The sequence below is a fragment of the Mauremys reevesii genome, linkage group 2 (genome assembly GCF_016161935.1).
Source record: "Mauremys reevesii isolate NIE-2019 linkage group 2, ASM1616193v1, whole genome shotgun sequence".
Classification (NCBI taxonomy): domain Eukaryota; kingdom Metazoa; phylum Chordata; order Testudines; family Geoemydidae; genus Mauremys; species Mauremys reevesii.
This window is the reverse complement of record NC_052624.1, coordinates 29,566,879-29,688,774: the sequence shown is the minus strand read 5'-3', so window position 1 is coordinate 29,688,774 and position 121,896 is coordinate 29,566,879. Positions and strand designations below refer to the sequence as shown.

Below are 121,896 nucleotides of genomic sequence, written 5' to 3'. Positions count from 1 at the left end.
GAGAAGAGGAAGATTTTGGCTTTATCCTGATTTCATTCTTAAAAATTAGGAGCAACTATAGGAGTCAGTGAAGATACTGGTGAAAAGGAAATCAAATCCAAGCCCTCTTCTCCATATCAGTTTATTTAGGAACACAGTATATGCTATCACTGCCTCTGTCTTTGTGGTGGGTCAACAAAGCAGAAGCAACTCACAGCATATTTAAAAATCTTGTCATGAATAAGATGCAATCAATCTTGGAAGCTTTTCATAACATGAATTTACTAGAGTGAAAAAAACGCAAACTGTTAAGACTGATGGAACAATCTTTTTCCAACACCTACACCGACAATAACAACACAACAAAGGCTCCAATAAAGTGAAGGAGTATACTGATTGTAACCCACAGCAAAATACATGTTGTCTTGCCAAGTGAAAAGTATTAATATGAAGCTGACTCAATGACACAGTTGCATGGTCCTAATAAAGTTCACTACATTTCAAAGACTTTTTTTTCTCTTTATTTAAACACAGATACATTTACAGCATGCAGGCAAGTTAAAACTAGATGGCGTCTTCCCCAAACCAATTATGTTTTAATGCATCTTCATGTACTGAAATTAAGTCACTGTGTTCCACAGGTAGACTTGTCATCTCATGTCAAATTTAGAGTTACACACAGTAGTGAGTCAGTATTTAAGTTATGCAAATAATTTAGTTGATCACCATGAATAAATATTATTCCTTTATTTAATTCAGTTCCTACTCTAAACCATTTTAAAAAAATATGATCCAGAGGAACATAAAAATAAAAACCACTCAGACTGCAAATTGAAACAGCAATTCATTTAACATTCTATTACAGATTTAATTTACAAAACAGTAACTGTCCTGTCCAGATGACCTACCATAACTGAATCAAAAAGAACAAAATAGCAATTTCTTTGAAAATTGTAAGTTGCAATTCTTGGTAAACGTCATAAAAGCTTAAAATAAAAAAGCTTAGATATAAAAAAGTGATGTACATTTTGAGCTACATGCTAGTTACAGTTTATTTTTACTGCTTATTACACAGCAATGTTCAGCACCAATACCCGTGATACATTACTTACAGGAATGAAACTACCATCTACATGAGAAAAAAAATCCTGCTTCATCTGAGAATATTTCCAAGGAAGCCAGTGTAAAGTAAAATATGCAGAGATTTGAAAATGTGCAGTTAATATTGAGAGAGAATGGACAAGACTGTTTCCATAAGAGGACTCCATTTAAAACCATCTATCATAACTGCTACTTCACTGTCCTCTTTCCTTGATATGCTGCCTTTATCATGCTTCAGAAGAATTTGCACGATTAGGACTCAGAGACAGACACTCCAAAGAGCAAAAATAGGTCTTTAAAGGTTGAAAACTCCAAAACAGTGAGGATTTCTGACTGATGCAAACCAATAGGTTTAAAAATCTACCCTATTACAAAAGTCAAGCTGCAGTAGTTAGCAAGGAAACAGAAAAAAGTAAATTGAATTAAGGTCTAAGATTTGACTATGCTCCATCATAGCACGAATATTTTACTTTGTATAAAAAGTTTTTAAAAGTGATTTACCATTGAGGTCCTTATGGAGCTTTTACGTTTCCACAACAACTGATAAATAGCCAAAAAAGGTCAGGCCACTAATATTAAAGATAACATTAGCTGGTTTGGGAAAAAACAATTATTTGAACTCTTTCATATTGCTAAGTTCCTTCCCTCTCAAAGATCTGGTAACATTTCTATCTTTTGAGAAGGACTGTTCTAAAAATGTAGTGACTAAAACCCTAGGAATAAATTATGCAAATGATGGAATTATAACATTAAAAGCCTGATCCTAACCTCAGTGGGAGTTATGGGTGCTCAAAACTTGAGAATCAGCTCAAAACCCAAAGTTTATTTGTTGTTAGCCAATCCTACACAACTATATTGCAAAGAGAAAAAGAAAAAAAAGTTTGACAAACTACTGTGGAGTAGACATTTAAATATTTCTAGAAGTAAACAGATTACAATACAATTCAGTGTAGCATGGTTTTTACACATCTCTGGGATTTCTGGCTGTATCAGCTATGAAAAATGTTTCTTTGCCTCCATTATTAGTGGATTTTAATTCATTATCCAATGGTTCAATTGACTCTTTCTCAAATTGAAAGTTTAAATTTCATCTCAAGAATTCCAGTATGTATACATTATTGGAAACATAAGAACTGAATTCTAGATTATTCTAGCTCATTTCAGTGTACACTAAATTAGTGAAAAATATCCATTTGTCCAACTCTGGTGATAGTGAACAGACTCATCAGAATGAAGCAGAATGTTTTCATTCCATCAGGATATGCTATGTGTAGAATCAAGAACAGGACAGATGAAATATTCTATTGCCAAAGCTTTTTCCCATGTAAACGTAAGTTTACTCTTGTTACTTTTACAGTATTTAACTAAAAATAACATAACAGGTATTTAATCAGATAACAGTTAAACAGCCTTGTTCAAACTGAAATCTTTAGTTCTGTGGTTTCAAGATTTAAGTGCCTGATGGCAGCTGTCATAAGCACACTTCAGTATTTCCACACTGTACAAATAATATTAGTCCTGGCTACATAGAACATCACTTCAGGAGAACTTCAATGTACAGTGCTGTTCTAACTCAGAGTGGGACTAGTAGTGTTATTTAAAGTGGTAAATATTAAAAAAAAAATTCAACATTGTTCCACATTCCCTAAGACAATAAAATGTACACAAATTAAACTAGGAAATTTAAACTAAGATTTTCTTAACATACATTCAACTTGGCACAGTGCAGACTAAATTTAAGACATGAAAGACAAACTGTAATGGACAGAGCTACACTTGAAGTAACATGTCATTTTTCAAGACGCCAAAATTGCACTCTAGTTTTGTTGGGAAATCAGCAGAATCTGTAGGAGGGGAGAGCGCTGTACAGGCCAGGTATAATTTATACATTTTCAAAAAATAATCCTACAATCCTCAGTGGGAGAGATTATTGTCATGGAATGACACTCTCTGCATGATATCCAATCATCTTCATATTTCATTTACTTTTCAGCAACTATAAAGAAAAAAGACAGTTAAACTGATATGCAAACATATGCCAAAGACATGAAATATAATCAATTATTTACACTAATTAAGAACAAGGTGCTTAGTGCTCCTTTCAACATAATACTCATTTCAACCTTTATCAAACTGATGGTCTGAAGTTTGCTTTATACCTCACAATATCAAAATGAACAACAGGCAAGGTTGTTTTAAATACCTTGATGTCTACAACTTACAGGAAGGTAAGTAGCTTGCAGTAATTATGATCGTTTTATGTAGCAATTCCCTGGAAGGCAGGAAAAAAAGACTTTTCTATAATGTCTTTTCTTTTCTATTGCCAGAAGCTGGGAATGGGTGACAGGGGATGGATCACTTGATAATTACCTGTTCTGTTCATTCCCTCTGGGATACCTGGCATTGGCCACTGTTGGAAGACAGGATACTGGGCTAGATAGACCTTTGGTCTGACCCAGTATGGCCAATCTTTTGTTAACACAAGCACATTATATGCCAATACTTTCTATGATCATTGCTCACGTATCCAGCATCAAGTTGACAGCTACTTAGAACTGATATTTTGGCAGTTTTCAGCACGTAAGATTTTCACAGAGGTGGGTGGTGGTTGGGTGCAGCACCTAATACAGATGCTCTTCAAACTGTATCTTTTCAGCTGTTTTACAAAGAAGAGGGTGTTTGGAATGAGCCATCCTTGCCCACTAGTCATCCCCAAAAGGCTGGGTTGTATGGGTAGTAGACTAATTACTAAGTTTCAAGAGAGAAATATCCATACTAACCCTGGCAGAAATGGTTAAATAATATACCTATATTTCTAATCTCCCACACTCTGTGCCGCACACCAGTTCAGAACAAAATACTATTGTTGGGTGGCTGGAAAGTGGGGAGGTAGAGAGAGAACAGGTGATAAGGTTTTTGACATGATCTGCCGACCGAGGAGCAAATTATGAGTTTTCAATGGTAAAACTGATGTAACTGCTCAAAGAGAGCACAACTCCATTTGCCCATTACAGAGTAAAAAAACATTACTAGTGTAAGTTAAATGTGCAAAGCATAAATACAAGGGACATTACCATGCCTTTGATGGACACATGGACACTTACTACCGATGTCAATGGGTAAAAATTCATTTCTAACTAGCCCAGATGACTATCCCTCTTTTCCTCCCGTCTCCCAGGGGAGTACTGCAATAACCTAATGCAGAAGTCTGTGCTATGAAAATCACAGACAACAAAAATTTAAGTCTTCAAAAGTTATGTCACTTATCTCCCTTAGCTGGCTAATCTGCTATACTTAAGAACTCAGTTTAACAGCTAACAGTCTCCCTGCTTGAACTTCCCAATGCCAACTAGTATACAGCTACAAAGAGTGAAAGTTCTTTTTCAAGTGAGATGCGAGCTCAACAGGCAATGAGAGTAAGAGAAAGTCAATATACAAATTCTATCAGTGGGAGAGAACTATGATCTGAGTATTTATAAAACACACAGTCACCATGGTTTCTAATCACCTGCCAAGGTGCTAATCACCTGCCAGCATCAGTTAGCTGTCTGATACTTCGGAGACCTGGACTTAAAAATCTTGTACTTCACACTCCTATTTCCTGGCTCCTCTCTAATCCCAGAAACAAAAAGCATGACCCCTAAATAGCCTTCAACAACTTTTAAAGCAGTGTAAAGGAAATGTTAGAAAATATGTTAATAGTAACTAGGAAAGAATGTAACTAAGATAAAAGCCAAATTCTGAGTCCTTAAGGAGAGAATTATTACATATATGGGATCTGAGGACCTGCAGGGCTCTAAGTGTGCACTGTGCTTCAATCTAAGATGCAGACAGTTTCAATACAGACAACTAATTGTGCAGCAGATGCTCAGACAGATGGAATACTCAAAATGGGGCCAATGTTTTACAGTGAGCAGAGGGGAGCGACCAACTGCCATGAATCTATTAGTGTGAAAATATGCTTTAAAGCCCCAGATCAACACTGGTACTTAAGTATGTGAAGGGTCCCATTGATTTCAATGAAATACTCATTTGCTGTAATATATACTCATATGCTTTTTCTTTCTTACATCACATACTCATCTCAGTTGCAGAAAATCTGATCACTGAGGCACTTTGTATAGTACTTTAAAAAAGTAACACTGAGAACTCAGCTCAAACAGCAAGAGTTTTTTTAAATCTACATGACGTTTTATGTAGTGCGGTTGTGGCAAATTGATCTTTACATTACAGCTTTTGTATTTTGTTCAATTAGAAGTACGATTCCTAACCCCAGAACTGCCCCTTTACTACACAACTGGACTTTGGTTGTACAAAAGGAGACAACAGTATGGGCTGCATATTTTAGCAAAGCCCTCTAATTGCAAGATATAACCACAGAATATTCAAGTGGTTTGTTCACACAGTTGGATGGATTACAAACACAAACTACGAAATACAGTATCTTAAGGAGACACTAAAAAACAACCCCTATAAAGAGAAACTTACACTTTATCCTGCCGTCCTCCACCTCCACGCAGTGTGACTGGCTGGCTGTTTTGAGTAAATGCACCTCCTCCACGAATTGCACTTGGATGAGTTGGAGAAGCTGCTGGATGCTGGCCAGGACGGATAGGCTTAGCTACACGAAATAAAATATGTCTATCAGAAATCATACATCAAGCAATTTTAATCATTTGACCTTTTATTCTTCAAATTCATTAATATTTTGTTTTATGACTCCTTGAGAAATGCATATTCTTACTATTTGCATCATGCTTTCTAAAATGAGAAAAACATTTTTAAAATCTAGGGAAGTGATGTTTTGGGGATTATAATAATGAGATTGTATCATATGATTGGTTGTATGAAACAGATCAATATTAAATTTATAACCATGCACTCTGCACCTTAAGGCCCAACCAGGCTGATTCTGCCTTATCAAGAAAACAAATTACTGAAATTTCTGCTGTTGATATATGCGTCTTGAGTTATGCAGTTGCAGAAGCCGCGCCCTATCCAAAAGGTGGAGGTGCCAACTTTTTGCTAATGGCTAAGGTGTACCACATCAGGCATTCAGCATTTGCTGTCAGATCCTCCCTTCAAACAGCTGAATCAAAAGATCTGTCAGTGTGATCACCATATATAGCAACTGGGTTCATGGCGGTCATGCATTCTCTTACATCCTGACTAGGTATCTTCTTAGCTGACAGCATCAGGTCGAGAAGTTTTGGAGCCAAGGCTGAAAGCTAGTGGGCTGAAATCTTATCTTGACACACAGGTGCTACTCCCTGACAAAACTGAAGTTATGGCCCACATCAAGCTAAAGATTCTCTTCCTCTTTAGAAATCCCCCAGGGAGAAAATGGGAGATCAGGGACAGGAGCACAGCCATTTCTTTCCAGCAGCTCAGAATGGGAAGGGGCCTTTCCTCCCTCATCCTTCCCCAACTTATAGCAAAAATCATAAAATAGGCCTGGGACATGTCCCACTTCCCTCTTAGGGATCTGAAGTTGGAGCAATTTCTCCTGCCTACCTGACCTCACCTCAGCAGTAGGAAGAGAGGGTACAGCTCTTAAACTGGGATTCTGGAAGCACAAGAAGCTCTGTGCTTGTGTTATAGTTAAAGTTGGAATGCTCAGAGAAATCTGCATGCACAATTTTATAAATTTGTACCTCCTCCCTTCCTGGTCCACCTAGCTTTTGGCCTTTCATAGAAAGCCAATCTCTCCTAATAGGTCAGCCCAGGGCCATTTCCTAGCATATCAGAGGCCTCTCTCTATGCTTTGTGATAAAGGTAGAAAGAGACCCCCAAATCTTCCCCATTCCTTTGTCCTTCTGGTGATCTAAGCGGAAGCAGAAATAAGGGACTAACTACTCTCTGCACAACCAAAACCATTTTAATACAGCAGTTCTCCCCTCTACTTCTGCAGCAAACATCAGACACTTGCTGCACAGTTTATCCTGATCCCATTTCAGAAGCATGGCTTTTTGGGGGGAGATGGGCAAGATGGGAGCAGCTTTTCCAGTCCTGTCTCAGGGCTTCAGTGAAGACTGGATTAAGGTTAGTGGATGAGATGGTGCTCCACTATTGACAAGTGGGGAGCGTTAGCTCACTGTACTGGCCCCACCCCAGCAGCACAAGGAAAATTTTCCAGATTCCTCCTACTTTGAGCAACAAATCTTTAAATCCATTTTCAATAGACTGATGGTTTACTAAAGTACAGATTAGCAAGATTCTACTGTGTTTTCAGGTTTAAATAAGCAAATATTCTTGATGTTGTTTACTCTGCCATTGAAATCTGAGGTTGAAAGTTGTTACTGTACAACACAAGAAAAATGGATAATAACGCTGTTAGACCACCCTCAGGTTAGCTAGATCGGATATCAGAATTGTTTTCAGTGACTTCCCACAGACAATAGACGAATTTGTGTAAAGTGAGCTCCTGTTTAATAACTGGTACTTTGGATCAATGCAAGTTATAAAAGTTGTCTAGTGACTCGTACTTTTTGGATACAGAACTTGCTCTCTGAGCATATACTTCTGCACATCCCGGCCAATTTCCATGAATGCAAGACATCTTAGAGAGATTAACTCTTTTAATCACTTTCTGTTCCCAGCATTAGAATGGCCTTACTGGGTCAGATCAATAGTTCATCTAGCCTAGTACCCTGGCTTTCGACAGTGGCAGATACTGATGCTTCAGAGGGAATGAACAGAACAGGGTGATTATTGAGTGATCCATCCTCTGTCATACACTCACAGCATCTTGCAGTACTTAGGGTACGTCTACACTACCCGCCAGATCGGCAGGTAGTGATTGATTTATCGGGGATCAATTTATTGCGTCTAGTGTAGACATGATAAAATTGATCCCCGATCGCTCTGCCATTGACTCTGGAACTCCACCACGGAGTCGACAGGGGAGCGGCAGCGGTCGATTCGCCGCCATCCTCACAGCCAGGTAAATCGACTTAAGATACGCTGACTTCAGCTACGCGAAGTTGCGTATCTTAGGTCGATTGCCCACTTCCCTCAAGTGTAGACCTAGCCTTAAGGACATCCCTGACCATCTTGGCTAATAGCCATTGATGGACCTATCCCCCACGAACTTAGCTATTCTTTTTTGAACCCAGTTATAGTTTCACAAAAACATCCCTGGGCAATGAATTCCACAGGTCGACAACCTCTTTTTAGGGATAACACCATCTTATTCTTTATGTTGTGTAACAGATCATGGTAGGTGATAGCTGCTCAGGTACTAAGGTAATGGCCACAGCATTAAATCTTTGAGTAAAAAGAATTATATTTTGATTGGCGAGCACCTTCAATATTTCAGTGTGCAGAGAAGTGGCTTTACAGATAATTACTGTGCATAGTAACTTGTACCTATCCTACTGTTTATAAATTAATAAAAGGTATGTTCTATTCCATGTTCTTATACTGTTCTCATCACCACAGTATCCAAGTGCCTTACAGTCTTGCATTAAGAGATTTGAGTAACATTCGTCATATGCGGTTTTATTCTCTTGAGAGAGGAAATTTTGTGAGCGACTGAGTGTTTTGAGATTGGGCTTTTTTTGTTTAAGTACATGTTGCTTTGTACGAATATTAGAGAAGGCAAAGTTGAAGGAATAGACCTTGCATTTGGAATGGAAGGTGATGAGGACTGTTGTGATCCTTACGTTTAAGTTCAAAACACTGAATTACGGAAGTCTTAGACCTTGTGTTTTCTCCTTGGATTTTCCAGTTTTATAAAGAAATGATAGTCAAGTTTTGATGAGATCCTTCTATTCAAATTACTTATCTAAGCAAATCAATTACCAAAAAAGAACTGAGAAAATTGTTTATTGCTTTAGCAAAGGCATTACTAATTTGCTTATGAAATTGAGTACACTTACGTTTCTTGTCCTTCCCTTGTTTTGATAGCCAACTGTTATCTTGCCATCACAAGAGTACAGCAAAGATTTGAAGGGCAAATTATAGAATTTTTTGGTTTATGTTTAAACTTTGTTTTGTTTTTAAAGGAGACAGAACATTCACCTGGGTAGTTAGCGTTCCATGCAGGTGAGGTTTTATATGGTGTGAAAGCCCAACCAACGAAGAAACAAATCAGGTCAAAGCAGCAATGACATACAAAGATTTGCATGTATTGTACAATGAAATTAACTATAGCAGTTTTTGTACTAAGTGACAAATCCTGCCTTTTTTCACATGTGCCACTCTCGCTGACATTACTAGGAGCTGCAGGCATGTATGCAGGACAGAATTTGGCCTTAAGTTTTATTGTTTTATATATATATATAAATAAATAAAAGGAAAGTTAAGCAAAACATGTTTGGAAACTGCAGTATCTTCTTTACTAACCAATCTGTGCAGAGTGTCCTCTTCGGGCCATATTCTTGGATCTCACGGCTTCCTTAATACGGTCTACCTCTTGCTGATATCGTTTGCGATCACGAGATGCATTCTCTTTGGCTTCCCTAAGTGCAGACTCCAAAGCTTTAACTCTCTCAGCTGTAGCTCTAAGTCGTTTCTCAAGTTTAGGAAGCTCACAGCGAAGATCTGCATTATCACGTACCAGCTGAGGATAAGCAAAATATCTTTAATTTTTCTCTGAAAAACTAATAATTAAACTGTAGCAAGATGAAAGTAACCATAATAGATGGGACAATTCTTACTTTGTTGAAAGTTTAAACTGAATAAACTACTGTATATATTCGATCATAAGCCAGTTAGTTTATAAGCCAACCCCCAAAGATGGATAAGTAAAAATGGAAAAATTTTATGACCAGTTCATAAGCCGACCCTATAATTCAGGGGTCAGCAAACTTTGACTCCCAGGCCATCAGGATAAGCCAGTGAGGGGCCGAGATGGTTTGTTTACCTTGAGCGTCACCAGGACAGCAACTGGTGGGGAAATTTTTTTGGGGGGGATGCTGGGGGTCAGGGGAGTAACCCCTGTGAGCACCCCCCACATGACCCCACCCCTAGCCTGGGACCCCCACACTCTCCCCATCCCATCCCTTCCCACCTGGAAAGGGCCAGGAGAGGATGTCTCTGGCCTGGCTGGAGCTGCTCCGGCAGGCTGGGCAGCACAGCCGCAGCCTGCTCCAGGTGGTGTGGCCACAGCATGTTCCAGTGGGCTGGGCCGGGCGGCATGGCTCTGGGGGGCGGGGCCAAGTGGCACGGCTGCAGCCTGCCAGCCCCGGAGCTGCAGCTGCTTTGGAAACTGGGGGAGAGCACAGTGGCCAGAAGCAGAGAGACTCTGGCCCCGCCTCTTCCCTTCTGGCTCTGCTGGCTGGGCTGCCTCTCCTGGCTCCCTCTGTTGGGGGAAGGGGCTGTGTCCTACCTCTCCCTCACTATACCCGCTCATAAGCCGACCGCCTTCTCTGGTGCGTCCCTTTTTTACTAAAAAAATTCAGCTTATGAACAAGAATATATGGTAATTAAAATAATAGATATGAGCCGTAAAATTTCCTTTTAAGTATTAAGAGTCAATAGAACTACACCACTTATATAAATATAGACAGACAACACACACCACCATTTAAGTCTAAATTACTGTAAAAAACCTTCATAGGAATAGATTAGTCTATTTATTTAATATTAAAAATTGAAGTTAAAATTTGAGACAAGCAAGCATCTCTTGAGTGTATGAACAACTACTCCAGGATACAAATATGTACACATGCATTATACCTTTAAAATACATCTTGAACAAGGAACAGTTTTTGAAGTTCTGAAGTTAAATTCATTTAGTCTTAAGTTTTACTTTACCTGTTTGTGGACTTTTGTGAGCTGTTCAAGATTATTCTCAAGAAAGGAAATTTTCTGTTTTTGCGCAGCACTGCCTCCCGTATCATCTGAGTCAATTTCTGCACTCTATGGTATTAACAGAAAATAGTGATATATGGGTGTTCAGATTTCTAATAAAACCAGAACCAAAGGAACTACATTACATTAAATTAGTCAGGCTCACTTCCTTCCTTCCACATTTAAATAGAGACAAGTTTTGCTATCATATCATGTTACCTTTTTAACTCTGGTAGCCAGATCTTGAACAAACAGCTTCCGAAGGTTGTGTAGCGTTTGAAGTTCTTTTGCCTAAAATAACAAATAAGCATTTTACAGCTTAGAATTCTTAGCATGAACAAAAGTTACAAGTATTTATTTTAAGTACACATTGTAATTAACTTACCACAGTCTCTTCCAAACCCTTCAAATCTTGTCTTGCTTGTTCTCGTCTGTCTTGCATAACCCTAACCATAAAAGAGAATATATACACACTAGTACAGCTAAACATTTATATTTGTGTAAAATACAAAAACTTATAAATCCTACTTTATGTTCCGAATAGAAAGGAGATTAACTCCTTAATTATGTAAAGTGCAAAACCACCTTACAATCAGTCACAAATGGCAGAGCATTCAAGAGCCCAAGACTAGAAGAGCAGGGATATTGTGAGAAAATGTGTATACAATTAGCGTTAAAAGGGATTTCAATAAGTCAGTTCAGACAGCTGAGTTATAGAACACCCTAAAACAGCCATATTCACATTCCAGAGATTGAAAACTTCTGATTATAGGTCCAGAGCCATTGCCTGGAAAGATCATCTGCTCCTACCAGTATTTCTAGCATTGACTAGTCAAGGAGATTATCGATAGTATGTGGGGGTGGGCTGGGGGAGTTATTCAATTTGAAAAAACTTTTCATGTTGTTATATTGATTTCTTCCTTTATGTATGAGCAGTTCAGATTTCCAATTTCCAAAAGATACAACAGCCTAATGACACCAATCACATTATAGGGTCTCTCTCGACATCCTATTTAAGATTCCTTCCTGGGAAATAAGCATCAACTTTATTGTTAAGGCCTCTGGTTTCAGCTTCTTTCAAATTATGAGGCAACTGGAGAGATCAGGCAGTATACTGGGGAAAGGACCCAGGAACTTTATGATGATCAAAAACATAGTGAAGGGTGAAAAGTAGAGAACTAGTGTTGGGTTTACGGAGAAAGGCAACGGAACTTTGCAAGTTTTTTTTCCTGTCTTTAGAACAACAATTTCCTTCCACCCAGTATCACCAAAAGTCTGAAGTCTAAATTGATTAGGCTATTCTATCACTTCTAATGTTGCAACAGGAAATGCTCATGAGCTCCAGCTGCATTTTAGATCTCATCTGGAAGAAGTCACAGCAAATTTATAAATATGTTTTTGAGTTTGAGACTAAAGAGGTTTTACACTGTTAGTATTCAGCATTGTTTTTGGTTTGAAAAAGCCATGCACATTTATGGTACTGTACAAAGTTAAAAATGAAATACCTTGGCCTACACTTCAAAATCATTTAATTGTGATAATCTTAACTTCATGCCATCCAAACTTCAATTATAATATGATTCCATTATGCATAATATATGAGGAACCACTAGATTAAAGCGATTAATGCTTGATATAATTTGGTTTGGAGGTGCGGACATAAAGCAAAGAGTTAGAATGAAGTGACTTTATGGGCCAAAAAATTTTAACCTACCAGGATACAAAACAAAGCTGCATTTTCCACTGGTGTAAGTGCATTTGTTTAAAAATCTTTGACTACTGATAATATTAGACCTTAGACGTGCTTTGGCTGCCATCACTCTAAAAGGGATTTTGTTTTGCTACTGATCATTGACTGACCAGCAGCTCCCAGACCAATGTAACCAAGTTCATGACTGATTTTCACGTTTTAGGTATGCAACATTAAACATCTCCTACAAGTTTTCAGGCATGAATACAAATTTCAGGTTTTGTCTTTACGGAAAACTAGAATACGACAGGGCAAAATATGACACCAGTAAATGTAAATTACATAGTTCAATAAGGCAGTCAATAAAACAATGCATTCAGCTCTCTGGTAATCCTTCCAAATACATGCTCGCCAATTTTCTGTAAACTAGAGTATGTTTTGTGTCCCAATCCCCACATAAATCAATAAATTTTTGGACAAAGTCCTTAAAAAGATATCCATGAGAGCTCCTCTGGCTAGAGGCATTTAGAGAAATTTCTTTTTACATTTTTACATCCAATTTTAAGCAATCATAACCAATTCCCTTAAACGGTTTATTTAGGTTCCTGAAGAAGTCTATCGGCAATTCAATCTTGCATGCACTGGGCAAACCACTACCCATTTTAAATTTGGCATGTGGGTAATCCAAAATGGTTCTCCCATAAAGAAATGGCATTACAGCCAACTAAATGGTAGCATGTTTAATTTTTTATTTATTTATTTGGGGGGGGGGGTGCCTCAGAATCAGGTCACACTTTCAGACTTTGATTTTTAAAAAGGGGAGGGAGAGAACGGTGAGATGAGAGGAAGAAAAACTATTAAAGATGAGTGAACAATCCTATAAATAGTAGCCCGTTTCCGCTTCAGAACAGTAATGGAATTCTTAAATCACAATAAAATCTCAAGTAACTGTGGCTGCCATGGACTATTCTGAAGTGAAGTGGCACGAAACTAATATAACATTCTAATACTGGAGGAATTAACATGACTATGGATAGTGTGGCTGAGCAGTTCTGGAGGCTTTAAATAATATGTAAGGTTAAATTCTGTCAGATATTTTTTAGTAAAAAAAATTCATGGAAGCCCACAACCTTGGGAGGCAGAGAGGGACAAACAGAGAGCTGCTGGGGCTTACAGGGGCTGACCGCTGCTGCTCACCCAACCAAAGCTACTGCTCTGGTGTCTCCCCACCAGGCAGTTGTTCCACCAGCCCCGGGGTTGGATGGTGGCCAGCTGTTCCGTCGACCCCCGGGTGACCACCAGTCAGCTGTTCCAGCAGCCGTTGTTCCAGCAGCCTGGTTCTGACAGCTGCTCCCACCCTGCCTCAGTAGTAGTCCCAGAGGTCCCCAGAAAGCCACAGAACTCGTGATCTCTACTAAGGATACGATTCTGTCACAATGTGTTAAGTAATGAACATCTCTCCCACACCACTTCAGCTCACCAGTATTTACAATTTTAAGGTCCCCAGGCACACATTTTCTTGCCTGAAGTATGATTATTACTTACGTAAGTTCATGCAGTTTTCTGCTTTTCTCCTGATCTGTAGCTCTCAGTTTCTCATGCTCAACTCTAAGACGTTCTTGCTCAAGCATCATCTTCTGGTTTTGGCTGGATACAGAAAGTTAGGATTAATATACAAATATAGAGAAACATGATGATACTCCAACAATGCTCCAAGTCTTCATCATTATATGCCGTTCTTAACAAAACTAAGCTGAGACAGGATGTGCTCTGCTCCCTTTATTAAAGGATTAAATTTATAATGCAGTCTGAACATTAATCAGAAATCTTAGCAACTAACTAACTCTTATGAAGGTCTGATTATCTGATAAATGATCAACAAATGAAATTATCATCTGCCAGATGAATGAAATCTTTATCAAAGCATCATGCTCACATTAAACATGTTTACAATGTTGGAAAGGTTTTTTCACTATACTAATAGATGCCTAGTATATTATCTTTATTTTATCCACACTAAAGCTAGGATTTCCAAATGCTAAATGTCATTGTTTTTTCATTACTCATCACTTGTAGAAACCCTGAAACTCAGCACCAACAAACCAGTGTAAAAAAAAGGGATGACATTCTTTGCTTTGTTTTGAGCACAGTACCTCAGATGACAGCAAAGAGTTATCCTACTCACTACTATGAAGAATGCTTGAAGACTTAACCAAAGAAACTAATTAAATCAGAATAATCAAATATTACCCAGAAATTAATATCCTAAGGAATTCAGTAATCTGCTAGGTATATGGTTAAAGTAATTACCTCAGTAGTCTAAAAATTTAAGTAAAAATCAATAAAATATTTTAACAGCACAACTCTTACTCTTGGAGTTCAGTAATAAGCTTCTCCTTTGCATCAACCTCATCTCTTAGGCTACTAAGTTGCTTTTGATGTGTCTCACGGTGGCTCTGAATCTGCTGCTCAACAGCTTGCTATAGAAAAAAAGAATATTTGTTTTACTATTTAATATATGAAGTTTTATATAAAACTATTAAGCAACAGCAAAATACATTAACTTGCCTTGACTTCATTTGCAGTTTCGACCTTATTTAAGTGCTCCTTCTCCATTTCATGGACTTTTTCTAATGAGAAAATAGTTTTCAGTTACAGAGCCTAGTCAATCATAGGAACAACTGTCAGATTTATACTTACACCCCTTCATTTTAAACCTTGAATTAGTTTTTCATATGCAGACAGATTAAGGTGCAGTCTTATATCTGTATCTTAACCCCATTCTGAATAGTTCTTTCAGACAAGTGTGTCCAAATACATTATCTCTAACTACTTTACTTTGTAATGTAGATGTTTTAGAACACACTATATAGCACTAGACTGCTATCTTAATAGGATAAACACTAACCACATATCTTCTCTGATGCCAGTTATGCATACTGCATAGCCACATTAATGGTTACATAAATATAAAGAATAATTCAGACCCTGTGCCCGAAGCTGGACTAGTTCTTCATTAAGGGAATCCACAGATTCTTCCAGTTGTCTCCTTTTCTGTTCCACATTCTGAAGATACTCTGTCAGTGACTTGATCTTGGCTTCATGCTTTCAGAATGAAAACAACATTAATTTACATTTAAACTAGGCATATGAAAATGAAATTCCATGCAAGACTTAAAATATTAAAAACTTTAAAAGGCAAAAATAACTAATATGAAAACCAAATGCATACAAATATTCTCTTTTTCTAGAAAAAGGAAGGCTTAATCCAATTCAGGATCAAGATCCTCACAGTATGCCTTGTACACGCTATCATAATACTTCAAAAACCTCTGCTCACAGGTAAATACATTGATAGAATGAGAGAAATAAAAATCTATAGCTTGCCTCTTTGTACATCAGGGGGATAAAAAATAGATTTTTTTAAAACAAAAATTATTTTTTTAAATTAATATTTTATTATTTACATAATAAGTTTCATTTTTAAAATAAACCTGTTTACAATGAAATCTGAATTTAATGCAAGATTTGTTAAAGCCTAAAATTATAATCTCTTAAAATATTAAAACAAAAAAATATGCTGAATCCATGAGTCTATCAAAAACTGAGTTAAAGGCTGCTTTTCTCTATAAAGAAAGTCAGGGGGAAAATATCTAGCTTTTGAGGTCAAACTTTATAAATATGGCATAATACATCGTATACTGTTTAAGGGTTTGATCCTTTGGGGGACCCAGGGTCTGTGCTACTTGGTGCAAGAGACTGGCAAAATCATCATAGGCCCTGGAATCTGGCCTCCGACTCAGGAGACATCATCATGCATCTCATTAGGATCATCCACTCCTGTTTTATAGCTTCTCTCCAAGTGATCTCAAATAATAAATATTTAAGATTCCACCTACCATTGAAACTTACTCTCCAGCTCATGGACAAACACTGATCTGCCTAGTAACTACCAGCCCTTGCTTCCTGATGGTTCTGGACACTTCAAGTAAATGACTTGTGGGATATGTACAAAGAGAGTTACAAACAGAAATCCATTCATTTCTTAATTGCCTCCCTCTGTCTCCAAACAAATAAAATACTGCAATGCAAAAGGCATGTGGGTTACACAAGCAACAATCCTGGATTGTTATTAGTCCTTGTTTTTCTGGGGGCAGTGATGGCAGAGTTATATAATAAGGGAGAAGTAGTGTACATAACCCAAAGGGAGCAACACTGGTGTCAAAGCAGGACACTGTGTGAAGGGATGACATTCATTTGAGTGCAGCCTCTAGTGTTGATTTCAACACCTGGAAACTGGAGGAAAAAACTGCCATGGCTGCATGTCATAGTCCCTATTTGGGAGTATTTTCAAGAAAATACTGTACCCCAGAGTAAAAAAAGGAATGTGCGCCAAATGTAAACAGTGCAACAAAGATGTAAGATCTAGTCAGAATGAAACATTATGAAAAATTCTCCTCAGAATGCAATGACTTTGAAGATGATGATGTGGACATGTTTGAAACAATTTGGATCAACTGATTGGTCAACTTATTTTTGCACCATTCTTAAGCACTGCGTAGCATGTTTTACTGTGCTAGAGAATAATAAATTTGACAGTAATCTAAGTTGAGTTTTGGATGGCTTGATTACTTATGAATTTCAAAATGTGTGTTCAAACTATAGTTGGTATGTTAGTTTGCTGTGGGAATAGTTATCAATTACATATTAATGTAACTGCTGAACTTCTGAGACTATTTTTTATTGCTAACATGATCAAACATCCTAGGTGCAGATTTCCTGTTTAACAGTAAAGTTTTATTAGGCATTCATGAATTTTAACATTTTAAATTTTTTCCCCCAAGCTGTTTAAATCTTTATTTCTAATAACATACCAAATAGATTTAAATACTTATGATTTATTAATTATTTCCCTATAAAGTTGAATTTACAATAAGTTATACTATTTAAACAGTGGTACAAACAGCTGCAGTTGGATGAATCAATTTACAAATCTCACTGCACTGTTAAAGCAGTTCACTGAGTAATACTCAGCGTGAGTGGGACTTTTTTTATTTTTTTTTAAACCATTTTGTTTTAGGGTCCAGCTTAGACATAAAGAGTTGTGAACATCCATCTGCAATGTCTACAGCTTCAGAGTCATCTGCTGGTATCACCAGCAGTGCTGCAACTAATAGACACCAGATAGTAAATCACCTGCTTAAAAAAGGAAAAAAGAGATGGGGAGGGGGCTTTCTTCGTCATACAGTAAAATCATGGAAGAATTTATAATCTGGATCAGCAAATTCCAGTAAGACTCCATAGATGAAAAGGATGCATGGTTTATTCGTGCATCAAGTTCGCTCCTTTTGTCTTGTTAAGAACAAACATTTTATTGACATGGTACAATCAATATGGCTAGGCTATACTCAACTCAGCAGAGCAGACACTGCTGGATACAGTGTATGAGAAGGAAAATGAACAGTGTGAAAAAAACATTGACAGAAATTTTGTATTGCAGTCTTGATGGTTTAGCCATGCACACACTGATCCAGTAATATGTACTGGATCACAACTGTGTAACACAAGATGTGGTTGTCTATCTTACCAAAACAATTGGAGCAAATCAGTAAATGCTCATATCTCAGAATACTTAAACAATAAAAGCTGTAACAAACTGGACAAAAATTCGTGTCAAATGCATAACTTTGTCAGAGGCAATGCTGTAAATGTAGCAAAGATGAGAAGAAACCTAGAAGATAATGAAGTGAACCTGAAACTTATAACCTGGGGGCCATGCTCATCTGATGCATCTTTTAGCCAAAGATGCAAATACAACTGCAGGACTAAAGGAAAAAGTTGAAATAGCAAAATACTTCCGTAACAAACACTTTGCTTCAGCTTCACTGAAGAGAGTGGGACGATCCAAACTAATTCTCCTCCAAGATGTATGATGGAATTCAGTGGATGACTGTTTTGTGCTATTTATTAAGAACTGGCCTATTCTGATGACAATTTGTGAGGAAAACTGTGACAGAACAAATTAAACTATCTAAGCCAAAGTATGGATTTAACAAACATGAAGATAAGCTGAAACTGAATACTCTGAAATATATTTCCATGGCTTTGGACAAACTGCAGAAAGACTTCTGCTGTATTGCTGATGCTGTTGAAATTTGGAAGTGTACTTCAAGAGACGCTGACGAAAGAAATGCCCAATAACAAAGCTAAATTGCAGGAAGTAAGGAAATGGATGGATCAAGCACTTACTACATCTCATTTTCTTGTCAATATTCTCAACCCAAAGTACCATGGTAGATACCTAAGTGCTGGAGAAGATGCTGCTGTAACATGGGCACCAATCAATCATGGCAAACCTATTAAATTTCAGGAGTGGAGGTGAACCACTCAAACAGTACATGTTTGCTGATGATGTTTTAAAGAAAGTCATACCAATGAACTGATGGAAATCTGTAGAACCATACATTGTTGAAATGCTATCCCAGCTTTTGACAGCACTAGCTGCTTCTGCAGGCACAGAAGGAATATTTTCTTCATTTAGACTAATTCAAAGTTGACAAATTGATTGGGAGTTAAAAAAGCAGTCTATGACTAAAAACGAGGAAGGAGGGGATGATATTTACTGTTTTAAAAGTCTGTAGGACAACCTATGTAACTTAGGAGACTGCTGTCTCATTTTCAAGAGACTTGGATCAGTAGGAACTTCAGCTCCATTCACTTTTACTAAGGCATATTTGAAAAAATTTCCCCAGCAGACCTGAAACAATCAGTTTAATTCACTATTGTTAATACTTCTGTTTCTTTAATAAATCACTTAGTTGTAAATGTGAAACATGTTTTGATAAGTTTATGTATCCAAAACATTTAAGGTTATTTTGTTTAATAAAAATAAATGTTATATGTGGTTGTGTGTGTTTGTTTAAATACCAGTTACCATCCTAATGCAGCTTGACACACATCATAAGCAAAGAGTTAATTATCTAGTAAATTAATATTTCATTCACCATTTTCTAACATACTTAAAATGTATAATTAAGAAGAATCTGAAAATATTAAGCTATATAGTTGCTTAAATAAATGTATATAGTTATAGTGTAGCTTCCTAGGTGTCAAAAAGATGTACCAAATCTAGTGTGGAGGCTCTATTTAGTTGTAAATCAACATGTTTTAATGGTTAGATCAACCAATGAGAATGCACCTTTCTTTAGAAAATAACTGAAGTATAAATGGAAAAGTTGATTCAAAATTATGATTTAAAATTGCCCTGATTTAAATCAATCCACCCTGTTTATCTATCCAGAAATGGAAAGTTGCTTGCCCTATAAGATGGAGATAAAGTCATACCAGTCACACAGAGAAAAGAATTAGGGGAACAGCCAGACTACTACATATGGACAGCTAATTTGAAAATTTTGAAAAGGCGAGGGGAAAAAAATAAAAAAAAAAAAAAAAAGCAGTTCTACTGTGATAACTTCCTCATACTGTGTCTACACCCTGATGCCTCGCCTCCCCTTCCTCCTTTCAATTGGTGTTTAAGCTGGCTGTCTCCTCAGAGCACTTCAGAAAAAGTGACTGCTTTTGCAAGCTTTGAGAAATTGTTATTTGTATGCAACACTACTCCAACAGCAAAAAGAAAGTCAACAAGTCACAAAAGTTAAGATTAACCCAGTATAAGAATGTTGTTTCAGTGTTAAATTATGGAAATGGAGATTTAAGTCTAGGGACCTATATTGGGGTTTTAAGACATCTGAAACCACTCAACTATGCTCTTATGCTTCACAGGAAGCATTAAGTCCCCTTGGTGTCCATAGTTCTCAGTGCACTTTGTATCAGGAATGATAAGATGTTTTAAGATAATCTTAAACACTTTAGTGTATTGCTGATATTAAAAACAGGTTGATGAATATAACATTAAGACAGTTTGAAGAAACAGATGTCCGACTTCTCACTTGTTCTGCAAAAAGAAGTTCAGATCAAAACCTCTGAATTACTATTTTCAAAATCTGACCTGAAAAAGACTTGTGTAAGCTCGAAAGCTTGTCTCTCACCAACAGAAACTGGTTCAATAAGAAGATATTACTGCATCCACCTTGTCTGTCTATTTTCAAAATTCTATGCTATAGGTTAAGTGAGAGTAACCTAGCTACTGACCAGTAACTAGATAAACAACATAAGAATCATGTTTCAAAAGTGACTTGAATTACCAAAGCTAGAGTAATGCAACATTTACCTGTGAGATAAGAAGCTGACAAGCTGCCAGCTCCTTTTCATTTTCTTCAATTTTTTTATTGCTTTCAGTTTGAGTGCTTTCTAACTGCTTGCAGCGTTTTACCATTGTTTTCACTTCTGATTTCATTTTGCTAATGTATAGTCTTGCAACTGTGAATTCTTCATCTATCATGCCAGTTCCTTCAGGCTGCTGAAAGAAATTCAGAATTTGAAAGGTTTAAGTGATCAAAAAATAATTAATATTCATATTAAATATGGGATGCGGCAGCTCAAAGTGCAATCAGAAAACAGAAGTACCTAGTCCCTAGTACACAGTCATGGCACTGCTATTCTATTTCAGACCATGTTTATGGTAGCCACAGATACTATTTTTCATTTTCACACACAACTTTACCCCAGCCGCTTCCCACTAGAAAGGCTAGTATAAGTCATACTTACTTTTTTCCCCATCAAGAAATTCTGACTTGTGTTTGCCAAGCTGTAGGTCACTGCAAGTGTTTACAGGTCAGCGACAAACTCTTCAAAATAATTTAGTTTTTTAGTCTATTTGGGATTTTTCTAAGTGAACATGTGAGCATTTGAAAAGAAACTGTCTGAAGTGGAAAATGAAGTCGTCTTACACCCACGGGGAAGGTATAGGCAGCTGTAGTATCTTCTATACATGGCTTATTAGTTAACTCAATTACTCTGGAAGGAACAGCTATTCTAGAAGTAAAAGCAACCATTCCCGGTCAGTACTCAGTCTTTCCGAAGCAGGCACCATCAACTGTGCCAATTACATCTGGTGATTTAGCCATGTGGACTGAAGTGACTTAAGTTGAGGAATGTTTGCACTGTATTTGCATAGTTAGACTAAACCGCTCTCAGCCTTTGTACACTATGCCTTATTATAAATAAGTCAGCTATAAACACTGTATTAGCTGTAAAAGGCAAATACTAACACTTGGGTTCTCTTTATCCTCTCTCAGAATCTTACAGGAAGACATTTATATGGTTATAAGTGTTATAAATTACCCTAGTTATTACATCTTTACTACACTGAGAAGACCTAAACATGAATGAACATATGTATCATTTTACATTTGTGACAGTTCTCTTTACCTTTGCGTCATTATTTCCTACTGCAATTCCTATTTCCGCAAGATCTTTTAATAAGGAGGCCATCATCTCTGTTGCCCGTTTTTTCTGGTGGTTGGTCATTTCTTTAAGTTTCTGAAGCTCTGCATCTATACTGGCTAAAATTACCTAGAACAGGGGATGAAGGTGTAAAATTAGATTTTATCAGTTTCAATCTTTACATGGGAATATTTTTCTTGTTTTTCATCCAGCAACCTCAAAATTAAATTTGCTATTTTTTATTTAGATATTAGCAAAATCTTGTCCCTCCATTAAAGTGCCCCTATCTGGTAACTACATTGTGTTTTAAAAGTAACAGTTAAAAACCTGCAAGCACTGTAGAGTAGCATAATATGCAAAACAAAAAGTTTCAACAACTAATAGTATTTCACCAAAACTCCTGGAGTTCTTTTCTGAAAGACACAAAGCCCTTCAGCATACAATACACAATCCTGCAACTTTGCCAATGATTCTGCCAACACCCTAGAAGAGCATTTATGGTTACATTTACCAATGTGTGACAGCACAGGGGTTTCTCTTAAAGACATTAAAATGTGACCCATCCGTATCTGCTTTCTCTCACAGTAAGACATACATTCATCACTATGTATGTTTTGCTAGTGGGACAATTTAGATGTTTATCTGTTGTCCTCTGCACAGAAGCAGATCACATCTATTTCAGTCCATCCCTGCCGAGAGCTTTCTGAACAGATATAGCTGTGGGAGAAGTTTCTAAGTTGTCTTTTTGTGCAGTGCCATTAATTCTAGAGCATACATTCACAATAAAGGTATGACAATTTACACAGACTGAGGATCGGCCCATCCATGTGCAACCAACAGCTAACTCTAAATCCAGGGTTAGACTTAAACTGAAGAAGCCACTTTATGCCAATACCAGCTGCCAAACATAACATACTTCTTCGTTGTTCTCCAACCTTTATCAAAATTAAGTAATCCGAAGCACATTTAGGTTCAGCATCAGAAACTTATAGCAAAAGACTGCCTTTTCTATAGATGGAGGTAGACAGATACTGGATAATGACCCTAAGAGAACAGAAGGTTGTTTTAGTTTCCTTAGTCTTTGAGTGACTCCATCCATTCTCAGAGGTTTGCTGCCAGGTTCTTTACCTTCTGCTGAGTATCAATACAAAGGCTTGATGAATGTGGCCATACATGCCTGCAAGCATCAATGATAAATACTTATCACTATCACCTCAATCACCACAAATAACAAACAAACAGAGATATCAATGCATTATCAAGGGAACCTTGCACCTGATGTGTGGTCATGTCCACACTGTAGCATGTTAGTTTGTGCATTCTTTAAACAAAAGGTGCAACTTCTCCCCCAGTTTGCTGATATTTTAGTAGGAAAGACAGTACGAATGAATGTTGCCAACACTGCTTACTCTTATCTTGCATCCAAAGGCATCTTGGTATTCTGAATCATGGCTAGGGAACACTGTACCACAATGGGAAGAACAGCCTGTGATGTCCTAAATCCAAATGGTACTTTCTACAATTGAGTGTTCTGCCATATTTTACCAACTGATACAGAGTTCAGTATAAGGGCCCTTTCTGTGGGAAGTATCTCTGTTCTTGGTACTGTAATACCAAAGCCCTTGGGCTTTCCTGGACAGTCTCCATCTCAAATGGGATGGCTATAGCTACCGTTAAAACAAAAAATAGAAAGCTGGATCATCCTGGGGGAAACTGGTAGTTCTTGCCCTTCTGAACAGTAAACAAATTTCTAACATTCCTGTTCCTTAGCAGCATTCACTTCATCCCATACAAACATCAGTTTGCTGTAATAACTTGCAGCACAGTAGCTGCACTGGCAGCAACATACACTGTTTACAAAGTGGTCAAGGCAATGGCGTTTATGGTTCCAAGACTCAGTGCATGGGTACCAAAGCCAATGTACCCAGGTATTCCAGGATGTAGAGGACACTGCCCATTACAGCTGTTAGGCCAGTGCTTCAGTGCAAAGATCAGGAACACCGTCAAAGGTACCAGGCCTATCCTGAAGTGACCAGAAATTTTTGGTCTCTGAAGTTAAGAGCAGAGTATGGTACAAACCAAGCATGGTCTACTCTCAAAGATTAAGAGGGACAGAGGTGACATCTTACTCAAGAAAGCAGATTCAGGCACCTGAGGAATCAAAGCCTTGACAGAGCAGCAGAAATAGTGCATGGGATCCAGCTAGGTGTTTTACAATGATGAGAATGACACCAGAGCCTGCCATATTGGATTTATGGCACAAATATAAAGTCTCAAATCACTTAAGTCTTAAGACTGGTTTTTGAAAAAGGACTTGGCTAAAGAACTGTATGAAACCAGAGGAGCTTTCAGATGTGTTCACTGGATCATGGCAACAACTGTTAACATATCCCACAGTCAATCATGGGTGTTTCTGAAGAATGCCACCTGTCAATCATACCATTCTATGGCAGGCAAGTTAAAACTGTACTCTACACACTTAAAAGGCTCTGGCAAAAACTATTTTAAAAAAAGGTGGAGGTGGAAGCTACACAGAGGAGATTATTTACTACTTCTAGTAAAAATGCGAGGCCCATCCTTGTTGCTAAAGAATGATTTACTAAGATTAGAACAAAGCTTGGAATGCAAATAGTACACTTGTATCAAGGCAAGTTTCAGAAGCCCAACAATGTTCCAGTGAAGTTGGGATTAATAAGCTCAACATCAACTGCACGTTGTGACTCTCTGGACCTCAAAGTAGCACCATGAAACCCCTCATATTCACCACTGTCATATGATGATATGTTTTGTACAATGCATGCTGGTGAGGTCTCATTTTATATCCTGTTGGTTTGTATGTACTATCATTGTATGTGAAGTTATGAAGTATTGCCATATGTGTTACTGAAATATGTTGTGAGGTTGGGAGACATCCATAGCTGGCCTTTCAGTAGGGACAAAAGGAGCAACTATCACTGGCCAGACAGATGCTGATGGCCAATCAAGAAAAATCCACTCTCTCAGAGGCTTCTCAGTGAGGACAGCCTAACCCACCTCACAGCAAGGATCTTTCTAGCAGCTGGAAGAAAGTATAAAAGAGGGACAGTGATGTCATCACTTGGCCTCTCTTCCCCCATCTCAAAATCTGGAAGGTCATCTGAAAGACAGACTGAGCTGGGGAGATTGGTCCCAGGCTGGAAAGGGCATCCAGCCTGTGTACTGACAACTGTGGGCTGACTGCATGCTCTATTAGGGTGAGAGAGACTGATTTAAATCTTGCTTAGTCTGTTACAAGTTAAAAATAAATACACACTCTAAATTCTATTTCTTATGTAATCAATTTTGATCTATATACCTGCTACTTATAATCACTTAAAATCTTTCTGTAATTAATAAATCTGTTTTAATATTTTACCTGAACAGTGTGGTTTTGGTTGAAGTCCTTGGGGAAATCTCAGCTCAGATTACAAAGGCTGGTGCATGTCCACTTTCCTTTGACAAAGTGGCGAACTAATTAACGAGCTTGCACTGTCCAAGTGAGTCTTGAGCAATATAACACTGTAAATTTCCAGGGTGCAAGGCTGGAGTGATTTGTTGGTGGCTCTCTCTATGATTCATGAATGGCTCAGGGAGCATTCATGTAATTTAGCTGGGTGTGAGACTCCACATGCTGATGGCTGAGTGATCACAGCGCCTCTTTTGATCACAGGAGTTTTGCTGCTTGTCACGGGCATAGCTTTTTGAGAGACAGTCCAGGCTGGAGAGTTAAGGGGCAACAGCAGTCCCACAGTTCCAGGTTGTGCCCCAGGTATCCCCCAAGGGAGGCCTGAAACCAATTATCCCAATTTTGGCACAAACATGCCCAGAAGGGACAAGCCTGTCACTGACAAAGGGACACCAGTTGTCAAAACCTTGTTTAAACAGAAAATGTATACCCGAAACAAAAAAATTTCACTGGGGTATATGCAGCAATGTCCTGACACCTCACACCAAGTTAAGAAAAACTAGTGATCAGAGGATCCCACTCCTAAGAAACTTTTTTTTGTTAACTATAATCAGAAACTAAGCCTCTAAATGCAGACTGAAATTAGCAGATTCCCAGGCAAGAGGGATGCCACAGGCCTGCTGCTGAGCCCAAAAGTTTAGGATAACTACTGGAACTCCCAAGCTGGAGTCCTGGAGTTGGGTTCTTTGGAGAAGTGCGAATTTAAAAATATTTTTGTGCTGGTTCTAGATTGATCATTTATACGGTCTTTGTACTACTCAAGTTTGATAAAATCCACCTACAAAAGGATGGAGAAGCACTTTCTTCTAAAATTGTTCCAGTGTCAAATATTCCTAATTTACCAGCATTCTCGTTCTTAAAGTATCTGCTATCCACTCAACCTAGAATGTTTGGAGGGAAAAAAAGATGGGCATGATGGCAGATACTAATTGCTATTTCAAATAAAGCCCAACCAGCTTTAGGTTGCTGACAGTCAACAAATACTTCCTCTTATGTACACCTAGTCACCATAGCAGAGAGTTTAGAACAAACCCCTCAAGCTAGTATCCAGTTATTTACTCACTGGCACAGCAAGGAAGTGAAATGTAAATAAAGAAAGTCAGCACAGGGAAGAGAAGAAAAGAAAATTCCCCAGGCTGTAGTTCAGCTGACAGAACTAAAACGTTTCATGCAAATGAAGATCTAATTTGGTATCACAAAATGCTTTTTAATTAAGAAACTCTGCAACTGGTTGGTAAGGAAACAAATGGAAACGTCTATGTTGCCTGTATGAAACCACACCATTTTTATGTAAGCAATGAACACACAGAAAATTGTGTTACTAGTGTGATGGAAGCAAAGGTAAAATTCCTCCTAAAAAACAGAGTAGTTCTAGAAACTGAATCAACAAGAAAAATATTTTACCTGGGTAATAGTTTTGAAAAGTATTGAAAGAATCCACAGGAAAGAGGATTAAGTAGTTTTTTTTTTTTTTGGATGAATTCAAAACCTGACACACATTAGAACTTCTGAAGCAGCTCAAATAGAAGAAAGTATAGAGCGGAATCTTTCTCCACCTTTTGGTTGGTAATATACTGCTAACACCTGGACTAGGACAGAACAGACCCACAGAATGAGACTTGGACACCAAGAGTGCAAGGCAGGCAGGCACTTCTCTCATCAATAATACAGTAACTGCCTACTTTCCACCCTTAACTGCTGGTAGCCTTTGAAGGGTGATAAGTTTAATTGCCTATTGCATTAACGTGTTGAGAGTCAACACCTATCTCTGCTCACTTTAGGCAACAGAACTGACTGTACAACCTGCTGCTACAGTGACGTAACATGATTTTGACACCACTCCCCCAGGCAAATTGCAAAAATTAGCAGCTATGGAATAACTCCTCAAAAGGGCAACTCCAAGCCGAGGCTCCAGAAGGGAAATCTGAGTGGAAGATATAAACTGCATTTTCTATCTTTCCCATTAACTATGATTTGTTGTGCAAGCTACAGATCACATTAATATTTGCCAAAATCTGATTTAGATAATCAAATCAGAACTATTACAATTCCACATCAGAAATACATAAAGCTAAATTTCATGTTTTAACACTCAAAAAAGCCATTTAAAAGAGACAACATATGTAAGCAGCTGAAAAAACATGTTTCCTAATAACAAAAAAATTACATTACAGACATTTAGTAATTCCCTGCCCTGATTTCCTACCGATTTCTGATTGAGTTCATCACTAAGCAGCTCATATTCCTTTGCTTTGTCTTCTACTTCCTGAGATTTCTGATCATAGTTGACAGCAAGTTCCTCAAGGGCTTGTAGCACCTCTTTTACTTCTTCTTTAGAGGCATCATTTTCAGCCTGGAGGCGATTCAGCTCAGCTTGCATATTGTCTTGGTCCCGCCTGGTAGATGCTAGAAGCTACAAAAGCGATAAAAAAAGTAATAAAAACACAAGTTGTCACTTCCATGACATTAAGAAATGCAAGTAGGAGCCCAAACTTATGGAACGGTTTCTCCTAGAGTATAAAGCCTTATTTATTTAGAATGTGTACATGGTCTACCATCACGAAATAGCAATCCCTGAACTTATCCTGAGTACAACCGTATATTAAGAAACAGATAGTTTAACTATTTGTCAAGGATAGTAGACAAAGCTCATGTTGTATATTTCAATATCTGGTCTAACTGACAAGATCTGCATTTTTATTTACAGTTAACTATTAGTCAAAACCTGGGGGGTGGGGGTGGGGAAGAGTGGGAAGGCTTGAAAATCATATAGCAGATCTTCCTGATGAACTTTAAAGAAGTTGTTAATCGTTAGTTTAATTAGAATGTTCTAAACTCCCAATTGACTTAAACATGGTCAGTACTTCACCCTCTCTGTATTTTAATATTTCATTACTGAATAGGCACATGACCAAGCAGAATGGAGAGTTTTCAAAATATTGAAAAACCAGAGCTGAAACCATTTTCTGAAGTATGGTCAAAGTTGTATATGCTCAGGCCTTGTCTACACTACACAGTTTTGTCAACAAAAGTCAGCTTTCAATCGACAAAACAACGGAGGTGTACACACTACAATGTTCCTCCCGCTGGTTTAACATTCCTGCTATGCCGGCAAAATAAAATCACCTCGAAGAGAGGTGTAGAGCTTTTTGTGACAAAACGCAGTGTCAGTGTAGACACTGTGCTTGCTTATGTTGCTCTAACTGGCTTCCGGGAGGCGTCCCACAATGCCCATCATGACTGCTCTAGTCAGCAGTTTGAACTCTGCCGCTCTGAAGAAACACAGACATGCGCCCCCCTCCCCCGTTTAAAGGATTGAGAATTTTTGAAATTCCTCTTCACTCAGCATGGACAGTTAACACAGGACCTTTCCAGCTGACCATGCTGGCTTTTCACAGTAGACATGCTCCTGCGTGGAGTACACCAGAGCTGTTGGATCTTCTGGGTCTGTGGGGAGAGGAGGCTGTGCAGTTGCAGCTTTGTTTCAGCCATAGGAACTTTGATACCTACAGCCTGATTGCTAGTGGGATGCAGGAGAAGGGGCACGAAAGGGACATGCAGCAGTGCCGTGATAAGATCAATGTGCTGAGACAGACATACCAGAAGGCAAGGGAGGCCAACCGTCGCTCTGGTGCGGTGCAGAAGACATGCTGCTTCTACAAGGAGCTGCACACCATCCTTGGCGGCGACCCTACCTCAACCACCAAAAAACCCCAAGGATACTTCAGGAGGACTTGAGGCAGCAGCCAGCAGAGTCAACCGTAAGGATGAAGTGGTAAAGTGATAGACGAGGAAGTGGAGTTGGAGGAGGCTGTGGAACACATGACAGGATCATCCAGTGGTGTAAGTCAGGACATCTGTTAGACTCCGGAGAGGTCCAGCCAGTCCCAGCACTCCAGCTCTGGAGTTCCTGAAGCAAGGGATGCGAGCTCTAGTAAGCTTTGATTTTGCTTTGATACAGCACAGTGAGAGGAAATTGAGCTCATGTACTTTGTTATACAGTAGAGGAGGGATAAGACATAGAAATTAACAAATTTCTACGCAGTGCGGGCCCAGCGGAAAAGTTCTTTAATGTACACCAGCATGTCCCGAGAATCTGCCATAGGGATCTCTAGGAAATTTTTCTGTAGGTATTCTGCAATCTTCTGCTGAAAGTTCCTTGGCAGAGCTGCCTTGTTTCTCACTGCACTGTAGGAAACTGCCACGCCAACCGGAAATTATTTCTGCAGGGATCAGAGCAGCACACTGGCGAGCAGCATACAGCATACAGACCCAATCTGAAGCCGCATGCATGCAGGAGATGCATCCTGGGTTACCCTTCGGAGTAAGATATTTGATTATGCATGTAGTGACCCCTCTTTGCAAACTACTCAGACCCCTTTTCCCTTCTTGTTCATTCCCCAACCCCTCCTCCCCCCCAATCAAACTCACCACATTTGAGGCTCTCACCAAGCTGTGTGCTAGCAAAGGGACAGTGAGAAAGAGGTGTGTGCAACTTTTGTGATTCATGGCTCTGAGTGAATTCACAATACTGTCTCTGTTAATTGTTTCTTTGGCTTCTGCAGATGTGCCTTTGAGGACCCATTCCTCCACACCAGCGGAGTGCCTCAATCAGATAAGGTTGCAAACCAGAAGGAGTAAGGAGGATATGTTTCACAAAGTGCTGCAATCAACATATGCAGCATATAGCTAAACAAGAGCATGGAGGGTGACAATTAAGACTCAGGCTGGGTAGCCCGGAAAGGACACAGGCACAGGAGCGGATGATAAAGCTACTGGAGGGCCAGAGATGCTGAAGTCCCCTTTTAGCCTGCAATCAGAGCATATTCATGCATGACACCCCCTGCAGCCAATACAGAACTTCATGCCATGTCCTCTCCAAACTCCCCCACCACATTCCTCACATGTTCCCAGTCCCTCGCAGTACCCCGTGCACTCCAAGTACTGGTTTCGCAATGAAAGCTGCAGTTACATGCAGCTATGTGAGCCGTAACCGAGAGACTGTTCCTCATTACCATGTCCCATTTGACAAAAATTGCGTGTTTCGCCCTATTAAACTTTAGTCTTTGAAATAAAATTAGTCTATTTGTTTCATACATGTTAGTTGGTGCTAACATTTCAACACAGTGGCTATTGGCAGGAATATTTGCTCAGTACAATTAAAGCTCAGGAAGCAAGCACTATAGGGATTGTTCAGGGTTGCAAGTAAATATTACCAGGCCGAATGCATCACATAAAGACACATTACTGCGAATCATTGTCAAAATGCTTCTTCAAAGCTTCCCTAATTCGAATAGCCCCCTCCCTGCTGTGCCCCTCTAACTGCCTGGATATGTAGCAGCTCCAAATCAGTAGCCAGCTGATCTACCTCAGCGCTCCATCCCGAAACTTTTCTCCCTTCGCTTCGCAAATGTTATGCAGAGGACAGTCAACTGAAAATGATCAACCTGCCAAAAAGGCAGCACCAGCAATCTTTTAATTGGCAAAGTCACATTCAGTGGTCATTCGGCACCTGCTGAACCGCTCCTTGCTGCTGTCTAGGTTCCTGGTGTAAGGCATCAAGAACCACGAGAGAAAGGGGTAGATGGGATCTCCCAGGATTACTATGGACATTTCCATATCCCCCATTTGAATCTTCTGGTCAGGAAAGAAAGTCCCACTGTGCAGCTTTCTATATAGTCCAGTGTTCCTAAAGATGTGCGTATCATGCACCTTTCCTGACCACCCCACATTGATGTCAGTGAAATGGCCTTGGTGATCCACAATGGAGAAGTAGCCCTTCCAGTTGATGTACTCCGCTGAAAGATGGTCTGGGGCCAAAATTGGGATATTTGTTCCATATATTGCCCTGCTGCAGTTAGGGAATCCCATTGCCTCACTGCCATCCGCTATTTCCTGCACATTACCAAGAGTCACAGTCCTTCATAGCAGGTGGTGATTAATGGCCTTGCACACACGCATCACTGCAGCTCCTACAGTGGACTTTCCAACGCCAAACTGATTCATGGACTGACCAGTAGCAGTCTGGAGTTGCAAGCTTCCATATGGCGATCACCACTCGCTTTTCCACAGTGAGGACAGCTCTCATTCTGATGTCCTTGTGCTAGGGTGAGCTCCGCACACAGTTCCAGGAAGGAGGATCTGTGCATCTGAAAGTTCTGCAGCCACTGCTTGTCATCCCATACTTGCATCACGATGCGATACCACCACTCAGTGCTTGTTTCCTGAGCTCAGTACCAACGGTCCACTGTGTGCAGCTGCTCCATGAATGACAGCAGCAATCTTGAATTATTTCTTTCCATGGCAGGCAGCAGGGCAGGCACCACTGGCTCACAGCTCATGAAATACTGCAGAATCAGCCCCGTTGTGTTCATAATGCTCATCACCAAACTGGTCAGCAGTTCAGAAGCCATGCTTTCAGGCAGAGATGGTGGGCGCACAGTTAACAAGGACTGTTGAAAAACAGTGCAAAACGAAGCACTCACTGTGGACACATTCTGCCAACCCAAGTAGCGTTGTGTGGACATGCACAACTGATGTAATTAAAGTGGCTTCTGATCACTGACATAACTTAAGTCCCTCTTCCTCATCCCCAGATGAGGCAGTTGTAGTGAAGCCTATTTCGTCACCTTGGGACAATTTTAAGACTCATCAGAAGTTGTTGAGGAGGATGGCTATGGCCCTAGATATCCAACCAAAGGAGGTACAGGAAAAATCTCTCAAACTGGTGGACATTTTGACATCTGCGACTCCAGCCTGAATAGCTCTAATTAAGTCAATATAACTCTGTAGTGCAGACATGGCTTCAGACAAATATTTAAAATGAAGTAAATCTATTTTCTTACATAGGAGAGCCAGGCAAGGTTGCCCATGCTTCCCTTCTGTTTTCTCTAGCAATGGAATCATTTGCATCTAATATTAAGAAATAATTCAGTGACTGAAGGAGTTAATTTTTAGTAAAAATGTATCAGCTTTGTATTGAGATTAGATATTATTAACCTAATCTAAAAATCTGTCAAAATTAACAGAAACAAAAGGATCTGGTAAAGCTTTGTTTTTTAAATAAATTATACAAAATTAAATACTTTTGGTTGGCATTACACAGCAAGAGCAGATTCATATACAATTAATAAAAAGAAAACGTCCAATACTTCCAGCAAACCTAGATAAAAGGATAACGTATACAAATTATGATGTCACAACTCAATGCCTTGTAAAACTGAATAGTTTTGTGATCAAAATATGGTGGTGATTAAAATGAACACTACTTAAGAGGGTTTTTTCCTTCATTTCATATTCTTCCTACAGAGGAATGCAAGTATTTTGAAATTTCTAAAGAATGAGACTTCTTGATACCCATGGAAAGGTAGAGGAAGACCTACTGTGCCAAAACTCTTAACGGACACACTAAATTGGTAAAGGGGTTTGTGAATCTGTAGTTACTGACTGGCCAAAGTACATCAAACTGGGAGCTCTGGATAGATATGGAACAGTTAGATTCTGACTTTAAAACTAGAGAAGGATTATGATGTGGTAAATGAATAAACCAGTTTCCTTATATAATCATCCTACTTTCAGTTTACTGAAAAGTTAGTTATGACTTTAAGGTGGGTTTTTTCTGCATTATCCTCAATTTTTTTTTAATCAAATGAAAAACCCCAAATAAAATACACAATAGTGAAACTCACCTCTTCCTGATCCAACATTTGTGTCTTCAACTTTTCTACTAATTGGCTCTGCTGATTGATTTCTTCATCCTGCAATTAAAGCCAGCAATCCATTGAACAGTTTGAACACACAAAAATCTCAAATACACATTAGAAATCAGTTCAACCTTTCCATTTTTGGAAACAATCATCAAACTAAATACAAGACCGATGATTCATGGACTCAAAAGGGATATGAAAAATATATAGTAGGCTTCTAGCTTTAGATGCATTTGTAGTATTACCTTGCACCCAAGAGCAAAATCCTACCCCTTTGTTATGTCACAATGTCTTCTCCAAGTTCAAGAACTAGGACATGTGCCTGCTGTAACTTCCAAGTAACCTACTTGGGATGAAAATTCTCCTGACTTTAGATAAATTTATTACTTCAAGATATTTAGTACCGTAATATTATTTAAATGTTAGAGATATGTAACCAAATGTCATATTTTGTAAAATATAATAATGGACAAAATAAGCAACATCTCTCAGCTTTTCCAAAACATATTACCCAAATGTCAGTTTAATTGCGTATTACCTCCCCGTCCCCGACCTTTAGTATTGTATTATCACAGACATCCAACTATCAAGGAGCATTTCAACTAGTTGAATGCAGAACATTCTTCGAGACCACTCAACTCTACTCTGCCTACATCAGACTCCATTTTCATCTATTTCCTATGAGCTGCCCACTTTGCTTTGTTCTTTCTATCCTTTCAATCTCTGCCCCCGCCTGTTCAAATTGACAAGGAGAATGCCAATTAGTCCCAAATGAGGTGATTTTTCTGTTGTGTTTAATCCATGGGAACTGCAGTCAGACCATGTTATATGGATTGAGAACACCCACCATGCTCATTTGAACTAACAAATGAAGATTTGTCTGAATTAAAAATCAACTACGGTAGCTCCAAACATGCTTACTAAGAGATTTTATATTTAACAAGAACATACCTTGTCATCAAGTTGTTTGTATAATTTAGTGATTTCTTCATCACACTTTCTTCTTTCAGCATCAGTAAAATTACCAGTCACTCCAATTGTAGCAGCTGGTTTATCATTATTGATAGCAACATCCTTATCCACTGCAAAAGCTTCCAAGTTGGCTTTCTCTTTGTCAAACTGCTCATCAACTGGTACAACCTCCCCTTAAGTAAAAAGATTTTATAAATATGTTCTCTTATCACAGTTAGTTTAGAAATGTCTTTCAAAGTGAAGTATCCGTGAGAGGTTATATATGAGATAGTCCGTAGTTATGACAGGTACTAGTTAAATGATAAATAAAATATTCCAGAGAGTTTAAAGACCTGTGATATACAGGAAGTCAGACTTGATGAGCGAATGGTGGTTTTTGGCCTTAAATTTCACCCAGCTATTATTCCAGTTAATTACTGAGTAAATATAATAACTTGTATGCTTGAGTAAGCAATTTGTTTGACTAAAGCATAACTTCTAGAAAAGGATCTAGCTTTTATCTGAAAGACTGAGAATTTATGACTTCCCTTGATAGTTTAGTCCAGTTGTTAAATCACCCTCACTTAAAAACGTAGGTCTTATTTCTGCTTCAGCTTCTAGTTTGCGTCTTGTTATGCCTTTCTCTGGTAAATTAAAGAGCTCTTTAGTACCTAGCATTTCTCCCTGTGAAGGTACTTACACCCTGTAATCAAATCACCTCTCAATCTTCTTTTTGACAAGATAAATATATTGAGCTTTAAGTCTCTTGCTGTAAGAGGAGTTCTGTGTAAGCTTGAAATCTTGTCTTTCACCAACACAAGTTGGTCCAATAAAATATATTATCAATCACCTTGTCTGTCTCTGATAAGGCATTCTTCAAGCCCTTGAATTATTTCTACAGCTCTTTTCCACACCCACTCTAATTTTTAGAATGTGGACACCAGAACTGTACACAGTATTCTAGAGTCTATCACACCACTACTATACACAGGTCAAATCACCTCCCAACTCCTATAGTCCCTACTACCTTGTTTATACATCTAAGGATCACATTAGACCTTTTAGCCACAACATCACACTGGGAGCTCATGCTGAGTTGCTTGTCCACTATGATCCCTAGATATCATTCACAGTCCTTGCTTTCCAGGATACAGTATAGCCTGCATTCTTTGTTTCTAGATCTTTAACTTTGCATTTGGCTATATTAGAATGCATATTGTTTGAATGGTTTTACCAAGCAGTTAAATAGTGTCAATATTTAGTATATAAATATTAGTAAACAGTAACAAATAGTAATTACTGTTTAGTAAATACTATTTAGTAAATACTATTCAAGTTGAGTATTAATCCCTGCATAACCCCACTAGCCCTCCCACCATTCGATGATTTCCCACTGATGACTACTTTGAGATCTGTCAATTCAGATAAAACTATAAAAGAACTTCATCTGTCTCACAAGCCACCGTTTGGCCACGCCTGATCTAGTTTGACATATTCAACTATCTTCACTAAGCTAAAATTCAAGCAACAAAAAATGTAATAATTTCTTACCATTGCGCCATCTGTTGAGCTCATTTTCAAGCCACTGTATGGTGTTACGCAGTGTCTTGTTTTTCTCTTTTTCTTTTTCATACTTTTTTTTCCATTGTTCTGCAGTGAGTTCCACATTGACACAGACTGTGTTCTTAATAGTCTTAGCTCTAGATAGAAAGATCAGAAAATTAGCCGGGCTGAACAAGTCTGATACAGAGATTCCAGTCTACTCACAGCTTGGTCAGACTGATTCATTACGTAACCTATCCAACAGGCACAATATTGTGCCTGATGTGCCTTATTCTTCTTTCCACACACAAAACCTTCAATAACTGTGATAAGACAACTACACAGTACATCAAAAGTTAAGCAGTGAAGTCATTAAACATCCAGTCTACACTGCACTAATCAGTTCCCCTTCTAAACCACCATCATCTTCCTTCCAACCATCTATAGATAAGATCCATATGCTCGACAACCAGTGGGTGGCCTTAACTTCAGTCAAAGATAATTCCAATGCCAGACATATGCAGATTTTAATTCTGCAAATTCTACATAAATGCCAACTTTAGAAGAATCACTAATGTGGACTCAACAATGGTGAACGAAGTAGGGTTTAAACTGAGAATAGCCTGAGGTAAAGGATATGTGACCTGACAAACTATCGGAATCTCTCAGATTCTTTCATGTTCTCTAGTTTAGGCAAAAAGAGAAGTGACTGTAGTTCTTTGAGATGTGTCCCCCTACAGGTGTTCGTGTGCCCCACACACCTTCAAATGGAGATTTTCCATTGTCACTGTCTGTTGAGACCCTGCATGAGCCACTGATATCTTCGTGCCCAACAATGAAGCTTTTTCAGGCTGCATGGGTGAATCTTCCTCAGTTCCTTCTCCACATCTGAGTCTCAGAAAGAAACTCTGAAGCAGAGAGGAAGGAGGGCAAGTAGTGGAGCACCCATAGGAATGCACATCTCAAAGAACTACAGTTACTGCAGAGGGTAAGTAACTTTTCTTTCTTTGAGTAGTATCCCTATGGGTGCTCCACTTCAGGTGACTCCGGAGCAGCATCCCCATATGGAGGAAGGCGATTCAGAGTCAAATAAGATAGAGGAAAGACCTGCAATGCCAACTGCCGCATCAGATCTGGAGGCATTGACTAAGGCTTAATGTCTGGAGAAGGTATGTGCCAAAAACCATGTAGCAGCTCTGCAAATATCTGAAAATGGGGTGTTTTGAGTAAAGTCAGATGTAGATTGTGACCTCACTGAATGAGATGACACGCCAGTATTCATTTTGATAGTCCCAGGGTAGAAAAGGCAGAACCTTTTTATATCTGTCTGCAAAGAAAGTGAACAGTTTAAGAGAGTCACAAAAACAGTTTAGTTCTATCTAGGGAGAAGGATAACACCCTTCTAACAGCTAGAATACAGAGGACAGCCTCCCGGTTGGAACTGTGCAGTTTTGGTGGGCGGGGGCGACTGGTAACTAAATTATCTGATTTAGATGAAACTTAGAAGACACTTTAGGAAGGAACTGGGATTCAGCTGTAATGGAAACCTTATCCTTGTAGAATATTGTGAAAGGAGGGTCAGTCATTAATGCCCCAAACTCTTGAACTCTGTGGGTTGAAGTAATAGCCATTAGGAAGCCTGTTTCCATAGAGAAATTCAATAAGGCTGGGGCCGACAGCCAGGACCCCAGGCATGGGGCCGGCAGCACCCCCTGCATCCCTAGTTCCCACGCCTATGCCCACACTAAACCTATATCAGGTTGCACGGGTGAACAGCCCTTCATTCCTTCTCAGTCGCCTCATCCTGAGATGGAACTTAGCATGTCTTCTTTGCATGTACCTCAGCTATTGCTGAGCTAGTTTCTTCCTTAGTTTAGTTTCCTTAGTAGTTTGTTCTCGTTTTTTAAAAAAAGTTTATATTCTCTGGGAAAGTCCTTCCTGAGAGGGCCAGGCCTGATTCACTGGAGTTTAAATGTTGCCTCTTGTGTAGAGAGGCCATCCTGGTCAGTGACCGACACACAAAGTGCATTTGCTGCTGGGAGAGTTGCACATACTACAAAAGTGTAACTTCTATTTAGCTTTCAAATCCAGAGCTCAGAAGAACAGTCATTATGACTTGACTTCCTGGATGATGGTGCACCCCCTGTACATCAGTTTCCCCCATGGGTCTCTAGCACCTCTCTGACCTCAGTGCAACACTCTCCCAGAAGGGGGAAGTCCTCAGAGATCTCCTCTAAACATTGTAAGAGGAGCTTTAATTTCCCTCCCAGGGATCCAACCCCTCCAAAAAACAACAAAAAAAAACAAAACAAACAAAAAAACCCAACTTAGTTTCCTGACCAGGTTGACAACCTCAGAAACATCATCCTTGAGGCTCAGTACTGTGGAGGCAAGGAGTTCCACCAGTGCTGGTGAAATAGGAATGTGCCACAGCCCTAAGGCTAAACATAGCTCTGGGAAGGCTTTGATACTATCTAGTGGAGATGGTCAGAACAAGCTCAGATGTTTCGTACCATCAGAGTTTACTCTTGTTCTGTTACCCGTATTGAGTTCTTTGGTACCAAATAAGCTTCCAGACACATCAGCACCATTTGCAAAGCACTTCAAGCTATTGGCACTGTCTGGCAAGGACAAGCTTACAGGCCCGTCTCTCACACAGACATTTGTGGCTCCCCCATCTGATACGACTTCACAACAGGCTTCATCACTGAAGGATCAGTTTTGACAGGATGATTGAGGGTTTGACCCCTCCTGCCGCATTAGCCTGCCAGCTTCAACATTTTGTCCACCTCCCCCTCCATTTGGAGACCGACTGTTCCATTTCCAATAACCATGGGAACGGATCACCTTGGACAAATGGGTGATGGAACTAGTATCATTGGGCTACACCATCCATTTTACCTCCCTCCTTGTTCCCCTTCTCTGTCCTGCTTCAGGGACATCTCTAACAAATTACCGGTAAGACAGGAAATAAAATCCATTCTTCATTTAGGGGTGATAGAACTGGTCCCCACTCAGCACAGGGGAAGGGGGTTTCTATTCCCAGGTGTTTGCTTGTATGGAAGAAAAATCGAGGGTGGAAACCAGTCTTAGATCTAAGACTTCTGAACAAATTTGTGAGGCCTCAAAAGTTCAATGTGGTGATCCTGGTAGCTACCATTCCTTCTCTAGATTCAGGGGTTGGTTTTGGCCCTTGACCTTCAAGATGCGAACTTCTGTGTAGTGATACACCTGCCTCACAAAAGGTTCTTCCATTTTGTCATAGGCCAGGATCATTTTCACTACAGGATGTTCCTGTTTGGGGTCTCCTTGGCTCCAAGAGTGTTTTCAAATATTCTATCTATGGTGACTGCCTATTTGCTTTGTCAGGCAAATATAGTATTCTGTACCTTGACGATTGGATACTCAAGCATCAGTCATACCAAGAGATGTTGTCTGCCACAAGGAAGGCACTTTCTCTATTCTTGGACTTGGGTCTTCAGTGTGGAAAAAATCTACACTGACTCATATTCAGAACATATGATTTATAGGGGCATCCCTGGATTCCTTGGCATCCAGGGCCTTCCTACCCATGGACAGATTTGTGACTTTATCACACCTTGTCAGAACTATTCAAGTGAGCCCCCAGACTTCAGTCAGAAACTGTCTTCATCTTGGTCACATGGCAACTTGCACCTTTGTAACAGAATGTGCAAGGTTATGCCTTCACTGTTTTCGGGGAGGAAGCAGCTCAAATCCGTTTATTTCGCCCAACAGACACAGTCTAGACAAGTAGGTGTCAGCTCCCCAGCAGATGAAGTATTCCCTAGACTAGTGGAAGGTTCATTGCAAGGTAGCAGTGGGGGTTCCCTTCCTCCAACCAACACTATCGGTAACCATGACCACAGATTCATCTCTGTTATGGTGGGTGGAGGGGCACACCTTGATTCTCTAACAGTGCAGGGCAGATGGTGATCCTAGGAAACCACCCTCCATCTCAACCTGTAGGAGCTCAAAGCGATCAGATATACCTGCCTTGAATTTCTGCCTCTCATCAGGCACAGATCTGTCAAGGTCATGATGGACTACATAGCCTGCATGTTCTATATCAACTGGCAGAGAGGAACGAGATTGCCTTCTATCTGTGCCGAAACAGTGAAATTATGGAAGTGGTGCATAAAATATTGCATAGGAATTTCAGTAGTGTAACTTCCGAGCAGACAAATTGTCATAGCCGATGTTCTCAGTAGGGGTTTTTCCCAAGTGTCCGTTTCCTTCTCTTCTTCTGCCTCCATATATCTTTGCCTATTCCCCCCCCCCCTTATTGCGTGTACATCCCACCTTACTTTCTGCCCTCAAGTTTTTTATCCCATCCATTGATCTCTTCCCCTCCAGGTCCCAATTCATATCCCACATGCTCACACCCTCATCCACAGCCACCGGGTTTTACTGGACATCCCATAGTCAAAGACGCATCTCATCTAGGCGTTTACCCTACACAGAAATGATGGAGTCCTCATTGCATAGGGGAAACACCCACATGAGATGCCTATATCCATATACCCCCACCTGCTGGCATTCCTACCAGGGTGTTGTTGCTGGATCTTGTTCAGGGACTAGCTGTATTTCCCATAAACAGCAGGGGTCTGAAATTTGAACCCCCCTTTCCTCAGCTGCCAGAAAGGAGATGCAGCATTCTGTGTGTGTTCCCCCCATTCAAAAGCCTGAAGAGGGCTTTGGTGAGGTCTCTGCTACTCTACCACTCGCTATCCTCATTTCTGAGTTTTCCTCCACCACAAATAGCTCCAGTGACAGCCTTTGCCACTCCTCAGTGCTTTGCTAAGCAGCAAAAGAACAAGATCAACAATTCCCTGTTTCACTGAAGCACATAAGATAATTAACAGTAACAGTCAAAAAAAAAATCCCTCACACTCTGGTCAGTATTTACTCTGCAGCATAGTAAGAGCAGCTGCAGAAGCACTGGAACTCTGCTGTCTTCCTAAGATAGCTTTAGATCAATCTTTTCTTCCATAAGGATGACAGCTTTATTTTAAATTAAAGTAAACTCTGCTGAAGATGATATTGGTCCTCCACACTCAAAAGAAAGATTCTTACTTGCCAAGATGAGTGGATTTTTCAGGCCCTGCTTATGGATATTTTAGGCACACTACATAATTGGGCACTAAAATACTTAGCAGTGTGTATACAAGAAATATTAAGTGTTGATGTTATATTTTATATAGGAACTGTAACCATCTGTGAATTTAAATTTAAAATTAATTATTCTGCATTAGTGGCTTTCTTCACTGATCTTTTTGGGTTTTAAAAAGAAAGAATGACATTAATGTGTATAGTTGAATATGTAGTCAGCAGTAGAATTGAAGAGCTCAACCTACTTGCTTGATAAGAACTGACATCTTTGGCAGTTATCGTTTCATTGAATGTGTTTACTTCCACCAATCTTACCAGATAAGATGCATAGGAGCTTAATAAAAAGATGCTTGCATTTCATGACTTACAAGACTTCAGTGAAACAAATGTCTCTCCCTACTAGTATTTTTGAAGTGTTTACTCACCTTTGACCAAACAAGAGCGTAGATTTAGTTTCAGACTCATTGTATGATGATGGAGAGCAGCAAATTACAATAGTGGTTCTGCAGTTACCACCCAGTGAATCCTGGAGGATTCTGGTCATTTTACTATCACGATATGGAACATACGTCTGGAATAAATAAATGTATAGATTAGCATATGTTTGATGGAATAAGTTAGAGCTGGCAGACTTAACTATCTAGTTTGTTGGATAAGGATCTGCGCTCAATTCAGCTAAGACAAACAAATTAGCAAGACGGATAGTAAAGATAATTTCTCTTCAGGTTCTTAAACAATGCCAACACAGTAGTACAAGCACAAACCTTTCAAATAAAAAAGTTATGTCCAAGCTTTTGTACTTTTAGGGTAGAGTAAACTTCCAATAAGATTTCTGCTTTACACAGCAAGAGTGACACTGTAATAGACACTGTTGCACTTGCAATGTAGTGATACAATGGTTGAGATTTCTAAGGCAGTGCATGGGGAGATGTGTGGTTAAATCCCATGCACTGCCTTGAAAATTTCAGCCCATAATTCCTGGGTACTATTACATCTGTACTGTCTCTTTCTGGACTTTAAAAAAAAAATACACTTACGCTGCTTTCAGCCAAAGCAGAAATGACATTTCCAAGAGCTGAGAGAGACTTGTTGATATTCTTAGCTTCATCCAGCAGAGCACCTTCTGCTCCAGTTTTACTAACCTAAAAAAGATTTAAATAAAAGTAAACATTCTAGAAAGCTTTTTTTCAGATTCAGTGCTTATAAAAAAGCCTGAACAGCTTGCTCTTTTTTAAAGACGAAGTGTCACTCTAGCACCTCTAACTTGTAGAGCCAGTTGGGAAAATGGATTCTCTTCCCTCACTCCACACCACCTGAAGAAAAATTCTGATTTTCTATCAAAAAACAAAAGTTTTCAGCTCAAGACTACTCAGTTTTTCAATGAAAATCAAAAATTTCCCAAGGAAAGCACTTAATGTGAAAAAAATTAATTTACTTGAAAGCCCAATTTTGGTGAAAAGTTTGACCAACTGTACTCAGTCATTTAAAAAAAATTGAATGCAAACAATTCATGTGAGAGGCTAAGACTGTGTCATGGCTACTTTTAGTAAAAGTTATGGACAGGTCACAGGCAATAACCAAAAATTCACAGAAACCCGTGACCTGTCTCTGACTTTTATTAAAAATAACTATGACAAAATGAGGAAAGAGGAGGGTCCAGCACCCATTGCTGCTGGGCCTCCAGGATTCCCCCTACCCTCGGTGAATGAGAGTGTGAGATCCCCCTGCTCCTGGCAGCAGCTTGGAGATGCGGGGGTCTGCCCGTGCCAGCAGGTTGCCCCACTGGCTGAGAGCTCCAGATACCCGAGGGCTGAAGCAAAAATGTCACAGAGGTCTCTGGAAATCACCGATTCAGTGACTTCCATGACCTCTGTGACAAAATCTTAGCTTTTGCACATGAATAAGGCTAAGAAATTCAAAGTTATGGACATCAATTAATCCAAAAGTCAATCAAGTCAGGCAGGAAAGTTACCATCTTCAAACAGGAAAAGATGATACAGACCAGATTCAAACACAGTCTCTGCCACAAAAAAGCCTCAGATACAGGTTCCCAACAATGAAAGTCTACAAGAGCAGAGAAGACTGCAGTGGAAAATTACTGCAACCTGACTTCCCTCAGAAGGTATCTGAGGGTCATGGATAAAGATGGGTGAGACTGAAGAACAGGAAGCGTCACCAGTTCGTGCTAACACCTGTCCCCAGATCTGCTGCCTTGCCTAGTTTCCTAGTCTAAATTCCCAGCCCTGCTCTACAGTTCTATGATCTGCATCTCCCCTCCCTCAATCTACACTTAAAGAATTTTGAAGTTATGTTTTATTTTATTAAATGTAAACAAGCGTTAAGTGTAAACTACTAAAACAAATACATATGCTATAAGGTGGGTGCACAATTTGTTGGAAAACTGCTCATTGACCATTTTTAGGAACCAGTTAAACAATGAAGGGGATTCGACAACATGGCCACTTTTTTAACCTTTCCTTGTAGATCAAGTTTTCTAAACCTTTTGTCATTTTTGTTGCACTCCTCTGGCCAGATACTCTCAACGGGATCAGGCCTGGAAATGCCTTCCCAACATGGCATGACTCTAGAGGGGCAAGGAAAAGCTCTGACAAAGAAAGCTTTAAAGCCTTGTTTTTTTATACACTGTAAATAAACAAGTGATGTCACTGCTGGTTATTGGACCTTAACTAAAGCCAGATGAAGCAGTTCAGGGCTGAAACCTGATTTTTATATATATATATATATATATATATATATATATATATATATATATATATATATATATATATATATATATATATATATATATATATATATATATATATATATATATATATATATATATATATATATATATATATATATATATATATTATAAAAACTAATTATTTCCTGCACCTGGTGGGTATCCAATTAGCCATGTTTTTCTTTATTTTGATTACCTCAACCCAAATCTTAAGTAAGATAACACTGGTATTTCAAGGGTCACTACAAACTTAAAATAGACAATCCCCCTTTCTCATGATCTTATTCTTTTTGGTCAAATGCTTTGCGCCTATCGCTCATGCTACTATCCAAACTCAATTTAAAAACCATAGTTCACTCAGGCCTAATGTGGGCCTCCTGGTGGACTATAGGGAACAAGCAGGACCCCATAAATAGGGAGCTCACAGTACTGGCAGAGTGGCGCACAAGGTGACTCCACTTCATTCAGTTAAAATAAGGAAGAAATTTTCACATAACAGCCTTGACTCAGAATTAAGGTTTCTCAAATGCATTTCCAGTCAACGTGATCAGTTAGGACAGTGTTAACACAAGCAACCACAACCTACACAATATCCACAATGACATCACCTTCACAACAAACTCCTTTTCAATTCCAACATATAACCAATCACAACCCACCTCCAGTTTGTCATGTCACACTTAAACAGGGTCAATGGAACGTCAATCTACTCCCCCCCCCCCCCATGTACAAAAAATCACTACACCTTTTACCAAATTCAAGCTTATCTATCAATAGGGAGCATATCAAACTAGCCTATGCTGGAGTTTGGGTTTCACATATGAGTGCTGGAGTTAAGAAGAGTCATGAAGCTGACTGGGGAGTCAGTATTATGATTTGTGTGTTCATACGAAGTGATACTTGAGCAACCTAAGCTCTACGTTAAACAAGGTTCTGTATGTTCCTTTAGTTTTCAAATATATAAAGAAAAAGTTACCTTTTCACTACCTGCCAAGTCCACAAGGTAAAGTTTTCCACTCAGTTTCTGTTCTGTTTGAGTGTTTTCTTGTTTTACATTAATAAGGAAGATACTATGACTTCGAGAGCTGTGTTCATTCATATCTATAATGCAAATATTTAAGAATTTTCAAAACACTTGCTTATGCAACAAATCTGCCTGGATAACAATTACTTTAATTTGACCTTAGCTGAACATTTAGTATACTAATATGAACCTCTCACAGTGAACAAATATATCTATATATCTACAGTAGTTTGTGATGAATACAGCATATTTAAACTAAAGTAGGCAAATGAAGGGTCAATCCCATATTATTCAATAGATTAAGTGATCTTTTTCCTACACATTTCTATTAATAAAATGTAAAGTGTATTGACAGTATACTAATCTGGCCTTTTACTCTGGGCGTAGGTATTTTTGGAGTTTACTAGAAACACTAGAACATTTGTAAAAACATTTTTGAAAGCTGTTACATACTGACCCAACGTGTGAAGTTTCCTTTAGAAATTATTTCATTTTTGTTATAAAGAATGATTTTTTTCTATTTTCCTTTATGCTTCATAGCATAGGTAAGATATGTGAAGCACAAGTAAACTTTTAAAGAGACACAGTTCATACTGAATTAAAACAGTTCTTCGAGTTCAGTAACAGAAGTCTAAGCTGATTTACTTTGGCGGGGAAGAGGGAGAAGATGAGCCCCCTATCTAGTCTTCTCTCTAGCTCTGTGTCAGACAGAAACAACCCTAAATCCCCCACAGCCCTCTAAAGACATGCGGTTAGCTACAAGAGAAGCTGAGGAAGTGTAAAGAAGGAATAGTCCCTTGTTCCCAACCATTGTTACTTCTCTGTTCCTCAGCTTTTAAATGCTGACCAGATCTGGTTTCTGTTCCTTGCTGCCACCAAGAAAAAAAGTAACTGTGTTTGGCTTATCACTCCTCCAAAACACTCTCCTGATCAAAGGGAGGGCCAGAGAAGGCTTGGCCTTGATATTTGATTGCCTTCCCCAATCTTTTACTGATAAAGTAAGAAAAGGCAGCAGGAACAGGAAATTTCCACCAAAAATAGCAGCTCCCAACATTTTTCTGATGAAGTCCTCTGTAGATGAAAAGCTTGTCCATTCCCTTGGCCAAATGCTGCCATATTTTTTGTTTATATTCTCTTTCCTTCTGCCTCAGTTTTACTTTTTCTGCCTCTGTTCTGTCCCCAATGCAGCATTTTCTGTTTTTCCTCTTTTTGCCATCTCATTTTGTAGCTTTCCCCTCCCTATGTCCAACTCAGCAGGAGGCTACATATTGCTTACAGTGAGAGAATACACTGATGGCTCCAAAGACCCAAGGCACATACTTTTACAACTTAGTGGAGTGCCATAGGACCAGAGAGAGAAATTTGGACCTATGGGATGCTGCCTAAATCTGCAGACAGGTAAAAATGGGCACCTCATGATCAGCTTTCTTATAGGCCTCTGCAGTAGTAGAGACAAAAAGCAGGTGGCTTCATGAGAGACAAACTGCCTTACTTCCAGATACAGGAGTACATTCAAAGTGTGAGGGACATGGATCTGGGATCATGAACGTTCACTACCCCACGCTTGTGCTCTGCCTCTACTCCAAGAGGGGGCATGCAACCTCAAGTTGAGTAACACTGCCCTAGAAACAGGAAGTTAGATGAACGGGAGACAAACTAAGTAGACCAAGATTATTTTAATTTCTCTTGCCTCCCCCAAGTGACACACTGAGGTGAGTCACACAAGTCAATATTTCAAAAAACTAGAACGATTCACTTACATTCACAGTTTGGGCTTCTCTCATTTATAAATTCAATGAAAGGAAAAGAATGCCATAGGGGGAAAAAAAACAAACACTTACTTGTAACTGCTACATGTCTGTTAGATTTTCCTTCATCTATAGTATCCATAACTTCATCCGGACTACATACAAAACGTTCAGTGCAGCCCTTTAAAAATTGACAAAACATAAATAAGTGATGTACACGGAGAAAAGATAGGTTAGTTCAATAGTGGAATACTAATACTCACCTTTACATAAGGAACTCTGTTCTTGTCCTCATGAACAGAAAGATTGGTCTTTGAAACTGGAAGAAAAAAACCTCTACAGATAAGATATTTCATTTATTCAAAATAATAATATGAGGAATGAGCATATATATATCCTGAGGGAAACAGAAACATCATTTCCCATGATATTGCATGCAATCCTTATATTCTAACATCTGAACAAGGATTTACACAAAATGGCTATTAGAGAAACCCAAATGCTTTTATACAGATAACACATTATACAAAGAAAAGGCAGAGCTATACTTAATTTTACAATTATAAGATTATGAAAACCAATGAAAGACTATATTTATAGTTGCCATTTACAATGTCTCATTAATATGCCATATAACTATCCTAATCTGGAGGTAAAGTTTCTTTCCCCTTCTTTGCAGTCTAACTATCCCCATCCTATATAAAGGGCAGACTTACCATCTAAAAGGTCCCTTATTTTATCCAAGTATATTTCAAAATATGACACCTAATAAAAAAGATACAGCATTAAAAACACAGTAATTCATAGATTTTAGGCCAAAAGGGACCATTATAATAATTTAGTCTGACCTCCTGCCTAATACAGGAGACTTTCTTCCTTCCAGTGATACCTGCACCTAGCCCAAGAATTTTTGGTTGAACCAAAGCATCTTTATTAGAAAAACATCCAATCTTAATTAAGACTTTGAGTGATGGAGAATTTACCACTATCATTATTCAATTTACCAAAGGATAACTGCCCTTACTGTTAAAGATTAGCATCTTTTTGTCAATGAATTCCCTATTTATGAAAAATATGGATTCCCAACCTTTGGACCCAACTGTCTTTGGATTCATATCTTCCAAATTAAATGGTAGACTTGTACATATACCAAGCCCCCCCAACCCCCCACAAGATTTAAACCACCAATTACTTTACTTTAAAATCAGATGCAACTTTTTGTTTCAAAAGTACTTCTTAAACCAAACAATTTACCTTAATGTGGAACTCCAAATTTTCATCCATGGAGTAAATATAATTAAAAATATCTTGCACTATTCTTGGAATAATCCCCATCCCATCTGGATCATGAAGTGTTCCCTTTTGAGAAAAAAAGACAACTAAATGCAATATTCTTTATCAGTTATAATTCCATGAACACAACAGATTTCTAATATTCAAAGACGACAAACTGAACATAAAGGAGTTGATTTTAGAATAGTAACTAGAAAGAAAATTTATAACAAGTCTTGCCAACCCATTTAGGACCAAGATTTATTAGGCTAAAAAATGACCCCAGAATCTTTTAAATAATAAATTAAAGATTAAAAAGCTGCTATTAATGGAATACTTAATATTTTATCATTTTTTCCCATAGTTATATACCGTTCTCCTTTTGAAATAAGTATTCAGTCTCCTCTGTTCATCTGGCATCCCTTCTCCCACATTTTTTTGGTGGGCTTGATCGTAATATAGTATTTTGGGCATCATTACCACCATGAGTCTGGGAACAGCAGTAATTAATTTGTAGAGCCTTATTTGGCCCTCCAGCAGCAGAATAAGAAATATTATGAGAAAGTCCTTTTTAGATACCTTACCTCCATAGTGTGTGTTTTCCCAGATGATGTTTGTCCATAAGCAAATATTGTACCATTGTATCCCTCAAGTACATCTAACAAGAAAGAATTTATGCATTAGGGTTCTTTTCCAAGCAAGAAGATAATTCAGTGTTTGATGGACAAATAATCTAATTAAGGATTCTGACTCCAAATGAATTTTGACCATTACAAAGTGTCTCCACTGTGGACACAAGTCTAATAAAACAGAATTGCATGTTACTAGAGTAGGAGAAGTTACATTAATAGATTAAAATGTAAACTAATGCACTGCATAAGAGTTTCAGACTCAACATACAGACACTTTTAAAAGGTGAGCAGCAAAGGGAAAAAAATGGGCTTGTATCTTTTTGCTTCTTTTTAATATATAAAGGCAGGGTGAAAGGCTTTTTTAAAAAGGTTACATTAGAAATTAGTGCCTTGTTTAGGCTGGAAAACTATGAGAACTGAAAAACTAGGAACACAAAAACCTGTGCTTCTGAAGACAGAGGAAGAAATCCTGCAACATGCTGTTATTGGATAACCAGCCCACCCAGAGAAACTTTCTAACTTCCAGTAGTTAAGAGGTTAGCTTATGCCATAAACTTAAATGTTTGTATCCTTTCTAAAGCTAGATTTTTTTTTAAGTATTGTGATTGTAATATATATACACATTTCAAATTTATTGTAATTGTAATATTTATTGAACTGATATTCTTGTTATCCATATAAATGTCTAAACTTTTTTGAAGTCTCCTAGGTAATTTGTCTCAATGATTAATTCACTACCACAAATTCACAATTTAATTATGACTTGTGTGAAAAAGGAAATCCTTTTTATCAGTTTTGAATTTACCATTTGCCAGTTTCATTAAATGGCCCCTTGTCCTTGTGTTATGAGAGAGGACAAACAGAAGTTCCTTATTTACCTTCTCAATACTATTAATTACTTGAGAGGAGACTAGTAAGGAGGGACACAATGAAAGGGAATAGTACCAATCTTTAAAACTCTTCATGACATTTTACCCATCCCCTTAAATCGCTCATCTTCTGAACTCCCTCAAATAATGCAATATCTTTTTTTGTGAGGCGATAACTAAAAAGAACACTGCAGTCCAGGTTAGAACACACTATTTATACAATTGACATAATACTTCTGTACTATTCATCCTCTCATTCCTTATGCCTCCTAACTTTATTTGCTTTTTAGACAACTGCTGCATGTTGAGCTTAAGTCTTAATTTTGCTGTCCACAGTTATGATTTTCTTAAGTTTTTACAGTTAATTTAGAACCCTGAAAGGTGTATGATTAGTTCAAATTATCTCTTCCAGCACTCACTACTTTGCATTTGTTAACAATTAATTTCATCTGCCACCATGTTATGCATTTACCTAGCTTGGTATGGATCCTCTGAAGTTTCTCAGTCTTCTGCAGTCTTGCTCAAGTAATTTGTATCTGCAAGTTTGAGTTCCAAACTGCTCACCCCCTTTTAAAATCATTAATGCATTCATAATGAGTGCTACTCCAGACCCTTATAGCAACTCACCGCTAAACTTCTGCTAACATTTATTTCTCTGTTTTATCTCTTAGCCAGCTTCTGATCCTTGCCAGTAAATTGCCTATTACACCAAGACTCTTTTTTTTAAAAGAGTCTCAAGCATCATTTTAAATTAGAAAAGTTATATTTTTCCATCTTTTTACTTAAACAACTTTTCCCCTATAATTGTCCAAGAGAGAATTTTAATGGAAGAGACCTGGCCTGAAAGATTGCAACCTGACAAGATCAACATTTCAAACAGTTATGAACTGAACACATGGGTTCAGAATTGATGTCATTCATCAACTTTAACTATAGTGATTGCTGCTATTCCTGCTATAATTCACGCTGTTTCGTTTAGACACAGTTTTGGGGGGAAAGATGGGTAGGAAGAGAAGAGAAGGAACTACATCACAATTTTCAACAGTAAAAGCCACTTAATCTACTGATGGCCTCCTTATTGTCAAGTTCAATGTTTTACCTTACCTTTTACAATTTTTTTAGCACAATCATTGTACACCTGTTCCTGCGATGTACTTGACTGGAATACATGGTCAAACACATACGGCTTGGACTGAAAAGACAAGAGTAAAAAATCCTAGTCACAGAAAGTAAAACTGAACATTTTTCAAATTTGAACTGTCCATATTAATAGCCTGCTTCTACAGTATCTTTTTGCTCATTTGTATACTTGAAGCCTTCAATAAGAGGAACTGATTTATACACAAGTTACTTGAGTGAAAGATAATCGATACCTGACCACATACGAATGAAACCTTGAACTAAACATATTTGTATCCTGAAATCAACCTAAACAGAAGCATGACCCAGTCTCACTTCATTACTGTTTGGCAACAAATCAGTTCATTTTAAGTTTTCACATAAATCTTAAACCAAAATGCTCAGGTTAGTACTGTACACCCAAAAACATTTTTCCCTCTGGGAAAAGGACTAGAAGGTTATTACTTCAGGATTCTGATAGTTGAGATCCCGCTTGAAAGGGAAGAGTAGTGGCATTCTAGAGGAAGTATGCCAAGAAACTACAGTGATTAATAGGCAGAAGCCAAACCTGAGGTAGCTGAAGTCTACGCTGGAAAAGCAGATGGCTGCCTATATTTTATTCTCTGGATGGAAGGAAATATTCAAGCTGCTGCAATACTGAATTCTACTTCCAAGTGTTTCAGTTAGTGCAGACTTAGTTTTGGACTTAGCATGCTCTTGGAAGTGTCCATTACTAATATTTTGGATATTCTTGTGACTACATGCTGATCTGACTAAAGAGACAATGTAGTATTATGTCACTATCCCTTTTTTCCGGAGTATGCTGCTACCACTCCCATCATCTGAGTGACTATGCTGAGACACTCATAACCACTCCCATTGGGATGGTAGATGGATTATGATGAAAGAAATTTTGTGTTTTGGAGTGGGATTTCCCAAAGCTCTTAAGTGATTTAGGACACAAGATCCACGGATCTTCATCAAATCATTTAGGTGTTTTTGGAAATCCCACCCATGATTTATTCTAGTTTCTTTTAATACAGGATAAACTTCTTAGACAAGCCAAATTAAAACTGGGATGGACACTACTACATTATTAGCAAGAGAGCTGCCTTCTTTAACAATTACTATCAGTCTTGAGGTGTAAGGCTGAAGTTTCAATAAGCACATATATAAAATTAGCCATTGAATAAAGGATACAGGTATAGACAGCCATTTCCTCAACCTTCCTGTAGTGACTTTAATAAAAGGAATATTAACAGGCACATCTGCTATTTTGTGTGTTGCAGGTCAACTCCATTATAACTCACAGGTAACATTTGTCTAATATGTACAAATCTGCATGCACTACTTCATATGAAGTGAACATCCCTATTGCTGGATCACGTTGCCCCCATTATCACCTTTTGTACCATATCTACCCTATTTAGATTGTGTCCAATAACATCTTAAACAAAATGTATGGGGTACTGTTGATGTGGCTGGCATTCCTTCAGGTTTAGATGCAATTTGAAACTTCCTCTAAATTATTTTTCCACTTAAAAAAAATGATATTCATGAATACACTATTCCAAGTCAGTACATTTTTGAGAAAGTCTTAAGTGAGTATCAACTGATTTTGGAGACTCTCTACAGAGGAATTAAGTCAGGCAGGTCATTGATCTTAAAAACACTAGATCTTGCAGTAATCAAGATTTATCTTTAACAGTTAAAAGTCTGTTATAATGCCTGCATCTAATTTTCACTCCATACATCTGAAGAAGTGAGGTTTTTTTACCCACGAAAGCTTATGCCCAAATAAATCTGTTAGTCTTTAAGGTACCACTGGACTCCTTGTTGTTTTTGTGGGTACAGACTAACATGGCTACCTCCTGATAGTTAAAAGACTGTTTAACTCATCCAGTTTTTTTCCTTCATGTAGATTGTCAATGTACCTGATCCCTGATGCTTCCGGTACAATGTATGGTTAATTTTTAGCTTTTCATTTCCTCACATGGGAAAATGAAAATAGAGCTATGAAACAAAGCTGTAAGCTGCATAAGAAACTTCCAGAATTCTTTGTTATAGTATTCTTTTAATTTGTCTTAACCTACTCTTGCCTCCCTCAAGTCACACACTGAGGTGAGTCACACAAGTCAATATTTCAAAAAACTAGAACAATTCACTTACATTCACAGTTTGGGCTTCTCTCATTTATAAATTCAATGAAAGGAAAAGAATGCCATGTTATAGTAGTGGATAGATCATTTTGGGACAACATCAATAACCCATCAGACTGCTATATTTTATTTTGATTTAATGCCAAGTCATACAGGAATTTCTTAAACATCGCATTCATTGTGCCTGTATTTCAATCAAAACAATTTATTCAATCAAATTAAACTTCATGTTAGTCTAACTTTTTTGAGCTCTTTAGAGAGACAAAATGGGTGAGGTAATATCTTCTATTGCACCAACTTCTGTTGGTGAGACAAGCGACTTTGAAAATCAGTTTTTTAATATTCTTCCCCACATTCTAAGGTATAAAATCTATTCCCATTAACAAACAGTATGGAGGGAGGTTGTATTTACTAATTCTACTTAAAATAGTTTAGCTATATCATGCCTTTATAATTCCCCTTTAAGCTGCCATTGAGATAGTACTATGAAAGGGCAGAGGTAAAAGGGAAAAAAAAACTAATTTTCTTCCCACGCCTATTGATTTATAGGATTACTCACTATACATACTATGCCTTGTTGAATTTTATGGATTAGTTAGAGGAAGAAATCTATATACAATAAGGACTTCTCTCTCTCAAACAATGAATTGATCTTAAATATAAAAGTTTATACATCACAAGCTTCAGGAACCCTTGACAGACTGACTACCTCCAAAACACAGTTCCCTGTAACAAATTTACTAAGTCTACCAGAATCCCCATTCTCATTACTGACCAGGAACATCGCGGTCTTGGTGGCATACCCTGAAAGTTGAGTGATTACAGACCAAACTAGGGAAGCAAATTCCAAAGGTTCAGTGCCCTAACAAAATAGTCCGCCTCCCTCCCACCATATTTTATACCAATGAGGCTCTAGCTCAGGCATCTCCACTGATCCGTATTTGTCAAACATCAACAACTGTTAATTTAAATATATATATATATATATATATATATATATATATATATATATATATATATATATATATATATATATATATATATATATATATTTAAATGCCAAAATAAGCAGAGGTGATAAAGAACAGCTTTGCCTACTACTGTGACTAATTTTAAAAGAACTACATATACACCTATCACAAAAAACAGTCTGAAAGATTGTTGTGTAATTCCAAACAGGTTTCATTTATTTGGCATTTGCAATATCAATTCTACCTGTTTTCCAGTGGCCTACTTTCTCACAGCAGAACCACCAAATGTCTAAAAAAAAATCTTCATAATATATAAAGACATACTGATTGTGCTTCTTCAGAAAAAAAACTATCCTATTTTTCAGTGCCCAGATCGCACCATTATCGTGGCACAGATTTCCCTCACTTTGCCACAAACACCTTATCTGCATCAAGAGGCTATGACTGAAAGCTTTCCAAGGAAGGGTACAGAATCAGGCCTTTTTCTGGATTGCAGTTTTTAGGTACTACCATAAGTGAAAAAACAAGTTGGACCATCAGACACTATACGTTAGGTGTAATAAGCCTTGTGTTTTGGAATACAGATATCCTTTTGACTAGGAATCAGATTCTCAATAGCTCCGTAAAATATTTCACTTAACATTGCAAATTAAGCCTATAGATTGCCTATTCATGTGCGCCAAGTCCCTATTTTCCAGTCTCCCCAGAGCCCAGACACTCTGAGTTAAACATCCAGATTCACCTCTTTACCAGAGTTTGGCTATACTGGTAAACAAACATTAACCCATAAGACATCAGCCTAAGCTTCCTCTTTGGCTGCTTCTATGGTTTCACTCTATGAACCTTCTCTAAATGAACCTAAATCAGTCTGTCTCAAAGCAACATTCCAAGCCCTTGTTGAAGCTAACTTGCAGCCACCTGCCAGTATGACCCAGCAGTAGTTACTCAAATCTTAATGGAGGGTTTTTTACAGGCTTTGACACAGTATCTTTTTATCATCATAATTAATGGCCAGTTTAGCTTTACTGGGCAACAGTTTTCAGCATTAGCCTATATACAAATATATTCAAAACAACTGAAATGTACAAAACTTTGCTCTTCACAGATATCCGCTGGCAAGTCATCATCTCCTAGTGTTGTCTTCATAGAAGATGATTCCATTACTCTTAATGAGACAGAATAACCTCTAACTTCAGGTTATCCTCAGAAGTACAGAAAATAAATTGTATAAAAGTATTTATTTCTATTGCATTCATACTCTATAGTTTTAAAGTTTACTGTAAGATTTTCAGAGTCCACCCATAGCAATGTGTGGTTTGGATTATCTTGTTTTCTGATCCTTAATACCTGGAATAGTCTTTTCATTATTGATACAAGATGAGCAACCAGTAACGTTCCATTTCTCTATCACAATGTACACAGCGCTTTTAACTCTAAGGCATATTTTTTTTTTGTAATGTATGTCTGTGTGTGTGACTGGATTATTCTTTTTTTGAAGGCAGAGAAGACAAGACAAAAGATAAAAGAAAGAAAAACAGCTTTCTCCCAATGCAAAACAGTATGATACAATATTGCTATCATCATTTTTGGCCATAAAATAAACAAAAAATGTAAAGCTTTAGGTCTAAGTAAATCCCAAACTGAGTGATCTTAGCAAAACTTATCTTTTTTCCATTAATTTGGGAGCACATTTTCCATTTCCAACCCTCTTTCCCAGTTTGAAAGATAATGTATTATTGCTCTATCAGTGACAGAGTTCAAAGTAGCAAAAAAGATAGGCAAGGAGAGTCCCAGTATAGTAGTATTCTGCTTCTAGTAAGAAAAATGATGTTTTTCAATTCTTTTGGGGTGCATGAGGAGAATAAGATGCATGTAGAACTGATTTTCTGTAACTGTAGAGGGTGCAGGGTATGTCATTGGACCTTAGTTTTCCTGTCTTCCATTCTTATTTTTCTGTGTTAAGATTGTAATTTGAGTGCTTCCTTACTTGCTTATATAATACATCAAATTTAAGGCTCTGTGTACTCTGCAACAAGTAGGGATCAAGTTCTGCAGCATTTCCTTTGCCAGAGGATAAATTGGAAAATACTATCAGTGAAACAGCCCTGTTATTTAATTTGATGGTCTCAATTTTATGACGGCCCCATATTCAGTTTCAACATGAGAAGTTTTTGTAATGAAAATGCATAATTGCAGCAGGGAAGATGTTACAGAAAGCTGGAGGTTCTAGCAGATGGGTGGGGAACAGCTGGAATTTTGGCATTCAAGGAGACCTGGGAGGTGGGTTGGGATTATCGCTTTAGCTGGATGTTTGTTCAACAGTGAAATAGTTAACAATGCTGACATTTAAAGTGTCTTTAGGTTTTAGAATGAACACCACACTTGTGACAACCAGAGATTACTACTAAGATGATCGCACAGCAGCAGTACAGTATACACCTCTACCCTGATATAACACTGTCCTCAGGAGCCAAAAAAATCTTACCATGTTATAGGTGAAACCGTGTTATATCGAACTTGCTTTGATCCGCCAGAGTGCGCAGCCCCGCCCCCCTGGAGTGCTGCTTTACCGTGTTATCCGAATTCATGTTATATCAGGTCACATTATATCGGGGTAGAGGTGTACTTCCTTCAATATTGAAACAAGTCTTCTAGCCATACATGTCTGCACTATTACAGTGTTTGTCAAAGCCATATTCTTTGAGAAACTGTTGTACTTCTCCTAAGTGATCAAGGCTCAGCAAAAAAATGCAAATACTTCAGTTATAGGTCAGAGTACAGCTTCTAACATATGCAGTTATTTTCCATATAAGGTCAGATTATAATATTAAGGTGGAGTACTTTTACAAGTATGGAAGTGTTTTTTTCCTTCTAAAACACAAAATAGCGTACCATCGTTCTACTTCTGCTGTTTTGTGTAAGCGTCCCACCCCTTGCATGCCCTACCCTCTTTCAATGTTCCATATGAATTAAATTTTCATTCTGAATATTGTTTTTCTGCTGCCAAGACGATGAAGTCAGTAGAAGAAAGATCTTCACTAGTCTGGTTCTGCAAGAAAGTGACAGAGCCAAACCTTTCTTTAACTTAATATACAAAACCAGTTTTAAAGAAGTATATCCTTTAAACTGAAAGCCAGATATATTTAGATATTCAGGGCAGGCACCAGGCCTTGCATGTTACGGATACTACCCAGTTAATCAGAAAATACACGGAGGCAGTCAGATGTCTTCTAAAAAAACAGAAAAAGATGGGAGTGCTCTCTACATTACCGAATATAGGCATTTGAAGGAAAAATGGGATGCTACTTATTTGTATGTCAATACCCAGACTGCTCTTTCAGATCTCAATTGAGACTTTAGCAATTGTGAACAGTCTAAAAGGTCTGGGTGTGACTGAGTACAACAGTTTGTTTGGGTTTTTTTTGGGTGGGGGGGGAAGAGGGGGAACAATCACAAGACAAGAAAGAGCACATATACAGGTAATAAAAGTGGCATATAAGCATTTCATTCAGAGTGATAATGCTCTCTGCTTGCAAACAGTCTCAAGTGTAAAAAAAATAAAGGTCAAAACCACATACATATGAACATGCTGGTTTCTCTCTTCATGTGACCTTTTCAGTAAGCACTCCCCATAACTACATTTAACACTGAAGAAATATAAGTTTGTGGGTAACTCCAATATAGACTTATAAAATATGTTCACAGCAGTTGTGTTAGGTTTCAGCTTGTCTTGCATATATTCTTAAACAAAAAGGCATTACAATGAATTTTGCATTAAAGAATCTAGTTCTCTCAACATTCATGCTGTAAATATTTCAATAGAGTAAGTAGCTAGAAAGGGCTTTACTATTTTAAAAGCACGATAACTTAAAAATATCAATTTGAAAATTATGCTGTTGCAATCATCAAGGAAATATCATCACTAAGACATTAGTCATGTTTAGACAATATTAAGATGCCTCGAGTTAGGTGTCATGATGCTTATCGTAGCCTGGTCCACACTTGAAAGCTTTACCAACAACACACCTCTGTTGGCCCAGCCCAAACCCGATGATTTGTCCTTGCCTACGCACACCGTCATCATTGTGCTTGTAACTTGTTAAAAATAAAATGTAAGCACAATTCACTTTCCTAGCAAAGAGGAAGAGTTATGCTAGGACTAAATTGCATAACAACATTTAGGGGGCACAGCTACTTCCACAGCCCAGTTTCCAGACAGTCCCAGTGCTTCTCACAAAATGTCATGTTTAAACCTGAAGATACTCTACCTACAATAATTACAACACTTAAGGTTACTATAAACTATAGGATTACATAATTTATTTATTTATTTAGTTAACTTGTGTATTTGACCAGTGAATATAGTCAGTTTCACTGTTTCCCTCTACAGTCAGTTCATCCCACAAAGGAAAAAAAACCCTCTCTAATTATTTAAAGGAGATCAGAAAAATCCTTATTTTTTTTAAAAGAAATTTGTGTTCTGAATCTTTAAAAATTAGAGGGTGTTTTAACAAACTAGATTTTTTTTTTAAACTTTGTCAATTTAAAAAGATGTTAGGTTGACAACTTTTTCTAGCTCCAAAGCAAAAATATCTTGAGCAAATTCCCAGTGTTAACAGTACTTGAAGAAATAGGATAATACCCACCCAACCTCCAAAGAACTGGAGTCACAATGAAAACATATGTCTTTACACTGCTATAACAAAAATGTTACATGCATACAAGTCCACATACTGTCTTAATGATGTGCATTTGTTTTTTTAACATATGAATTCATCGGGAAGAACAGCTAGAAAAGATTCCCCTTAAAATTAACTATTTCTAAAATGAAAAGACTTTCTTGGAATTAGAATTCAAAGCCTTGTGCGAGAACTATTAATGAGCTGCATCTTTCTTATAGTTATTGTTCTTCAAAACAAACTAATACTACATCTCAACCACAAATTGCTGTGAAATACATAACATCTACAATTACAATAAATAGTTTCTCTAAAAGACAGAGATGGAAAAGACTCACTTGTCCAGGATAACAAGCATGCCTGTAGATGTATGGATGCCCAGGAAAAAGAAAACTATCACTGCCTTCCCCAGAAAGGAAGGGGAAGTCAAGGAACACGTGTATAGTTAGAGTAGGACAAACCCCAGAAGAGTATGAAACATCTCTGCTCCCACTCTGTCTCCTAACTTATTTCCAGTCTTGCCCTTCTCCCTGCCAATAGGGACAACTCTCCCAAATGTTACTGGGTAGGTAAGAGGCAAGCTTCTCCATATTTCAGCATGGGCCCGCAGAGGCAGCGTTGTAAGTACCACAGGCCAATCAAGAGGGTGTAGCCTCTCCTTGTGAAGAGAATCCTAGCTCAGCTTACTGGAAAGAAGAGCTTGGCAGGCAGCTACCACTATATATAGTGGTGAAGAGAAGCCCGATAAGATATGCATGAAAAGAAGAGGGAAACTGATATAGTCTGCATGGAAATAACTGAGGAATGGCTTTAGGAAGGCTATTTCAGACAAGATATTTCAAACAGGCTAGCTGGTTAAGTGTTCAGGCTACTAGAGATCAGTGAAGCTTTGCAAACCCTGACTAACTCATTCTTGGAGATAAACTGAATGGTCATGAAAGGTGCAAGTTTGACAGTCCTGGAGAATTAGGTGTTCAATTTTATTTAGTAATCAGAGGATGTGATTTTGAGTTTGAGAATTTTGCCATATATCAGAAGTAAAAATGCTTTATGTTACTGGAATGCTGGGAATTCCAGCATATTCACTGTAAAGAGCACTTGTTTACAGTCCCAATGGTCGGAATATCATGAAACAGGACTTAAAAGACTGTCAGTGGTACCTCAACATATCAGCGCTTTCCTGGGCAGTGGTCCAAGGCTGAAAATAGCAAGTCCTGGACCTAAGTCTACTGGATGTTTTACATTCGGCCTTCACTATTGCAGAGGAATACGGTTAATAAAAAAGTCCTTACAATGCATGTTCATTCCCCCCTAATTCTGTCAGTTTCAAGCTCCATGTGGTCTCTAAGGAGAATGACTAGTTCCCCTCACACTGACTTAGTGAGTCTCCAGACCACTTCATCCTTCAGATGCAATTTTGCAATCTTTTACTAGAAAAGCAAAGCTCACACTATTGTGATATTTTCTTTATTACCTAGGGAAAATTCTAGTTTTTGCATTAGTGGTAAAAAGTTGTAAAGAGAAAAACATTCAATCTTTTTTTAATTTGCAAAAACTGACCCTTGGAGTTCTTGTGGAAGATCCTACAAAGTCTATACCACAATGGTAATGTTTCTCAATGGCCACTCCAAATTACCTCACTTTTATCATTTGAAACCTAAACCATGGATCCTTCTAATGAACTTCAAGCCCCTGCCCCCTTAGCAATAACTGTAACTTTGGCCCAAAAGGTAATTGCTTGAAAGTTAGAGAGCGGGGAGGGAACAGAATTTATCACTCAGAAAGTCTGATACATCTCAGGAATGGAATTAACAACCTTTGATTTCAGATGGGACATGTAGTACTCCTATGAATGGATACTCAGGACCAACCATGAAAGTGAGCATATTTACTTCTGATAGTGACACCAGTTTTGTCATATTCTGTATCTGCTAACAGTCTAGATAAATGATGGTAGTACTCCTATGAATGGATACTCAGGACCAACCATGAAAGTGAGCATATTTACTTCTGATAGTGACACCAGTTTTGTCATATTCTGTATCTGCTAACAGTCTAGATAAATGATGGTCAAGGCTTCTGTGTAACTGTGAGAATTAATGCAGTCTGCTGCACTAATCTCTGAAATGAGATCTTGAATGGGCCAATACCAGCTCATTTCACAAGCATTTTGTTGGCTTTTCAGTGGTCTATTTACTGCTGACCTGATCTGAATTTATACCAGAAACAGCAAAAGGTTCCGTATTCCATTAGCAATCCATTTATTTTCTAAAACTGAATTTAAGTAGAATAAGTGAAGAAATACTTTAAAGCCTTGTACTATAAAGCCTAACAGAAGCCTTATTTACTATTACGCATTTGTTCCACTTCCAAGTTAAGCTGCTATGAATAGCAAAGAATCCTGTGGCACCTTATAGACTAACAGATGTTTTGCAGCATGAGCTTTCGTGGGTGAATACCCACTTCTTCGGATGCAAGCAGTGGAAATTTCCAGGGGCAGGTGTGTATATATAAGCAGCTGAGCAGCTGCTGGAACAGGGCCCCATCCTCCCTGATTGATCTAACCTCGTTATCTCTAGCTTGCTTCTTGCTTGCTTATATATACACACCTGCCCCTGGAAATTTCCACTGCTTGCATCCGAAGAAGTGGGTATTCACCCACGAAAGCTCATGCTGCAAAACATCTGTTAGTCTATAAGGTGCCACAGGATTCTTTGCTGCTTCTACAGAACCAGACTAACACGGCTACCCATCTGATGCTATGAATAGATATGTTTAATTTGGGTTGCTTCAAGAAGAACCTAAAATCTAAACAACTATTAGCAAGGTAAATTTTAAAGTTATATCCCTCATTTCCTCTCTAAATTTGCAATTGTGCCACTGTGTGGCAAATTCTTCATCTGAATACGCAGATTAAGAATGAGAACACATGAGAAACAGAAGGGAAAAAAATCTTTGTACAACCCATTTACCAACAAATGTCAATGACACCAGAGAAGACAGTTATTGTAAATTACAGTCTAGCTCTCCATTCAATAACTCACTCTACCACAGCTGCATTGCAAACTGGCACTGCTGGAATTATCTTTTCCAGGACACCAAGATCTCTTCATAGCAAGCCTCTATTCTGCAGAAAGTGATTTTTGTTAAATTGCAAACAAATATGTGTGATGAACTACACAGATGTAAGTGGTCTCAATTTATTTTGCTGGACAGAGTATTAGCCACTAAGCCACCGGTCGATGTAATGATCACAAAAACCACTCAGCAGATTTTCTTTTGCCAAAACTATTCAGTGAACAAATTACTCTGCATTAGTAATGTCTAAGAAAGAAGTTACCAGACATTACATTAGTTGCCAAACTCCTCAGGTTACACAAAAGAAGCCTAGTTCTTTTGCTGATTTTCTCTCTCCTCCCATACACCTATCTCCAGGATGTCAGCTCTTTATTTTAAAATTTCACTACTGTATTCAAAAACACCACTATCAATATCTTGAAAACAGAAGAATGGAAAGCCCAATATCTGGAGTGCTTTATTCTCCAGAGTCACCCTGCTTATTTTGTACCTTAGTTCAGCGCAAACTTCCTCAGACTGATTAGTAAACAAAGATATGAATTGGTAAGTGACTAGTGATCAGTAACGAACAGTCCAACTCCATTAATGGCACACACTACTGTATACACCGTTTTCCTCCACACATAAGAGCTGTTTCTCTAGGTCTCTTATGGGGCGTGGGGGAGGGCACTCATTGCAGCACTGACTAATCTGCGATACAGCACAACTTTCATATCCACAGTGTATGCGATGCTCGCACCTCAAATTTAAAAACTGCCACTTTCAGTCATGCCCAAAGTTTCGAGGGCTGCTGCTGCAAGAGGCCTGCTAGGCAGGGAGTTTTTGATTAGGTAGCAGCTTTTATGCCCGGCCAAGTCAACCCCTGCGCCTGCCCTGCCCTGCTCCCTCCTCTGCCCTATCATGTCCCCACGAAGCCCGGCTGCTCCCCTTGCCTGGCCCCCTCCACTCTCCCTCAGCTCCTACCCGACCTGTCGCTCCCCTTCGTACCGCGCCCATCCCCGTGGTATCCGGCCCTCTCCCCAGCCCGCCGCTCCCGGCCCGGCGCTCACCGCGATGATGACGGTGTCCTCCCCCTGGAACTTGGCGATGTACTTGTCGCCGCGCATCACCTCGGAGTCGTTGAGGGGCCTGAAGCGACACATCACTTTGATGTTACATTCCGCCGGGTCCGCCATTTTAGGCCAAAGCCGCCGCCTTCGGGGCGCTCAGCCCGGCAGCCGCCGCTGCCTCCGCGCCGCTCACTCCGGGGTCCTGCGAGCGGCCGCCGCCTGCAAAGCAGCGCCTCACTGAGCGGAGGGGAGAGGGGAAGGGCTCTTCCCTGGCCGCCGCTGCCGCCTCCTGCTCTCACTTCCTCCCCAATATGGCAGCCATGGCGGCGCCTGCAGCCGGCTAGTCCGGGCCCTCCCCTACTCGAGCAGAGGCGGCGCCGACAACAGGGCAGGGGTGACGTCACCCGCCGCAGAGAGCACCCATCCCCTCCCCCTCAGACTCACCGCGCAGGCGCGCGTCGAGGACCTCGCCGCGGCTGCCGCCGAAGAGCTCCTTTGCGCAGGCGCACACTAGGTTGGACGGGAGGAGGGGGAAACATGGCCACCCGCAGACTCAAGAATCTCCTGCGCAGGCGCACAAATGGGATATGGGTCATGCTGTCATTGGGTCAAAGGGGCACATTAGAGATGAGGCGTGTGAACAGCCTGAGGGGAAGGCGCGGTAGCAGAGGAGGCCCTGCCTTCAGGCAGGGGCCTAGCGACAGGGATGCTTCCCAGGGGCTGTTTACAAGGGTCTGTGCCTGTCAGGGCCATCCCCATTGTAGCTGGTCAGCCCCTGGGTTCTTCCCTCCAGCAGTCACCCTGTTTTCAAAATACACAAACCAGGGCAGTTTTCTGACATTGTGTTTTAGCATCACAAAGTTGTGTGATATATCACAGATCCACCCAACTGTACCATGGGCATCTGTATGAAACTGCTTGTAAAGGCCTGGGCAATGGTGTCATATGCATAGTCCATGTGGTTTCCTATCTGTTTGAAATTGTTAGGCCTGAATAAAAATATAGCAGACAAAACAGGTATGCCAACCTGACTGAAGTCAGGCTAACAGAGGTTTCTGGGTAATCCCAGAGTGGAAAATACTGAGAAGCAGCATTGTCTCACAAAGCCCTAAAAAAAAAGTAAAATAAGCCAGGGGTTGCATTCCTGGCATAGTACCAGCTGTGTTGTGTTAGAAATAGTGTCTAAAAAACTAATAAGAACCTTAACTTCCCACAGTTCAGATTCTAACTCCCTGGTTGAGTTATAGGCTTGTTTAAAACTCCCCTGCATTCCTAACTTTTGGTTCTTGTTAAGGTATTATTAATAATCTAAATTTGTAAACATAAAGTCTAGGCATGCGTGTATATTAAAAGTGTCTAGGTTCCAGTTGTTAAACAAAGGGGGGTGGGTTGCTCAAGTAAATAATGTATGACGTAATAAAACTGTCTATATAGGCTAATACTAAGCTGTAAAAAGAAGCTGGTTCTCTCTGGAGATGAGCTGCTCTCTATTGATGCGTGCACTTGTCAATAAAGAGCTTCTAATCGAACCTTGCTGGTGTTGCCTGTTTCTCTGTGGTCAAACAACAAACTTCGCTGTCGGGGTTAGAGTCCCTGACAAAATCATGTCCACGTGAAATTGTAATAGGAAGTCATATGTGGCTTCTGGACAAATCCCTATGGCTCTGACAACCACAGATGAGAGGTGGGGAGGGAGCACCAGGACACTACATATCTTCACCAACTGCCCTGGAGGGGACAAAACAGGAATTTTACACAGACTAGACCAGGTCATCACTTTTCAGACTCATTGCAATGTTGTCACCTGACAAGTAATGACAGGCTTTGCCTTGAATGATGTCTGGTACAAAACACACTACACATTGAAAGAAAATGGGTGTACAAAGCATTTCATATAGGTATTTGGGGTACCATATGTAAGGTAACATAAGAACGGCCATACTGGGTCAGACCAAAGGTCCATCTAGCCCAGTATCCTGTCTTCCGACAGTGGCCAATGTCATGTGCCCCAGAGGGACTGAACAGAACAGGTAATCATCAAGTGAGCCATTCTGTCGCCCATTCCCAGCTTCTGGCAAAAACAGGCTAGCAAAACCAATCCTACCTGACTAAAAGCCATTGATAGACCTATTCTCCATGAATTTATCTAGTTCTTTTTTGAACCGTTATAGTCTTGGCCTTCACAACATCCTCTGACAAGGATGACTGTGCATTGTATGAAAAAATACTTTTGTTTGTTTTAAACCTGCTGCCTCTTAATTTCATTTGGTGACCCCTTGTTCTTGTGGTATGACAGGGAATAAATAACACTTCCTTGTTTACTTTCTCCACACCAGTCATGGTTTTATAGACCTTTATCATATCCCCTCTTAGTCGTGTCTTTTTCAAGCTGAAAAGTCCCAGTCCCTTTAAACTCTAGTCAATACAAACCTATTGGTTTTGTCCAGTTTAGGTCAAGTTTACCTAAAGGGCCGTCCATAGGCATACGTGGCTGCGTAGGGCACCCAAAAATTTGGGGCACTCTTGGGTCTTAGTATCCACCCTTCCGCCTTTTCCTATCACTGTTCTAATCTGACCCTTCCTGCAGGCTCCCACCACAGCTGGCTGTTGTAGCCTAGTGAGTCTTCCTCCAGAGGGGATCTAGTACTTAAAAGTGAAAAAGCCTTCCAGCCTGCCAGACCTATTAGCACAACATTGAAACTGTTAAAGAGCCATTCAAGTGGTAATGAAGCCATTTAACACGCATTTGCCAACCCCCAGGTATATACTGTCAGTTTCTGAATTTACTGACAAAAACAGTTGTGCGTTACTGTAATATTTACTCAGAACATGTTAGTCTACAGAATCTTAGTTTAAAATTTGATTTAAAACTATTTCATTAGTGTGTTGCTGAAGATTATAATATCACATCTCTAAAAAATCCTTGCATAGATTTTTAGATGCATAATCTGAGTATTCATCTTTAGCCTTAAATGCTTGGATCTTCAGACATATAGTTTTTAAAATAAATCCTTCAAAAGACCACTCTTATCTAAAATAGACATGTGAGCCCGGCTGCCAGGCAGAGGGGCACCAGTTTAATAATACTGCATAGGGCCCTATAAATCTTAAGGAAGGCCCTGCTTACCTAACATCTTTAATTTTGTTTTGTCAAAACAGTGGCAGAGAGGTTGGAGAGAACTATTGACTAGCCAAGCTCATCACCTTGTTGTTCTGCCTCTGTGCTCCTGGGCTAGAAGAGAAGACAACACAAGGCCACTCTCCCCTCCAATCCCAACCCTCCACCTCCCCACATCAACTGACTCATCAATTGGTTTTAAGGCTGTAATAATTTTTGGAGAGAGAGAGTTAACATTGAATGAAGTTTTAAATGTAATTGAAACACAATTAAATCCTTCAGTGTGGAGTCTCCCAAGGGGTAGTTCTAAGCAGGTTTTACCACCATGCTGGTTTAAATTCAGATATACTATGAGCTTTTTCCACTACTGGAAAGTACAAATTTACATCTCTATTCAGTTTAGTCTACTCACTTTCAGAGATTACCAGCCTGCAAAATGGAAACTTTTAAAATGGCCATGAAATTATTTAAAAAAACGAGGGAGTCCCTTTCTTAAATTAGTACGATTTAGTAGGTTTTAATGGCCCCTAATGGTAGCTGCACTATTAATGGTTTTTATGAAAAAAAAACGGAGGCCGTGCTTATAAATTAAATGTGAGGATTATGAGTTTTAATGGGGAATGATCTGCCACACAGCATTGTCCATCCCCAAGACCCTTCTCACAGCAAAGACTTGGTTGAATACTATGTGTTTGTCGGGTGTAGGCTATTTAGATGGATCCTGTTCCAAAACTAGTGTGATGGATCTGCAACACAGAGGAGTACAACTCTCACCAGCCCCCTCCCTACTGCATATCCCCTTCCCTTAGCCAGGTACTGAACCCGGAAGGGGCCAGGCTCTGTTGACAAGCAGCAGCCACATGGTGAGAGAGGAGCTGCAGAGAAGCTGAATTCACAGAAGATCCTCAGGAAATGTACACAGAGCCAAGCATGAAATAGTCTGTGACAGCCAGACATGAGAGCAGAGTGCAGGTCTGGGTGGACTCATGGGGGAGCAGCAGTAGCTGGGTAGGGAGCCAGTGCAGTGGGGCCCAATGAGAGGCATTAACTGAACCTCACCTGGAAATCTGCAAGTTCCTATTTGTTTGAATATAAACTGGACTGGAGCATGCTCCGCTAGGCCCGAAGAGCCTTGACTGCCTCAAATGGACTGCCCCAGTGACCCAACCAAGAACCACTATTGCTCACTTTGAACTCTAACTATTCATGCATCTGTACCTAGGGTATTTGCAAACTTCGGCTTTCCTGCCAGCTCTAGTAAAATACCTTTTCACATAGCCATGTATCTGAATGGTTATGGTGACTCAACAGGGCTAATGTCTACAAAGCCTACTTGCTGAAGAACCTACAGTGCTTGCCTCAGAATAGCAGTGTACATGGCATGCAACTGGCACCCTAAGGTTCGATGCACTCAGACACCATGCAGCCCCAATAATTATACTAGCGCATCATGGCTCATGCAGCTGGGAATCATTCTAAATATGACCAATTGTCTAAATGTATCCAGAGCTGTTTTTCTCACTTTAATACATGATATAATTGGTGAAAATCTAGTTCTGTGTTGTGAAGCAAGTTTTCAGTCTTCTAAATCAAGATCATGTTGTAACAAGTCCATCCTTCTGCTCTAGTTAAAACCTTCGCAGGAGCATACTGTCTTAATCAGGACAGCAACAGCTACACCTTCCAGCCACATAAGTACTCTATGCAATAATTATTTGCCAGGCACAGGGTGTGAACGCACTCAGACGGGGCACTGATGCTTGATGCAATCTAACATAAGAGGTATAGCATATGTATGTCACTCTAAAGTTGTGTTTATCTTTAATTGTGGGAAAATATTTGAAACATAATGGCTGCCAGCCTTAAGAATATGCCCTCTATATTTCTAAATAAAAGAGCCTGTTTCTGTTTATTGATAATTTCAGAATTGTGATTAGATACCTAAACACTTGCCTAACTTTAACCATTAATAGGGTTATTCACGTGTTTAGAATTAGGCATGTGCTTAAGTACCTTGCTTGAAGAACACAGAGGTAAATTATTTGTTACAATGTAAATTCCTTTTCTTTTTCTATCCATTTCCAAGCAAAAACAAATATCCTAACAGCAAAATCAACAAGCTTTCCCCTCCATGGTTATTACTCACATAAATATTGTTTCAACTGCTGAGACAGCCTTTATTTTGGTCCGTTTAGGAAACTTGTAATTATCATTATCCATAACCAAAGGGAATATAAATCATTAGTTAAATATGATGAGATACGATGTATAATGTTAACACAACTTCAGTACAAGAGCAAGTTTGCAGTAGCTTGCCCCAAGTACTCCATAATATTCTAGTGCTAAATTGAAGTAATTCTCAAGAAATTATATGAAGAGGCCAACTGTTAAACTTCTAAATGTTTTAAACTGTCTAAACTCCACAAATACACAGAAAGGACGCATTAAATAAATAATTACCAATATTTGAATTACTCTCAAACAAAACATACCTCAAAGAGTTGGCTCAATGTATCATTAAAACGCTTTTCACTTCTATGTTACCAGTTTCATGCAAACTCATTGGAATATTGGTTGACAATACTTCTCATAATTGCTATTGTGTGAAATGAGTTCTGCTGAGCCTTAATCGGTTCTTAAGAAGTGGTGCTCCGATCACAAAAACACCTTTACAAAGTTTCAGAGCAGCACAGGATTAGTAGGTATAAAGAATGAATTTTTTAAAGTCCCCAATAATTTTTCAAACAGATTCCTGGGATTATGTCATTGGCAAGTATAGAACCTGTACTTTGATATCTCAATATATTAAGTAGTAATTATCTCACAAAACTTTGGGTGCAAAATTGTGATGAGAATTTTCTCAATGGAGAAAAAGCATTCTGTAAAAATCAAGGCGACAGTCTTCAAGGAGCCATGACTTGTGTTGTTGACACTTCAGATTGAATTCTCTTTAACCATCTGCTATGCATACTACTAAAGCGTTCACTGCTTTTTCAGAAGTGACTTGATTTTTGCCCTGTATTAGATACATATAATTTTATATATATATAATTTTAAAGTCATACTTTATCTTGCTGATAACTTTAGTAAAGTAGGTTGGTAAAGACTGAATACTTTGGTAAAAAAGTAATTTATCTGACTGATATATGTCTGAATTCACCAACAGTGTTTCTTCTCATTAATGATTTATGCAACAAACTTTAGAAATTCTTCAAGGAGATTTACAGCTACTTGAGATTTCCTATCTCTATCCAGCATTATAAGAGCAGCATCTTCAGCAAAGAGGATATACCAATTCTGAGGCTTACAGTGAAACTATAGCTGAATAATGATATAATTGCCCCATCAAAATTGTTTGGGGAGCAATGACAGCAATCTTGAGTTGATCTAAAAAGATTGAACATATCTGATTAAATCTTTAACCCAGGTTTTCGTGGAGAAGCAAATCAAAGCTACTTACCCCCCTTTTAAAAAAAATTTACTGAGATGATAGATTCATCGATTGATAGCACAAGTCAAAATTCAATATCTATCATGCAAACACAAGTGCTTTTTTCATTTTAATTTTCAGTGTGCTGGAAATATATAGCCCTTGCCAGAATTCAAAGTGTATTGCATGTCAAAGCTATTTAGAATTTGCAAATCAGTATGCAGAAGCAGATGAGAGAATAGTCTGTCAGACATGGCATCCTCTGAATAGTCTGAAATACTTTGTTACCTCACACTGCTCTTCATATATCTAGTGCTACCAAGAGAATTTCTGGGTGCTGGTGATAAAAGCAAGCCATGGACAACATGTCTTAAAGTGGCATCAAAGATATGTTAGGTCTGTTATTGCCTGACAATGGAAATTTAGAATATAAATATTTTAGGGCTCTGACAGCTTATTCAAATACATTTATAACATCTCTGCACCAGCAACCAAGTTGCCTCCACATGCAATCTAGCCAATTTTAAGCCTTGCTGGATCCTTTGCCCTTCCCAAGTGTAGCTCTCTATCTCACACACATTTCTTGATTTGTGGTCTCCTGACAGTCACGGATATCAGGAATTATCTTCCTTTCATCCCTCTTACCCTGTATTTTCATGTAAGCAACATTAACATCAGTTTAATGTTTTCATTGGCCTGTAACTAGGAATAACATTATTGTGGTCCAATCCAATAACACTTGATTGCAAACCCACTCCACCCTTCAGGTTAAATCTCTTAATTCAAATTCACTGTCTAGTTTCCATTCAAAGTTCATACCCTCATTAACATGACATGCCTGAAAAGGAGCCGTTTCCCCTGCTTAGGTCAAGGAGCTCTGCAACTTGCCCAAGTTGTTGGGCTCAAGATAGTGGTGTCTGGGTAAAATTTAATGGCCTGTAATACAGAGCATATGATCTAGTGATTCCTTCTGGACATAAATTATATGAAATGTGTGAATTTCTATGGAATGTACCTCCTGTCTCAGTTATATCTAGAGCCCTGAATGAAGCAACAGGATGGAACATCTTTGAAGATGTAAATGCTGATGCACATCAACTTATTCTAGTTGTACATTCTAAGTAATTACACAAATCAACTCTTTTTCTGCTGATTAAACCAGAGACACTTAAAAACAGGATTGATTTTTCTTCCAATTCACATGCTCCAAATTATTTTCATATTATTTCATACCATTTTTTAACCTGTTAAAACTCTCCTGGAGAATATTGTCCTTACATATAACATATTTATCTCAGCTTTATTTTTTAATAAATAATTTTTTAAATAAGTTTTTTTTATTAACCTTCCTAGCTAAAAAACTGACTCTGAAACTCATTCAGATAAATGAACATGGTTTTGGACCTTATATCTAAATTTTCAACTACTATACTGGCACTGTTCCCTCTCATAAAGGTTGCCTGACATTTCCCATTATAAGATCTTTTTTTCAGTTGCTTTTAACTTTGTCAAACTTTAACCATTTAGACTGAAAATTTTCCACCCTGGGTGTGTGCTTCAGGCTGTTTTGTGTATTTATTTTTTAGCCAAAACGGTTCATCAGTTTCCAAGAACCAGATTAGGGAAACATCTATTGTTTTGCCATGTTAAGAAAATTCTTACAACTATGTCATTTAGAAGCTCTAACCTACCCAAGTTTTGGAGCAGAGCTTTGAAATTTGTCAGGAGAATGGGGGGTGGCAGTTAACCTTGTGCCAGGAAAATGCCTTTGCTGTGCCCTTGTAAAACTGCCCAAATTTGGCCATTTTATAAGCCTTTGAAAAATCTTAATTTGCTCATGTTCAGTAAAAAGTTGTTGGATCTTTGCAGCTAAAATCTCCAAAGATTCTGTCGTCAGTGAGCGTATTCCAGGTGATCACAGTTCCTATGTATCTTTGGATGGTGTATGCACTATTCCCACAGAGCAACTGAGCATGGTCCATACTAGGACTACAGGGGCTGACCAGGACTTTCCCTGCAATTGCTGTTGCAGCTTGGTATGGTCTGGGCACTAGAACTGAGAGTAGGGAGTGTGTCTTTCTTGTGCTATCAGTGACCCCTCCTGCTAGCTCCCAAGCAGCATAGAAGAGGAAGCTGCCTGTTTCAATGATAATTACTCTCACTGTTAAAAATACTCTTATTTCCAATCTAAATTTGTCTAGCTTCAATTTCCAGCCATTGGATCATGTTATAATGTTCTCTGCTAGATTGAAGAGCCTACTGTTAAATATTTGTTCCCTATGTAGATACTTATAAACATAGGTGACGACTCCATGCGTGCTCTGTGGCTGGAGCAACCATGGGGAAAAATTGGTGGGTGCTCTGCATCCACCAGCAGCTCCCCGCCCCCCTTGCCCCAATTCACCTCTGCCTCCGCTCCACCTCCAGCTCCTCCCCTGAGCGCGCTGCTGGGTCCTGCTTCTCCCCCCTCCCTCCCAGCACTTGCACCATGAAACAGCTGTTTCACATGGCAAGCTTGAGAGGGACGGGGGAGGAGGAGGAACGCGGCATGCTTGAGGGAGGAGGGGGGGCTGGGACAGGGATTTGGGGAGAGGTCCAATAGAGGCAGGGAGGGGCAGAGTTGGGGTGGGGACTTTGGGGCAGGGGTGGAGTCGGGGCAGGGGCGGGGCCAGGGCGCGAGCACCCACCGGCGTGGAAAAAAGTTGGCGCTTGTGCTTATAGCCTGTGATCAAGTCACCCCTTAACCTTTCTTTTCTTTGTTAAGCTAAATATATTGAGCTATCTATTACTCTAAGGCAGGGGTAGGCAACCTATGGCATGCGTGCCGAAGGTGGTACGCAAGCTGATTTTCAGCGGCACTCACACTGCCCAGGTCGTGGCCACCGGTCCGGGCGGCTCTGCATTTTAATTTAATTTTAAATTAAGCTTCTTAAACATTTTAAAAACCTTATTTAATTTACATACAATAATAGTTTAGTTATATATTATAGACTTATAGAAAGATACCTTCTAAAAATGTTAAAATGTATGACTGGCACCTGAAACCTTAAATTAGAGTGAATAAATGAAGACTCGGCACACCACTTCTGAAAGGTTGCCGACCCCTGCTCTAAGGCATGTTTTCTAATCATTTAATCATTCTTGTGGCTCTTCTCTGAACCCTTTCTAGTTTATCAACATCCTTCTTGAATTGTAGACACAAGAACTGGAAACTGTATCCTAGCAGCAGTCACACCAATGCTAAATATAGAGATAAAATAACTTCTCTACTCCTACTGGAGATTCCCCTGTTTATGCATGCCAGGACTGCATTAGCTCTTTTGGCCACAGTGTCACACTGGGAGCTTGTGTTCAGCTGATTATCTACCACAACCACCAAATATTTTTCAAAGTCACTGCTTCCTAGGATAACGTCCCCCATTGTGTAATATGGCCTACATTCTTTGTTCTTAGGTATACGTTTACAGTTAGCCATAATCAGGGGCGGCTCTAGGCACCAGCAGGCCAAGCGCCCGCTTGGGGCGGCATCCTGGGGAGGGCGTCATTTGGCTCCGGTGGAGCTCCCGCCGGCATGCCTGCGGCAGGTCCACCGGAGCCCGGGACAAGCGGACCTGCCGCAGTCATGCCTGCGGCGGGTCCCGTCTTCCCGCGGCTCCGGTTGAGCTCCCGCAGGCATGACTGCGGCAGGTCCGCTCGTCCCGGGCTCCGGTGGACCTGCCGCAGGCCTGCCGGCGGGAGCTCCACCGAGCAAATGACGCCTCCCAGGATGCCGGAGCCGCGGGAAGAGGGGACCCGCCGCGGGACTGGGGAAGGGCGGCGCAGCGCTCCGCGCTGCTTGGGGCAGCCTACTTTGTAGAGCCGCCCCTGGCCATAATATAACACGTTGTTTGCTTGTTCCCTGTTTACCAGGTGATCCAGATCACTCTGTAGCCTCTTCATTATTTACCACTCCTCCAATTTTTGTGTCATCTGCAAACTTAAATCAATGATTGTTTTGTTTTCTTCCAGATTATTGATGAAAATGTTAAATAGCATAAGGCCAAGAACTGATCCCTCTTGGACCTAATTGGAAACACTCCTGTTCAGTGATAATTTCTCATTTGCAGTTACATTTTAAGTCCTATCAGTCAACAAATTTTTAATCCATTTAATGTGGGCCATGTTAATTTTATATAGTTCTAGTTTTTTAATCCAAGTCAAATGCCTTTTAGAAATTTAAGCAAGCTATGCAAGTCACTGAAACTAAACTTTTCACAGGTGGTCACTAACTGTGTTCCTTGTTTTCTGACTGCCTGACTTGAGACTCTAGGGTCTGATTTGCAGAAGTGCTGAGAACTGACAACTGAAACCGAAGTCAATTGGAGCTGTGCTTTGTATTTATAAAGTACCATGTAAAGCAAAGTACTCTAAAAAATTTGGCATCTCAAATTGGGCACCCAAAAGCAGTGGATAACTTTGATCTTAATCTCTCAGTGCCTCAGACCCCATCTGTAAAAGGGGATAATATCATCCCCTCATCTCACAGGGGAGTGATGAAGATAAACTTTCACTCCATGCATCTAAAGAAGTGGGTTTTTTACCCATGAAAGCTTATGTCCAAATAAATCTGTTAGTCTTTAAGGTGCCAGTGGACTCCTTGTTGTTTTTATTAACTAGATAAACTAGTTAATGTTTGTGAAGCACTTGGATACAATAATAATGAGCACCATCAAAAAAACAGGAGGAAATTAATATTTCTGTATTCAGAGCATGATATGAATAGTATGCTCACATTGAGCAATCAGGAGAAAAAATTACTGAATAGCTACTAATTCAGCAAGCACTGGCCAGGCTGTGCACTGAATGAGGCGGGGTGTTTAAACAAATATAAACCAAAATTTTATTTGTGGAGAGGGGTTTATAACTTCACATACAATATTATATAGAGAAGGGGCAGTTATTTTTACTACTAATTTTGTTAGTGCTTGTCAACTTGAACAGTTTAAAAAGAGATGAAAATATAAAAGCAGGAACACAGCAAGATGGTTAAAAGTTAAATTAAATACATGTCTTGCACTGTGAGATGACAGATTAACTAAATTCACATACAATTTATTTTTTCATGAGTGGTTATTATTGGAAAAGTGGTTATATACACTTAATTATTTATTATTATTATTATTATTTATGTATTTATTTATGTGTATTACCATCGGGCCTAAGAACCCTCATTATGGATCAGCAGTCCATTGTGGTAGGTGTTGTACAAACACAGTACAAAAAGATGATCGTTACCCCAAGGAGCTATAATCTAACTATAAAACAAGAAATAACAGATGGATACAGACAGGTGGGAGAGAAAACAGTGAGACAGTATTGGTCAGTATGATAGGCAGTGGTCTCAGCACACCAGCTGCCTAAAGGGTAAGTTTTTTTATAGATATCATAGCAAAGAGAATGTTAAAGAGGGATTTGAAGGTGGATATAATGAGGTTGCTTTGCAGATGTTTACAGAGAGCACCTCTCAATGAGCATGTTGGGCAGTGTAGGAGAAAGCACAAAGGTGTTTAGTTGAAAATTTTACAAGTGGGCAATGGATGTTGGCATCGTGAGGCAATCAGAGGTGGAGTATTGACAGTTCCATTAGCCAATAAGAGATTACAGGTAGGGTGGGGATTGACCATAAAGGCTTGAAAGTAAACACAAGCATCTTATATGTGGTGCCATAAAGAAGGGGGAGTTCCGTGGAGAGATACAAAGAAAGAGTTGATATGGTTAAAGCTGTGGGCAGGGGAAATGATCTGTGCAGCAGCATTCTGAATGGATATAAGTGGGGCAAGACTGAACTTGTCAAGGCCAGAGAAAGGGTGTTGAAGCAATCAAGATATGAGATGATGAGAGCTTGACAAGAGCTTGAGGAGAGCAGGATGATTGGTGTTGTCACAGTGATGGAGGACGGAGGTAGAGGGGAGGGCTTGGTGAGAAGATTAGGAGTTCTGTTTTAGCCATGTTCAGCCTGAGTTGACAGCCCTATACCCATAAGGAGATGTCAGAGAGACAGGCTGAGATTTTAGTTTGGACAGAAGCATTACTTTACAGATCAGAACTGATGACTGGACAAATATTTTTTTTACTACTTTCTAATAAATTCTACTATTTTAAGCTCTGCAGAGCCAACAAACCTATGGGAGAAGGATCTGAGTTGTATGTTAGCTCACTTATCAGGAAAACAATTAACTAGGTTACAGTATTTATTACTGGTTCTAATACATGAGTCATACAGGTGGAAAAGAACGTAGCTTGACTTTCAGAACCCAGGCTGAGTTTGTCAGGCTGAAAGATTTTTTTTTTAAGTTGTAAAGTGAGCATAATTTTTCTGGCAATGGTAGACACACCTTGGAACCTTATGCTGTTTTTACAGATTCATTTTCAGAGTACAATCATATATTAAAATTAACTTCTGCTATTGTTCCTGCTGACCTCATACAAAACAGTCTAACAGAATTGACTTCTGATCTTCCCATAAATGGATGTGTTCTCTGCATACAGAGAAGTAGAAGAGTCCTCATTTGCTGGAAAGCTTGCAAAAGTTGGTGTGATGTTATTTGTGTGCGCATGCGTGTGCATGTCATAGTGTCATAGCTTCAGGCGTACAAGCTTTAAAAACAAAGGTCTCAATCACCTCAGAATCACTCCACCCCCACGCTCATTCATCGTGCCACATACACAGGATACAACAGAGGGATTGCAATAGCTTTTCAGGGTGGCTCAGATCAAGTGAAGATCTCCTTTCTAACTTGAATGTTTGCCCAGTCCTTACAACATGGAATGGGCATCTCTGAAAGCAAAGGCTCTTGGTGGTTAGTCAGGAGCTTCTGCTTCTAGAAGTGCTGATTTAGCACACATGGGAGTGACTGAGTCAAAAAGAAAATAAGGTAAGGTAGAAGGTAGTTGCTAATCACTCCGTGGGTAGCACAGGCTCAGCTTCTATCATCATGAGTAAATTTCATTTACATCTAGATTTCGTTCATGCTGTCAACCAGTTGCAACATTTCTAAGATCCTACGTTTTCTTTCCATCCTTATGCTAAAATTCTCATCATATCCTGCCTTGATTACTGTAACATCCTCTTCTCTAGCTTTCCCATTTCCTACACTGCCTCATCTAATCCATACAAAACATAGCTGCTAAAATAATCTTTCTTGCCCATTGTTCTTATCATATCACCCCTTCTTTGAATACCTCCACTGTATTAAGTTCAAGATCCTTGCTCTTGTGTTCAAAGCCCTGCATAACCCTATCTCTCTTTACTTATTTGTCTTTGCCTCTTTTCATGGCATCTTCATCCTCTTTGCTCTGCCAATGATCCCAGCTTCAGTACACTATTTGTCTACGTCTCCTCCAGCCGGCTCTATGCTTTCTACCACATCACTTTTTACACATGAAATGCCTTCTTGAGCTGATCTCTAAGCTGCTACCAGTTCTTCCTAAAAACCCACTACTATTCTGATGCGTACAAGAAATTAGCCAACTAGTAATGGCAAAGTAGAGGCAGGGGTGGCTCCAGGCCCCAGCACACCAAGCTCGTGCTTGGGGCGGCATGCCACTGGGGGCACTCTGCTGGTCGCCGGGATGGCGGCAGGCAGGTTGCCTTCAGCAGCATGCCTGCGGAGGGTCTGGTCCCGCGGCTCCGGTGGACCTCCCACAGGTGTGCCTGCAGAGGGTCCGCTGGTCCCGCGGCTTCGGTGGAGCCGCGGGACCAGCAGATCCTCCGCAGGCATGCCTGTGGGAGGTCCACCGGAGCCGCAGGACCGGCGACCGGCAGAGCGCCCCCCGCGGCATGCCGCCATGCTTGGGGCGGAAAAATGTCTAGAGCCGCCCCTGAGTAGAGGGACAACTGGGAATAGTTTATATATACTTTATACTATTAATGTATTATGAAGACATGGTCTGTCAACCCTTCGATAACTTCACTTGTGTGTTGTACCCTCGGTTCTCCCAAAACTCTTCAGAACAGGGACTCTGCTGTATTTCTAGGTTTTTGCACAGCATCGTAAGTGCTACTGGAAACAAATAATAAATAGTGAAAATAATAGACAGAAAAGATTCCTGGATACCTGAGCTCCTTCCTGACTCCCAGTCCTCAAACAAAAATCAGTGAAAGCAGTCTAATATTCACCATAAAATGTGTTTATATTGAAGGGGTTACCAATAGCCTTTGTAATTCATAGCACAGCACCAGCATAGGAGAGGGGAAGAAGGAAAGCAGGGTAAGCAGACCACCACTAAGATATGAGAATAATTATATACCATGCCTACTATATGCCAGATCCTGTAAATTGATCCATGTGAGCAATAGACAGAGGGGTCTGCCTGCACAGGTCCATATGCTGGATCTATCTATATTGTCCATATGCTGGATCTATCTATATTGTCTTTGGTAGTACTTAATTTCTTCTTTGGCATTGCTAGCCAGGAATTTTATTCCCTATCTTATTTACTGTATTTCTATATTTTATTCTGTGAATTTAATTTGATACACCTATTACATAACAGACAGTGAGGTCTGAGCAACTACAAAGCAGGTACAACCTTTGTTTAAAAGGGGATACTCCTAGCAAAGTGTGGGACTAGCATAGATAAGGCAACAGCAACAATAAGAGAATTGTAAAACCATTTTCAAAGCTTTCAGACTCTCCTTTCTTTGCCTTTGTTCTCTGCTATTCTGTAGCAGTTTAGCTCACTCTCAGAATTGTTCCACACCCATCTTCCTGCCTGGTGCTCCACCAATCCAAAACAAATGAGCTGCTCTTCCTTCCTGTTACTCAGGTAGCACAACCTGCTGAGCAGAAGTGAGTATAATAGTTACAACAAGAAGCAAAACTTCTTGTTTTCTTTTCATTTATTTCCTTCCAAACTTAAAAAAACAGATCAATTTTCTCAAAATATACTATGGTTCATGAATTTTTCTCTCAAAAATGACCCCTTTTGCCAGTGGAAAAGGGTCCTATTTCAAATGAAAAATTGCTTTGAAATTCAAAAAGAAATGTAAAACACCTGAATGTATTCAGGCTTCAGTGCAAAACGAGGCATTTTATCGATCTCATGAAAAAGTAAATTTTAGAAGCATAAAAATAATCCAAAAGGAAACAGTAGACAATTGGGTTTGAATTTTTATGCAAAAAATGTTTTCAGGTATATACAGCTGAAGTGCTGATAAGGATTTTGCATTGTTGCTTCCTCAGACCAAATCTTGAGGTCTTTAATGTTAGTGGATGGGACTCATCTAGGGGAAGCAATAGATTAGTCAATCAAGTGACTCTGGAGGTGTGGATATGCAAATTCCAGAAAAAAAAATCACATATGCCAAGATAAAATGCAGCAAAGAGTCCTGTGGCACCTTATAGACTAACAGACGTTTTGGAGCATGAGCTTTCGTGGGCGAAAGCTCATGCTCCAAAACGTCTGTTAGTCTATAAGGTGCCACAGGACTCTGCTGCTTTTACAGATCCAGACTAACATGGCTACCCCGCTGAAGATAAAATGAGATCTCTTTTGATACACCTGTAAGAATGTTACACAAGGGATGAGAGTTAGGATTCGTGTTGATGGGGTCGCCGTTAATAAATGCCACAGAGAAGTTATGGGGCACAGCAGGAGAGCAGATTCTTTTGGACCTGAGAATTTTAACCTGTGATTTTAGCAATAGGGAAGTGTCATAATTTTCTTTTATCTCATGATTGAAAAACATTCATCCTATGGCAGATGTTAACAAAATGACCCTACCAAAGGTGTAATTCCCTTCACTCCAAGTAAAAGGATAAACCAGGCCTGCATAACTCGTAAAGCAGTGAGGGCCATATTACTCCAAAGAAAACAGCTGAGGGCTGAACACCCCTGGCCCTGCTGACCCCCCCCCAGCACTGCCAAGCCCCCCTGAAACACAACCCCCCCACAGTGCTCCCTGCCCCATGGAAACAAACCCTCCTTCCCCAATGTTGTCCCACTGAAACAGTGGTATTGAACCTTGGTAATATAGAATCATAGAATATCAGGGTTGGAAGGGACCTCAGGAGATCATCTAGTCCAACTCCCTGCTCAAAGCAGGACAAGTCCCCAGATGGCTTTTTTACACCACAGTTCCCTAAATGGCTCCCCTCAGGGACTGAATTCACAACCCTAGGTTTAGTAGGCCAATGCTCAAACTGCTGAGCTATCCCTCCCCCCATTTCATTGCCTCATAATCCTTTGAAACTTCACATCATGCATCACGCCAATATGTCACCGCTACCAAGAACCTTTCGGAACAGGGAGACAATGTAAAGGGATGTTATAGTGGGCCCCTAAGGTAGTATAATTAAGGTAAAAGAAAAATGTCTTTTTGCTAGATATAGAATAAGATCTTCCCCCCACTTTGTAATCAATTGCCCTGTTGAATGAATGAGGTGTGACTGAGGAAGGCGTGGAAGGCAGGCACCTCCAGACAGTTGCAACCCTTGGAGAGGGGATGGGAGCCAGACCAGATCAGTAGAACAGGTCAGCACTGACTCCTTGCTCGCCTCCTCAGACTCCCTCCCCACCCCGGCTCGCCTCCTCAGCCCTCCCTCCCCTGCCGCCGGCTCACCTGCCCCCCCTGCCACTGCCCGCCCGCTTGCTTCCTCAACCCCCCCATCCCCCCGGCTCGCCTCCTCACCCCCTGCCACTGCTCACCCATCTCTTCAGCCCCGCTCCCTCAACCACCACTTGCCTATGCACCCCCCCATGGGCTGCACAGTGAGCCCACCTACTCATCCCCCGCGGGCCGCACAGTGAGCCCACGCGGGCCGCATGTGGCCCCCGGGCCGCATGTTGTGCAGGCCTGGGATAAACTATGAAAATAGATGTGCTGGTGAGAGCTCTCTAGAGCCTGTGGTTAACATTACACTACCAGAGTGGAGGGAGGAGAGTAGAATCCACCTTGCCAGAAATGACTTGTCTCTGGGGCTTATAAAATAGAGCCATATTTTTGCTATTGGAATGGCCCAATAAAAGTCTTTTTCTAATTACACACAGTGAATACCGTGCTGCAGTGTCACTACACTCTGCACATTTTTCAAGAACACAGTATAAACAGCCCTGGTGATAGACATGTAATACAAGTTTGTTTGCTCTGTGCACTGCCTCCCTCCTTGGTTATAGTTGTGAGAGAGTATTTGTGCAGGGCTAATTATATTGAAGTCTTCTCTATGCCGATTAACTAGATGCTAGATGTGTGGAACAAGGATCCTTGTGTAAGGATGCAGGGTTTGGCTACGTAGACCAAAGATCATCATTCGTTTTTGGAAGCTGGGGTCTGGCCAGCAGGGCACGGCACTGCTGGTTGTAGTAAACACCAGTTTCTGGTGCTGTTTATGTTAGAGTTATGTAGGCCCAGATCCACAAAAGGGACTGAGGCATTGTGACACTGAGCACCACAATGCCTAACTTTTAAGTGCCTAGAAAATCACAGGCACAACACTGCAATCCATAAAGCCAGAGTTTGGTGACTAAACTCCCTGTACAATGAATGGGGAGAGATAGGCGCTGTGGTGCAAGGCAGGCTCCGTGCAGCGCCCCGGAAGTGGCCGGCAGGTCTGGCTCCTAGGTGGCTTGGGCCCAGCGGCCCCTACCGAGGCACTCACCCTCCAGCCAAACCACCACCTCTGGCTTCTACCCCCAGCTGGGCTGCTAGTTCTGGCTCCAAAGAATGAAGAGCAGGTGCTGCAGCCAAGAGGAACTTGGAAGGAGGCAGTGAGTGCTGCACAACAGGGATCCAGTACCGCAGGCCACAGTGAAACTGCCCATGCGCAGCACCAGGCATGGAGTGGTTGGCTGGGGGAGGGCAAAGCGGCTGTGTCCCCCCAGTCGGAGATTTACCAGCCTGAGCCTTCCTGTGCTGGAGGCTGGTGCCCAACTCCCCTCAGGACAGGCACACGGATCCCTGCTCTGACTGAGCCTCTCCTTGCAGCCGGCAGTCATTGGTGGGCGGGATCAAACCTGGGGCCTCTGGAACTTAGTGCATGAACTAAAAGCCTGTTTTAGCTAAGCCTGTAGAGCAGACTCATTTTATCTCTCTCTCTTTAAGTGGGCTCGGTGCCACTAGATGGGACAGAACACCACACCCAGAAGGCCTTTGGGGGCCATAAGCAGAATACTTTTGGCCCCTCTCCCATAATACTAAAACAGGCAAATAAAAAGCCAATGGGAGTCGCATGGACTACCTAAACAGCTGATCTGGCTTAGGTCCCCATACAAGAGTGGGGTTTGCATTTGGAGACTCTGAGCAGAAGCCTCTCTGGCCCCACGTATGCCTAGGAGCCGGACATGACGCCCACTTCTGGGGTGCCGTGTGGAGCCAGGGCAGGCAGGGAGCCTGCCTTAGCCCCACAACGCCACCAACCGGAGTCGCCTGAGATAAGTGCCGCCCTGCCGGAGCCCACACCTTGTGTGCCAGCCGTGAGCCCTCTCCTGCACCCCAACCCCCTGCCTCAGTCCTGAGCCACCCCCTCCAAACCCCTTGACTCCAGCCCAGAACCCCCTCCTGCACCCCAAACCCCTCATCCCTGACCCCACTCCAGAGCCCGCACCCACAGCCGGAGCCCTCACCTCCTACCACACCTCAACACCCTGCCTCAGCCTGGTGAACGTGAGTGGGGGGGGGGGGGGAGAGTGAGTGACGGGGGAATGTAGGGGGCGGGGCTTTGGAGAAGGGGTGGGACAGGGCCTCAGACAAGGGGCGGGGTAGGGGGTGGGCTAGGGTGTTAGGTTTTGTGCTATTAGAAAGTTGGCAACACTGATTACTATCCTATGGCATATTCTGATGTGGGGCTCTCTCAATCTCTCTTATTAAAGTTGTTCCACTTTAATTCAATTATATATTAATTGGACTAGAGAAAGCATTAGACTAACTCTATAGCCTAGTGGTTAGGGGGCCTATGAGCACACCTACTGGATCAGACCTCATGCACAATTTAAACACCTGTCTTTCCTCTGTCTGTGATTGCTGTGGGGCTTAGATGGGCAATAGGCACCCAGGTGCCTAGATAGAGGCAGCAGTATGCATGCTTGATGCAGAAACATAGGCACCTAGGGAAATTCTACTTCAAAAAACATAGACACCAAGCAACTGTAGATGCCTACAGAGTTAGAAAGCAACCAAGCTAGGTTTTGTGGATCACAGTTGTGCCTAAAAATGGGACTTAGGCACCTCAATTCCTTTATGGATCCCATCCGTAAAATTTTAATAAAAATAATTTAAGGGTTAATTACAAGCCCTTGTTTCTTTAAAACAAAAAGCAACACACCCGGTGTCTGCTGTGTTCCCACAAGCTAGATTTGCCTGGGAACAGACAGACAATAGTTTATTGTTACAGCCAATGTTCTACATTGCACATAGGTATAAATCTAGAGGCAGAGGGAGAAGCAGTTTCTGTAAGCATGGAAGGCTGGATCTTTTGATCCTTAAACTGCTTGGAGCACTTCCTTCTAGGTCTAATAAAAGTTAAGCATTTTCTTAAAAAATTCCAGGCCAGTACTTGGAGATTGTTGACTATCCAGTTATTTCTTTGGGTCTGAAGTGCATTTTTGTTTCTTGTTTGCATGTGGGTGTGGCACAGCTTTTTACCTGGGGGGCAGACATATCCTTAGCTACTGCTTTTTACTGCTGAGCAGCATGACTTGGACTATAAAACAGACACAGAATGTTAGACTGCTGATTACATCACTTTTAAATTAACCAGCAACACTAATGTGAGCATTAATCTTTAGTAAGACCCTGGAAGGCCTCATGAGATTTAGAAGATGTACAAACATAAGTAATAATGAATGGGAAATTATCAAGAATACAAAGGAGTCCTTACTTCTAATATATAAAGGAGGTGGGTGGGGGAGGTTTTTTTTGTTTTGCTTTACTTTAAAGGATGGTTCTATCCTGAAAAAGTGATTACCTGAGAATGAGATCTGCTTTCTTTGTCTATACAAAGTTTTATTTGCTGGCTTTAATGACCAAAAAAAAAAAAGTATTGCCTGTTGAGAGGAAGTGAGCCAAATTCTGTTCTTTCTCGTGCAGCAACAGGAGAGTTGTTAACTATATTCCATTCAAGTACATCTCTGCAACTCCATAAGGAGCATACTTCAAAAACTGTGGTGGTTTTGATTTGATTCAAACAAGCATCCCAAGTTCAGATACTTTTCCAATTGTTACCAAAATTACTTAGTCAATATTATATATTTTTAAGAGAATCCATGCTTATGCTAAAGTAAACCATTTCTCCAGCATCATCTATACTGAAATATATTATAAACTGGGTTTAAGCTTTTATTCTTAGCTCACACAGAGATAAAACAGTATTTTGATTAGGTTTGTGAAAATAAGAAGCAACTAATATAATTGTGCTAAAAATTAGGTAAAATTTTCCAACAATCTTGGATAGCAAGTACAGACTGCATAGAAATGGAAATATTAGGGCAAGAATTATGCAAACTAATTTTGGTGCGTTTGTGCCCATGGTAACAACATAAGGTATATATACTCCTTAGCAGCGAGTTATATTTCTGGAACAGTCCATGCTGCTGATTGCATCCCTAGATAATCAATTAAATAGTAAAGTATTTAACTCTTATCTTTCTGTATTTGTGCTAACTGATCTTTGACTAGTACTCATGGGTTAATAAATTTGGTTATTTGTGAGCATTTGATGTCTTATTAATAAATAATCGAACCTTTATGTAACAAAATTAATCTGAACCTTTCAGGGCTAGATGTTTTGAAATAACAGGTTTCTCTTGAGATTTCCAGTACTTCCTGACTCTGGCTGAGTCAAAAGAATAGCTTTCTAGTAGTACCACTTCCAACCCAGGAACAAGAACATTAAAATAAACAAAAAGAAATGGTAACCAAACTTAAAAGAGGTTTCAGATCAGTTATTATTTTATCCAGATTTGTTTGCCCCTTCTTAGGCCACCATCAAGCAATGCTTTTAAAGGGTAAGAAAAGAGTGATCTTTTATCTATTAAAAGGCTGTGTTTATAATGGAATAGCTCTTTAGAATGCTCTCTCTTTTTCTATTAACATGAAATACTTTTTTGTTTTTTTCATAAACATATAAACAAAGTACAGATGTAAAGAGATAGCAGATTGGACAGAGTCCATACAAGGAAACTTAATTTGATATAAGAAAACAATGAGCAGGGAAACTTTAAAGGGAAATATTTAAAGGTTCAGTTTGGTCCAAGGGATTGCCATTATATGAGGGAAGGAATTAGGAAAAAAATAACTTACGGTCAGATTTTTAAGCGTGCAAAAATGCAAGAGCATTAAAAAGCAGACTCTTAAGAAAAGAGTGCAGGTTAACAATATACCATTAGCACCTTGTCAACCTGTATGAAATAAAAACAGAGGAGAAGGAATAAGAAAGAAAAGAAAAAGTTCATGAGGAACAAAAAAGAAAGGATGTGAGAAAGAAAGGAAAAGACCAAAAGAGATGAGCATGGGGATACCAGGTAAGGACCCATTAGTTTGTGTGATGAAGGGTCTACAATAAAATGTGATCATACAAGTGGTTTTCATGGCATAAAAATGCCTTGTACCTGGCAGCATCTCCTAGGATTGGAAGAACAAATCCAGTTGCCCTCTTTGGACAATGTTTTTTCACTATGAGGATAGATGTTAAATCCAGTTTCTCCTCAAACTGGGGAGGAGAAGAATTTTAATATCTCAATAAAGCTCTTCTGTAAAGAGTAAAAACTCTAATGGCACATTAGATAAACTGGTATGGGCTCATCCTGCTTGAGAGTTTTGCGGAAAGGCTAATGTGGTAGTTCAGTGCTTCTGAGACATTGGGTGCAGATACCTGGCCATGTGAGGCCAGTCATGTGACAGGATCAAAGGATTTGTGATAGCAAGGAATGCAAGTGGCTGCATCTCTAACAGTGGAGAGGTTCTGCAAGGTTCTTAGTCTGTAATCTGGCTGGTATCTGGTTGAATCTGATCAATATTTTGTTTTGGGTTCAACGTAGGTTGGGCAAAGCTGAAGGTTATTTTACTTTGCACCAGACTTGTTTTCAAGTTCTATAATCTAGAGAGATTCTAAATTTGTCATTCACTGTGTCCTAGATGAGGAGGCTCTTTAGAATGTTAAACAACTACATGATTCAAAATCCAATATTCAAACTATATCAGTGAACTGTTGTTATCCAGACAGAAAATCAGGGTAATTTCATGCCGATTCTTAAGTTTATCATTGTTGCTGTCCACAATAAACTTGGATTAACTTTCTTAATGTGATTTCCAGAAAACTGCAATTGATAGGGATACATAGTAATTAGGGTTGTAAAACGATTAAAAAAGTAATTGAAGATAAAAAAATAGTCACAGTTTTAATCACACTGTTAAACAATATTAGAATACCAATTTAAATTTATTATAAATATTTTGGATGTTTTTCTACATTTTCAAATATATTGATTTCAATTACAACATAGAATATAGCAGCAAAGAGTCCTGTGGCACCTTATAGACTAACAGACGTATTGGAGCATGAGCTTTCATGGGTAAATACCCACTTTGTCGGATGCATGCATGCCTCCATGCATCCGACAAACTGGGTATTCACCCACGAAAGCTTATGCTCCAATACGTCTGTTAGTCTTATAAGGTGCCACAGGACTCTTTACTGCTTTTACAGATCCAGATTAACACAGCTACCCCTCTGATACGTAACATAGAATATGCAATTCTGGAAGATACAATTTGAATAACATGTCTTAGCTCTCTGTCATTTACAATGTTGAGTGGTCTGCAGTCCATAGCTATGCACTTTGCAATAGCACTGGTTAAGCTGTTCTACTTTGTTTGATCCATGGGCTTGTAGCAATCCTGAAACTCTGTAAGTGTACTCTATCATGGCTGGCGGGATTCATTTGCTGTCAGAGGGTTATCTGTAGCGAAAGAACTGGAGGCGAAAGCATGTTTAGCACATAGGTGCTACTGCAGACTTGAAGTACTTTGATGGTATTGGAACTCAGCCTTGGAATAGCTACAGATAGCCATCTTTTTTCCAGAGAATGATCTGGAAGTTTTTAATAAATAAACATTCTATTCAAAATATTGGAACCTTTGCCGCTTTGCTCCATTAACTTTTTATGATATTTAATCACTCCAGATCATGAGAACACAGTGGAACTGTGCCAATTCCACCAAGCAATAAAGTACAGTAAGCGAAGAGGTTCAAAACAGAGATTTGTGGTTAACGCTCATTTTAAAAAAAAGTAAGGCTGTCGATTAATCGCAGTTAACTCATGCGATTAACTAAAAAAAATTAATCATGATTAAAAAAATTAATTGCGATTAATCATACTATTAAACAATAGAATACCAATTGAAATTTATTAAATATTTGTGGATGTTTTTCTACATTTTCAAATATATCGATTTCAATGACAACACAGAATAAAGTCAGTGTTCACTTTATATTATTTTTATTACAAATATTTGCACTGTGTAAATTATAAACAAAAGAAATAGTATCTTTCAGTTCACCTCATACAAGTACTGTAGTGCAAGCTCTTTATCATGAAAGTGCAATTTACAAATGTAGGTTTTTTTGGTTACATAACTGCACTCAAAAACAGAACAATGTAAAACTTTAGAGGTTACAAGTCCACTCAGTCCTACCTCTTGTTCAGTCAATCGCTAAGAGAAACAAGTTTGTTTACATTTACAGGAGATAATGCTGCCCACTTCTTTATTACAATGTCACCTGAAAGTGAGAACAGGCATTCGCATGGCACTGTTGTATCTGACTTTGCAAGATATTTACATGCCAGATGCACTAAAGATTCATGTGCCTCTTCATGCTTCAGCCATCGTTTCAGAGGACATGCTTCCATGCTGATGATGCTCGTTAAAAAAAAATGCATTAATTAAATTTGTGACTGAACACCTTGGGGGAGAATTCTATGTCTCCTGCTTTGTTTTACCCACATTCTGACATATATTTCATGTTATAGCAGTCTCAGATGATGACCCAACACATATTCATTTTAAGAACACTTTTACAGCAGATTTGACAAAACGCAAAGAAGATACCAATGTGAAATTTCTAAAGATAGCTAGAGCACTTGACCCAAGGTTTAAGAATCTGAAGTGCCTTCCAAAATCTGAGAGGGGAGGTGTGGAGCATGCTTTCAGAAGTCTTAAAAGAGCAACACTCTGATGCGGAAAATACAGAACCCAAACCACCAAAAAAGAAAATCAACTTTCTGCTGGTGGCATCTGACTCAGATGATGAAAAAGAACATGCGTCGCTCCAGACTGCTTTGGATCGTTATCAAGCAGAACCTGTCATCATCATGGACACATATACTCTGGAATGATGGTTGAAGCATCAAGGGACATATAAATCTTTTGTGCATCTGGCATGTAAATATCTTGCAAAGCCGGCTACAACAGTGCCATGCAAATGCCTGTTCTCACTTTCAGGTGACACTGTAAACAAGAAGCGGGCAGCATTATCTCCTGTAAATGTAAACAAACTTGTTTGTCTGAGAAATTGGCTGAACAAGAAGTAGAACCGATTGGACTTCTAGACTCTAAAGTTTTACATTGTTTTATTTTTGAATGCAGGTTTGAATTGAGATGTTTCTGTTCAATTCTACATTTGTAAGTTCAACTTTCATGATAAAGAGATTGCACTACAGTACTTGTATTAGGTAAATTGAAAAATACTATTTCTTTTGTTTTTTACAGTGCAAATATTTGTAATAAAAATAAATGTAAGGTGAGCACTGTACACTTTGTATTCTGTGTTGTAATTGAAATCAATATATTTGAAAATGTAGAAAACATCCAAAAATATTTAAGTAAATGGTATTCATTATTGTTTAACAGCATGATTAATCATGCGATTAATTTTTGTAATCACTTGACAGCCCTATAAAAAAGTGTTAATTTGTTTTGCGTTAATCACTTGCATTAACTGTGATTAATTGACAGCCCTAATAGTAGCCTCAGAACTGCAGCTCTAGTTATTACGATAGAGGATGGCTCATGTTTGCACCATGTATTTAGTGTATAGTGCAGCGCCATTGACATTTCTGCCATTGGAGAAGTTGTATTTGGGACTCCAGCTGGCTCAATTAATAAATGACATAACATTTCAGAGTTATTTTTTTCATGTGTTGGCATGCTACTGGCACTAGCTATACAGATAAGAACCTTCTCCACAACAAACCATTGACTCAGGTCAAAATTTTGTGCATGATCAAGAATAATCCATGAAAGATTTTTATTTAAGTTTAAGACTCTGTACAGTACTTTATTATTATTTATGAAGTGGACCCCCTTCCTTTAAGCTGTTAAAATGTCTGCTTATTGCTCACCAAAAAATGGGCTGTTAGTGTATAAAGGGATACACTTTAGAGTCTAACTCTGTATTCCTTGCACACCCAAATTTGCCAGTGACTTCTCAATTTTCTGTCCTGTCATTATACTTCCTCTATTAAAAAGTCAATAGTGAGAAACGTTTTACTTTAACATTAGAGACAAATTCTGCATATGCCTCTTGCATATTTTAAGGAAAATAATGAGCAATCAGATTTAAAGTGGAATCATTTACACAATTAACAAAACAGCCTACCAATAATGGATTATTATGCACTTTTTCCTACAAGCTTCCACAGACATTGTTATTGATAAAAGGATGTTAAACTAAAGGGAAGAGGGATAGCTCAGTGGTTTGAGCATTGGCCTGCTAAACCCAGGGTTATAAGCTCAATCCTTGAGAGAAGCCCTTAGAGATCTAGGGCAAAAATCAGTCTGGGATTGGTCCTACTTTGAGCAAGGGAGTTGGACTAAATGTACATCCTTCCAACCCTCATATTCTATGATAATCCTAAAGTGCATAGCCATGCATTATAATTATCTGTCTAGATGACAACAGTGATGTACCATACCTCATTAACTTTTACTTTGTGTTCCAAAACAGACATTCTGCTGGTAAAACACAGTATATGCTCTGTTCAGCCTAATTTTCCCACCCATAAACAGCAGTGATGTCCAAAATCATACGTTTTTAAAAGTTTTATTTAATTTGCACATATTGAGATGTTTCTGTTCAAACCATTAGACATAATTTTGTTTTGTTTCCTCTTTTCTGCCTGTTCCTCTGGAGACCCCTTTTTCCTCAGCCTTTGGGGAAGGGACCAGCTGAGTAATCTAAATGAACTGAGTCTTCAACCGGAAAGATTACAGACTATGTTTGTTTGTTTAATGATGTATTTATTTCCAAGGACCAGCTTTATATGCAGTGGTTAAAACAATTACTCTGCAATTATTATTATTTAAAATTATTCATTAATGGCAGGGTGCTGAACAGGAACCAGGTCTCATTATTCAGAGGCAAGACAAAGCCTCCCTGTGCAATAACTCAAAAGAAAATAGCCAGAGGTTTCAGTAGTCTCCTTTCATGCTTTTACAGCACAGAAAATTTTGAAAGAGCATTGGATGGCTCAGGGGCTTAGTAATGGAAAACAGAGCCTTATGCGTATTGGTTCAAATCCCACACTGGTCGTAATCAACAGATGTTAACCACATTATTTATTCGGTGTTTTGTGTGAAATTATTTTGGTGGTCTCAGTCCAGTACTCAGTGGACAGGTGTCCTCTTCACCCACACTATCACATTTGACATTAATTGTCACACTTGAGGGAAGTCTCAGTAGAGACTAAGGACTGAATGAACAAAGGGGAGTGAATTACTTTCTCATCCTTCAAACCAGTGCTAAGGTCATTAGCAGAACCTTGTGGGGAAACTTGTCCTGCTGCTGTTGCCTGCATTCACATTATTGTGGGTGAAATTCACCCCAGTGCAGGTGGCCCACACAAGGTCTTATGCATCATTAAAGTTCCACTTAAGACCTTGGTTTGGACATACCGAGGCTGAAAAGAATGTGTCTTAAAGTGCTCTGAGTTCAGCATATTCAGTTCTTCAGAACAGTACTTTAGCAATAATCTTCTGAATGCAATATTCTCTCTCTGACCACAATCCTTGCTGAAATACACTATGATACCTTTGAGATTTTTTTATACTGACAAGCAGCATGAAATGTAGTAATTCTTCTTCCTCCTAATTTCTAGCCTGCCCTCATCCCAGTCCCATTCAAGGATTTCAGTGCAGCAGTAGTAGTGGAAGGATTATTATCCTTCTCTCCAAAAAGGACTCCATGTTGTTATTTAGAAATTAATTGTAATGCAATTACTGTATAACCCAGGGAACCATTCAAAACTAGAACTTGTTTGTGACTGGTGCTTCTTAAGGTGCCACAAGTATATCCCCTATTATATGCTAAAAGAAGCTCCAGTCAGAGACTATTATAGATGTAGGTATAGGAAGCACTGAAGATACTCTGTTCTGCTGACAATATTGCCTGCCTTTTCACAGAAAACTGAAATGAGTGAAGGAATCCTGCGCAACTGAAAATCAGACAACCAAGTGATAATTTTTAGTAGCTGTCCCTCCCATTACTATCAGAGCCCTGCCTGCCAGCTATCCATCCAGTAACCATTATTGCCACGTAATTTCTAGTAGCATTTAGAGTCCATGCTGCGAATGATAGCAATGAACTCTTTGTATGCTGATCAGTGCATATCATCTACTCATTCAGTCAGTTGCTTCTGATGCAGAAAGTTAACTAGAGGAGGCTTTCTGATATCTGAGTTCTTTTGTGCAGAAGCTTGGGGAAAAATTTATTCTGAAATCATTTATTTCTTAATCAATTTGTGCTTTTATGTAGCAATGGCCGTTAAGTTTGCAGCTGAGTTTCATTCCAAGACTGATTTTTGTCTCCCCTCTAAAATGCACAAAAAGGTTATGTTGGCCTCAAAATTGGTAAGTTAGATGGGGGAAGAGGTCCTGAATTATCACCCATTTAAAAATAAAGCACAGTTCCAAAATTCTTCTAGCATTGCTCACATGCTTTCCCCTCCTTCACTGTAACAAGGTCACTTACTCCACTTTTTCTTCATGTTAACTTAGTCTAAAATCATTTTTCTCTAATGAGTATTCAGATGCTTTGGGATCCTGGAAGATGCTGGAGAAAAAATGCTGCCCTGTACTGGGCTAGGGCACAAGTGGAGAGAGGCAAGGAGGTGGGAATGGTGGGCTGGAAAGGATCAGAGAGCATAGGGAATCTTTTCCACTGCATGAATAGCAGGACAAGATCTTTCCATAGTGCTCAAGAGAATGTTAGTAATGAGGGCCAGGAAATGCATTGGTCCCACATACTACTTCCCTAAGTGTGGGGAGTGTTCTGCAATGTAAAGGTTTATATCCAGCCTTCCGGATAGCTGGCATATACCCTGCTGCCATGCAATAAGTAGCCTGAGATAGCTGGGGACAGATGCTGTTCTTGTCCAGAGTACATGTCTCTTTTCCCCACCCATTCTGAGGATACCAGTAACAGAGGATTATGAGACAGCAGTCTCTGCTTCCTCTAGTCTGTCTCAGTACCAGCCATGGTACGATTTAGCCAGTGATGCAAGTATGGTGGTATGGTCCAGTACACCATATCAGTAAGATATTTATAGCTGGTACGGTGTACCGGAAAGATACAGGAGGAGTCCGCCCCCAGCCCTTCCACGCAGCTGCATCTCCTGAGTCCTCCTACCACAGGGCTGGGGGTTGGGGGTGGGTCGGGGCTGGGGGCAGTACAGCAGCCACACTGGAGGAACTGTCAGACAGCTCCATGTTCTGCTCCTTTCCCTGCTGAGGTTTCAGAGAGCCCTGATCTCCCGGGAACTGCAGTGGCAAAAGGGAACAGAAGGTGGGGCTGCAGGGCCGCCCCACACCAGCAGCTCCTCTGTCACGGCTGTACAGCCTCCAGCCCACTCTCCAGCCCTTCCATACAGCTGTGTCTCCTGAGTCCTCCTGCCTGGGGTGTGTACAGCAGAAGTCTTCAGTGCAGTGGGAGGAGAACAGAGCCTCCCCTCTGCCCCGGTAACATGGGATGGATGTGGATCATGGGGAGGGGATGGGGAGACGTGGGGGCCTGGGCTGGGGGCAGGGAAGAGTCATGTGTGGGGGGTCACGTGGGGAGGGCATGTGCCCCCCATTTGCATCCCTCCCATGAGCGCAACGTACCAGCAAGAAATTATTTTTACTTGCACCACTGGATTTGGCCCAAAATGTTTTGGAAACTTAGTAGTGATAAGACAACATCTTGTCTCCACACACAGCCCCTCCAGCATGCACTCCTTGCTTCAAGGAGCTCTTTTTTGTTCTCTCTCTCTCTGTGTCTGGTTAACAGATTTTATCTTTTGTTCAGAATCTTAGGGATCTGAATTAAAGCTTTGAAGATCTTAGTTAATATGTTACCAAGACATCATTTTACCATCACAGGAATATCTTTTAGTATAGAGACATGTGCTTTGCTAAAATAGATTTGGAATGACCTACAAATGCTTTTGTGTCCTCTTGAATCCATTACTGCCATTCTTTCTGTACTGGCATTCCAGAGCTGATGATTCATAGACTGCATCTGGTTCAAAATTCTGCTGTGCATGGTTCTTTCCAACACTGAGTCTAATACATTACTTGGACTCTTAAATCTCTGTACTGGCTTGACCTCCAGCATTGTCTCTAGTTTGTTTTAAAATGCTATGTGTTGTAAACAAGTTTCTATAGGGTCAGGTCTTATTATATTTATCTGGATTTGTTCAGTTATGACCAAGAATATAACACGTATGTTCTTTTTACAGCCCAAGTCTTGCAACTGATTCTGTGCAAACAGACCCTTGTGCCCATGTGAAGCCCTATTGCATTCAGTAGGGCTCTGTGTAGGCGAAAGGATCTGCTTATTTGAATTCAGTCATGAGTCTGGTATCCATAGTCTGTAAATTCCAGAGTATGAGAATTTGTAAAATGTAACTTTGCAAATTTCTTACTAACAGGCAGCTTTTCCTTTTATAAAAAATACCCTAAAATTAAGATCTGTTCAAGGCCTTTAAGATGTTTCGTTGTTGTTTTTTATATTTGATATAGACAAGCAAGTTTTTAATTATTCATTAGAGTCCTATATACAACACCACCTCAGTCACCAAAGACAGTACATGTAACAAAGGAAGACATATGCAAGGTTATATTCTGGGATCTTTCTCAAAGAGTGCAGGATGAATGCCAATTGAGTGCATAGGACACGTTTCCCTAAAATTTTCACCTAAATAGCAGAATACAAAGAGGGAGGGAACAATAAAAATGGACTTGACATCCACTACATTAATGTGAGCACCCAGGCTGGAGAGGGCTCACAAGAACCCATAGTTAAAATTGCACCATTAAGTTTATGAGACGTTTAAAACAATTTCCCTTCTGGAGTTCACCTCCTTTCTAGACACAGCGGGTGAAATCCTGGTCCTATTGGAGTGAATGGGAATTTTGCCAATGACTGCAAAATTCTCCCTCCTGCCTCACCCATTTACTTCATGAATCAACCCTGACTCGAAAGGATCATCGCTAGGGTTGAGATGGGAGTTCAGTCTCCAAGGCTCATTCAAGCCTGGGCCTTTCTGCGGAGACTTCCTGTAAAGTTGCCAGCTAATGCCAGGTGGTGGTGGTGCATTCTGTGATACTGACATCTGTTGAAAGGGACCATGACTGGTGGGTGACTCTAAAGTCATTTCACCAGGAAAGGTTCTTAGTGCTGCTTGTTTGTGCTATGCTTCTTTCAATACTGCTTACTTTGTTAAGTCAGAACAGTCATTGTTTTCTAAACCAAAAACAATGATGTCCTCTTGAGAAACCCTGGAGAAGGTATGCACAGACTGAAATAGGAAGAACCATTTGGCCAGACTTACACAGTGAGATCAATTTACATTTTAGAGGGCCATATATCAGCAGCAATGAAGTGATGTTGACATTAAAAACAATGGAAACTGTGATTAATGTTAATGGATAAGGGAGTACAAAATTGGGAGCCAATGTAGCCCAAAAGCTGGCTGTAAGCTCCTGGAAGTACAGTGTTTTCAACTCATGCAGTTTTACAGTGAGTCTCGCAATATTTGGGGGCTTTATTAAAAACAATGTCCTTAGAGTCACATGATTATATAGCCACTCATCTTTCTTTCTTTTTTTTTTTTTTTAAAGAAGTTCCTAGTCCTCATGGTTGCAAATTGATTGAAAACATTAACCCTAAAGGCTCAGAAACCAGAAGACAAATGTGGGCTCTTAGGCCCATGACTTGCAGGGGTTGTCATGGGGGAGCCTGGGCCCACCCTCTCCACTGGGGTCTGACCCAGGGCCTTTGGAGGGATATCAGTGCTCTGACAGCCAGAGGATGCTTAAGGCTGCGCTCCCTGGGCCACTTCCTATCACCCACCCTACGATTGTCCCATCTGGGTTAAGGTGCTGTGAAAGATGTCCTCTGTCCACAAGGCACCTTCTGGTAGGTTCGTGTAACGTGATAGCTCTCTTCCTTTCTCTAGTGGCAACTGTCTCCTTCTGCGATATGGCCCGCCCTCCTGGGCCAGCTCAGTCCTAGGGCTCTCCCCTTCTGGGTAATCAAACAAAATAAAGAGAGGTGAGTTTATATTAGAGGGAGAGGGGAATGCTTCCCTCTAAGGCTGTATCTGTAGCAGATCCTCCCTTCCCTCAGGCAGTTTTGGCAGTTGGCAGTGAGGAGAGATTCTGCCTTTACCTCAGCTTTTCTCTCCTAGAGCTCCAGGTTGTAGGTCTGCTCTGTTCCCTGGGCTGCCACCAAATGAGCTGCTCCTCCACCTTTTAACTCCCCTTCCAGTTGGTGCATTTCCTACAGGTGTGACAGGGAAAGTCTGGCTGAGCCCAGAGCAGTTCCTTAACCCCTTGTTGCCCAGTGTGGGGTTTGTATGCCCCATCACAGAACCAGACAATACTTATCTCTCACTGAAGGAATAGAGAGTATAACCCATTCATGGAAATCCATTTCCACTACCTGTGGATGAAATTCACTCCTGTGCAGATGGTCAGTACAAGGCCTAGCCTCTACTTAAGTCCACTAGCGAATTTCACTCTGTGTACAACCTCTTTGGTGGTTGATGAATCTGTGCCTTTTCACCTCAGTGAAATAATATCAGTCCCAACAGATGCATAAGACTGAGTAGACACCTCAATTCAGGAACAGAGAGGCTTGATGTCTCCCTCATCATGCAGTCCAGTCATTGTCCAACCTCAGGATCTCTTCCAGAGTCAATTATTTGTTGTCAAAATGCCTGTTGAACCAAGCATCATCAAAAGCTGTGTGTGACTTATCAGCATCAGCAGGAGCCAATGACAATACAGAAGAGACTCGCATGAGTCCATATTTTGTGCAATATTTTTAACTGTCTAAGCAGACACAAGGCACCAACAGGATTCTCCTCATTGCTTATGAGCACAGGTTTAATGTATATTTGACACGCAATTTTGTGAATGCAGACTATTTGCATAACTGGTCCAATAATGCTGGACTTATCAAAGGGAAGAGAGAATATGGGGTTTCTCACTAAAATGATCTGACTGTTCACAAGGGAAATATATAAAGTCTCTGTAGAAAGTGGTGAATCTGAAGATACTTAATTTGTTCCTATTGCGGGGGAAAGGACATAAATACAACATTCGGATACAGATGCTTCAATACTTTGATGCCAGGCTCTCACCTCACCAGAACCATCCATCCACCAGTTTTAACCCTGGAGTTAATCCAAACTGGAGAATATGAAGTGTGTAATTCTGACCGGAAACTTATACTCCACATATTTTCATTATAATTCAAAACAGGGGTGTTGTCTGACTTTTACAATATACTAAAGGTCCTAGTACCAGCTGGATTATTTGGTTTTATATTGCCTGAATAACGGGTGCCAGGTTTTCTTTTGCTTTAATTTTCTTGTTAGTTGCTCAGTCCTGTTGCTTGCTCTGTTTCTGTAGATCCTTACTGAAAATGGTAAAGTGAACAAGAATTCCAGCAAATATTATCTTGTAAATCTGACTTGAAAGCACAAGGAAATAGAAGGAATTCAGATGTTTCTTGCCCTGAAGAATCACCTGGCTGAGGAGTAGTCAGTTTCTCTGGTGACTTGTAAGTAATGGCTTCTTCACCCATTCTGTAGAAACCTTCAGGACATCTCTGCAGTGAACAACTGACTGACATTGTTGGAGTCAGACTCTCTCTTTTATCTTTTGGGTGGCAGTGGCTAGGAGTAAAATGCATTCATTTTTTGCTGTAGCTGTTTATTAGTAGTGGGACTGGCTCAGAAACCCTGGCAGATGGAGATGGGAACTTGGATTCTCACTAAAACAGGAGCTTTTAAAAATATAATTGTGATCAATACTGTAATGATTCCAGTAAAAACCAAAATTCTCAGCACACCACACCACCACCATGCTTCAGCTCTGTTTTAGGGGACAGACTGTAGGTCAGTCTCTAGGCCATTAGGTCCTTTGCCTTACTCCTGAGTCTGTGCACTGGAGTGCTAGTTATGGTAGTGGTTTCATGACAATGATCCATGTCCATCAGGAACAAGCCTTGAGACCACCAACCCATTTCAGCTAACAAAGGTTAACTTCTTTTGTTAACTACTAGCCTATGCTGGATGCAGACAAATGTCCCCAAGGTAAGGCTCTGTATCCCATTACAAGTCCTCTGAGTGAGGAACTTCAATAATCCCAATTTGATCTATGTCAAGGAACAATGCAAATAAAACAGGAAGAGCAATGGACAAGCGGGGACAGGTGGCAACACTAGAGAAGCTGCAGGAAAAGAAGTGAAGGATGGTAAGCTAATTGGGAATACCTGTCTGTGAACAGGGGCTAATCAAAGGAGATATACAGGGTCATTCTTTGATACCAAATTTAAAGCTGCATGAATAAAGGTTTGGCTAATAAAGGCTGCTGCAGTATCATCAGCTATGGTCAGGCACAGCTCCAAAGCTTTCACAAGAGAAGCCTGACAAAGTGCTTATCACAAATGTTTGTCAACGTTTTGTCACTGACAGACATGGCAATAAATCAGAGGAGGCTGTATTAAGGAAATTCTGGATCTTTTCTTCTCCAGGGCTTGCCTGCATGCTTTCCCACAAAAATACATGCAAATTCACTGAGCCTGAAAATGTGCACATTGTACCAATAAAACTCTCTCAGACATTTTCAAATAAGATAGCTGCATGTGAAAATGGGTAGCTATGCACACAATTACTTGATTTACTTGTGTTTATTGGGGGCCCACTCTCCCTGAATCTTAGGATATAACACTACCTTCTAGAATAGAAATTATACTGATTATCAATACTTATGCTTCAGGGCATGAACTAATCATTAGGTTTGATTGGGTTGGGAAGAAATTCTTCCCTGTGTCATGGTGTAGTATTGCACAATTGTGTGCATTATGGATGTTTTTTGTTATTCTGCAGAAATAACTGACCATGTTGTCTACAGGATACCATACATTGCTGATTATAAGTTTATAAGGGACCAGTGCAGTCTGTTCTCATATAGCAATTCTTATTTCTATAGCAAAAATAATAAAAAGCTTAAATCACAGACATTAGTCAGTTGTGGAAAGCTGCATCAGTAGTTCTGATAGGATGTGGGAAGCCACATACTAATTATTCTGAAGTAGAAAACAAGCTTTGAACTTACTTACAAGGGATGTTGAACCTCAGAATTAGCTAATTCTATAATTGTTTTATTTTGACTTTCTATGAGATTGGGTTTTTTATGCATCTATATATCCTTTATAACATAGAATTATCCCAGTAAGTGACATGCAAATACAAATAGATTTCTATGGATTATGCAATTCACAACTTCAATAGGATTATAATTAATATTTTTGAGGTCTTTTTGCTTATAAAAAGTTTATGGTATACAGGTATGAGTTTTTGATTGAATTATTATTTAACCTTGTCAGTTGATCCTCAGTTGTATTAATAACATCAATTATCATCATTTTTGTTGAACAATCAGCATTACCAACTCTTGCAGTTTTATCATGTCTTGTGATATTTGGTTTCTTACTTAAAGCTCCTGGGGACAAGTGATTAGGTGAGAATCTTAGCTCTCATTCTTGAAAACAAAGTAAAATTCTAGCCCTCACGGTTACAGAGAAGAACTTGACAATGTACCAAGTGTACCCTGAAGGCTCAAAAACCAGAAGGAAAATAAAATAACCCAATATTTATTTTTTTAAATGTATGATTATTAAGCTAATCTTTTGATTTTTGGGGGCCTGATGATTTTGGAATGTTTGGTGTTGGCATATTGCATATTAAAGTCCTGAGGAGATGCAACCCAGTATGGTGAGGTTTTTTTTACCTGACTCATGCTGTTGACAAGGGAAAAGATAGCCACAACCCAAGTTCATTTTCACACAAGGCAATGTCGGAATTATTTCTAGTGCATAAATTCATTAGTGTACTGTACCTGGACTAGTGAGTGAGGAGACCAATTAACTTCTCTTGAGCTTCTGTTTTTCATTCTTAGTACTGAGACTAATTATTCAGCTGTGATTCATAGGTCAAGAGTAACAAGGAAAGAAAAAAGGGTTGAATTAAAAACAGCAATATAACAGCAAGTGTAACTTGGAATTATAGTGCAGCAGTAGCACCATTATAGTTAAAGTTGAAGTAGCTTAACAGCTGAATTTTCTAAGTACTGTAAAATCTACCATTCTACTTTCACTCTTTATTTTCTGATTTTCAGAGGCTTAAATACAGGTGTACTCAACATTCTGGAAAAATATGAGGCACTGCTGGTCAACCTTAACTCTATATTAATGAAGTTTTGGGGCAGTGAATTTTAACAAGGGATACTAGAAGTTGATAAAACATGGATACCTTATACCTTTGAGCAAAGAAAAGCAATAATTAAAAAAAAATGTATGTTGTTGATTCTATTGTACCAAGTGCCCTTGAATCCCTCGCTTGGGCATCTTGAATACTCTGATTTATTGTATAATACAATTCTTTTGTATGTAGAGTTATTTATATAAAAGAATCCCAGAAAGCTTAATAAGTTATACCTGCAAATACAAAAACTCTGTGAGCTACAACCCATGTTCCCACATGTGGTACTCCTGACATGACACACCTATTGACATTGATTTTAAGGGCAGAGAGATCATTAGGATAATTTAATCTGACCTCAGAGGTGGGGGGCCCTAAGTAGGAATTTTTTTGGGGAGATCCACAAGTGAATAGGGGGTCTCCTTGAGCTGCTTGGGGCCCAAAGCAATTGCATAGTCTGTTTATGCCTAGCACCAGCAGTGTCTGACCTCCACTAGATATGCTAAATGTTCCATCACTTCTGGCCTTAAAATGTACAGGTGAGATTCTGTGAGCCCAGCACAGAAGTCACAGCCCAAGAGGAAGGGGGATGCTAAGCTAGCTACAAGCCACCTTTGCATCCTCTGCTGCTCCATGGACTGCAGAGACCCCTGGAGATATCCTGGAACCCTATGTAGATTACAGCAGTGCCAAGGACTACTTTATGATCCATAGTGCTTCCTGAAATCTCCAGTGCTGTGTACTGTGCCCCCACCTCTCAACATGCCCCTTCCCCTCCCAGACCCGCTCCCAACACGCCCTCTATACCCTGGCTTATGAGAGGATTCTCGGAAGGCAGCCATATGGCTATCCATAGTGCTTGCAGTGGGGGAAATCCTTTCCCAGCTGGACATGGGGCTTGTAGAACTCCTTTCCACCTTTCCAATGTTTGTATGTTTGTTAAGAGGCCAGAGAAAGGGCGAGGATCTCGCTTTATGAATGTGTAGATGTGTTAAGTCAGAGGAGCAGCTTATGGGAACAAGGGGAAACTATAGCCCTGTGACTTTTGGAATACTCTGAAACTGAGTCTGTAAAAACAACAAGGCGTCCTTGTGGCACCTTAGAGACTAACACATTTATTTGGGCATAAGCTTTTATGGGCTAAAACCCACTTCCTCAGATGCATGGAGTGAAAAATACAGCAAGCAATATATATACGCTTTTTACAACACATGAAGAGATGGGAGTTGCCTTACCAAGTGGGGGGGGGGGGGGGAGGTCAGTGCTAATGAGGCCAACTCAATTAAGGTGGACTTCACCCATTCCCAACAGTTGACAAGAAGGTGTGAGTATCAGCAGAGGGGAAATTACTTTTTGTAGTGACCCATCCACTGAGTCTGTAAAACAAATCTTAAAGAGGATGCCTTAACGGGAAATGTCTTGGCAGTGTACAGCTGACTGTGCTGTCCATATCTTCTGTTCCTGCATTATGATTCTTTAAGTGCTTTGTCAAGAACACTTACACTGTTTTGCTCAACCAATTTCTGTACCAAGCATCAGTTCTTGGGTGGCTGCCACTTCTGTGGAGGTAAATGGCTTCCTGCAGTTTGCCCTTTGAAGGCAACTGTGAAACTCAGCAGCTGAAAACAAAACAAAAGACACATAGTGAATGATTGCAGGTATATTCTAATCTCAGTGCCACTGACATTAACACTAGTTCCATGTGCACAGCAGGGAGGGCGATATAGAATATGCCCCTTAGTTTGCTTGACTTTTCTCTTGGTTTATTTTTCCAATGTAGGGGGTCTGTGCACTGATGTTTGATTTTCCTGACCTTTTGAGTTTTAGCCTGTTAGTTTCAAGCTCTCCCCTTCTCTCCATTTGTGTTTCTTATTTCAGTTTTGTTTGTGATTCTTCACTGAAATTATTGGTCCAACTTATGACAGTTTTGCCACAGCTGTGGGGCTGCGCCAGAATGGGCTGCTCTGCAGCCCCCCATAGACAGAGTGCAGATTGTTCTTCTGACCCCAAAGGGCCAGCCACATTACCAGGTCAATATTAGTTTGGCTCTTACCCAAAATACCATGCTGCCAGCCAATCCTTTAGTGTCTAAAACTAAAGGTTTATAATAAGGAAAAAAAGAAAGAACAAGAAGAAAGTTGTTAAATGATAAGCAACCAGATACCTACATAAGACTACAAAGTCCACGTCTCAGGTTTCTTAGCAGTATTGGTGAGTTGCTGGCTTGAAATTCCCTCTGGAGCATGTTCAGAGCTTCAGTTTGTAGACAAGTTACTCCAGAGGTAAGAAGCAAGAATGATGAAGACAAAATGGAGATGATGCAGCTGCCCTTTATATTCCTTTTGCCATGTGGCTTGTACTTCCTGTGTCCCAAACAAAAGCTTCGCTGTACCTGGCATGGAAAAGCCTTAGAGTTCTGTCCATCAGCCTGCCCCTACATGCCTGGCTGACTCATCAGGTGTATCCCCTGGCTCCTTTCAATGGTTTGTTGTACAGCTGATGACCCTTCATGGGCCCCTGAACAGGCTAGGCAGTGCTGATGCCGTTACGTCTGAGGGTGTCACCCAGAAACACTGCACAAGTTTGGAAAGACAGATATACCCTATATATCTATAACTCATCGTACGCAGGTGATACAAACATATAAACAAGATTTTCATACTTGGCAAATTATAAAATTTCTGTAGATACCTTATATGGCCTATCTGGGCAGATCATTTTCAATGTTATAATATTGGTACCAATAATATCACCAAGTGTTCCATATATTCCCTACAGCATAACAGGGGAGTTTTCCTAAAGGTCATTGCACACCTTTTATGGTCCCTAAATGTTTCTGTAGTGGTGAATAGGAGATGCACCAGGAGCCAAAATCTAACCATATATATATAGGACACACAAAACTGTGTTAAAGAACATATTAAGGATGTAAATCAAGCACTTAAAAGATAGGAAATGCTAGAGTGAAGGTTGCCTGAGCAACCTTAATTCAGCTCCCTTGTGCATATGTATTATAATACAGTCTTTAATTACATGATCATAAATGGTACAATCCACAAAGGTACTTAGGTACCTAATTCCTGTTTTTAGGTACCACTGTGAACCACTAAACTCTTGCTTGGCTGTTATCTAACCCTATAGGCACCTAAACTCACTCAGTGCCTTAGTGTTTGCCTCTGGGAATTCACAGTGCAGCCTCAAGCTAGATACCCATCTCCCTCCGGAGCATGTGCACTACTGCCTTGTGATAGACATCCAGGCGCCTATTGCCTATATGCCCCAGAGCAAGTCACAAACTGTGAAAGATAGCCTGTGGCCACGTAAGGTGCATGCAGAGCCAAAACAAAATGGCTAGGGGGGAGCCTCCTGTATGCAACTGTGAGGGGTGGGGTTTAGAACCCCCCACCCCCCACGCTTGGTGTTTCTCATTGGCTAGCTTAGGCAGCTCACTGCCTAAGATGCTGGTTTTGTAGCTCAGTCTAAGGTGCCTATTTCTTTCTGTTCATTGTATGGGGAGCCTAGACACCTAACTCAGGTTTGTGGATCACAGTGTTGTTCCTGGCATTTTCTGGGTGCCTAAATGTTAGGTGTTGTGATGTTCTGCATCACAAGGCCTAAGTTCCTACATGGATCTGGGTCGTACTGTTTTCCCACAGGATCCCTGCCTCATTCAGTCCACATGCTAGATGGTGCTCACTATTCAATATTTTGTTTAATTCTAATTGCTCAATATGTGGCCTTACACCTTTTTATTAAAATTCAAACCTTGCTCTCAATATATTAATTTCCTCATGGGATTTTCTATGGTGCTCAGCACTACAGTATCTGAGTGCTTCACAAACAATAATTACTTTAACTTCACAATACCACTGTGAGGTGAGTGAATGGTATTTAAAGATAAGACTTGAGGCACAGTGATTAATTTTGAAAGTGTCCACTAACTTGGGGTGCCCAATTTCATTTTTCAGATTACTTAGCATTAGATAGCATTTTATATATTCAAAGCATAGCTTCGATTGACTTCAGTTGCGAGCATCAGCACAAATCAGAGCCCAGGATATCAAGTTGGGCACCAAGAAAACAAGGAACACACAATTTCATTTAACTGATTTGCCCAGCATCAGACAGGAACTCCGAGTCAGACAAAGATAGAATCCAGTTCTTCAGGGCAGCATTCAACTGCCTTAACCATAAGATTATTCTTCCTCTTCCTGCAGTCCCCTACCCTATTCACTACACACTTTCCAACTTCTGCAAGAAATCAGATGGAGTCCTACAGCCAACAGCCTCCTTCGTACATACAGAATTTTTCAAGAAGGCAAGTTATTTTGTTCATCATGGCTCAGATGAACATGCTGCATTTAGCTCCCCCTTCATGACAATAGACAGTAGACAAAAACTGTATCACAGATAAAATTTGAGTTGTAAGCCACAATATATTACTATTCCAATGGAGACCTTTGGACACTTGCCATAATATATTTACTACAGTAACTCCTCACTTGATGTTGTAGTTATGTTCCTGAAAAATGCGACTTTAAGCACATCAATGTTAAGCGAATCCAATTTCCCCATAAGAATTAATGTAAATGAGGGGGTTAGGTTCCAGGGAAATTTTTTTCACCAGACAAAAGACTTACATACACCAGGGCCGCCCAGAGAATTCCGGGGGCCCGGGGTCTTCGGCGGCGGGGGGCCCCCGCTCAGGGGCGGCTCTAGACCCCAGCGCGCCGAAGACCTGGGGGGCGGCATTTGGCTCCGGTTGAGCTCCCGCAGGCATGCCTGCGGCAGGTCGACCGGAGCCCGGGACGAGTGACTGCGGCGGGTGCCGTGGTCCCGCGGCTCCGCTTGACCTGCCGCAGTCATGCCTGCGGCAGGTCCACTCGTCCCGGGCTCCGGTGGACCTGCCGCAGGCATGCCTGCGGGAGCTCAACCGGAACCGCAGGGGCCCCAGAAAACACTCGTGGGGGCCCCTGCGGGACGCGGGGCCTGGGGCAAATTGCCCCTCTTGCCCCCCCCTCTGGGCGGCCCTGACATACACACACACACTGTAAGTTTTAAACAATTTAATACTGGTACACAGTGATGATGATTTTGAAGCTTGGTTGAGTGGAGGAGTCAGAGGCTGGGATATTTCCCTTACTGCTAAATGATGAACTAGCAATTGGCTGAGCCCTCAAGTGTTAACTCTCTCACTCTACAAGGCAGCAGAACAGAGGGAGGGGAGATATCACAGACAGACACACACACCATGTGTGTGTGAGAGAGATATGCACATTTCCCCTTTAAGTACACTGCCTTGTCAATAAGATCAGCTTGCTGAGACCGCACCTGCTGCAAGCTCCCTCTGTCCTGAGCCCTGGTGTGTCCCCCCGCTCTATGGAAGATGGGGTAAGCGGGGTGCAGGAGCAGGGTGGAGAGGGACACCCTGACATTGCCCCCCTCTTCCTTCCCTCCCTCCTGCACAGCAAGCAGAAGTCTTGGGGAGCAGCTCCAAGGCAGAGGGCAGGAGCAGCACATGGCAGTGAGGGGAAGGACACAGCTGAACTGCAGGCAGCTGCAGCACAGGGAACTTAGGGGAGCGGGGAGCTGATAGAGGGAGCTGATGGGGGCTGCCGGTCCACCCTGGTTCCAAGTCCCCACCAGCTAGCTGCAACGGGCTGCTCTTCCTGCAAGCAGTAGACAAAGCAGGCGGCTGCCAAACTACCTTAGAAGGGAGCATTGCACAACTTTAAATGAGCATGTTCCCTAATTGATCAGCAATGTAACAACGAAACAACGTTAACCGGGATGACTAAGTGAGGAGTTACTGTACTAAATACCAAATGTTATTTAGCTGCACTGTAATGGTACGCAAAAAGATTTTTGCTAGGTATTCATTCAAAGCCACATAATGTTCACGTCATATGCCTGAATGTAACTGCATAACAGCATGTTTTGAAACCCCCAACCTGCACACCTAAGTCTCTGATGGACTGGTCATCCTACTATGTGTAAATTTACTGCCTGATGTAAATGCAGGCTAATCAACACCACCACTAGGGACTGTGCTGCCTAGCTGCAGTAAACTTTGGTACCACAAGATGGCAGAAATTTTGCTTTCTCCACATATGATCCATAAAATGTTAGGAGTATGTAAAAAGGGTTTATTTTTACCTTGCAAAGAGAGCTGATGTAAAAATAAAAAAGAATAGAAATAACTTATTACCATAAAACTAAGGGCTGATTAAAATACACACTCAGCAGAACTTAACATAGTTTAAAATTGGTAATTGTTTATCTTCTTGAATTGCTGTGGGTCTGTGGATTATAATGAATGTTTGTTATTTTTTGTAGAGAAGTGTAAAGCTCACTTTCTATTTTTTATTTATATATATATGTGTGTGTGTGTGTGTATAATGTTGGAAGTAAAACGGAAGCGATAGAAATCTGTAAAACAAGGCAATACAAAAACAACAATGTAGCAACAACAGATACCAAATTGAGGCTGAAAGTGCATCATAATGGACATTTTACCCACTGTGCCATTCTCTCCTCAGATGGACAGAAGGGGCTCGATATTAAAGTGAGTGCCAGCTACATACACACAGCTGAAAGCCAATTTGGCCACGAGCTCCTCCAGTTTGTTATTCTGCCAACAGTTAAAGTACAAATTGTACTAAATGAACAACAGCCATCAATAAATGTTGCCTGTTCCATCATCTTAGCTTGGCTAGACAGAGTTGGCTTGTTGCAGGATGGGTATAGCTCATTTGGTGTATGGCGTATAGGCAACTTGGTATACAAGGTATAGGCCATTGGGTTTACAGGTAGAGAAGTTTATGCATGTCATGGTAGGAACAAACAGCTGAGACATCACCATTAGTTTGGGTAAAACTCATGAAAGGATAGTATAGGAGAGAATCCTGCACTGACAGTGGCGATGACCTTATTGTATTTTCTATAACTAGTGAATGTGATTCTATGAGACAGTCATGGAGTTCATGATTTTTAATGAATGTCAAGTATATTTAAACTAAGGGTTTTTCTTATGATACTGCCAAAAACCTGATAGATGAAAAGAAGGCTAGTGGGGATGCTAATACAAAGCTATATGAAACAGAGGATTAATATTACTAACATTATTTCCTAGAACTCTAATTTAGTCGTTTAACTCTATTTTCTATTCTATTTTAATTTGGACTCATTTTTAAATCTAGCAGCTCCTTAATTCTTGTTTTTTTTCTGTTTAAGTTATGTAATATGTTGTGTTACCATTTGGTGTTGGTCCTTTGTTATAAAAAATTATGTGCAGAGATTTTATACCATGGGAGGTGGAGGGCCTGATCCCAAGTACATTGTGAAAGACTCTCATTGACTTCACTGGGCTTTGGGTCAGATCCTAGAGGAGGCACTCTTTAAAACAAATAAATTTTGTATTATTGATTAGCCAGTAGGTAAATATATACAATAGTGCTGCAACAGATCTCTCATACTTCCAGAAACACAGCATAACACTGGTACACTACACTAGCAATTATACACCTTCAAAACATCTATATTGTTTCTTTTAACCAGATTAATCATTACTTTCCATTAAAAGGAAATCCCAACGTATCAAAACAAATAACTGGTTAGAGCTGTTGATCTCATATCACCAAGCAGAAACACTAAGGAGAGGATAGAGAATCTCAAAGGGACACTTTCTGATACCTCCACAATAGAATGTGAATGCTAAAAAGGTGTGAACATGCCCAAAGCTCATTCACTTAATTCTAGAGAATACCTGTAGGGTGGTGTGTGGTGGTGTTGTTTTGCATTAAGTGCACAACTCCAGGGTAAACTAGCCACATCATTAAAGTTGACATGCCATGGAAAGTTGGTTAGAACATTCCATTTTTTCTGATATATAAATGTATTATAAAAACTATCTTTGCTTTTGAAGGATAGATGGGAGAGAAAGCTCTAAATGCATTCATCAACAATAAATGTTGGCATAACATCTATGGACTCGCTAAAGTCATCTCCATTAATGCATTTTTCAAATTGATCTGGGAAGGAATTGTCCAGTTTGTATATCTCAGATTCATTCTGCTGATTAAATGCAGCCCTGAAAAACCTACAGAATGCTCTAGATGCCTCATATGCTGATGCTTCTTCCATCTCAGCCGGGATTGCCCTTCCTTGCAAATCTGTTGGTTTGATGTTGTTATTCCATATCTTTTTGCACAAAGTTAATAGTTTGTATAGCCACCTGCTGCAGTGTTATTTTGTTTGTTTTTCATTGATACATTTTGGGTTCACTGGAAGGTGCTCCTTGTCAGAGCCAGACCCCTCCCCTCTGGTACATCAGAGAAAGGGACTGCTTCTGAGAGAGGGAGGTTACCCTTCCCCTCGTCCTCCCCCATCAACAATGAAGGAAAAGGTCCTGTGAGTTAATGGATTTTGATATTGTGAGGTACTGGATTTTTAGAGGCAGCTCCCTCACTTCTGACTTCTCTGGTCTGATCAGAATGTTCACACCTGAGAGAATACAAGAGCTTACTCCCTTATTCCTAAAAGTATGTAGGAGATCAAAGAACAAGGAGAACCCAAATATGCCAAACTTGCCTTCTCAATGGGCATGTATATATTAACAGGCTACACAAGTGGTGCCAGGATAGCTAGGCATGGTGACTCCTACTGATGCACTAGTAGTTTTGGTAAAAATGATGTCCTGGCCTGCAGAAGGAAATGTTCACTTAAGAGATCATTGTGGAAGAAGCTAGATGCAGATTTAAAACCAGGATATGATGACCAAGGGCAGATTGGTCATTTCTGCCAAGGCCCTGTGCTCAGAAGCACTGAGTGCCACGTCTTGAATAGGAGCAATATCCCTCTCAGTAAGCCAAGAAGTTCCAGCAGTCTGGGACTATGCTAAATGCCTGCCCTCAGATTTTTGTTGTATGATACCATCACAAGGCTTGTGACTCTCTCTTTCCCCTCCCAAGATATTTTATGTCAAAAGGAGAGCTCTGTGGTTCTCATACTGGCATTCTTAAAGGGTGACAAATTATATGGGAACTCACTGGGCCATTGGTTGTAGGATTTAAATTATCGTATTTCCCAGCCTGTAACAGGATTTCTCCTGTTTATTCCCAAATTAAAATAAATTTTAAACCAAACTAACCATTTTCTTCTGTTCAGATTTCCCCTACCATGTCTATCACCATCTTATCTGAGTGCCAACTACAACTCATGTGAAACTATCATGCACTATCTGCAGGAAACTGTTCTCCCCTAAAGCAGGGCTCTTCTCCAGCTGTCTTTCAGCCCAACCCAGCTTCCCTTTCCTGCTACCCACAGCTGTGCTTGTCATGTAAATAGACTAAGTTCCCCAGGGCATGGGATATGCTATTTTTTATTCACGTGCACAATTATAACTATGTAGAAATAATAATCTATGCATCTAACAACATTCCTATTATGTCACTTGAGGTTAAAAAGGATAGGTACTTTTGTTAATAAAAAACAAATGAATAAAGATTTAAAACAACCAAAGAGTTTAGAAAAATGTGAAACTGCTGTTGGTGTTAATTCAGAAAGCAAATATCAAGAGCCAGATGATAATGGAAACATCACAATTGCAAGAGGCACCTGTATCGTATTTGAACTTTTGAGCTCCCAGAGGGCACTGTTTCCTCTTCCAGATATACACACAAACTCCTGTCTTGTTAATAAATCCATTGCCAGAACTGTACTTCAAACCCATTGAACAGTTGGGGCAGTTTCTTCAGTTTGATTTTGTTCTCAGACATGGTTACAAAAATATAAATAAAAAAAACCTGCCTTCCCTAGCAGCACTCGGTGGGTCGGCTGGGTCGCCCCCTAGAGTGGCGCCGAATATATACCCCTGCCAACCCAACGGCCCTTCAGTTCCTTCTTGCCGGCTACTCCGACAGAGGGGAAGGAGGGCGGGTTTGGAATGGATATGAGCAACACATCTCGAAGAACAACAGTTACAAAGGTGAGTAACCGTCTTTTCTTCTTCGAGTGCTTGCTCATATCGATTCCAATTAGGTGATTCCCAAGCCTTACCTAGGCGGTGGGGTCGGAGTGAGATGTTGCAGAATGCAAAACTGCTGAGCCAAAGGCTGCATCATCTCTGGACTGTTGGACCAGTGCATAATGTGAGGCAAAGGTGTGGACCGAGGACCAGGTAGCTGCGTGACATATCTCCTGGATGGGTACGTGAGCCAGGAAGGCAGCAGAAGAAGCCTGAGCCCTGGTGGAATGTGCAGTGAGGTGGCTCGATGGAACATGGGCCAAGTCACAGCAGGTACGGATGCACGACGTCACCCAAGATGAAATCCTCTGGGAGGAGACAGGTAGGCCCTTCATTCGGTCTGCCACTGCGACGAAGAGTTGGGGGGTTTTACGAAAGGGCTTGTCCGCTCAATATAAAATGCGAGCGCCCTATGGACGTCTAAGGAGTGCAATTGCTGCTTCCTTTGCAATGAGCGTGGCTTCAGAAAGAAGACCGGAAGGAAGATATCCTGGTTGATATGAAAGGCCGATACCACCTTAGGGAGGAAGGCCAGATGTGGCTGCAACTGCACCTTGTCCTTGTGAAATACAGTGGGTCCACCGTGAGAGCCCGAAGCTCGGAGACTCGTCTGGCCGATGTAATGGCTACGAGGAAAGCTGTCTTCCAGGACAGGTATAGCAGTGAGCAGGTTGCCAATGGCTCGAATGGGGCAGTCATAAGAACCAGGTTGAGGTCCCAGTTTGGGGCGGGGCGGCGAACTTGGGGGTATAAGCGCTCCAAGCCCTTGAGGAACCTAGAAACCATAGGGTGCGAGAATAGTGCGAGAATACGGAGTGGCCACTCTCCCCTGGGTGGAAGGTAGAGATGGCTGCCAAGTGCACCCTCAATGATGATACCGCCAGGCCCTGCTGTTTGAGAGACCAAAGGTAGTCCAAGATGGAATGGATCGGGACCTCGGTGGGAGTAAAATTGTGCATTTCGCACCAGCAGGAGAAACGCTTCCACTTGGCCAGATGTTAACCAAGTGGAAGGTTTCCTACTACCCAGGAGTACTTGTTGTACCGAGGCAGAGCAACGTAACTCGGATCGGTTTAACCACACAGCAGCCATGCTGTGAGGTGCAGGGATTGCAGGTCTGGCTGGTGAAGTCTGCCATGATCCTGCATTATGAGGTCTGGGCGAAGAGGCAGGGGAATCGGGTTGGCTATCGACAGCTCTAGCAACATGGTGTACCAGTGCTGCCTGGGCCACGCTGGAGCGATCATGATCAGGTGCGCTCTGTCCCTGCGGAGTTTTAGCAGGACCCTGTGAACCAGCGGGAACGGTGGAAAAGCGTACAGCAGAAGGCTCGTCCACGGCATCAGAAAAGCGTCCGAGATCGAGCCCGGGGAGAGGCCTTGGAATGAGCAGAACATCTGGCACTTCCTGTTCTCGTGAGAAGTGAAGAAGTCTATGTGGGGAAAGCCCCACTTCCGGAAAACAGAATGGATAATGTCCGGACGAATCGACCACTCGTGAGACAGGAAGGATCTGCTGAGGCGATCCGCCAAAGTGTTCCAAACCCCTGCGAGAAAGAACGCTACCAGGTCTATTGATTGGGCTATGCAGAAGTTCAAGAGCTGGATGGCTTCCTGACAAAGAGGGGAGGACCGTGCTCCTCCCTGCTTGTTTATGTAATACATGGCCATTGTGTTGTCTGTGAACACTGAGACATGACGGCCTTGTAGGTGCTGGTGAAACGCCTGGCATGCAAGGCGGACTGCTCTCAGCTCTCGGACATTGATGTGCAAGGCCAGATCTTGAGCGGACCAAAGGTGCGAAACTGACCAAGGTGAGCATCCCAGCCGAGAGATGAGGCGTCCGTCGTCAGGGACACCGAGGGGTGAGGCGGATGGAACAGCATCCCTGCGCACACCAGGCAGGGCGTCGACCACCAGTCGAGGGAGCCTAGGATGCTCGGGGGGATTGTGACGATCATGTCTATGCTGTCTCTGCTCGGGTGGTATACCGAGGTGAGCCACGATTGGAGGGGACAGAGGTGTAGCCTGGCATGTTTGGTCACGAACGTGCAGGCAGCCATGTGATCCAGGAGACCGAGGCAAGTGCGAGTCGAAGTTGTCGGGAAGTTCCATAGACCTTGTATAATTGTTACCCTTGCCTGAAACTGAGGCTGAGATAAGCAGGCTCTGGCAAGATTGGAGTCCAGGATGGCCCCAATGAATTCTATTCTCTGTGTGGGAATCAGAGTGGATTTCTCTATATTGATCATCAGGCCTAGACGCAGGAATAGGTCCTTGACGATGCCCACATGACTGGTAACTTGGGCCTCAGAGGTCCCTCAAATGAGCCAATCGTCTAGATATGGAAAAACGTGTATCCGACGGCGGCGGAGGGAGGCGGTGACTACAGCCATGCACTTTATGAATACTCTTGGGGCTATAGAGAGGCCAAACGGAAGGACCGTAAACTGGAAATGTTGACGGTTGGCCACAAACCGGAGGTACCTCCTGTGTGGAGGATAAATGGCGACATGAAAATACGCGTCCTTCATATCGAGGGTGGCATACCAGTCTCCGGGATCTAAGGACGGGATGATGATCCCAAGGGATACCATGCAGAACTTCAGCTTTATCATTAACTTGTTGAGTTCTCGCAGGTCTAGGATAGGTCTGAGACCTCCCTTCGCCTTGGGGATTAGGAAATAGCGGGAATAGAACCCCTTGCCCCTTTCATCCTTTGGTACCTCCTCTATAGCTCCAATGGTGAGGAGCATCCGCACTTCTTGCAAGAGGAATTGCTCGTGAGAGGGGTCCCTGAAGAGGGACGAGGATGGAGGGTGGGAGGCGAAATAAACTGGAGGCGGTACCCAAGTTCCACCGTGCGTAGGACCCAACGATCCGAGGTTAGATGGGACCACGCAGGGAGGAAAAAGGAGAGGCGGTTGTAAAAGGGAGGGAACGGATCCTGGGTAATAACTGGTACGCCATCCTCAGGCGTGCCTTCAAAAGTTTGGCTTTGGCCCCGCTGGTGGTTTGGTGGGACCCTGATTTTGGCCCCCTTGGGGTCCTGACTGTCGCCTACGACCGCCTTGGCCACACCTTCTGCCAAAGTCCGGTCTTTGTCTAGGCGCAGGGTAGGGGCGGTGAGGCTGGGGATGGAAAGGCCTGCGCTGAGTCACCGGCGTGTGCATGCCAAGAGAGCGCATAATGACCCTGTTGTCCTTTAGGCTTTGTAGCCTAGGGTCAGTCTTTTCAGAAAACAGGCCTCTACCGTCAAAGGGCAAGTCCTGTATGGTATGCTGTAGCTCCGGCGGGAGGCCTGACACCTGAAACCATGAAATGCATCTCATGGCAACACCCGAGGCCAGAGTCCTGGCTGCGGAGTCGGCTGCATCCAACGAGGCCTGGAGGGAAGTTCTCGCCACTTTCTTCCTCTCCTCCAAGAGGGCAACAAACTCTTGAAGGGAGTCTTGAGGGACTAACTCCATAAATTTACCCACCGCCGCCCAGGTGTTATAATTGTAGCGGCTAAGCAGGGCTTGTTGGTTTGCCACCCAGCCGAGTACACCTTACGGCCGTAAGTCCATACGCCTAGCCTCCTTTGATTTTGGAGCTGGCGCTTGCTGGCTATGGCGTTCCCTCTCATTGACAGACTGCACTACGAGGGAGCAGGGAGGAGGATGCACATACAAGTACTCGTACCCCTTAGAGGGCAGCCTGTACTTGCGCTCCACTCCCATGGCAGCGGGCGGGATAGAGGCTGGAGACTGCCAGATGGTATCAGCATTGGCCTGGATCATCCGGATAAACAGTAAAGCCACTCTTGTGCGTGCATCAGCCGACAGGATGTCTACTACCGGGTCCTCTATCTCCAGGATTTCCTCCACCTGGAGGTTCATATTGAGTGCCACCCGTCTCAGGAGGTCCTGATGGGCCCTCAGGTCGACTGGAGGAGGGCCCGAGGAGGATGTTCCTGCCACCGCCTCATCTGGAGAGAAGAAAGAGGAAAGGCCGGGAACAAGCGGGTCCTGTGCGGTCTTGTTCTTGGACAACCTCCTGCTCCAGGTGGATCTGGGAGTCTGGTGGCTGAACTGGAGCGTCCTCCATACCGATCGGAGGGGGACGGCTAACAGTAGCCTCTGGCACTCGGTGCTCTGATGGGACAGAGCGAGACGGAACTACCAGTACACCTTGGGCCTGGTGGTACGCACAAGGTGTCCAGAATGACCACTGATGGGGGCCTTGGTCTCCTGGAAGACTCTGGTGGGCACATCGGAATCACAGTCCTGAGCATAGGAACTGTCCGCATGAGACGACACCGATGTGTGTCGAGATGGCCATGGAGGGGCTGAAAAGCCCTGGGCAGAGTCTCCCTCTCTGACCGATCTCGCTCTACTCGGCACTGGCTCCCGGTACCGGGAACGAGATCAGGACCTGCAACCGGAACGGTGCCGGGAGGTCGACCGAGATCTCAAGGCTCGACGACGGGAGCGGCTGCGAGAGTCACGGTGCCTGGAGCGGTGCCGGGAGCTGGATCAGTGCCGAGAGTACCAGGCCGGCGAACAGGATGCTGATTGGTGCCGCGAGTGTGACCGGTACCGAGAAGGAGAACGGTGCTGGGACTGCGAGCAGCATCGGGACCGGGACCGAGAACATCTGCGGGACCGCGATCGTGAATGGTGCCGATCTGCGGTGCCGACAGATGGTGGTCTGATCAAGGCAGGCTTGCCGATCAACTGTATGACCCGCACCGGTGGTGTCGGGGGTTGAGGCAGCGCAGACTCTCTCATTGCAATCAGCTCCCTTGCCGTGGAAAACGTCTCCGGTGTGGAGGGAATAGTGAGCTCAACCACGGCTCTCACTGGGGAGCTTTCAGGCACTGGACTCAACGGCCCTTGCGGGACCGGAATCGACGGTGCCGACATTGTCGGTGCCACGGCAGGTGTCGGTGCCGGGCGGTCCGACCTAATCGAGTGCTCTGGCTGCGGTGCAGGTGTCACGGAAGGAGACGGAGTCTTATGTCTCTTCACCCTCGGGGAGAGGGAGCGGTGCCGAACAGACGTCGGTGCTGGTGACGGTCGGTGCCGAGAGGCCTTAGTGGTACCGGTGCGATCCGGTGCCGAGGAAGTGCTTCTGCTTGTAGATTGTCCAGCACTCGGTGCCGAGGGCGGAGGGATAAGAGCTGCCTCCATCAGGAGCTGCTTGAGACGAAAGTCCCGCTCCTTTTTTGTCCTCGGCTTAAAGGCCTTGCAAATACGGCACTTATCTGCAAGGTGAGATTCCCCAAGGCACTTAAGACAGGAGTCGTGGGGATCTCCTGTTGGCATCGGCTTGTGACAGGCCGAGCACGGTTTGAAACCTGGTGAACTGGGCATGGGCCCCGGCACCGGGTGCGGGGAAGGGGATAATCCCCGAACCCCTCTTAATTATATACACTATGTTATGAACTAATAAAATTAACTACAACTATAGAAATTTGAACTATATACACAAGAATTAACGAGATAACTACGAGTAGCTAGGGAAGTGGAGATCAGCTAAGCCGCACTCCACTGTTCCAACGACCGACACGGGCGGTAAGAAGGAACTGAAGGGCCGTTGGGTCGGCAGGGGTATATATTCAGCACCATGGCGGCGTCACTCTAGGGGGCGACCCAGCCGACCCACTGAGTGTTGCTAGGGTAAAAATCTTCTGATGAGCGTGCACGCGGCGCGCGCACACCTAATTGGAAGAGGAAGCACCTGAATCAAAGTAGAGAGACTGGTTGATTAGCCATTTTGCAGCAGTGAACAAATATATCATGGTTTAGGCAAAACAGTGCTGCATTCTTAAGAGTTGTCCTGTTTATATTTTTACAAATACAATTCCAGTCAGCAAGGAGACTTGATGTGAATGAAATTATGACTCCTGTATCTAGGATTTGGCTTTTAGTCTGGATTGTTTCCATTTTAAAATGACCAGGCTTCTACATTTCTTATGCAGGGATTGCCTTGGTAATGCAATGCATCTGTAAGCAGAAGAGTGAGAGCTCCAAGAAGAAGGTACCTGTAGAAGGTATTTCCACTTTAAAGAATTTTGTCTCTCTCTCACACTTTTTTATAGTGTAATAAGCCCTTGGAAGTCAAAACTGACTACATTAAAAACTACACTACAGTGAGTTGGAAATACTGGCTATACTAAAATTTAGCACTGAGAGCCAAAAGTGCTTTCAAAACATCATCTAATTAATCCTAACAGGTGGGTGATATAACTTCATATTTTAGTTATGAAATTCTGACCTTTTCAAACTAAAACTATAAATTTTAAAATTTTGCACAAAAAGTCCATTCCAAAAGATTTTAGTTTCTGAAAAATTGAAATGTTTCTATGTTATTTTTTCCCAAAGCCAAAATGGAACAGTATCTGCCCCAGCTCCCTGGGCTGCCATCAGGGGAAGCCTGGGGCATCCTCCAGGATTTGAGGCAGCCCTGGAAGTCCCCCATTTTGCAGACAGTGAGTTGATGCTCTCAGGCTCCTTGCAGCAGAGCTAGCAGCCTAGACTCTGAGAGCCACTATTAGGGCCAGGGCTTCCAGGCTGTATAGTCATGGAAGCCCACGTTTCCAGAGCCCACTAGGTGAGCGGTCAGGATACCAGCCGATTTCCATTTAGAACCCTGCCTTCATTCAGGCAGAAGTTCATCAAACTCTAAATGTTTCTGCAGAACGTTTTGGTTCCAACAAACTGGCATTTTCTGAGGGAAAACTATTTTGTCAGAAGATTCCTGACTGGCTCCAGTCCAAGACCACAGAGGGAATCTGAATGAGAGCTTGCATTAAAACTCAGGAGGTCCTGACTCTTGCTTATGTACTCTGAACACTAGATCATAACTCTCCTCTGCATTATTTAAAGTCCACCCTTTATTCAGATGTCAGACTACCTGGTTGTGACATTTCCCCAGAGTACAATCTGGACTGCTGGACAGCTGTGTCCCCTCAAAACTCCAACCTCAGGTGCCTTTTACACAGCTTTGCAGTGAGAACAACCACTCCTGGACCTGCTCATGCAAAATCACTCCTAGCTGAATTACAATGAATGCTTTGGCCAGCCACTCATGAATTACACACAGGGCAACATCGGCAACATCCAAGTCCCAGACCTTCCCCCAGAAATGTACGTCTTGTACTGCCCAGCTCTCTCCTTCAGGACAATACAAACTCATCGAAAGTCCATCATTTCATCAATGAAAATGATATGCACCAGCCTTGTTATCTCAAGTGGCGATTCCCAAACACTTCAAACACACTGGTTTAGATAAAACAATGAAATTAGTTTATTAACTACAGAATGATAGATTTTAAGTGATCACAAGTAATGAGACATCAAAGTCATAACTGGTTACAAAGAAAATAAAAAGATAAATCACAAACTTAACAAGCTAAGTGAACTTAAAAGCAAAAAAGTTTTTTCTCACCAAAAGCTAATAGAAGCCAGGACCGCCCCCCACCAGTTCAGTGATGCTTCCTTCTTTGTCTTTCAAGCTTTGTTGATGTTGTGAGAGGAGAAGAGGAGGGAGAGATAATTTGTGTTGTGTCCCCCCTCCATTCTTATACCATTCTTCCTCTAAGCTCCTAGCTTTCCCATTGTCAATGTGTGAAGTTCTCACTCAGACCTTTCTTAGTGCCATAGAATGGCCACTTAACTAGGTGATAGTCTATAATACTTCATCTGAATTATGCTGACACCTGACAAGGGTGCCAGTTTGTCTTTGTCTCTGAAAACTGGTTTGGACCTGCCTTTCTAACTCTGCCACATGTTACAGCAAAATTATACAGAAGAATCTTATAACTTTACATACAGTGTTGGTACACATTTTACCAAGACAATAATGTTCAACAGGTTATGAGTTTTCAAATAATACCACACAACGCATACTTCATACAAAATTTATCATGGTCTTGTAAAAAGGAAGAATATAGGGTAGGGGTGGCCAAACTTATTGACCCTCCAAGCCGTATCTGATAATTGTCAGAAGTTCAAGAGCTGCAAGACACACACAATCTGTCCTGTGGGTTGGCACCTGCCAGGGCGCAGGGCTTCTGTCCTGATGCGACACCCCCCCAGGGCTAAAACCCCAAGCCCCCCTTTCTTGCAGGGCAGAAGCCCCTAGCCCCACCACCCCACGACAGGGCAGAAGCCCCAAGATTCCTGCCCCCCCCCCCAATCTGGTAGGTGGAGAATGGGGGGCAGGGGCTCTGTGAGCTGCACTAACTGTAAAAGAGCCACATGTGGCTCACCAACCATACTTTGGTCACACCTAGTATGGGGTACAGTCTGTCACACTAGGGCAGTCATAGAACTTAAAACTTAATCAGATTTCTAACATCATGTCATCTCATTTGTAAATGACATACTAAATGTAGCAACCAGCATGGGAGCTGGAGGGAGGAACACAGGTTGCAGGAGGAAAGCATTTGAAGGAGGTACCAGGAAGCCACTCTGTTTGCCTTTGGTTTGAATGCCAGCTGCAGTTGCAACACCTCTGCTAAAAATTCTGTTAATAAAGAGCAAATTTGGTTTTAGAAATATGAAATCCTCTCATGTTATTACCCACTGAACGGTTTCAATTTTAAAATTACAGGTTGGGCCAGACAAGCAGTAGCAACATATGTTTCCACAAAGGGATGTGAGTTTGAAATTAGTTAGCTCTTGATTCCTGGGCTAGTAGATGTGTGAAGTTTTATGGAGGTTTTACACTTTTCCGCTTCTGTCCAACTGAAGCACAGCATTATACTCCACAGGGGAGCTGCATCCTGTCTTCCCCACTATGAGGAGGAATGTCTTTCCATACAAGGTGAGGTTCTGGACATGAGAGAATCCTTGAGCCTTAAAGGTCCAGGGTAAACAAAGTTAGAACTTATGCCATTGGCAAGTATATGCTTATGTTGTATTTTGTGTTGGCTTTTAACTACAGTAAACTTTTAATCAGCCTAGTTGTGAGATGCTGGTTGCCAAGAACAACTTTATGAAGTTGATGTGATCCCATACGTATATCTTAAGTACTCTGATTTATGAGGTGTGAACATGTTCTAAAGAAGCAGTTTTGATAGTGCTGTGTCCACAATAATAATGTGAATGTTTTTACCTGAATGTTTGCCCAAAGTAAAACATGTGTTTTAGATTCATACATTCAGATTTTTTAAAAGCAATTGACCATGTGTGGCAAACAAAATCTGCATCTGATGCCAATGTATGCAAAGCACTGTTATAATTTCTCTCTGTTTACCCAGTATGTGTTATGTATGATGTTTTGCTGCACATGAGATAATTTCACCCAACATTAGCTAAGGAGTGTTTATGGCAAATGAAATCAAATAGCTGTGATTAATGAAGCTGAATGCCAGTGTGTGTGAGAGATAATTGTAATTATGAACCAGGTTAGTATTTCTTAAAGTGCACTACATTCACAAAACGTTATTTAACATCTGCTCAAGCCTTATTCATTTGTAGCCTGTGAATGGAATGCTGATTTTTTAAAGGCAAGACAATCAACAGTTGGAATGGAGCTGGAAAGCAATTCAAAATGACACAAAGCTGTGCATTACCAGGCTTTAATACCAATGAAAATAATACAGATACTGATTTTACCAAACTAAAAGAAATTCATAAGTGCTCATGAATGAATTCTACCATGTATTGTGATAATACTCATAGCTAGGATAACATTGTTTATATTATGGCATCATCTGAGCAGGATCAGGACCAATTGTGCTAGGTGTTATACAAATGCATAGCCCAATCCTACAAATGAATATGCATATGAGTAACATTACTCATGTAAGTAGTCCCATAGAAGTTAATGGCACTAATCACATATGTAATGTTATTCAGAAGCGTTTACAAGAGTTAGGCTATTAAACAGAAGCCCACATCCTCAACTGTATTTAGGTGCCTAACTCCCACTGGTTTCAATGAGAGGTAGGTACCTCAATACATCTGAGGATTCTGGGCTCTAGTCCTGATCATGAAGACCTTACAGTCCATGGCCCTGCGCTTGTAATGAGTAGGCAAACCCCAACTGACTTCAGTGATCCATATGCAGGTTTCAGGGGCTAAGAAACTACCAGTGAGAACATAGGACAACTGTTGAAGACTGTAGGGCTAACATATTAATAATTAAGCAGTTTGATTTTTATTTAAATTCTTTTGTTTTGTTTATCATATACTGTATCTGAATGCATGAAAGTATTAGGATTTCACTTCACTTCAAAGAAAATGTGCCACAAATATTTCCTCCTCTTCATATTGTTAGGGTATTAGTAATGGTGATGGGCTCTGTATAGGAAGAATATCAATATGTATGGGAACCAACTTAGGTACACCAGAGATGGTTACTTACTGTAACTGGAGGTTCTTCGAGATGTGTTGTCCCTATCTGGATTCCAACCGTGGGTGTGCATGCGTGCCATGCGCCAGAACTGTTCATAGTAGGGTCCGTTGATCTGCACATGTCGTGTGTCGACCGTGTGGTGTGTTTGAGGCTTTAAGGAGGCTGTACGGGTCGACGTCACTCCAGTTCCCTTACCCAGAAGGGAGCCCAGAGCAGAGGAGCTGGAGGGTGGGATTGGAATCCAGATAGGGACCGCACATCTCTAAGAGTACAATTACAGTAAGTAATCTTTTCTTCTTCGAGTGATGGTTCCTATATGGATTCCGAATGTGGAAGAGTAGTGAGCAGTGGTCAGTGTGGAGGTGGGTACGAGGGCTCATGAGAAGAGAGACTGCGTGCAGGACAGCATGACTGACTGCTACATCCATTGCAGAGGCAGGGGTGATGGCATCATGGGCGGAAAAGGTGTGGCCGGAGGTCCAAGTGGCTGTCTTACAAATATCATGCCATGGGACATCTGCGAGGAAGGCCAACATAGCAGTATATGCTCACGTAGAGTGGGCCGTGACACAAAAGAGTGTACAGCAGTTGGTGATGCACCAGATGATCCATTTAGAGAGTCGCTGAGAAGATAAGAGTGTTCGGCCCCAGCAGTGTTCTGCAATGGCTACAAAGAGTCAAGTAGACACACAGAAGGCGGGGGGAAATTAAGATAAAAGGCTAAGGCCCGCCAAACATCAAGAGGGTTGTCAAGCTTCCTCCCCGACTCTGAACTTTAGGGTACAGATGTGGGGACCTGCATGGACACTTCTAAGCTTAATTACTAGCTTAGGTCTGGTAACACTGCCACCATCCAGAAATTTCAGTGTCTGGATCACTTTCTGTCCCCCCAAAACCTTCCCCTCCCTGGGCAGCCTTGAGAGGCTTTTTCCACCAAGTTCCTGGTGAACACCGATCCAACCCCTAGGATCTTAACACAAGGAGAATATAACCATTACCCATCCCTTCCCCCACCAATTCCTGGTGAGTCCAGATCCAATCCCCTTGGAGCTTAACACAAGGAAAAAAAACCAATCAGGTTCTTAAAAAGAAAGCTTTTAATTAAAGAAAGAAAGGTAACAATTATCTCTGTAAAATCAGGATGGAAAATACTTTACAGGGTAATCAGATTCATATAGCCCAGAGTAACCCTCTAGCCTTAGGTTCAAAGTTACAGCAAACAGAGGTAAAACCCTCTAAGCAAAAAAGGAACATTTACAAGTTGAGAAAACAAAACTAAGACTAACACGCCTTGCCTGGCTATTACTTACAAGTCTGAAACATGAGAGACTGATTCAGAAAGATTTGGAGAGCCTGGATTGATGTCTGGTCCCTCTTAGTCCCAAGAGCGAACAACTCCCAAACAAAGAGCACAAACAAAAGACTTCCCCTCCACCAAGATTTGAAAGTATCTTGTCCCCTTATTGGTCCTCTGGTCAGGTGTCAGCCAGGTTTACTGAGCTTCTTAACCCTTTACAGGTAAAAGAGACATTAACCCTTAACTATCTGTTTATGACAAGGGTGGAATGCATGTTCTCAAGGAGTGGAATGCGGTTTGGGGTAGATGGTCAGGAGGTGCACACACTGGTGGAGGTGGAAGGAAGACAGTGCTAAGGTGGTAAAAAGATGCCATTTGGCTTGGTAGCATGCTCGAGTGGATGGGCGTTGGCAATAGGTAAGCATGTTGCGGACAGAGGAGGAGCATGCATTGTCTATGCCTGAGCCCCATCCAAATACTAGGTCATGAGATGGAGAGGGCTTAGGTTGGCATGTCACAGCTGGCTGTTTGCTTGTGTAAGGAGATCAGAGAGATGGATTGGAGGACAAGCAGAGAGATATAGGAGATCTGTGTACCAGTACTGGTGACGCCAGGTGGGGGCATTAAGGAGAAGAGTTGCACTGTCATGCCACACCTTGTGCAGGACTTGGGGGGGCAGGGGAATGGGCGGGAATGCGTAGCAGAGGCTGGTGGTCCAGGACAGGAGGAAGGAATTGCCCTGGGAACCTGGGCCAAGCCCTCCCCTGGAACAAAAGAGGGGAAGCTTGCGGTTCTCTGGCGTGGCAAAGAGATTGCAACACATTGTGCCCCAGAGACGGAAGAGTGGGGTCATGAAGTTCCCATTTGTGGTTAGCATGGAAGGAGCAGCTGAGCACGTCCGCCAGGGAGTTGTTGCTGCTCAGAAGGTGAATGGCTTGAAGCGTGATGTTGTGTTGGGAGGCACCATTCTGAGTCCCGCACTGTTTGTTTATATAGATGATTGCCATCGTGTTGTTGGACGGCAGATGAAGGCTGTGAGATTGGAGAAAGGACAAAGGTTTGGCTGGCAGGGTGAATGGCCTGCAGCTCCAGGATGTTGATGTGCATCTGCACTTCTCTGGGTGACCAGAGGCCTTGAGCTGTGCGGCTGTCCAGATTGAACGCCTCAGCCTATGAGGGAGGCATCCGTCATGAGGATGGTGTGAGGCATTGGGGACATGAAAGGGATGCTGGCTAAGACATGGATGGATTGTGCCACCAGGTGCGAGGGGTCAGGACCGATGGGGGGGATGAGGACCTGTTTGCTCAGGCAGTCGGACAGTGGGTCATAGATGGAGTGGAGCCACAGGTGGAGGCAGCAGGGAGGTGGGCATATGGTATAACCAAGGTACATGCTGTCATAAGGCCCAGAAGGGAGAGCCACTGATAGATGCGCTTGAGTGGGTGAGAGCTGAGGTGAGTGATGAGTCCGGCGAAGCGGTCTGAAGGAAGGAAGGTGCGTGCTGCAACAGAGTCCAGACAAACCCCTATGAAGATAAGAGTGGGTAAGGGACAAGGATGGATTTCTCCTTATTGATGAAGAATCCTAGGGCATCAAGGAGTAAATGTAGGGTCCAGATGGTGGCCAAGAGACTGGCTCGGGATGGTACCATGAGGACCCAATCATCCAGATAAGGGAACACTGAGTGACCAAAATGCCACATGTATGCCGCCACAATGGCGAAGACTTTCATGAACATATGGGAGGCGGTAGTGATCTCGAAGAGAAGGACCTGGAACCGATAATGGGAACAGCCCACCATGAATTGGCAGAACTTTCAGG

The 121,896-nt window shown here is 41.0% G+C and overlaps 1 protein-coding gene across 2 annotated transcripts; it reads right to left on the bottom strand.

Annotated features, from left to right (window-relative positions):
- Positions 1 to 241: 241 nt before the first annotated feature.
- Positions 242 to 62,447, bottom strand: KIF5B (kinesin family member 5B). Of its 2 annotated transcripts, none has more exons than XM_039523885.1 (26): positions 62,070 to 62,447; positions 50,119 to 50,206; positions 48,098 to 48,171; positions 47,496 to 47,600; positions 46,958 to 47,006; positions 46,505 to 46,560; positions 46,335 to 46,422; positions 44,446 to 44,570; positions 41,761 to 41,865; positions 41,149 to 41,294; positions 35,603 to 35,751; positions 34,052 to 34,245; positions 33,083 to 33,151; positions 27,601 to 27,807; positions 21,896 to 22,039; positions 20,796 to 20,984; positions 15,553 to 15,670; positions 15,134 to 15,195; positions 14,936 to 15,045; positions 14,111 to 14,212; positions 11,261 to 11,321; positions 11,095 to 11,166; positions 10,840 to 10,944; positions 9,427 to 9,643; positions 5,569 to 5,701; positions 242 to 3,076 (listed from the first exon to the last, which is right to left on the bottom strand). In XM_039523885.1, exons 1-26 carry the CDS (start codon positions 62,193 to 62,195, stop codon positions 3,070 to 3,072), a joined length of 2,901 nt encoding a protein of 966 aa, XP_039379819.1. In that variant the 5' UTR covers positions 62,196 to 62,447; the 3' UTR covers positions 242 to 3,069. The 2 variants fall into 2 exon arrangements, with proteins under 2 accessions (XP_039379819.1, XP_039379820.1); XM_039523886.1 differs by having other exon boundaries at positions 20,796 to 20,981; positions 62,070 to 62,195.
- Positions 62,448 to 121,896: the final 59,449 nt, after the last annotated feature.

Coding starts and splice junctions, on each gene's coding strand:
- KIF5B (XM_039523885.1), bottom strand. CDS start 62,195: ATGGCGGACCCGGCGGAATGTAACATCAAAGTGATGTGTCGCTTCAGG. Junction 46,423..46,504: donor ACAGAGTTCCTTATGTAAAG/GTGAGTATTAGT, acceptor CAATTTTTAAAG/GGCTGCACTGAACGTTTTGT. Junction 27,808..33,082: donor AAATGTTGGATCAGGAAGAG/GTGAGTTTCACT, acceptor TCGCTTTTGTAG/CTTCTAGCATCTACCAGGCG.